Raw genomic sequence first — 144,179 nt, forward strand, 5'->3', positions numbered from 1 at the left:
AACAACAGCATATCAGTCATTAATGCTATCAACTCACTAGACCAGCTTCTCACTGAACAGTCCAATGTGAAGACAGTGTGTGTAATAACACGAATATGTAACGACAGCATGCTTTCATGCTTTCATTGCTGTGGCTTGTGTTACAGCAGGAAGCTGCTAACCTCACTGTGGTTTTATATGGGGCTTGTGTGCTGTGGTGTGACAGTTTGTGGCGATAGCAGTTAGGGTGGGCTCACACACCTCTCAAACGCCCTCACCACTGTCTGACAGCGGTTTACGCAGAACACCATTGGCAGCATTCCAAGCTGCTGGCTCAGCAACACAGATCCCCAATCACTGCTCTGGATAGCATTCATTGGGCTCTTCTCGCCAAACACTGATACACGCTCAGTGTTGCTGAAGGAAACTAATACACCTTGACTTTTTTTTTCTCGAACAACTGATCTAAAATCAGCTTGACCACCCCAATCCAAACCAAATAATGTAAAGAGTTTTATCCTGATCCTGATCATTTATTAAAATATACACACTGGCAAACAACAGCTTTTCTTTTTCTCTCATCTGATGTGGATAAACTGATCAGCAAGTGTTTCTTGAAAAAAAAAAAAAACAGCTTATGATGTCAGTGGAGAGGCAGCTATCCTACAACTGGCACCCACTTTACTGTGACACACTATGGAACTTATAGTGCAACCAATGGCCATTGGCTCCATGTGATTGTGATTGGAAAACTGCATTTGTCTTACTCCAGGTTCTCACAGTGAGATGAGCTTAATATACAATTGGTGATTTCAAACGGTAATTAAGGGGGAAAGCGGAAAAAAAATACCTGATATAACGATCAAATCATGCCATCTTTGAACTACAGAATTAGAATGTCAGAGAGACCATTCCTGCTGTATGTTGCAATGTGATTTCTGCACAGTGTTGAGGGAAGTGCACAGTGCAGGAGCAAATACAAGCCCTGTGCTTTACCATCATACCACACTGCTGCCCTTAAACCCAGTGTAAAGAGGAATCCCAGACATACAGGCTACTTCCCTACCAGACTTCAAATTCCCCCTCTTTCTGTGGGTTTAAGACCAAGTAAATATGAAACAGTTGCTGCAAACAGTTCACACAGAGTTTGATGGTGGTAAGAGTAACAGTACCCTTTTAGGCATATTCCATGAGCAGATCCAAATGCCACTCCAGCAAATATGTTCCTTCCTCTTCTTTATGCACGAGGGGTAGTGAAAAACACTGCTTTTCCTTAGGAGTGCTTGGCTAATGTAGAGCACAGGAACAAGACAGGAGCTGCCAGGAAAATTCCAAAAACAGGAAATGGAGACATGTCTTTGTTCTTACTCAGTTTTAAAATGAGTGGGGAGAGTCGTTGCTGGCACCAAATTCGCTGTCAGTACACCCTGTTCTGATTTCAGATTACATGCCAATGATTCGCTGACTCACTCACCTAGCTCACTCATAGCATTTTATAATTATTTGCCTACACTTCATCAAAGATGATTGGTCATTGTGCGGTACTTGATACCATACATACAAATTGGTCTCCTTTTGGCTTCAATCACAGCACAGTGACTGTAAGCACTGTTGTTCTTTCATCCCACACTAAAAGTGCTAATCTAAATTTTGCTATTCTCTGGAAAGGCCTCAAATCACTGCATGACCAAAAGCACTGCTTAGCATGGGGATGCATTTGTGGTGAATGGGACATTTTGACTGCCAGGGTATAAGTTAATGATAACAGTATTTATATACTAATGAAGTGAATTAATTTAGTTAGTAAGAAAGAAGCATTGGATAAAATGAGGCATGTACATTTGATTTGGAGAGACATTATATAGTGCAGTTTCTACTTTCATTTCATTTCCTCTATTTTGCCACATAAACAGATGTCTTACGGAAGTTTGACATAAACGGCTTTCATGAATAATGAGTGTCTTAACCATCTCAGAACAGACAATAAACTGTTTCACAGTGACGGTTAAACCTTATTCTTTTTGTAACCATGTACAATTTTTGTCTGAAGGACAACATTTGAAGCAGAGCAGAAATAAACAATAAAAAAATATAATGTAACACTTTATTGTTTAGCCTCTCATGCAGCGAGAACGGAGGAGTTCTTCACCTGGTAGTCACCACATTCAGAAAGGTTTTTCTAGCAAAGCAGGCTGTTGTCTCAGTATTCACTGCAACATGAGGCGCTGCATTGTAAGCCCTACAGAAATCTTATTCTTAGAACACACAGCATGAAAACAGAAAGCAAGAAGAACAAATTGTTTTACAGCTCACAGTTGCTCACAAGGGCAGCTTGTTGCTGGTTAGCACCTGACACAAATTCAACAGTTAAGCTGAGGTGATAGCAGCATAGACATGCTGAATTTCAGCAAGAAATAACAACAAGCACCCATCGGCTATTTGCAGGGCTAAACTGGGGCTAAGATCTACTGTGTGTTCTAGCATTAATGCAAAAAGGAAGACTTAATGAACAGATGTAGTGAACTCCCCTGTTATAGAGGATGGGCCTTTTTTCCAGGGGTCACCTGCAGTCACAGCAGCACAGCCACTCCTTTTCTACTGATCTCCTCTTTCTGCATCAAGAGCAGCCTGTGTTACAGAACCATGTGCTTGCTACCTAATTTAAGTAACTGAAGCATCCATCAGTGGTCATATGAATAAAGCTGGTCAGTGCTACCTCCTTTTGATTGTATTTATTGTCCATTTTTCTTATGGATGTTTTGGCAAGTACATCTTAAGTGCATTGTGGAGGGGCACCACAGCAGTCACATTTAGGACCTGAATTTGTGACCCACTGATTTACAGTACTGTCTGACAGTGTTGTTAATGTATGTGCAACATATACATTGAGAAGGAACCGAATTTATAACTGTCCTGGCATTTTGAGGGTTAATGCCAAGGATTCAGATGGAAAACCTCTTCATTCCCATCTGCTGTGAGCCACAGTTTGATGTTCACATATGATTTGAAAGCAATGGCAGCGGCCTTCAAACTCAATATGGACCCAATATGTATACACACCTCACATACACATACTCACACTGAATATGTGTCATGCATCAATACAAAAATAGGAATATACTCCATGAAATCCAAACTAGATTTTCTTCTCCACGGCTAGGAGGCATAATATATAAGCTGCATGGTTTTTATGTAAAAAAAAGAGAAATACTTTTAAAATGTTTCAATATGAAAGGGTCATAAAATATTCAAATATAATACGACATCTGACCCATGTACTGTAAAGTAATTGTTCTCTTGTAAAGGGCCGAATTTACTAGACTAAAGTATATACTGAGTTCATTCCATTTCTCTTTGTCTGAGCTTCTGGATGGCTGTTGGTCTTGGTTCTGGTGTGATGTTCAAATAGCTAGATTAACAAGAGTTTGGCCATGGCACAGATATAAACACACAGGCACACACACACACACACACACACACACACACACACATGCACACACACAGGGACACATGTAACACACATATACAAGAACTACACATTTGTGCCTTGAAAGCCAGCTCCATTGAGTCTAAAGCCATACAGAGAGACTCCACCACAATGCAATGTCAGGTGCAGTTAGGAGATCTGGTTATTTAGCTGTCCGGGATACTTTTCAAACTTCTTCTCTGCCTCTTCACTGAATGCATCACCTAGGAGGGAAGGGAAGAATAGACTACTGTGAATGTGCTTTTAGCGATAGCAATGAATGTGGTTTTAGCTGCGTGTGCTTTTAGCTCCAATTGTGAATGTGCCTTTAGCTGCAGCTGTGAATATACTTTCATCTACTGTTGTGAAATATACTTTTTGCTGTATGTGCTTTTTCGCTACAGCTGTCAATGTGTTTTTAGTTACAGTATGGATGTGCCTTTAGCTGTATGTGCTTTTAACTGCAGATGTGAATGTTTTCAGCTGTATGTGCTCTTAGCTGATTTAGCCTTTATAGTAGCCATAGCTGAGCAGATGCTATTATTTTTTGTTTGTTATATGTTAGCTTCTGCTAAATTTTTGTGTGTATTTAGCTTCTGCTAAACACAAACAAATGTATGACACAAAAAATGCAGCAGTGCATTTTGTGCAGTTACAATATTTGGACCACTTAAGCCTGGTAAATTTTTGTTGGATACAAATATATACCCAGACCCCAGGAACTGAGCCCCTCTCATTGCTGTGGAATGACTCACCAAGATGGCATTTGTGCAGCCAAATCCGATGGCCATCGTATTTGCAATTGCACTTCATGGCGTTGTTGGTGAAGTCACTCTCTGCGACCTCATAGTTTGGATTTATCACCACCTGACCATGAGGAATGAAGCAGAGTTATGAGGGGAAAAGAGAGAGAGACCTTGCCCTTGTTTCTGGGGCCTAATCCTTGCTCCCTGATTATAATTCTCTGCTGTCCTTAACTCATGTGCATATCAGACACCTTGCAATGCTTACATTCCTACAATCTGTAACCCTTTAACACAGTCAGATTTTGTGCTATGGTAAAGTGCCTCACTGAACGGTACAACCATACTGTCTCTGCATCACAGTACAAATACTATTGTAATGCATGTGTTTAGTGAATTATTTTAATTTTATTCTTTAGCACATTTTACACCTTGATAAATGTCAGTGTATGGTTTAATATGAGTAATATGAACCCAAAATATGAGTAGTTTTTCTATATTGGGGCTCTATTAGGAAATATTTACATTTACATTTATTCATTTGGCAGCTATTAATAGCTATCAGCTATTGTCACTTTGAATGTATTCAGAAACTCACATTCATGAAAGTGACAATAATATTCCTCTAACATATGTAGCAGATTATGACTGATTATTGAAAATAAATTATTTTAGACTTTAAAATAATATTCCTTTTGTGAGGGAAACTGTTTACAAAGTTACAGGATTTTACTAGAACAAGCCCTGATTCAGCATATCAGTGAGATTTGTCACACATGGACATCATGCTTTTCAAAAACAGCAAAAAAACATGTGCCAGGTCAATAAAGCCATCCTTATGAGAAGGCCAAATTAACTGAACAATAAAGAATGTGAACCAAGCATGTTATCTTTCAAGTGAACAATGATCACATTCTTCATGTACCCATGTGCAATGTAAATACATGCTTACTATTCTTTGAGCACATACTGGTCCCGGTCTACCTGTAAGATATAGTTTCCAGGTTTGACATCAGTGATGTCGATCCACTGACAGTCGATGTCATGGCGGTACAGGTCCCAGCAGCCAACAGTGATGCCCTGCTCACCGAAGTTGGCACACTCGTAGCGTTTTGATACCCCTAGAGGGTACCCACAGAACACCTCCATTAATAAATTGCTGAGATGTAAGAAGACAATGGAACTATAACGTAAGTATTAGTATAGGCCAATCAATTGTAGTCCACTGATGAGAACACAGAAACTCTCACAGTCAAATGTGAAGCATGTAGAATATTAATAATAATGAATACATTGTAAAAGGGCTGTTTCTATGCTGAAGCAGTGTTATGGTGTGTAGAGGGTCATTGTAATCCCACTCATGATGAGGAATGAGAGTTCAGAGGGTTTGTTTGCAGATAAAATACACAAAAGCCCTGCCTCACAGAGCCACTTTTGGACATTCCCCTCTAGTTTCACTTTGATCACCCTGCCAACAGAGGGCGCTACAGCTCCACTTTCTCCCACAACACCCATGTCTCCTAACAGACCACCCAGCTGTAGTGCTAGTCTTATCTGGGAGAATGCTGCATAGATTCTGTGCAGAATCACAGATCTATTAAATCACATTATTAAATCACACATTACATTACATTACATTACATGCATTTAGCAGATGTTCTTATCCAGAGTGACTTCCATCACAAGCAATCTGTGCAGATTCTGTGTGGCCTAGCTCACTGGCTGCCCTGTTGGGAGCAGCATGTTGGTGCCCCCCGGGGTCCTACCTTCCTGGCAGTCTGTGTCCTCCAGGCAGAAGCTGGCTTTGTGGCCATCTGCCACCTTGCTGCCGTTGATGGACAGCAGATCATAGTGAGTAAATATGTTCATGCTGTGATAATGCCTGAAGGAACAAACAATCGCACAGACACACACACACACACACATACACACAGACACACACACACACAAAGTGAAACATCACAGAAAGCACCAGCCTTTCGTAGGGTACGAGGCTCACCATGCACATGCAATAACAAGCCGGCCATTGTGTGATTCTTACATTTCTGCAATGTTGTGGAGAATGTTATGTGTGTGTGCTGCAGAGGACAGCGTTACCTAAAGCACCCGGCACCTTGGCATGATACTGATTCTGAATGAGAGGGGATTAACGTCAAATGGTTCTGCCCTGTGACAAATACACCTGGCTTATTCCTACTGAAAACCTCAGCCAAGTTTCTTAATTCTGCTTGGACCATTGCTGAGCATCATTTATTGAAAACATTACATTACATTACTCATTTAGTAGATGCTCTTACCCAGAATGACTTCCAAATAAGTGCATCACTATGGTAAGAGTAGTTATTGCGAAGTATTACAAGAGGCCAGTAAGATACAAAAAACCAGTCAGTGATGAGGCTGTCTCATTTTCTCTATCTTTTGTTAAAGCACAAAAAATGGAGGTTGGAAATGGGGATGGGATTGCTTCTGAGGATTGATTTCCTACATAGCCTTGCATTTGTTTTCTGACTAATACTTTCCACATTCGTTAGTGTAAACTGGGTCTTGTTTAAATTTACAGTCTGTGGCTGTGCATGTAAGGTAGGCTGGCTCCTAGGTGGTTTGATTAGTGTGAGTCTGTGGGAGGAGGTCCAAGCAATCTCCCTAACTGGATTCTCTTAATGTGATTTATATCAAAGGCTGTGGAGTGTTTAGGAACAGTTAAAAAGACTAATGATGTTTGATGATCATGCTTTTGCCTGTTCAATTTTGTTGCTCTGAAGATAATGTATTTCAGCTGCTGTGGGCTGTTAAAAAGACACCCGAATTTCATGTGGGTGTTATTTTGTTTCGTGTGTTTCGGCCAATCCTTCAAAAGACAACAAAAGAAAAACCCAAACTGTTGTTTCTGCTCTGGTTTCCTAATCGTCTCCATAATACATTTTTGGACTGGACTAAAGCAATGTAAATGTACATGTGTATGAATAAGTCTGACATTCAGTGCCGAACACCTAAAGTGATAAAAACCAGGATGTGAACGGAACCCATGGTGTAAATACAGGGCCCACTTTGGCTTGTGGTGGAAAGCGGAGGGTCCTGTTGCAGCCCTTCTATCGCACAGTGTTCACACAACGTCATTGTGACATTGTGTAAAGTTGAAACTTTGTGAAACCCCAGCACGTTAGAGGGCAGGCTTTCAGCATAATTCAACAGCAGTGGTATCAGTCACAATCAGGAGTCTACCTGTATGGCAGTAACAGTGCCTCAGATGTTTCTGTTATATGTAGAAGTAGCACTTTGTCTCTACTTATATCAATATATCGTACTTAATATGTTAATGAAAAACTTTCAACCGACCTACTGAAACTATCATGGATTGTTGCTGTGGTTGTGATTGTAGGAAGAAATGTGAAATCCTTTGAACCATAATGCACATTTTTGTTCATCTGATTGCAAAATGTTTTTTTAAATGAAGTCACTGTATAAAATCAAGAAAAAATGTAGAAATATTACACCAACAGCATGCTGAGCAGAGTAAATAACCACGCTTTGACCAAAAACTGACCACAAGTAGCAAGACACGGCTGACACATGGTAAGTGTTGTTACACCACAAAACACTGATGACAAAGACGCAGTGCATGTCGGACTGAGACAAACAGAGAGAAGGAGAAGAACAACATAGATTACAACAACGACCATATGCTGCCACGCTCCATGGACAACAAGGCCGAACCATGCTGACATGGACAAACACGTTCTGGAGATAGGCCCCACCCTAAATAATGTGGGAAGTGGGGCATTGGAGAGAAATCACTGAAGAGCAAGAAATAAAACACGATTGGTAGTACAAAAACAACAGCCACAACACGCTACCCTTTTCTAGCCCACTGCCCCACTTGAAATGCATTCACAGCCACAGCGAGAGGCCCAGCGACCAGACCATGCTACATGCGAGTCATGCTGTTGAGTTGTGCTGCGCCTTTCCCCAAACAGGCAGCCAGGATGGGTTATCCCACCCACAATAAGCCTCCCCTCCCCCCCACAAGCCACTGCAGACCCCCCATTTACCTATGGCACTCATGCCACACCCAGGAGTGGCGGCCCGCCTTGGGGCGGAAGTCAGCGCGACCGATATTGTGGATCTGGGAGGAGAAGCGCAGCAGGCGGCGGTGGCCGTAGGGCCAGTTGGCCTTGGCGGCTGACTTGGAGAGGCAGTCCTCCTCGGCTGCGCAGTACAGCATGTGCAGGGGCCGGTCCTCGATGTAGACTGTCTGTTCCACCAGCGGGGCGTGCAGGATCAGGTCAGAGGCAGCTGCCATGGGGGGGGGGGGGGGGGGGGGGGGTGACAGCAAAAAAGAGTCTCATTCAGGGAAACTAAACCTGCAATGGCTTTGAAGGTAGGGGGCCATAATCCTGATCACAAAGCCTACTGGGTCTTCCATCTCTCTTTGGTAAGAAGCCAACATGCACTGATCCAGGTACAGTGGATGCATCTGCTCAGTTTGCATGTTAGCTGCTTGAACTGACTGATGGTAAGACAGCTGGATTCCATCAGCGCTGAGGTCAAAGGTTGCTGATACACAGAAGGAAAAACTAGGCAAGACAGCAACTGACAGTAAACTATTTTCACATGGATCATGGCATTCCTTGCAGGCAGTTGCTCATTTAAAATATTTTAAAATATTTTTAACTTCCGACTGACCATTAAAGGAAACTACTCTGGCCATGTCTTGACAGGTTTCTGTACTTTGAAACGGTAGGCCAGCATGCCATGTTGGTCTGATGTTTCCCCAACATTTCCCTGATGTTATCCCCCGTTCTCACTCACTCTCAGAGCAGATGACCCCTGCTGCAAAGCGCGTTCCCGCCTTCTGGCAGCTAACGACCTTGTGGCGCTGGCAGTCGTTAAGTGTCATCTCGTCCCCTGTGCACTTGACCCCACTCATCACCATGTCCGTCACGTTGCTACTGTCCCAGTACCATGTTTCCTTGGCAACAAACATTGAGGGGTCAGAGGGAGGATGTCATCTCAAGTTAAGTTTTAAAAGAGTTAAAACCCTGTATTAAGAACTACATGGAGCCTTCATAGGTCTTCTTAAAAACTTATGCTACACAGTCACAGGGCAGATTGTGATGTCTGTCTCCATGCCAAATATATCTTTACTGCAACAAACCAAATCAGAATACCATGGTAATATCACTTGGATGGTGGATATGGATGGGGATAAAACCCAACCCATGACAACAGACTTGTTATTGCCACAAGTGTTTATGAATGCTTTTGTAGTGCTTATGAAGGTATCACACAGATCTTCAGTAAGACCCTTCAATGAAAAGAATCTGTTTACAGTGCTTCCTTCACTGGGGGCAGGGGACTGGAAGAGGAGATATACTATCAGATGTTGTTCTGTAAAACAGTTCTGTAATCTCCAATCATGTATTGAATTCCATGCTTATCATGCAGAACTTGTTACACAGTGGGTAATTAAAAAATATTTAATATAATATAATATAATTTTACACGTCACTAAATTTGATATCAGTTAAAAAAAAAATTTCTTATTATTATCACTTCATATTTGAACATGTGTCATTATGCTTTAAGGGACAGTAAAAAGCAATTTGACAGCCCATGATCTTAATTTTTTAAACCTAACTTTCTAAATTAATCTGAAATTTAACAGGTAGTTTCATGTTCTCCCACCAATGCAATCAGCTGAAAACAAATGTCTCCAGAAATATAATTACACGCAAATGAATGGATCTTTTGTAACCAATGACATTTTCATTTTACACCACAGTTCATACTGAGATAATACTTTACTCAAGATTCTAGCATGCAGAGAGTACTTTACTCAAGGTTGCACTATCCAGGGAAATACTTTACTGAAGGTTATAGTATGCAGGGAATACGTTAGTAAAGGTGGTATCATGCAGGGAATACTTTAATAAAGGTGGTATGCAGGAAGTATGTTACTAAAGGTGATAGCATGCAGGAAGTACTTTATTCTAGGTAAGAGCATGCAGGGAGTGTTATTCAAAGAAATAAGATGCAGGGAGTATGTTACTAAAGGTGACAGCATGCAGCAAGTATGTTTCGTAGGGTGATAGCATATGGGAAGTTGTGTGTTAGTCATGGTGACGGCATGCGGGCAGTGTGTTACTCATGGCGACGGCATGCGGACAGTGCGTTACTTGCGGTGACGGCATGCGGGCAGTGCGTTACTCATGTTGACGTCATGCGGGCAGTGTGTTACTCATGGCGACGGCATGCGGGCAGTGCGTTACTTGCGGTGACGGCATGCGGGCAGTGCGTTACTCATGGTGACGTCATGCGGGCAGTGCGTTATTTGTGGTGACGGCATGCGGGCAGTGCGTTACTCATGGTGACATCATGCGGACACTGTGTTACTTGTGGCGACGGCATGTGGGCAGTGTGTTACTCATGGTGACGTCATGCGGACACTGTGTTACTTGTGGCGACGGCATGCAGGCAGTGCATTACTCATGGAGGTGCCATGCAGGCAGTGCGTTATTCATGGAGGTGCCATGCAGGCAGCGCATTACTCATGGAGGTGCCATGCAGGCAGCGCATTACTCATGGAGGTGCCATGCAGGCAGCGCATTACTCATGGAGGTGCCATGCAGGCAGCGCGTTATTCATGGAGGTGCCATGCAGGCAGCGCGTTACTCATGGAGGTGCCATGCAGGCAGCGCGTTACTCATGGAGGTGCCATGCAGGCAGCGCGTTACTCATGGAGGTGCCATGCAGGCAGCGCATTACTCATGGAGGTGCCATGCAGGCAGTGCGTTATTCATGGCGATAGCATGCGGGCAGTGCATTACTCATAGCGACGTCATGCAGGCAGCGCATTACTCACAGTGACAGCATGCAGGCAGCGCATTACTCATAGCGACGTCATGCAGGCAGTGCATTACTCACAGTGACAGCATGCAGGCAGCGCATTACTCATAGCGACGTCATGCAGGCAGTGCATTACTCACAGTGACAGCATGCAGGCAGCGCATTACTCATAGCGACGTCATGCAGGCAGTGCATTACTCACAGTGACAGCATGCAGGGAGTAGCCCAGCCCCAGCTGTCTGCAGGCCACCATGGCTTCCTGCGTGGTCCAGCCGTCACTGCACACCATGCCCCACCCGGTCCCCACCTTCACCTCCACCCGACCCTCATAATCTGTCCGTCCGCCCACGATCCGGATCTGCAGAGAGGCCCTGCGGGACATCAGCATGCAACGCCCCGCCCCCCCGGTCTGACTCCTGACCCTCCCCTCCCACAGTCCCCCTCCTATATAGAATCACACAATATGTCCAAAAGGTCAGCCTGTCCTCTCATGGCCACTCTACCTTCAGCTTGCTCATTTACTGAGCTCAGAAAACAACAACCTGAGATTTGCTTTATTGAGAAACTGACTGCAAAGAGCCCTTGACATGAGTAAGTACATGGTTAGAGAAGAAAGTGACCTTGCTGTGCCCTCAACAGATGAGCAACAAAAAAATCATCAAACTGTCACTTCTGCAAGAAGTTACATCTGAGACGGGTAAAACAAAAGCACTCTCTGAAGCACTCTCTCTGTGAGAATGAGAGCCATCTCTTCAACAGAGAGAAAGAGAGACAGAATGTTAGTAGTGAGTAGGATATGTGGTGCTGCCCTGCACAACACTGTAAGAACTAACATGAAGCATGATGCATTATATCATATTGTTCATTTACTTCCCAAATGTCCTTATTCTAGTGTGCATTTTACAGTTTTATCCATTTGTGAATATTTTGGATATTGGATATTCAAATGGATATTTTCCTGAAGCAGTGCAGATTAACTACCTTGCTTCAGGGTAAAATGACACTGTAGCACCCAGCAATAGAACCAGTACCCTTTAGGTTACAAACCACAGCTCTTTAACCACTATGCTCCAGTGTGGTCTTCCACCAGTACCCTAGTGCAGGCTGCTTGCAGGGTAGGGAATATTTGTAGAAGGTGGGAGTTTGGCTACCTACTCGCAAGCCGCTTTTAGCGTATCCCAGCCCCAGCTGCCGGCAGACCACCATGGCCTCCCGTGTGGTCCAGCCCTCTCCACAGATCACCCCCCAGCCGTCCGTCCCGTTCCCCTCCGAGATTAGCTGCTCCACGCGCCCCTCAAAGCGCGTGCGCCCCCCCGTGAGACGGATCTGCATAAGGGTTGGTCATGGAGGAGTTAGAGCAATCACTGGATTCAAACATGGCCTGGCTGGCCAACCATGACTGAGTTGGTTCACCTGCCAGCATGTTGGAATGTGTGTTTTTTTTTTCAGAAACATTACAAGGGAGCAGCATGTATTATGTGTGCTGATTTGGTCAGAGATAAATCATACAAAGACATCTACACATTTCGGCCAAATTGCAAGCAAATGCATTGAAAGCAGTAATGTTGAGTTTTTCTATTGTTGGACTATTTTCTTTTGTCTGTGTGTACCATGTCACAATATTGGTTTCATATTTCATCAGAAGTATTCAATACAAGTGAAACTGTCCACTGGTTCTTAAAAACTGTTTTGCTTGCAGAATTTGCAAAATGTTTTAGATTGTACTATGGAGAAGAAAATAAAAAAAACTTTGCATGTTTTTACTCATTACTGTCCCTGGACATTTTGTTAAATTTGTTTTGACTGACAGGGCCTTTGTGATTATCTCTCAGGAGACCAGAATGCAACACAGCAATCACAGTTTTAAGAGAAGCACTGACATCAATATGTGCTTGTCCACAGATTCATTCCTTTAAATAGGCACAATTTCTTTAACCAGTTACTCCTTGTACTTTATGGGAGTTAGCAAGGAAACCAGAATAATTTCTTATAGGTCTTACCTCCCTCTCTACTAAATTCACACAACATTCCAGCAATGTTTTAATTAATTTTCTCAGCCCAGAACCATTAACAAATAAACTCTGTGCCTAAGCATGTATTGACCAAGAAAGGTGTCAGTGCTGCTGTAGCAGTGGACATGTTGTTCCCTTTAGTTTCCAGTTTCTCAGATTTTGTTAAGATCGACATCATGCAAACCAGCACCTCAGGTCCACTTTTGTAAAATTAAATTTGAAGGGCTGTTTTCTGTACCCAGGGAAACTTGTATCAGATTCAGGTGGATGGAGTACCTAAGCACTTATCCTGTAAAAACCATTTCCTTGGAGTATGCTTTGGGTGTCCAGCTAAAAACATCCCTGGTGTTACATTTCAAATTCCTTGTGACTTTTACTTCCACAGAACATGACATTTATTTTGTGTTCCAATGAGCTTAATGCTCTTGCAATTAGCTATTGGCATAAACTACTCATTGAACAGCATTTTCATTTAAGTAGAACTATAGAAATTTGGGGGACATCTCAGACTCAATATCTGGGGTGCTGATTGACATGAATACAAAGATCCCAATAATTATTTTACTCAAATGAGTCTTTTCAGTCAAGATGTAGTTATTGCATAATGTTCACTTATAAATATCCCACTTGCTTAGCGACAAGCAGGCAAGTAGCATTTGCTGTGATCTAAGTTTAGTATGACAGACATTTCAGTTTTGTACATACACATCTAATGGCTTTCAGTATATGCACCCAGTTTTCTTCTCTAGTGTGAAGAATTATATGAACAGGTATTTCAAAGTTGAGTAAAGTAACCCTATCAGCACTCAAAAGGACTGGCCAGGCATCATATTCATCATAACCTAAAACACACACACACAATAACAAACAGCTAAAAGGTTACATTATGTCACTCAGATTTACATATGCAACAGTTTATAATGCTATATTAAACCAGTAGTGATTGGTTAGCTTCAGAAGAGTAGCTAGCAGTTTAATGATTATGTATCACACCACACTTGTTAGTAGTTATAAAATAAAGCCCACTAAACAGCTGTGCAATTGAAAATTCATTGTATATAATAACCACATGATTGTGCAGAGAGTCTCAGAGTGACTTTAACGGCACTTTAACATAATATGTTAAAAGTGTGACTCCCTATTCAGTACAGTATAGCAGTGGTCTGTCCACATTCCACCATAGACCTACATAAATGTACGAAAGATTAAACACATTAATGTGATCTGGGCCCCAAAACTTGGAGCTTGGTAGTGGTGATAGGGCAGTGAGGCTTCATGAACAACATTAAGAGCGGAGCTGACAATGCCTGGCTGCTTTGAGCCAATCAAAAGATCATGCTGAAAAAGATGTGACAAAACATTATGATTGGTTCAAACAAGTGAACCAGCAAGAGCAGACAGCACAGAGATAGTTCCACCCATATACTCTACAACAACCTTTGTTAGTTAGCATGCATGGCATTTAAGGGGTGGGGTGGGGCGTGGCTCTCTGACCATTTTTTCAAAGCCCATGTAAGGCACGTTGCACCTGACGGAGGCATCCTCGACATGCTGACAGTTCTCAGATGTGATGTTCTTGAAGGGGCAATTCCACAGGGATTTCTCCTGACCCAAACACTGAACCTCATTCATGTGGATGGGACCCATTCCTGTGGATATAGGGACACAAATCATGAACACAGCAGAGGGGACGTGACACGTCAATGTATTATAGAGGACACAACCAATAAACACCCTATATGAGTCATAGATGGAACACCCAGCACAATCAGTCAGCACACTCTAGAGAACATAATCACCTGAAACTCTGTGCCACATATGGCCAATAAATGCACTGTGTGGGATATGACCAGTAAAGGTCATGTGCTTGATATTACCAACAGAAACACCATATAGGACTGTAGAGGTGCAGAAAACCCCATTAGGCATTTTTTACTGGTTTGTGCTGAGCATGTTCTATATTGCAAAGCTCTAGTAGTTTCCATAAACTGATTACCCCTAACACTTTACTGTCAAATTAAGGAAAGTTTTATTTGGTACTGCAGTTTTAACAAATGAAATATCATACAGTGCTTCACAGGGCATGTTGAAAAAACTTTAAAAAAACATTATGGAATAAAATAAATGGAAAATGCCTCATCTATCTATTTGTGAAGGAGAACCTTCACCACCTCTCCCTAAGTGTTACTTGTATCAATCATTGGTTAAATGCTCACATGTGTGTGACTTGTTTGGGGAACCAGCCTATTGGCTAACAAGTCACATCTGACTAATTGAAGGTGGATTAAATACAGGTGTGGCTGAAAAGCAGGGGAGAGGCTTGTTTTGTCTCTGCTGTTAGTTGGTTTCGGTTCATTGTATTTTAAAATAAATGATTGTGTTCTTTTAACCTTTGCTCTTTTTGGCTTATTTACGGGAGCAGTGTGAGCCAGCTTCACTACACCATTAATGGAAGCTCAGTGGGACTGAGAGACAACAGATTCATCTGAAACACAGGAACGCAGACACAGCCAGTTCTCAGCAAAAGTGGGCCCGCCATCCCCTCCAATCAGTGTTTGCACTGTCTGCCTGGCAAGCACTCACCCAGAGGAAGTAGCACTGCACTGACACCCACCCAATATGCCAGGGTGAAGGTGTGAAATATTCTCCCAGACACAAACACAAAATTTACAGACATCATCTCTAATCCTGTCCTGTAGACCTAATCCCAAAACGACCATGATATGAATATTATGTTCATATACACTCGTAATAGCATTAAGTGTTGGGGATTTGTGTACTTCCACATGTGAATTGTGAATTTCCACATGTGATTACACAGGGTCAAGGCCATTTTGTGCCAATGTGACATGGAGCCAAAATTACACAAGATTGTCCTGTTTCAAGATTTTGACTTTCATCATAGAGTAAAATGTTTTTATCTAGAGCTACATGACAGCCATTTCTTTTATCAAAGTGGACAATATTTAAGGAAATGAACCTCAAATGCTTATTTACATAGAAAGGGCTATTTGGTCTGCTGTGCAGTGCATATTTAGTAACTTCAAAGGACGAGGCACTGCATTATGTGTGAAATGTGTATTTAATGACTTCAAGGGGCACTGCATTGTCTGCAGACTGCTGTTTACTCTGCCTGTCTGGATAGGAGAGGTGGTGACTGTCTGTGGATTGGGCAGCAGAGCCCCAATGGGCCCACCATTTTTGTTCATCTCACTGTCGATATTTACACTTGTTTCTTGCAAGATTCTCCTTTCTCCTGGTCTCAGTCATTCTCCAATGACTATATGCGGGGTGGGAGTGTAGCATAGTTGTTAAGGAGCAGGACTTGTAACCTCAAGCTTGTTGGTTTGATTCCCCACTGGGGCACTGCTGCTGTACCCTCAGGCAAGGTACTTAACCTACAATTACCTCAGTAAATATCCAGCTGTATAAATGGGTAACATTGTAAAAAAAACTGTAACCAATGTAAGTTACTCTGGATAAGAGCATCTGCTAAATGGCGATAATGCAATGTAAACTATAGCTGTTTTTGTGCTTCATGTATATCAATATGCCATCTGCACTGTGAGTGAGGAGATATATTAAAACCTTCAACAGTCTGCATATATTTAAATTTTTAAAATAAGATTTTCAAAGACGAAAAGACAGAAATAAATAAAACTGAGTCCATGTGCAAGGCATGAGAACTTCCAAGAGTCTGAATGTTTAATGTTTCAATATTTTGAGAAACTTTGTTGGTGTGGAAATTCTTGAAACAGCTCATCAATGCATATGTAAAAACAGATTAATATTTTACGACTCCCACCCCCTTTCGCACACACACAGTCCTGTATAAACAGACTCATACTGAAGAACAGACCAGTGCTCTGTGCCCACTTGAGAATAGCTCCCTTGTTCAATCCAAGGACTGGACGCAACCAGGAGTACCTGCCACCTCTGGCATTTCATGAAAAGTGTTTCTGCTCTGCTGCAAAATTCGAGAATATTTTTGAAGCACACAGGTCACACTCTTTAAACATGTTGCTCAGAGGGTTCCTCATAAAATGGTGTCCCACCAATCATTGCCCATCTCTTTCCATTTCTCATAAGATAAGATTAATCTTGCAATCCTTTTTGCTAAGGAATCATATTGCCATTCACTGGAAATAACCAACTGTATCTGTGTAAGAGGGAGAGTCCAGCAGTTTCCAGCAGAGGGGAAAAAACCATTTGGGTCTTTCTGTATCCAACAGGGGCCTGTACACATGCCTTTACAGAAAAGCCCTTTCTGTGAAACTTGTCCAGAGGCAGAACCACTGACACTGTGAGTTCATTCTTCTCCCACCAGAGGCAGCCACAAATGCAGCAGAGCCCTGCCCTGCTGTTCCATCCATGTAAAGGCTCCCAGGCGAACTTCAGAATCTACTAGCCAATTTTGGCTCATATATGAGATGTGAAGGACATTAGGGGATGAGCATTACAGTGCTTCCAAAATATCACTGAATAAATACAATTCCAGACTGTTTACTCACATTCTTTGTTGTTTTCCTGTTTGTTTGTAAATCAGAAAACAGGTTCAGAAATTCACCTTGTCTACTCTCACCCCTCTGATTTTCTGCTCTGTTATTTATTAGTCCAGCATATGAACTGTTTGCCAAATGGAATAAATAAAAACACAGAAAAACTCAGAGCACTACTGGGACATATGTGAGTTAACACATGCATGCACAAATTCAATGATGACTGAGCAATGGTCTGTCAGTTTGACCTCTGTGCAGCTCACAGTCTGCTGTGCTGATCCTTTTCTTCACACCAGTGTCTTTTCTGTCACAGGTATCTGAAAGAGTGTGCATGTCTGCACTTTAACCACTGGTGGCCAACCTTTCTGCTTTCGTAAGGCAGGTTGCATTTACATGTTTTTTCATGCGTCTCTGTGTCTGACAAGAAGGTGTCAGCCAGACAAGCTTTGTCTGAAGCTTATACAGTGGTAAAGCCTTCACCTCTCCATATGTCAGTACCTCATCAGACACTGTTGACTCACAGCTGCGCGTGAACATTGTGAATTTTCACATTCCCATAGTCAGCATAGACTACACATGAAACCTAGAGTTTATAGCTGGTGGTGGCCAAATCCCAGTTCTTGAGTGACAGGCTGGGTTCTCCGCCACATGAAACTCGCTGAAACCTATCACTTGCATTCAGTCATTTTGATTTACATGACTGAGGCACAGTTTCACCTGAATTTGCTCCCAATTCAAGGGCAAATGCAACTTGTTGCGATAGAAATGATCACTAGTTTACTTTATAATTATCGTTCATTTATATCTAATTAAAGCTTGAAATGAATGTTAATGTTTTTGGCTAAAATAGTATGTATTGTAACATGAAACCTAGGGAAAGTTTTTTGGTTGGACAAAACACACACACACACACACACACACACACACACACACGCACACACAAACACACACACACACAAATGTGAACATCCCATTCAGGGTTGACTTCTCAGTGCTTGTTTTGTCCAACTAAACACACTACCCTCCTCATGTCACCAGCCTTTGTGCTTTTTACAGAGTGATTAACTATTTCTCAGTCATAGGAGGGCAGTGTGCAAGCTAGAAGCAGGGTTATTGACAGACAAAACTTTTTCTGCGGGCACAGAGCAGTCGTCACAGTCGTTGCGGTTGTTGTGGTCAGCACCATGCACTCACCCTGGCCCATGCGCGCCCCCGTCAGGGCCTCCTTCGCGCTGCCAAAGCCCAGCTCCCGGCACACCACGCTGGCGGACTGCAGGTTCCAGCGGTCATCACACACCGTCCCCCACTCATTGTTCTTCAGCACCTCCACGCGCCCCTCCCCCAACCTCCACCCCCCCTTCAGTCTCACCATAGCCTATGGGAGGGAGAGGCATAAGGCTTAAGGCTTAAGGCCAAACGCTTAAGGAATGTTCCACCATTGCCTGATTTGCTCAGTTTCTGGAGATTCGATTTTAATTCACATTTTTTGTAGGCGATAACTAGCATAACATTCTCTTTCAGTAATCCCATGTGGATACATTTGCATGATTTCCCTCTGATTGAATGACTCTGCTTTTCAGCACTGGCGACATTATCTCTGTGCTAGCAACAGTCTACACTACCTCACCTTCCCAAAGACTCATCTGTCAATGAAATGGGATATCACCTAGTTCAAGCCCTCAGACCAAAGAGCTTTTTTTCACACACAAACAAATTCAGCTTCATCTTTTCCTTGGTTTAAGCACTTTTGTTACCGTGATCTTGGGCCTTTTCCTCTTCCCGTTGACCTGTGCGAACTGTGGTCCTGGGACGCAGCTGACCATGGCGGGTCCACCCCCCTCACAGGGGACGCTGGTGTTGGCCTTGGCAAACTCCATGGGGCAGATGGACAGGTGCACCTCGTTCCCTGTGCAGGCCACTGAGTGTATGCGGTACCTTTCTTGCTGCTGGTCCACGTACATCCTGGACGGAGAGAGCAGGAGGGCAAGGAGTCCAGTATAGCAGTAAGCACCAATACACTCTCAGTACATGACACAACAGCTGAGAGCAGGTGTCTGGGACATTTTTAGCTGCCATCATTGTTATTGCACTTTGACTCAAGTGAGCTTGAGTAACAGCATTTTAAATCTACTGGGCTCAGTCATACTCCTCATGATGTCAGACTTCCAGCTATAACAATCTTGGCACTGTACATGGTTCTCCATTGAGTAGAAATTTGGCATAAAGAAGATGTTCAGTGGCTTCTTGCAAAATTCTCTGCTAAACAATCACAATCATAAACATACATCTCTTGAAAATGAATCGCCTTTTAAGTACTTTACACATAGAAATTGTTGGCATATGTGCACCATAAAAAACATCATTTCGATTTTTACAAGGAAATAAAGTGTATGGGATCTTGGTGCCAATTTTGTAGGACATCATTCTGTTCTGTTCTAGGTAAATCCTTGAATTACTTAAAAGTAATTGCCAAAAAACAGCATATTGACTCAAACAGATATTATTTGGATCAGCCACAACTGTTGCACTCTCTGTTGAAATCTCTGTTCTGTTATTTGATCATTTATGGCATTGTACAAAAAACAACTTTAACAGCTCAATGTCATACAAATATATTTTGTGGTTATATTTTTCAGCATAGATGAATACACAGCAATATTCTTTCCAAATTTTGTTTTAAGCAGCAGGCCTTAAATCTGGCATACATCTGCATTTACATTTATTCATTTGGCAGATGCTTTTATCCAAAATGACTTATATCTGGGACTTGTTAGAAGAAGCTAAAAGGCATAGATTTTTTTAAAGCAGAGCAGCATTGTCAGTGCAGCAAAAATAATAAAAAATAAATAAATAAAATTTATTTGGGGGTTTACAAGAGAAACAGCCATTTATTTTTTCCAGAACATCCATTGGTGTGGAGAGGACTGTGCACAACTGTGGTACCGTGGCTTGAAAAAAAGTCATGGCTATGTATGTGTGTTTCTGTGTGTGTGCACACATGTGTGTATTGGGAGTAGAAGCTGGGATTGCCCAACATCTGGCCTTACAGCTACAAGCTGACCAACTCAAAGGATCATAGCTATGTTACTATAGTAAAAGTGTCTGCTCCTTGGAGAGCCACAGTCCTGAGGATGGTAGAAGCACCTTTCAGCCAGCAGCTGACTGCCATCTGGAGCAAAAGGGGATTCAAGTCCTCATCAAAAGACTTGAATTGAGTCTCATGCCAAAAAAATACTTAGATCTCCAGTGGACACATCCACTCTATGGTTTGGAACACAAAGAGCAGGAAGAACACTGTCATTCCTCATGTAGTCAGATGGGCTCCTTGATCTTCACGACAGGGAAAGTTGCCAGGTTTTAGTGATATGCTGCAGCAAGTTTCTGCAGACATATGAGGCCTGGAGGCAAGGGATTGTGGGAAGGGTCAAAAGTCAAAAACATAGTGAAAAGAAAGCAGAAGATGGCTGACAGAAGCACATCCATGTTATCTGGAAGATCTGCTGAGCTCTCGATCTTTCAGATTTGTAAATTACCTTTTGCCTGCTCCCAAATCTCTCTTTTTGGGCTTAGACTTAGATTTAGGGTTTTGCCTGCAAGGTAAAAATGTGTTAGGAATTCTGTTCACTTAGGAAGCCTCCTCAAAGCTACTAGGATAGCTGGAAAGAAATCCTTACACCTTCATTGGTCCTGTTTGTCCTTCAAAGGCCACTATACAAACACTTCAGAGACAAACAGTGTTGTCAGCTACACTATTCCATCCTATTGCCATCTTATTTACAGACTTGCAGCTTCCTGGTAATGTTTACACATCTTATATGTGTATATACACACATACATCTTACACAGACATCTCATCTATTTATCGATATATATAATTTATTTATTTATTTTAAACTGATAAAAATAATGAAAATAGTATCTTCATCATACCAGACTATTCAAAAACAAAGGAAATGGAAGGAATTAAAATACATTTGCTATTTTTGTGTACTAAAAGCGACTTTTACGTGTATGCAACACATTTTAGAACAAATCCTTTATAACTGCTCCTGCATAGCTGGAACACATTTACAGCAATAAAATGTGTGGATTGGGTTACACAGTTAAATATCTTGAAACAGCAGGACTATTTAAAATCCAAGCATAATATTTTTCAAACAATCTTAAGCAAATTACATTTGAGTGCAGAGGAGGGGAAATGCATAAAGGTACATAAATTTCATTAATGAAAGATAAAATAAAGAGCATTTTATTGTATGTATACAGAAACACATTTAACAGAGCTATCCTAAAATAATATGTATGTACTGTACACATACAGTACATATGTATGTACTGCATGTATAAAAACTGATTCAAAATCAAGCATGTAGATATGTTGATATTTAACCTGTCAAACTGCTCAGATTAATCACAGATAGGTGTGTCTTACCACCTGCTAAATACTGTAGCAATCACTGTTGATCAGCTGTGGTTTCACTCATTGTTATCAATGTTCCACATGTACATCTAACTGATTTGTGATTTTTTTTTTCAAGTTCAAGGATAAGTACAAATTTAAAAATGAACTGCAGGGAAACTGTTCAGTTGGATTTTCCACTCAAAGTCAAGAGTACATGGCCATTGCAGTGCCTGGTCTCAAATAGTTACACTCCAAGATAATAATAAACATTAAGATATTAAAATATTAAGACTAACTGTGGGTGCATTTTGAAGTAAACCAGCTGCAGCTATTTATACTAAACAACGTAAAACACATAATTCAGACAGCAACTAAGACTGAAACATGCAATGTTCAGTCATAATTTACAAACTTATCAAAACAAGGTTTGTGTGTGTGTGTGTGTGTGTGTGTGTGTGTGTGTAATCACAGACAATACAAAGCAATTTGAACATCATGCTAAAAACAGTAAAGGAGTGGCAGCTTTGTTCCATGTTTCTACCTCCCCCTGAACCAGACTGGTTCCACTGCAGTGTTAAAATCTTAGTACCTATCTAGGATTGTTATTACATGGTCAATATTTAAATGGTCAATTTTGAGTGAGCGGTTACATGGATCCCAGGCATCTGTCTTTTGGTGTACATTAAAGGACATATGTAATGTAATGCAACTATCATGGGGTCATTAATTTGGATGACTTTTAACAGACCCACAAACATGTATTGTGTGAAGCAAGACAACAGCAGTGTTTCAACATATGGAACACCATAGCAGTTGAAATGCAATAATAACTCTGCACCTTATCCATGTGTATTATATGGACCAACAGTAAACTTTAACTTGTTCAAGTGTTGTTCAATACAAAAAGCCCAAGTCAAATGATAAATAACAGACCCTCACAGACAGCAAATCCCAGCTGTTTCCTATTAGGATACATCTTGGCAGCATTTGCTAAATATTTCATATTAAGCTAAACAGTGTTTTTGAAAAACACAAAATGTGGACCACCCTTAGCAAAATATCTCGAGCAGAGTTTAGGTGAATGACACTGGATAGCTGAAGGTTCGAGTCATGGGAGAGACACTGTGTTTTGTGTTCTTAAGCAGTAGGGATGTGACCATACATCGATTTGCATTGCATTGAATTGTCTTGCATTGTACTGCATTTGCATTGCAAGAGAATTCTTAAACATATTCCAATATACACTATATGGACAAAAGTATTGAAGACACCTGACCATTACACCAACAGGGACTGTAATGGCATTGTATTCAAATACATATACTTTAATATGGAGTTTTTGCAGCTATAACAGCTTCCACTCTTCTTGGAAGGCTTTCCACAAGATTTTGGAGTGTTTCTGTGGGAATTTGTGCCCATTCATTCTGTAGAGCATTTATGAGGTCAGGCACTGATGTTGGACGAGAAGGCCTGGCTCGCAATCTCCGTTCCAGTTCATCCCAAAGGTTCTCGATGGGGTTGAGGTCAGGGCTCTGTGCGGGTCAAGTTCTTCCACACCGAACTCATCAAACCATGTCTTTATAGTCCTTGCTTTGTGCACTGGGGCACAGTCATGTTGGAATAGAAAAGGGCCTTCCCCAAACCGTTTTGCCACAAAGTTGGAAGCATCGCATTGTCCAAAATGTCTTGGTATGCTGAAGCATTAAGATGGCCCTTCACTGGAGATGAGTGGCCTAGCCCAATCTCTGAAAAACAGGTGTGGCCAAATACTTTTGTCCATATAGTGTATCATTGCTTAGGTATCAATACTGTATCATATCATTGTTAAACCAGAATTTTACACCCTATTAAGGGTACGTAACCTGATTTGTTACAGTAAATGCCTAGCTTTGACATCAATGTTAGTTATTAGCTAATAGCTGAGGATAAGGAGATGAGCAAATCAAATGTATGGATCGTATGTTTGTATTGCATTTGAAAAGTGGTTGCTTCTCTTCCCATATTCCGGGTATGGGAACGACCATGAAGCCTGGAAGGCTTCAGAGAGCTCTTTTGCACAGATCTACAGTAAGTAGAGTTAGATGTGGGAGTGATCTCCTTTGCAGCCTCTGTCCCGTCAAACGCAAAGCGATTCCACTGTGAGATTGGAATGAGAGGTCTATAATTTCTATGGCACGCAGACCTTAAACATCTGCCAAGCAAGAGGACAGCTTTGAGGCATGTCAGCATTTTAAAAAGCCATGTAAGTCCCCCTCAACCCCCTCAAAGTCTTCAGAAGAGACAATACACATGCACATGCACAAACCCATACACACTTATCCTCTAGGGGGAAAACAGCTTTCTACAGTTTTACCCCTCAGAAAGTACCTGGTGACAGATGAGCCAATAACCTTGGATTTAGTCTTTGTGGCCCTCTTTCTGATTGGTCTGCAAAAGCAAAACAATAACACCTCGTCAGCCCACACTGCACACATGGTATAGGGGTTTGGACACAAGACACAGCAAGTACTGCAGTCAGACAAGGACCACAGAGTTCTGACTATGAGAGCGGAGGCCAGTTTCTCCATTCCCTCTGTGATATCCCATAATCTCCCTACTTTAGGAGAGACCTGAGAGCCAACACAAACACAGCCAGCTAAGAAAAAAAGAAAAATATACTGAAAAACACACAACTGAGAGTTAATCCAAGTCTCCTCTGTTATTTTTTGCATTGACAAATAAGACAAGTGGTATTTTGGAAAAGGGTTCTCCCTTAAAAGTGTGGAAATATTTTTTTTTCCTGTTTGCACAAGAAAGACAAGAAAGATTGCACTTCTACATTACAACTGGATAAATTGCAAACCAACAGAGAGACTGGCTTTGCTTCAGATCTTGCTTGGAAAATGTATTCAAAAATTCTTCTCAAAAAATCTAAACTATTACCTGGCAGAGCTCAACATGAATTGAAAAATGTCACCTTTGCTAGCAACTACTCTCGGATGAAATGCTCCCATAATCTGTAATATCTCATCTGACTCATAATATTTTGGATTACAGGATACCAAGGTAAGGATGGGAGACTTAATACCAGCTACAATGCTTCTTTGAATCCTGAACCCAGAGTGTGAGATTTCAGGTCTTTTTCATAGCCTTTCTGCAGTTGTTGTACAATGAAGCATTGGCTATGGCCACTTTAGATGTGTCTGAGATATGCTGCTGTCCAAAACGAACTATTGTCCTAACCAAAATAACCGTGTCTCCAAATTTGCACTGCCTTTGTATTATTGTAGATTGACAATAAAAGAGGCTTTATAATGGTTCTTGTGGTACAACTTTTGCAGATAGACAGCCACCAGTACATCTGGACAGACTGCGGTTACTGGAATGGCGGCTCGCCAGCCAATTAGATGATCGCTATTATGGGACATTTTGGAGATTCTCCCAGCTGACAGAGTCACAGTGCCACCAGTTCTGGGGAGGGTCTTCCTTCTGAGTGATTCTGAGTTACTTTATCCCTGAATACACCCACTCATACCACCTACTCCCCAGAGTTATTGAACCAAATCTAAAACTCAGTCACCGGAAGGAGACCAAAATGCAGTCAGAAAGGTATTGGTATGCTGAGCAGGAAATGGACCTTTGAGTTTCAGATTTCCATCTGGGATTAATGTGACAATGCACATGGCAGAGTTTGCATATAAATGCTAACCTAGGACCAAATTCCCAACCATAATTATAACCTTAACCATTATCAAACAGCAAAACTGGTCCTGGATTAACCTCTGACTGGAGCTGTGACAACACAGCACCCCAGTTCTCCTCTCTCTGTTTCTTCAGTCAGTTGAATATGACACTCTTAAGACATTCTTATAACTCTGAATATTTATGCGGGTACTACAGTATGATTAGTAACAGCACTTTTTTTAAAAAACTGGAGAGGGAAAAGGAAAGCTCGATGGTTGCTGCAAAAAAGCACAGAAGGTCTGCTATCCAGACACAAAAACATTTTCAAAGCATACATGTTTCAACAGATTTCTTTTGGCTCAAACAGACCCTTGGCTCAGAATATTATTATGAGTGAGATTTCAAGGGACACACCAGTTGAACCAATAAACATGAAATAAAACATTATTATTCAAGACACTATAGAAATTCTGTCAATCATTTTGTTAAAGTTTGACATCTTAACTTTTCTGTCACCTGTAAAGTTATAATGAATTCCTCCTTCTGCTTGAAAGATATGAAATAATGTTAAACATTGCCTTATATGATTATCAGTTAAACAAATCAGCTCTTTTACATGTGTAGGAAGGCTTGCCAACATTTATGCTGCAAGATCAGTCCTAGTGTGTAATCTCAGGAATATGCACAAAAACAGATTTACATTAGATTTATACATTAGATATAGACTGTAAGTGAAACTCTTTAAAAAACACTGTGGACATCCACTATAATCAGTTGTATAGTGGAGTGAAGAACATACTTTGGCAAGTTAGCTACTGTAATTTTCCAAGACAAACAACTGCAGTCAAATAATTTAAACCACAGTTGTGGTGATATTCAATGATATTCAGCACATACTTGAGGATGTGTTAAGACAGGGTTATTCCAGTTCACTACAGAATGAGAAACAGCACAATGTTGTTTTTCTTCAATATCAATGTTGAACAGTAGTTTTGAAAAAAAAAAACTGCCTATTAAGCAGCAGTATTTAACTGCAGACTTGCTGAGATGACACTCTGTACCTATCCTGAACAAGACACCTGTCTGTGATGCTCATCACTGCTCGTCCCTACAGGGGGGTGCCCTCTGCTTTGCCCTGTCTTGTTCCCTGGCCCCTGAAACATTCTGCTTTCTGAGGAAGTGATTTTGAGCCAGGAAAACGGTAAAGAGGAACAGAGTGTTCTAGTCAGGAACAACATGTATGGACCCTGATAGACCAGGAAACATCTGCGAAAATGAGGAGCATGGCTTCTCTCCACACTCTCTGTCTGGCTGCCTAAGGAAATGTTTGCATGACACCTTGAGCTTTTCTTTAAAAAGGTTTATCATATTATTATTTATTCTGTTTACCTATTATCTCAAGATTAATTTCATTGAGATGCAAAGATTAAAAGCCTTTATTGAAATAGCTTTTTAAAAGGTTGAATGGACTGATTCATTATCTTTGAATACCCTGATGAAAGCATGTCTGCCAAAATTGGTGAGCCATTTTAATGAAGGCTTTTTGCACCTCAAAAAACTGTGCTGTTTGGACAATGGTTTTGACTTTGTACTATTTTTACCATGTCAAATTATAAGCCATAGCAAAATTTTTATCATCTGTCATATTGACAGTTCAGTGGTCTTAATTGATACATAACCAAGTCAGAAAAGTGTCCTCCATCTTCTTTTCCTTAAAGCTTACACACAGTTTTTATCATCTAAATTGAGATCTCACTGTGTGTTTACAAACATCAGTGCTCCCAAAGAGAATTGATTTCCACCAGCACAACCTGCATACTCTACAGAATTAACAGACCCAGACATCCAGTGTTAACAGCAATGGTGGACATCAACAATGAACCGCAAACTACAGATGCCAGAAAGCAAACTCATTTAAGATTTCTTTAATAGAACGGAGCAACTACCAAATCAGGCCTAGCCCATTATGTCTGTTCACCAGCTACAGTAACAATTTTCATACTATCAAGCAATTTAAAACCAGACATCCAAATGAATGACATGAGTCACCTTGCAAATAACTGGCAGACAACTGAACTCCTCCAGACACAGAACACTGCTCTTTTTTCCAAGTGCTCTGCTGAGAGCTCAGATCGGTGGCATTGCTAAGGCTCAGCTCTGTAGGGTTTAGCAGGCTGATCACTCAAAGTGAAGCAGTCCCTGCATTCAGAAATAAGCCTCTGAACTGTATGAATCATTTCCAAGATGTGCAAGACTTCAGAAACAAGCGTAATTAATGTAAAAAAAAAAGCCTTGGTGCTCAAACATAGACACAAGTTTGCATACCATTGTTGCGAGACTGTTGGTGGTGACACATGGATATGGGGACTTCAAAACCTTTGCACCAAGAGGAAAAATCCAAAAGAGAGAAAAATGACCTGAATGGTCCCTGAATGGGACAACTTCTATCCATATACAACCTGCGTATTAAAGTGTCTGGAGATCAAGAGTGTCAGACGCCGCGGTTGTTTCTGTGGCAGAACTGGGCAAGGACACCACTTCATGCCTTTTATAACTCATTCCAGATCTGGAATCGTGTTTCAGTATCTAAAACCATAATTTTCTTGACTGACAAGTCTATTTTTCGCACATTATCTAACATGGGCAGTATAATTTTCTGACCAATTTAAAATATTTAACAGTTTGATATTCCTGTTGCAGTATTATTTATGCTTTTTTATGTTATGCATGTCTTTCACGTCATGCTGTGTTTCTTCTGTTTGCCTTCAGAGCTTTCACATTTGCAGCTCTCTCCTTGGACATTCATTTGTTTTTTACATCCAAGAAGCCTCCAGACAGAGGGTTAATACTGACAAAGGCACTGTTGATTTAGTAGGTCATGCTTCCCCAGTCCAGGCACGATTAAGGCAGTTTCCTCTGCTTTCTTATGACTCCTAACTGAACTGTTTGCCAGCACGTAGGGCTTGGCCTCTTGCTGCTGAGTGGTTAATATGGAGACTTCTGCAATTGAGGTGACATTGAGGTCCTTTGGGGACATGTCTGCTCCCCCCCCCCCCCCCCCTCACACCCCTGAGAGGAAGGGCCCTTTATTCATGCATTAGTGTAAACCTGTGGGGTTCTACAAGTTATACAACAAGTTTTCAGGCCGACTGTGTCATAAACAGGGACATCTTGACTACATAAGTCAAGCTGAATGAGTATTGCTGCAAAGTTAATACTTTGTGGCTTCTATAAAGAAGTTATCAGTAGATTGTCAATACAGTACAGTAACTGTACAAAGGTGTGTAACTTGAAAATGTGCCTTGGAACATGAAATGTTCATAATAAACAGGCAATGATGTGTTGTGGTTTTTGGACCTCCATGCCATGAGTTCCATTCACTTTTTTGTTATCAGTCATAACCGGATCTTCCTTACATAACAAATGAAACACCTCCTAACCCTATTACTGCCCAAAATCTGGTTTTGGAAAAGCTGGAAGACTGAAACCTATGGGTAGTGGGATCATAAATATGTACTGCTTCATTGTTCATATGGATAGTGTTCAAACTGACCCTGAAGGTTGTGTGTTCAATCCCCAGGTACCCAAAAAAGGGTAACCACTGGCTCTCTGCTTGGAACATAGCACTTAAAGAGATGGATTATGGGTAAAAGTTGTGTGACAAAGTGGAATCTTGTGCAGATGTTCTTGTAAGATAAACCGGCTCATGCCACAGATTTTGAGATAAGATGCTGCCTTAAGACTTACCAAATTGCTATGTATACAAATTGGATGAGACAGGCTGAGAGAGTGCAGACCCTGGTGAGTTATCCCTCTTTACACCACCAAGTGAGGGGGCAGCTGGCAGTTAGTGAACCAACACTTTTTGAGGTTCTGAAAGAACTGAAAACAGTTCACCAGCTGAACTGAAAATGTGGTGAACTAAAATCATCTTGTTACTCAAAAAATAACAAGAATTGAATGTCCACTGGTCCCCTGATGTGACTACTTTACTTTTCCCTTTGTGTTAAAATGTTGCTACCACAGGAGTCAGTCAGTCACTAAGTGAGGGGCAAGACTGAAGGCCGCTTTTCTCTGGTCATATCCAGAAGATTCATGTCCTCCAAATCTGCTTTGTGTGCTTTAATTTTTCCAGTGCATGTCTGCAATACCTGGAAGGATGACAAAAATTTCTTTCAAGTCTTCTGGTATTAACAAACAAACAAAATGTCAGCAGCAAAGCCCTTGGCAGGATAGAGGCCTTCTCAGGGGGTGGTATTGCTTGAGAATTTGGGTGATGCCAGCTGGTTCCCATCATGCCATTGGTTTGAATGCACCAGGGCAGAGCATTCCTCTGCTCCTCGCACATCAGGCCAAACTATCTTATGCGCTGGAGAAAACTTGGAATAGTTCTCACAGCCGTGCCACATCCCCCAATCGGCAAGATTAAACAACTTCCTGTCTGGCAATGGGGATTCGTTGAAGCTTAATTGAGATCTAATACCATCTGGCTGTAACAGCATGCCTAACAATCCAGCTCTTAAACTTTCATCTGTTTGACTTCTCCCAGCAGATTACCTCATTCAGACATCAGAGTGCATTAGAGCTGCTTCCACGTGGCAGCATTATTGCTAATACATTAACAGTGTGTGTGCTGTAACAAAACAAAAAGGAGCATGTTTAAACAGGCTTGGCTGAATTCTCAGTTTGCTTTGTATGTTTAATCTCATTTTTGTTAATCTAATGGAACTGTGTGTAGATGACTGGTGTTGTATATAAAGACTGATAGCATTGCGTGTTCTGGTTGCCAAAAGTGTAAAACTTGAGGGATTACATGTGGTTTGCTGTTTGGCAGATTGACTCGCTCTGGTCCACTTAACAGAAAGGCTGCAAATAACATGCTTTCATATGTTTAGCAAGAAAGGTTCCGTTATGGCCCGGGTTCGATCCCGACCGTGTCACTAGCTGACAGTGACCGGGAGCTCACAGGCAGAACACATTGGCTTTGTTCCTCTGCGGATAGGGGTGGGTACATTGGCAGGGGCTTCGGTCCCATTAGCAACAGCAACCCCTGCTGGTCGATTGGGCGCCTGTGGTCCATGTGCCAAAGCTGCATATGAAATGTATTCCTCCAACTCATCTCTGTGCTAGCTTGGCTTGTGGACCGCAGTGCGAAAAGAAGTAACGGCTGACATCACATGTCTCGGAAGAGGGCACGGCACGTGCCTGTCCACGCTCTCCCGGATTGACAGTGGGGGGTTGTGCAATGGGACCGAACATCGATGACAAATTGGGCATTCCAAAAAAATTCTGGGAATTGGCCATTCCAAATTGGGGAGAAAATGGAAAAATGAAAAACAAAGAAAAAGAAAAAGCAAGAAAGGTTCAAAAATCACTGCTGCCTCTCTGGCACTTTTAAAAATCCAACTATTATTAACGGCGCTCCTAGTTAAAGCTGATAAAATTTTGAACAAACTGTTTATGTCCAGTTTGAGTATGCTGCAATTATAACACAGTGCCTCTGCATGTTTCTGCAGATAGTTCAACAGTGCAGTGGTCATCCGTCACATTGAGTAACCTACGCACGCCACTGATAGAGACTGTGTGGCAATCAATGAGGTGATCTGCTGTGCTCTCTCTCAGAGTACCTCTAAAGTCAGGTCTACCTCACCGTATCTCCCAGCCCTGCTCTCCCACACTGTATCTCCAAAGCCAGCTCTCTCACACTGTATCTCCAAAGCCAGCTCTCTCACACTGTATCTCCAAAGCCAGCTCTCTCACACTGTATCTCCAAGCCCAGCTCTCTCTCACTGTATCTCCAAACCCAGTTCTTTGTCACCCCTATCTCCAAACTCAACTCTTACCCAGCTCTCTCTATTGTATCAATTCAGTTCAAAGTTAGTCAAACCGGAGTTTGACCATAGAGATGCACAGTTTCTCTGTCTCTCTCCCCCCTCTGTTTCTCTCTGTATCCCCCTCCATCTCTTCCTCTCTGAGACCCTGAGTCACATCATGGAGAGATGGTATTTCTCAGGCTGGTGTGAGCCATCATTCAGATGTAGACTGCATCTGTTCACCTCCTCCGTTCAGACAGTGGCTGTCTGATGCAGGGGCCACATGGAGGCTAACATTCTTTCAAAATCCCAAAAAATGAAATCTACGATACAAAGGAACGTCAATACGCGTCAAATATGCATCCTATGGTCCAGCTGTGGCCTTAATTTATCTCTTTCCTGCAGGATTTTATGTTTGCCCAGGTCTTTTCATGATGCTGCTCTTGTTAAATTCCCTGAGTTAAGAGGAACATGGGTCTGCTACATAAGTTGATCTCACCCCTCAGGGTCATTGTGACAGTACAGAGGGTATGGGATGGGGACCTGAGCCTTTAGCTTGGTAGCCAAGCTTTGTCTTATCAGGAGTTATGCCCTGCTTACCCCCACATCATTTTACATTTACATCATTCATCAGCTTCACTGTTGATAGATCCTCTCTCTTTACAACATACCACAATGTACCTACCCAATATACAGGTTCAGAGACAAGTTATTAACTGAAAGAGTGCCCAAGAAAAGCATGCTCGACAGTTCCCTTTCAGTTATAGGCTGGCTTTTCCACTGCTGTACACAATATGTGTGTATTAAAATACATTTGTATAGGCATTGTTCTCTTCAGAAAAACTGAAGAGCTCACATAATGGAAGGTATATTCCTCATTTAAGATTAGATAAGCATGACAAAAGAAATGAAACAACCTTATCCCTTGTGTGGCCTCCCCCTAGTGGATATATTTGGTGAAGCTACCCAAAAGGTGTTTCAGAGGTTTCAGAGGGACAGGCTCAACAATTACTTCCCATCATTGTCAATCCAGCCTTGACTGACAGGTTGTAGGCCCTTAGCCAAGTATCTGCACCTATTTGCATCTACAGTATCGGCATTGTGTAAAACAGACATGACATGGCCTAGCTGCACCCTGTGTGAGACTTCAGTTCATTCTGTGCAAATAACTGCTTACTGCAACGTAATCTGTGTTCACTCACTTCTTCAACAAAATTAATAAATTCAATGCCTGTGTCAGTGCCAGTGAGCCAAAGCTCCCGTCCATTAACAACAAAAAACTTTCTTTAATTTTATTTCTACTCATGTAGGAAAATGCTAATACAATGATTGGATGATGTCCAATGATCACCAAATTTGTCTGACATCTCCCATGTCATAAACACCATCTCCTATCAAAAAAGCAAAACTAAAATCCAAGGAATATGGTAGTTAGGCGGATGTTACCTTAAGTGCTGTCCTCTCAGTTTTTTGTTAGTTGATCACTTTTTGGAAAATTAAGCTACGAAACGTTTTCCTTATAATGGGCATCAATGGAAAGTTTTGCTTTTTTGATAGGAGATAGTGTTTATGACATGTGAGATGTCAGACAAATTTGGTCATCATTGATTGCTGTTTTGGGACATTAAATCACGTTAAGCTTTTTCCTTATAATGGGCGTCAATGGAGAGGAAAACGCTTAACGTGAGATAACAACCATACTCTTAGGATTTCGGTTTTGATTTTTTGACAGGAGGAAGTGTTGCTGACAAGAGATGTCCAAGAGAAATATGGTGATCATTGATCACAGTTTTGGTACATTAAGGCACGTTAAGCATTTTAGAATGTCCTGGCTTTTGTATGCCTTCAGGCTTTGCTTTGTGTAGCTTATTTCCCCGGCATCGAAATGAATGTCAAAAAGAAAAATCATGGGAGTGCGAAAACTCTCAACTCTCTCCCCTGCAAAAAAAAAAATACATTGACGCTTAAATCCTGACTGTAGCCAATTTCTGCAATATTCAAACATGGTTACACTAGAATTGTCCGAAAACCCAATGAAGCAAGATGATTTAGACATGGGCGTGTCCACGTGGGAGGCACCAGAACGTGATCGTATGAGCAGGTCAGAGACTGGAAACGCAAAACATGTCCTGCAGTCTGATTGCTGCTGGTAGCTGGATTCAGCACAATCACCTGATGCCACTTCCCCATATGTGTTATGTTTAGACATACCCCTTATCTGTTTTTTAACATTTCTATATCTCTTAACTTTAAAATGATCTGTATGCATTTTTCATTTAAAATAAGAATGTGCATTTGTTAAAACAGATCAAAATGAGAATGACAATATATGACACCTGACAAAAACAGCCACGGCCGCACTTCCAACCCTGTCAGTTTAAAACCCAGGACCCTCAATTTCCTTTTTTTGGCAGATGGTCCATAACTACATATGGAACAAATTGAAAGCTAACTGATGGTAGAACATCTGGCTCCAAGAGTCAGACAAAATACTCAGAGCTGGGCCACGTGATTCCGTTAAACTTCTATCATTTATATAGGAAGAGATAAGCATAGCATCATACTATGGAGTTTTCCGTTTGCCTTTCTAGCACATCTGATTAGAACAATATGACTGGCACATATGCTGTCTGTGTAAGATTTGCATTTGGTCCACAGAAGGGTTCACGACGACACAGTTACATAAAGGTCCAGGCCTGCGTTTCATAACTGAATACTCTAGCTTGCATAAGATGGCTCTTATGAAAGGCTCTTCTGGCAACAGCAGTGGTTTCACCCTGACATACCATATATCATTGTAATTTAACGCTCATATATTCGAAATTCAGTGTTTTCACATGGGGAAAGTGAGCACGTATCCATAAATAGATTCTCTCCAATGTTAAGGATTGAACATTGCCAAAGGTAAACCATTTCAGAAATTAGTAAGCATTCCTGATTGAAATGCCCTGCTGACACTGTGTATTTCAGCACATCACACACAGTCAGTTTAAGAGCAAAGAGGGATTTCGTGTTCTGAATTTTCAAATTCTTCAAATCAGCAAGTTTAATCCTCAAAATTGATGTTTTTTTCCTCCTAATGTCATTAATATGAGTTGACAGTAAAACCTCTGGCTCTTTGGACTGCTCTCTGAAATATTATCAGTAGTTTTCCTTAAAATGATAATTTAATATATGCACATAGTTGGCGGTGGAGATTACTTTGCATCCTGGAGAAATGTCAACAATAATTTGATAATGAACTCCAGAAAAAGTATTCAGTTGGAGGTACTATACCAAACAAGCACTAATCCAATGGCCTTAACAAGGATGATTTAGAAATGCATGTAACTGTGTGCCTAACCAAACTCTTTCCTTTTTTTCATATGACATCCCTATGGGCTTTTTGAGGGTTATAAAATCATTTATTCACGGATCATGACATCATAAAATTATCAGACTAAAACCATTGAAGAAAACTTTAAATGAGCAGATCTATGGAGATATTTCTTTTAAAATGTTTACTTACTTTTAGTTCTGTCTTTAAGAATCTTTACCTTTAAAACAGTTGGCGAACACCCCCCTTTAGACTGAAGAGGTTTACACAAACACAATAAACGTGACTTGATTTACTGGGGAAACAAAAACATTTGCACACAGACATAAACCATGCTTTTGCTATTGTGAAACTGTGGTCAGCAGCAAATTAGACAAGTCTGCCACGAGGAAGAGAGTCCATCTGCCAATAAAAGGAAAACTGCCTGGCTGCTCCAAAAATACAGAAAACACCTTGTTAAGACTTCCTTGCATCAGAAAAAGTGGAAAGAGGGAAAAAGAAATCTCTAAGGTCATCATTACAGTGTGTGTGACTGGGTCAACTGCCATTCAATATTAGCTGGACATATTATTTGCAGTGCAAATTGCACCACTACAGGCCTGAAGGAAAGGGGTTTATCAAGGTTGTGTGTTCTAAACCACTGGAGAGGGAGTTGACTGTGACCTCAGCTGCAGTAAACCTGGCCTGCCACCTTATTGGAACATGGCACAAAGCTACACCACGCCCACACTAAAAATCTTACAGACTTGAGGCCCTCACAGTCACTTTTTTACAAATGCTGTACATTTCAACAGAATTTCAGTGAAGTTGGTCATATTGGCTTGGTGTCTCTCCCTATGACAAAACAACCAATCAGCAACACCTTTCCTGAGTGTGGTGAATCCCATGGGAGGGAGTGAATTGACCATCACCATTTTCAGAATGAAATAAACATGAGTCACGCCATGTTTTTACATTCACAATTGGCTGCTGTTTGGACACAGGCACTGTGTTTTATGTTTACCAACACACTGTCCATGTCTCCAGACACAACATTTTGAGACTACAGTCGCTGGGGAGAGAGAAGCTCTCTACCCATTGCCGACCCTCAGGTTATAGGTCCAAACAAGGCTATCTGTACTGCTAAACTGTACTACACTGTGAAACTGCAGAAATGACACCATACCTAGGTGCTACAGTGCACTTTAGATTATAGTTATCTTAGTGGGCAGAAAGAGTGTGGAGTTGAATATCTGGTTGGTAAATATCGTGTCTGTGGCTATACCCCAGAGACAACCCCCTCTCCCACTCACTTGTATAGATTCTTGTTGACTTTCCTTTCATGGGGGAACCCCATCATGCCACAGATGACCCGAGAATTTTTGGGGGACCATCCCAGGTTGCAGATCTGTGCCCAACCATCCTTGTACTTCACCTCCACAATGCCCTCTGTAATGGGCATCCTCTTTGCTGTCCCATCCACCAAGGGGCGGAGCCGGATCTCCTCCAGTCGGTTGTCATCAACTTGCATCTGAGGAGTAAGAAAAAGCCTATCAATAATCACCTGAACACACCTCTAAATGATTTATCCCCACCCACTCCAGATACTGGAGAAACTTGTCTCATGTAAATTGATCACAGATGACCAGTCCAAACATGGGACTGGGACCATATCTGAGTAAGTCTAATACATACCAACTGCATTCACTATTGCACTCCATCCGTGGTTTATTATTACGAAGGCAATGGTTAGGTTTATGGATGTATTTGAGTTTCTACCATCAAATGCTTATGTGCATATTTATGTTTAGGCAAACAGAAATAGCAAACTACTGAATTGTAAACCTGATGTTCTGTGACTGTCATACCAGCTTTCACCTTAACACTTCCAACTCCACGTTAGTATCTCCTACTCACTGAAACCCTAAGTAACTGTTTATTTCATGCCAAATAAATCCACTTTGGTATCATTAAATGCCTTTTTAAAAAAGGCTAAAAATGAAATATCACTCATTTCCACACATTACTCGCACACAATACCCACAATGCTTCAGAAGGCAACATCCTCAAGCCCACACAAGTGTGCATAGGGGAAGCGTGTGAGCTGCTCCTGTCCCCCCTCTCCTGTGAAAGCCCTGACCTCAGTGGACACAGCAGACACGGGCCTGCAGACAGCCTACTCACAGCAGCAGACTGTTTACCCAGTGGCTGACATGAAAGTTCTGAAGGCAGCCACCTCGCACCCAGCCTGCAGCCCATGCCATGCATGAACCCCGTCCATTCAGGAAAGACCCACTCTCGGGGTGGGTCTTTACTGGGGGAAGGGGAGGACGAGGGGTTCCTGTCTGGCACAAGGACCTCAGAACTCAAAAAGGACTGGAATATCACCCCCCCGTGCAGACACACACACGCACACACATTTACATTCCGGAGGTTGCCCTGACCAGAGGAATTCATCACTTCTGTTTTTTTCCCTGCCTCTTATGAAACCTTGCCCATTTGGCAGTGTCCAATCAAAGAGCATGAGATGAACAGTCTTCCATAAAACCATCCAGTCAGAAGGCTGGAGACAAAAACAATTATTTTCTGTTGTCGAATCAGGCACTCATTTTGTTCTTTTGCTCAGCCCACACTAAGTTATTCATTGATTTATCTAAAATAATGTAATACCTAGTTAAATTTGGTTACTTCTTTACATAACATGGGAAATATACCTACGTATCTCATCTATACCTGTATAACATCTATGTGCCCATCAGCATGTGGTGTAGCACTTCAGGAGCTCAGCTTGTTACCTAAAGGTTGCCAGTTCACTTCCTGGTTGGATGCTGCTGATGTATCCATGAGTGAGATATCCAGCCAGATACACATTTAAAGCTGCCATATTTAAAGCTATGTAAGTAACTCTGGATGAGTGCATCTATGAGGCAGATAGATAGAGGTACAAATGCATTTTCTGAGGACTGCAACATGTGGCATTTAAGAATAAATTAGCGGCAACAGTTAACATCTTCTTTGGCATGAATGCTGAGGCAGGAATCACACCTGACTGTCAGGACAAGAATGTTAAGAGAAGAATGAAAGTGTCAGATAGGAGAGATGGAGATGGGGCAAAGGAAAGATGCCAAAAAGCACCAGAAACAAGGGCAGGGGTGTTAAATATTTGTTTCTGTAGAAAACAATGTTGCTTTTCTATAGGCATTGACTGAAAACTCCTTTCCCATATCTTCATCTAAACTGCTTTTAATGATAGCATGCAATGTGTAACCTGCATTTGTTCACATCACACTTTCTTACAACTAAAAGATTGCAAATCTGGTCCGGTAAATGTGTATTTTTCCAGAGGGCTTTTGCTCTTATTTTCCAGACAATATTATTGCCACAACTCCATGCAAAAGCTGGGAAAGGTCTTTATTGTAACCTGTTTTCCTGCAGGGGCTGGTGGGTGATCTGGACCTGAAGTCAAAACCAAAGAGTCCTCCCAGACCTGGCAGCGAGCCAACGGTGAATCAGAGGAAGCTACAGCTCCGCATACTTAGACCCCGTTCACCACGAGTGAGACAGCATTACTGTGTCTCCATGTGTTGTTTCACTGCCTTTCCCCCCTGTTAGACCTCTTGGCTCTTGCCCCCATAGACAAGACAATCAAGATATACTTTCATAGGATTAAAGAATAACGTTGCCGTTTTTATATGCAGACAAAAAAATTCCATTGTTGCTGTAATTGTTTTTTTTTTTCTTAGTCAATCAGGTATATAAATAAATGAATGAATAAAGTGCATTTTAGCAGGCTTTAGCATTGCGTTGTAGGGCTCCCTGAAGCTTTGCCTGTATAGATGAATTGCACTTCCCTAAGACAAGTGGCTGATTCAGTCTGCTCCACATTTCTCTGCCATGTCCTCATAACCTAACAGGCCCGTGATGACCATAAACCCAGGCTGGAAACAGACGGCTCAGATTTCGGGACCCGGTGCAATTGTGCAGTGTGGGGCTGCAGGCCTCAGCCAAGGGCCACGTCAAAAAGATGTCATCGTACCATGTCAACACCCACAGAGAGGTCTTGTTTGCCAAGGTGCCTTTTCAGCGTCACCAGTTTGTAGGTTCCCTGTCAAAAGCACTCATCACTCAGGAGTGCAGAACAGCTGTCTGTGCTTTCTCATTGTTGGTCCTCCAGCAAACAGATATATGACCAGGGAATAATTTGCACCAGAAGAAAGAGCTCACAGCCATCTTAGCTGCTGCCAGATCATTGTTCTTTCCCCACTGCAACATGCTACAGTTTGCTTTCCTAACCTAAGACAGGGTTCAGTGCAGTGTAAAACCACCACAGATTAAACCACATCAAAATGTCACATTAAGTCAAGGTCAGATCGTAAAATTTGAGTTTGTGATGCATTAATATATTGTTTACAGGTATTAGTTCAGTGATAACTTATGAACGCTGCAGAGAAAAAAGATAAAAAGAGCTCATGTTAATTAAACATTGGCCATATTCATGTAAGGTTGTCGTAACCACGGTCACATTTTCACCTACAATGCCTATTGAGCCAGGAAGTGATGTGTCTGCCAGCAGAGGATGTCTCTGAACTACGATCATCTTACCCAGTTACCTAGCTGTAATCCTTACCTCAGCCCTAATGTAAAAAAGACAAAGTCCCAGATATAATAATCCCAGATCAGTGCCTGCAGGTGGAATTTATCAACCTTAAGATGAGCACTCTGTACAACCAGACCATACCAATCAATCACAAAGCTTTGCTCTGTTCTCATGTAGTGATAAAGAGGAGGGCGTATAATACAAGTGTTTGCTTAAAAGGTTTCTGTTTCTGTTTCCTTGAACGCAGAACTTAACCCAGACTGTTTCAGTATATATCCAGCTGTACAAATGGATTACATGTAAAAATTTTAAGTTGCTACGGACAAGACAAGTTGTCTGCTAAACAAAATGTGAAGTAAATCTAATGCTTCCAGCATTGGGGGATTAGAAAGTTTTGCTTGCCAAACCAACACAAGCAACAAGCCAGTGTATGTTTAAGGCAGCAGTGTGATGGTCTTAAGGTCTACATTGAAAGGGATTAAGGAATAGGATGTTCGGGGACCATATGGCTATGCCCTGCAAAAAAATGAAAGTTGGGCCAAAGACCATTGATGGACAAGGACACCACACTGCATCAGCCTTCCTCAGATTCCTTTTGCACATAACTAGTACAGGACACTTTTGGGTGTTGCCTCAGTGACATTCATGATCACCACGGGTGTGTTCGTGGTCCCAACCAGTTTGGACAATATACATGAATGACCAATTCAGTGAAAGACAACATGGGACCACGCTCTAGGGCACTCCAGGTAGACATAAATGAAAGCTCCCCAATCTAATCACAGTAGCTCCCAATGGGATACAGTTAGACTGAAGGGCTGGCTGAGGAGCCAATCGTACCCCCCCCCACACACACACACAAGCAAAGACACACACCACCCCCAGCTGCTCCCACCTCTATGATGTTGGAGTCCACAAAGCCTGGCAGCCTCTCGTCCTTGCAGATGACCCCAGCGTCCTCGTCGTGGGTGCAGTCACTGTTGCCCCAACCTCGAGACCTGCAGAACTCGATGCTCTTCTCAGAACCACTGCACTGCACATTATCCAGCCAGATCTTCCCTGGACAGCAGGGGGTAGAGGACACATCTGAGTTTCAAGTCACTTTCACACCATTTTTACAAACTGTTATACTATATGCACAAAGAATTTAGTGAATGATAGTCACTTAACCATCCTCTCTCTCCCTGTGCATTCCAACATACTTCTGTAAACATTTCCCAGCATCCTTCTGTCTACAACCCCCAGCATTCCCTCTGAAGTCACATTATGTTTTGCTTGTGTCCTGGCAATTCACTGAACAGATATTTCACCCATATTAATGACAAAAGTGTTGAGGATTGCTGATCTGGGGTAGTCTGAACTTTAATAATGGAGATACTGTATGCTTCCCAGTGCCTCTCACCTGCTTCCTGGCCTAATCTTCCTTTGACTACACTTCCCTGGCTCCTTTCAGCTACACCATGCAGCATTCCCCTGCAGCATCTTGGCACTCACCTGTTCCTGGGCCATACTTGGCACTGTGGGACCAAGCCGTGGCACCAACGAAGCCCATGTGGCGACACAGCACACGAGCGTTCTCCAGGGTGAAGTCATCATCGCAGATGGTGCCCCACTCGCCCTTGTAGAATATCTCCACGCGTCCCTCGTTGTGCTTACGGGGGTAGCCTGCTAAACGAAACTTCAGTTTCTCACCCTGCTGCTTTGGGGAGGGTGTGGCCTGGGCCAGGCAGGTGGGAATCCACACGCCCATGAACAGCAACACTGCTGCATCCCACTTCTGCCACCACACTGAGCTCCTCATTTCAGAGCCAGTGAGGGTGTATGATGCTGGAAGACAAGGGACAGGGAACAGAGCATGTCCATGGTCTGCTGTAGCTGGTGAACTTGCAAGACCCACTGACACTCCAGCTGCCAGGAGTCCAGATTTAGGGCCTGATTCAGATAAAGCACAAAAGCACTTAAAGCAAATTTAGCTTAAACAGTGAATACTGGAATTTCAGATTTGTCACTTTTCATTATAATTTCAAACTGGAAAAAAATGGTTGTGCAAGTAACAGTGAAATAATACTCTCTCACATCTGTCTTTGAAGCACTAATGCCAATCTCTCTTGTTGTATAGACCCTCAGCCATGTGCATGTCATTAGTCATCATGGAAAACTGTTTTTGTCATGAAACATTTTGAAAGATATCTGTTACTGTTTGTATTTGTAGCTGGTGAGCATGATGCTGTCCACGCCAGACATTCTAGGAATGCTAATACCAACTCCGGTATTACCAACTCCGGTAATATAACAAGAAAGCCCAAATTATGGCAAGGACTCTGTCCTGAGTTGACCTGAGAACATACTAATACCTACAACCTCATATGGGGCCATCTTTATGCTTAATACACATTTTCAAGCCACCGTTTGAGGCTTGTGTATAAATTAAAAACAATCACACAGTACATGTCTAGACCAGCAATCAGTGACTTTGACTTTTACAAAAATAAGTTTTTAATAGGAAGAAGGTAGACAATTGAATCTATGAATACAATTGTATAATATTAATATATTTATATATCAACTGGTGGAAAAACAGTAATGAAAAATAAATATCAGAAAGAAAAAGCTATGCTAATAAAGAATCCTATGGATTGCATTGCATAATGAACACCTATTTACTTCAAATATGGTAAGGATTTATTCTAAAATTTTCAAAAAAAAAAAACTTTGCTTGTACCTTCATGAAGGTACATGCAATGCATTTCAACCTCAGTCTACTTCAGGCAGTTCTTGGAAACATTCAGACGCACATCGCACATCAAACATTGCGCATTACACATTACACAGAGGTATAAGTTATTCACACACCAATACAAGAAATTACCTTATATATGAATTTCAGCTTGCTAGGGTTATAAAAACGCGATCAAATAAGATGGTACATAACAGGGACCTCCTGCCCAGCTGATACGCCTGTGCAGCAACATCAACATCAATTCAGTGTCGCAAAAATGCTGGGGTAACATTACTGTGTGTGCTCTGGGAATGAATGTAACACATTGGAGGGGAGACGGTAAAGTACTGGTGCAGATTCCTCAGTCCCCCCCCCTCTCCTTGTTACATTGGCAGGATGCTGCCAGTGGACTGGGCATGGGAGGATAGGGGGAGTTGATTCCACTCCTTTCCCACCATGCGAAAGAGATGGAATCTTAGACACACCTTGTTACTTGGGAAATATCAGCTACTGGGAAAAGTGAGGACCTGCACAGAGATGTGAGATGAGGTGCTTTCTGACAATAATCCATAATGATCAATTTCTGAGCTACTTCCTCCACAGATATGTACAATAATCTCCCATAGACTTGTCTGTCAGAAAACACATTAATATGTCTTAGCTAAGGCCCTCAGACACCTTGGTTAAAAATATCTGGCCAGCAGTATCAGCTTATTTGTAAATGTAGAAGTACTGTAAAAATAAACATGCTGTTGTGGTGCCACAAAATGTACCAGCTGTTACAGGGGTTTTCAGTAAGGTGGAGAAACTACAACAGGAAACAGATGTATACTTCAATGTCCTCTAACCAGCACCCTTGGGTTCTGCCAAAGTCTTTCCAAAATAGATTTTCTTTGCCTTTGCTATTTGGACTTAAGAAGGCAAGCCTGCCTGCAATTCTGGAACAGGGCTCCCCGTGCTCATTAAACCCAGAGAACTGGAGAGGGAGGTACAGTTAATTCAATTTAGACAAGTCTTTGTTTAATTAGGTGGTTAAGTTCCTGTTGAAATATTGAAATGCAGAGTACAAATACTCTGGCCCTCCAGGAGCAGCCTAGAGAGGCCCTACATACACTGTGGCCCTGTGTAAGCTAGACTGTGTTGCCTTGCAAAGAGTGCCACTTAGCCTTAACAGTAGCAACATAGTTACATGGCTTGCTAGCTCAGTCCACAGCTGCCTTGAAAGAAGGCCAGCCCCAGTAACACTAATGAGATGAGCTCACACAGGCGAGTACAAGAAAAACGATAAATGAAAACCACTCCAAATCTGAACTAGCCTGGTTCTAGCTCTACAAGAAGAAAAACAGCAAAATGAACCAGCCTGGTCTGAGCTGTACAATGGAAAAGGACAACATAAGCAAGCGGGGTGCGAGCTCTGCATTGGGAAAGGGGTATTATGAGCTAGCTTGGATCCAGTCCTAGAGTGGAAAAGGGGCGTAATGAGCCAGCCTGGTTCCAGCTCTACAGTGAGAAAGGGGTATTAGTGACTCAGCCTGATTCTGGAGCCACAGCAAAAAGGAGTTATAATGGGCCAGCCTAGTTCGAGCTCTAGGAGTATTACTGGCTCAAACGGAGCTGGAAAACATATTTAGTTGTGGCCTTTGTGGAATAGGAATGACTGTTCCTGATCTAGCTGTGGTCAAGGAATGTTACCCAACAAAAATGACATATCATTCCTTTCTGTCATTTATGAGCCTTTGGGTATTGCCCCATATGCTATCCATTCCATAATTCAAACCTAACATAATTATACTTTTGAAATGTTTCCTTTTTTTCAAAACAAAAGACTTGAATTCATTAGAACACCAACATCAGCAATAACAAGAGAGTCACAGTTACAGATACATTGTGCCTTTACTGCCAATCTCTAAAATTTAAAACTATCCAGTGTAAAAGTATGAAAGAAGGACGATTTCACTTAATTGACTTCAAGACTGATTTGATATGGTCCAATCACAGACTTCATATAAGGTCTCCACAGCAACCTGTTTATTATTAACTACTGGACAGTTGGCTGAATTCACACAGCTCTGTTCATACTTCATTAAGGATTCTAAGGTATATAAAGTTCCATAAGGAGACGTTCTCTTACCAAGATACCCTAAATAAAACAATATAGATTAAATAGCTTATTCAAGAGTAAATCCCAAGTGTCTCCTAGAGGTTCAGACCTTACCTTCACACCATGTCATAGCAAAAACCACAAGAGCGACCATGGCATCCCTGGTAAATGGAGGTTTCAAATGAATATTTGAATATTGTCTTTTTTGGCTGACCCCACCCTTTGGGCAGATGTTCACTGATGATTGTATAGAAAAATAACTACAATGTAGAAAAGAAAAAAGTGAGGCCAGCCAGTCTGGAATCTTTGTGCTCCCTGATTAGCTAGTCTGTTTGATATGCATGAGTGACCCAGAAAAGTTTGGAAAGACTGTAAAGAGAAATGCTAGCATCATAGCATGGTTGTGTTTATTTTCATTCCCCTTTGTTTTGGCTAAACGTAGCACATCTATAAAGGCACAGCTTATGCCAAAAATGTTTTAACTCCTTCCTCTGACAACCTGGTGAAGTGCAGTAGAGCAGTATGTAAGCAGCTGACCTTGTAATAGGTTCTAGATTCCTGTGTTTGGCACTGCCATTGTATCCTTGACTAAGGTACTTCACCTAAAGACGTTCTGTAAACTTTTTATAAATGGATAAATGTCCACAATCTCAGCTCTGTATGTCATCCCAGGTCTTACTATGTATGTATCCTATCCTATGATAAGATAAGCCTGCTAAGAAAAGGATGCAAAAAGGTGAGATAGCACAAGATATAAAACATACAATGACAGGGTGGTGACAAGGGACAACTGGGTGAATTTATTCTCATGCAAAACAGAGGCCAGATATATCTCAGCATCATGAACTTCATGCCATTCCTTAAAGGTCCAGTGGCTAACCCCATTAAGCCTTAGGAAGTCATGGGAAACACAAACCAAAAAAGCTCCCTCATGTGCTGCATCAGTCTTCATTTTGGCATTGATGGCCATTCATGAATATTCAAATCACCTACTACCACTGGTATTAAATGTCATAGGGCATGCAAAGTGCCATATAACAGTTAACTAATACCAATAATTACAAGTGTTTATAAATGAGTTTGAGTCACTCATTTTGGATGTCCTCACAGGGATTCATTTGTTAAGGTAGTGCATACAAATGGTAAAGGTGCCTTGAAAGAAAATAAGCTCCCTTCTACCTTAAACCACTATGTGCTGCAAATGATATTACTACAGAGACAAGCTAAAGCCTTGAGAATTTGAAACCTCAGGGGAATCCTCAAAGGAATATGACAGACTGTAATCAACTAAGGATGAACCAGTGCAGAGTGGATATATGAGTGTTACAACCAAAAAACAGAATTGCTGTACAACATTGGCCAAATTCAAGTGTGAATAAGGGAGATCAGGACTGGCTGTGATTTCTCATCACATGAAGACTAGAAGGCACTCCCATGCATGATGTTTTCTTTTAAATGGGTGAGGTGAGACAAATTTTCTTTTTTACACGTCCAAACTGAAAAGGATTTAAACTTTGTCATTTGTATTGCAACTTGTTTATTGTATTGGAGGTTGCTTGGATCCTTTGTGCATCTTTACTTTTTTGGTGCAAAGGTAGAAAAATTAGTCTGAGCCATGTTTGAAGGAGAACCAAATCACTTTGAAAAGTTGGGTTTGGACATGTCATCACAGATTTTGAGCCAGCTGTCACTGCCATGACCAGTTTCATTATTGGGTTTTCCTTACACAACTACAGCACTTAGAATAGGTGCATAGAAACTTATTTTGAATGTTGAAGGAAAATAGGGTCAACACCATCAGATGCTATTCAATCAACAGACCATGAAACTTCATAAACAAAGACTTATAGAGATCAACTGTCACATCGTAACTAGACATTGTTTGAGGTTTGATACTCAGGACAGAGGATAAAGAAATGAGAAGCTATCCGTGGTAAGTCTTAAGTAAACAAAGGTTTGGGCTACATACAAAAAGTGGGCTCCCACAGCATGCACTCCAGAGCTGGAAGAGTAAAATATATCAAAATTGTGAGCTTTACAAGATATCTTTACAGATATCTATCTAAAATGCCTTGCCTGTGTCTAGTTGCTGAAAAGGGCCAATCTTGACCTGGTTAGCATTTTATCCAAACTGACTAAACAGGATGAAAATTGGATTATCATTTTATGGTACTGAAGACTTAGTTGATGATAAAATGTTACCTCAAATCTGATTTAAAACAGCATGGAGCAATTAACTTAGTATAGGACAGGTGGTCACAGCAGATCTGTCTTTTTCAGGGCTTCCAAATCTCAGGCATGCACTATGATATGTTTTGCTGAAGCATTTTCTCACCTTCTCAAAGCAGCAGTATCAAGACATATGTGTAAGAGTAGGAACTTTTCAAAGCCAAATTGTATTTTGAGTTAATTAAACTCGGTAATTAGTATTCGTTTATTTTGTTGTCCACATTTGTTGTCGTTATGTTGTTGTCCATACGCTTTTAATCGTTTTCGCCGTCAGATTGTGTTCCCTGTGCTCCCGCGTAATCAAATGGAAAACAGACTTCGTTTGAAACTCCTGCTAAACTTCCAATCACGATGTAATCCGTCCCACGACTATGCTTCAAAGACAAGAATCACAACTGAGTTTCAACGGCACCGAAAGCGCGTGAAAAATCTACGCATAGCCATGGGCTTTCTCCGCGTAATTTTGAACACGGTGGAACTAAGTGGAAGAAGACCTCCAGCTGCCCACCGCTGGCGACATTATGTTATGTTTAGGTTATGATTATCGTATGGTTACTCTTCGTTACAGTTTTTTTGCCCCATGATATTTTATCGACCACATTTCATCGTTCAACGATGGGTTGGTGTTAAATGTGAAGATACGTGTTTTTGTAGCGATGACATATGTATAGCAGTGCTTATAATGGAAAGATATGTATACTTCTAAGCGCGCAATGTCCCTTGTTTCCTACACTGTCACCTCTCCCTTGCAATTATGGCATTAATAACACTGGCAATATGTATCTTGCCACAACAGCCATTTAAGTCGCTCTAGCGGCCAATAAATGTAATGACCCTTGCATAAGAACAAATGTAAAACATCAGTGAGTACTGATGACAGCAGGAGTAAGTTAACATCGCTTATTGAAGTCTTTTTAATTATTTGGGATGCACAGTGTGAACAGACACAATAATTACATCCAGCATATGACTCGTAACAAAATGATTCACTTCTGGGAAACGCTAATGTGAACTTTAAGTGTGATTTCATCCAGAATGTTTTCATTTGGAATGTCCTTTGAGGACACGACTTCCTATCAAGAACAATAAACAAGAACGCTATATTAGCTTCAGTTAGAGCGATTCTAAAATCAGAAATAAGGAACAAACTGTAAATCTAGACGCCTACATGCATCAGCATCTAGCTTTGTGATAGCGACGCAGAGAATGCACAGAGGGATATTTAGCCTAATGGTTACGGCAAACGTAATTGTTCCTATCCCTTATAGTAATTTTACAGTAATTTGCCACCCATTAGCGTTTTGTTTATCTATCGGTGTTGCCGCTACAAATTAAATCCCGACACTCCATTTTCAAATAAACTTTAACCATACTGCAACTATGTCTACTGCACCATATATGCATATACAATTATGTCCTCTGTATACACTTTACGCAGACTCACTTGGGGTGCAACCAATGCACTTACCGAATAGTTCCTGTGAGGTGGGGCTTTCTCTTCAGATTGTGTGGAGATTTTTCAAGAAGTTAGATAGAAGCGAGACAAATGAAGGTGAACGTCGATGCTCTGGTCCCTTTTTTTAGACGAGTAATTCGCCCTGAGGTAGCGGAGTGGTGCGCTGTGTGGACTGTGTGATTCTCCCCAGGTCTGTAGGAGAACGATCAGCTGTGAAGTTATAGGTATGGAGCTGCCGGGGGGAGTGGAGTTTCTCCAGTTTTTCAGTGCGTCTCCAGTGGGACTCCGGATTTGACGCGTGGACGTCTGCACGATTTATAAAAGGGGCAGGCTTCCCCAAAAACACTACTCCTTTCATTCGTTGAACAGCGTTTCCAGTATGTATAACTGGAATACTAACAGTTGTCATTTACTAAGTCCAGTCTTCATTTGCTTCAAGTATGAAATAGGCTCTTCCTTGTATGACTGCTTTCTCAATACATACAGTATGCGAAACGGGAAAAGGATAGTTCAGTTGAAATTCATCAGCAGGCCAGTGTTTTTTTTTTATGGGATAATAATTAAGGTTTTTTTTTTTTTTTTGGAAAAAGTTCTCATGAGTGAATATAAGAAAAGTGGCCTCAATTTCACGTAGATCTGCCATATTTTGTGGATTAATGGGAATTCATTACTTAAGTCACGTACATTGCCACAATATCCAGCATGCAGGGAAGTGATCACTTTAATTTTATCGCCCTCTGCAGTTACAAAATGAAAATGAGTTCTGAATGTGATTTTATTCAGGCTCCAAAAACGATTACAAACTTCCTTTCAACTGGACATTAGTAATGCCTCCAACCATTACACAAAGGAGATTTGATTAGTTTATTTGAGTTATAATAAAGGCACAAGCCAGACAAGCCAGAGGCCAGAGACATGCATCAAGGTTCAGTTTTACAAAAGGAAATGTGCAAAACACAATAAGCCATAAGCCACACACACACACACACACACACACACACACACACACACACACACACAAAATACAGTGGGTTCCAAAAGTCTGAGACCACATTGAAGATCTATAATATTTTCACGTAAACCTGGAAATAATCAAAAAGTTTGAGGATTCAGAAACATTTTAAAACACAAGAAGTTATGTCATGTAAAATGAAGAAGAAATATTTAAGATTCTGTACTATTTCTAGGTGAGCAATCAAATTTAAGCAAATTTGGGGCATTGACCAACTTAACTCCTTTGTACAAAAGGTCAGATTTCCTTGAGTTTTATCCTTTTCATTGAAGCATGCATTCAGATGACACTGAAGTGGATTTGATCTACTCATCAGAGGCTTGTTCAAGTAACTCAACTTGCAGCCAGTGTTCACCTGTTATAAATATGGCTGTGCCTCAAGTTTCCAGCAGATCATTGCTTACTAAGTAGCATTGTGATAGTGGGAAAAATGGCATCAGAACTAAGTGAAAGTGTCAGAAGTCAAATTGTTATTCTAAGCAAAGAGGGGCTTTCTCAGCATCAAATCATGGCTAGACTAGAGGTTTCTAAAGGGGCAGTGCATGGAACTCTGAAAGGCTTTGCAGAAACTGGATCAGTTGTATCCAAAGCATGATCAGGCAGGCCAAAAGTGACCACACCATCAGAAGATCAATATATCAAGCTTAGTTCCCTGAGAGATAGAAAAGCAACATCATCACAGATACAGAATTTGCTAAATAAAGAATGCAAGACTCCAATCAGCAAAAGTACTGTCAAAAGAAAGCTGTCTTGTAGTGGTCTCAGAGGACGAGTGGCAGTTTCTAAACCACTTCTCAGGAGGGGAAACTAGGGGAGAACTAAGAAATACCAGCATTTCACAGTGGATGACTGGAAAAAGTCCTATTTACTGATGAACCCAAATTTGACATTTATGGCAGTAACAGAAGGGTGTATGTAAGGAGACGAACAGGACAGAGAATGATACCCCAGTGTATCAACCCAACAGTGAAACATGGTGGTGGGGATATTCAAGTCTGGGGGTGCTTTGCCTACTTTGGAGCTGGACACCTGCACCAAATTGACTACACCCTGATCAAGGAGAAGTACCACTCCATTCTTCAGAGACATGCTATACCCTCTGGTTTGCATCTTTGTGGGGAAGGATTCATACTGCAGCAGGATAATGACCCCAAACACACCTCAAAGCTATGTAAGAACTACTTGAAGACCAAGGAGTCCTGACTGTCATGGACTTTCCTCCACAGTCATCTGACCTCAACCCCACCGAACATTTATGGGGGCACTTGAAGACTGAGAAAGCCAAGCATTCTGTGACATCACCAGAAGCTCTTTGAAACATTGTCAAATCATGCTGGGATAACATGGGTCATCAGGTTTTGCACAAACTTGTGGAGTCCATGCAAGCTCAAGTGCATGCTGTCATTACATTGTCATGTACATTTTTCAAAGATTCAACTTTTCACTCAAATTGTTAAGCTGATTATTATCATTTGTAATGAAAAAATTAGTATTAAATTCAAAATTAATTATTAATTGTTAATTAATTAATATTACAATGCAAAATAGAAGTATTTTGACTAGTGGTCTCAGACTTTTGGACCCCACTGTGTATGTGTGTGTGTGTAATATATATATATATATATATATATATATATATATATATATATATATATATATATAAAGAGGCATTCAAAGAAAACAACATAAAAAGGAAGCCAGGTCAATCAACATTATATTTTTATAGGGACAAATACTTATTTGAGCTACTGAGATGATCATATCATTTCTAACTCTAACCAACACTGACAGAGGGGACAATGCTGTACAGAGGGATGGAGTGCATCTGCTCAAAATGCAAATATACCATTATCAGTGGGGTGGCCTCATTGAATTATTCAGGCCCTTGGCTACATGTCAAAGCCAACCCATCAGGCACACTTGGCTAGTCATTTGTGAAAGGGAAATGGTTCATTAAAGAATTTCCATATGATTCAGTTAATGGTCTATGGCTCATAATCCCTGGAGAGCACCCACAGTAAAACTAGTTTTCCACTTCTCTTTAAGCCACTGAGAGTCTTGGAGCTGCACTTTATCCCCAGAAATGACCAGCGGCATGAAAAAGTTTGCAAAATATGCAGCCCTCCATGGCCAAGGCAGAGAAGCCTGAGGATGGCTGTGGACAAAGACGTATGATGATCAGGTCTTATTTTGTGTTTCGTGCATTATGTGTCCTGTGATAACTGAGATTCTCCTGCCACTTTCACCTCATTTCCAATATTGACCATGATCTTTAACTTGTCAACCTGCAGAAACACTTACTGCTGTTTGAGAATTTACATGACAGGGAGACTGTGTCTCCATGCTGTCACAGACCTGTACAATGCCCCTTGAAAATTATGACATCACAGAAGAAGGGGAAGGGTTGTCTCCATGCTGTCATAGCCCTGTACAATGCTGCTTGATAAGGAATCTACAAGGCAGCACCGTAAAGAGGCTGAAAGCAAAGAGCAATCAAAGCCTTATGTATTGGGTAAGGTTACACCTGGTACCCGTAATTGAACACTGGACGGACTGACACAAGTCCCACGTCATTTTTCCATGGCAAGGCACTCCACATGCTGAACATTATCTTCATTTAACAGACCAGTCCTTGTAACCTGGAAACCGTTACAGTGTAGAGTGACTGAATTTCAATTTAGAAATAGATACAGAGTTTCCTTGGACATGATGCTGCAGAGCCTAAAAGACAACAAAACACCCAACAGTTAAATATTGACATACCATTAAATGGAGGCCACGTTCCAGACTGTGATCTTTAACCTACATCTAGATGTATCAGAGGGCATTATCCTGGGCTGTCTGAACCTGGCTTTCTTAACCTATGATTCAAATTGTATACCCTGGTTTGGTTTAGTAAGTGAAAGTTAAATCAAATGGCAATTCATTTGACAAATTCATTCTGTAGCCTAAACGTAAACGGCTAACCCAACATACGTAACACGAAATGCTTAGATACCGTTCCGGTATGCCCCAGAGCCATCTCAAAGATGCAAAATCGCGCCACTAATGGTAGACTGCAACAAAAAACATGAACAATGTACAACCAAATAGACCGAAATTGACACTCAAACCGGACCGCTTGAACTGTGCTTCACACTGCTTCATTTCCCTTTAGGAATGTATGTGTCTGATGTGTTGATATGCTAGCCACATAACTGTAACAATTTCAATTAGCCAGCTAGCAAATTTACACCGCTCTATTGCTATCGGTTACAACGCAATGTCAAACTATTCGATGCTGCAATCGCACACCTGCATTTGGCAAAAAGGCCATCATCGTATAATAGGAATTACTGTCAAATCAGCCTTCTTTTCCTACGCACACAACGTAAGCTAGCTAGCTACTTAGTTAGCTTTTCGTCTCCCCAGCACATTCTGTGCTAAATTGCTATCTGCCACTGACATTGCAAATGCCAGTCTTAATGTGCACAGCTAATATAAAAGTATAATCTGTCGTTACATGTCTGAATGTATTTATATTAATCTTTTTGCCAGACCACGGGCGTCAGACTTGTAGCTATCTAGCTAGCGCGCGAGCTTGAGATTTCTCTGGAGCTACATCTGGTTCGGCCGCGGCATCTCATACGTTTTCCTCAACCTCTATTTCGGTGGCTTTTCCATCAAGTCTCATTCGGTCAACACCAATGTGTGGAGGAAATAAATTTTAATCCAAGACAAAGGACTGTTAATCACAACCGCCACGGACGGATTTCTTTATCTTCATCACCGCAGTCCTGAAACATTTGACCTAAGGCGTGTTTCTAAGCCTCTCTGTTTACAAGTTCAGCAAAACGTAATACCATTGGTCAGTGTTCATGCGGTACGTTTTGATTGAAGGCGATCTGAGCCAATATATATCCGGACTGGGACCAGTCATGTTTGCGCTGACCAATGAAAGTTCTTTCAGAGAGAGCAACGCTTCTGTGTAGTAGTCGTCAATGGATTGTTGACACAGGCGATGTGATGTTACCGAGAAATGATGCACGTTTTATCCTATTTTAAATAACTACATGATTGCTGAATTCGTATTCGACCAAAGAATGAATAACCACTGAGATATAACTATTTGAAATAGTGTATGGCATAAATGACTGCGGGTTGTTTAGAAAAAGATCCAATTCTAGCTGAGGGGCGCACAATACATGGGAACGGCAGTGTTTCATTATTTTAGTCTGGACCCCTTCAGGAAAAATGCATTAAAATATTCAGCAAAAATATGTATGATGAAGCCGTTAAAATATTCAATATAAATATGTATGGTGAAGCCATTAACCTGATGTATCTATCCTTATTTGATTATCATGGACAGTTGGCGTTATGTATGTAACGGGAAGACATGATCAATGCAAAAGGTCTTGAAGAAGATGCATAATAGCAGTAACTTCATTGTCCTTATTTTCCATCAAAAGAATGATAACACTGATCCATAATACTAATAATAGTAATAGTAGTAATAATAACAGCGATAACAATCTCATCATCATCAATATCATTAAAGATTTTATTTGTATATAATCTTACAGTATCTAAGTGTGTAACAATTTAAAATGTACATTTTTGAATATTACATCATACAAGGCAATTGCTTACTATAAGCACCTAGTAGATTCAGAAAAACACATTTCAGAAAACCATCTTTCTCATGAAAGCCCAGATGCCTGCAACTGAGCCCCCTTTTGTAGCCTACAGCATTAATTATAATTGAGCTGCCCCAGAATGATTCAAGTGAGTGTAATTATTTCATGGTTGAATTTAGCATATTAGCATAGTGACATTCAAATAATTACTGTACCTCCTATTATTTATAAACACATATCATTATAAAATACTGTACATACTGTACAAATAATTTGGTCCATATTTGAAGAATTTATCTTAATACATTTATCATATATAAGATAAAAACATTAAAAGCATAAATGTTCAACTATCAATTCATTTGTAATTCTGCTTTTAGGAACATCTTGTAGAAACAAATTGTTCAGGCCACATGTGCTTCTTAAAAGTGGAATGCACTAAGCCTCAATCTTTGCCCAGTAGAAGGAACTTATAGCAGCACAATATTAAAGAGTTTTAAGATCAGGGATCCCCACTGCTTTTATATTTCCAGGCTGGGCATTCCAAAACATTGGCCTGACAGCAGCTATACCATGCTGTAACTACCCCTTGTCAACAACTGAAGTTAAGTACAGCTGGGCATGGTTAATACTTGGATGGGAGACCTCCAAGGGACACCTAGTGGAAGTGGTGCTGGTGGACCAGTAGGGGGCAGTCCTCTCCCTGGACCTTAGAGGAAACCAATATCCCATAGCAATGTAGGAGATGCTGTCTTTCAGATGAGATGTTAACCCAATGGCTTGACCCTCGGGGGTTATTAAAGATCCCATGGCACTTATCACAAAGAACAGGGGGTTTTTGCGCTTTTCTTGCTGTGTCTTTGTTAAATTCTCTTCCAGGATTATTTGGGCCTTCCAGTCTGCTTCTTAAATTTCCCATCTATTCATCTTCCAGGTTGTCACTGTGAAAGAGATTTGGCTATCGATTCTGCCTGGCACACTAAGCATTAAACATCTTCACACTCTATTTGCGTGGTATATATCCTTATTCAGAGTGGTTTTACAGTTGTGTAATTCTGACAAAGCAAAGGTTTAAGCAGCTTGCTCAAGGCCACAATGGCAATGCCAAACTGGAAAGTGAATGTGAAACTTTATGGAGTGCTACATTCCTCAGCATTGAACCCTGCTTACACAGATGACCACAGCATCACCAGCACAGCCAATACAGCAATGGCTGCAGCCATGAGAAAGCTGAACTGGGGGACTGCCCGCTGCCCTCCATGAAGCCACTGCAGGCCCGGCCCCAGGGGAGATGGGTACAGAGGACGGGCATTCCCGGTAAGTGTGCCTGCTGATGTTTCCTCACCGTTGCGAGGGTCTTGCCCTGCATAATTTTGGACAGCGGCGCCTTGGACCACATGGACCACATTCTCCCAGACATCCCACCTGGCATCAAAGCCCTGAGGAACGGGATCGTACTGGTTCTTCTCCAGGTCTTTGGGATGTGGCCCCCAGTGGCTGGGGGTGACGTTTCCCGGGTTGTGGTTGGACGGGGTGGCCGAGGACGAGCTTATTTGCAGGCGGGCAGAGTCACCGGAGTACGGTTCCTCAGGTACAACTGCCTGCATTCGGGAAGGGGGAGGAATGGAGCGCAACACTCCCGGCTTAGAGAAGCACTCATCCTTCCATGCGTCCGGCCCACTGTGACAATGTGAAGGGCCTTGACTGACGGACTGATTCAGCCAATCAGAGGAACCTGGCAGTGACTGCAGCGATGACACTGGTCGTCTCCTGCACTCCTCCTCTTGGCGAGCCTGTTTAATGTCAAACTGTCAAAACATCAGACAGAAAAGGAATCTTACATTGAAGCACTTAGCATGTGTATATTATTTTGATGTACACAATAAACACATTTAACGTAAATGGTGTATGTATATATGCCAAATATGAAACACAAAGGGAGCAGGCACCTCTGCATTAGAACATGGGTGTCTGCCTTTTTTAACACCATGTTCTGTGTGTGGTTAGCAAAAATGCCAAATAGACCTCAAGAAATGTCTCCATTTAAAACCAAGGTACAAAATAATAAATGTTATTGTAAAGGTACCTGATTAACAGTTGTAGTGCATTTCACTACTTTCTCTTGTGCTCGAGTATCACCCAATGCCTTTGGTGAGTTAGTGTCCTCAACAGGTTTCATCAGGGACATCTGGGGGCTGGGAGGAGTTACTGCGGCAGAGGAGGTGAGAACAGCTGAGTTGCTGGATAGGGAAGACAGCTGTAAAGGGAGATGAGGCTCAGAGGTAACTGGAGGGATATAGGGAAGGCCTGCAACAGGTGGAGAACCAGGATGATTGGGGAAGGTCCCGCTACTTGAGGCAGTCTGAGGGGGAGGGGATGTGGTGACAGCTGGTGGGGTTGCTACAGGTTAGAAAGGTGCAAATGGTGAGGTAGCTTCCAGATCACAGGTTTCAGGAACTGCCCTCGTGGCAATGTGTTCTGGAGGACCCAAACCAAACAAAAAAGTTGGGCAGTAGGTACAAGACCATACGAGCAAGAACACTGCCAACTGCAGGAGAGGAGGAATCATTACATGTTATAAAATCTGTATATTTTGCTCATCTTAGGGATGCATATCTGGGAAGGACAAGTGATAGAAGCAGGATATGAACTGAAGTCTCAAAGAAAAATACCAATAATGTACACATTCATCACCTACATTTCTTCATTTTCTGAACATTTGCTCATAATATACACTGTAGGTGAGGACTTCCATGACCTACAATAATTAGAATTCATTCACTTCAGACAATTATATGGTTAAAAATGGTAAGTTAAGGAAACACATCATAGCACCATTTTAGTGCTAAAATAACAGTTGAGTGACATTATTATGCAATCCCAAAAGCCTCACAGACAATCACTTGATGTGACTTCTCGTGGTTGTACACTCACCCCAGCCTAAGTGACTTACTGTGGGGTGCTAAAAGAGACTCATATTTTTCCTCCATTTGACTGGCGAGAGTGGTGTGCTTGCGCATCTTCAGGGCTTGGATAAGGTCTTCAGGCCAGTTCTCCCTCCGCCTAATGCAGTCTAGCAGCACCTGCATGCCAGCTCCATTCCCCCTCATGTCTGTTTGCGCCCAGATCTCCTCCTTCAAACAAACACAGCAAATAATGTCCTCATTATGTTGAGTAATGTGTGCTTCACTCTCCCTAATGGAATACCAACTGGTTTTAAAAGCCAAATAAGGTGCCAGCATAGCACAATAAATTATATATGATGCACTCTCAAAAATCCAGTGATAAATACTTAGAAGCTATTCTGTTATAAAGTTTTGGTACGATTAAAATTGTTCCTTGATCTTTATGTCACAATTTAACCTAGTCAAGAACAAACGTGGAAGCCACTACATCCATTTCAAAGTATTGTAGTTCTTACTCACAAAGATTTCACCAGCTATATGACATCTCAATAGTAAATATTGCATCATGTTTTTCTTTACTGTAAAATTAATTTCTGCTCTATCAGTAGAATGTAGTAAGAGGCATGTGCAAGTGTGATCAGAGAATGTTGGGTGTAGAAAAGCAAAAAGCAAAAGCAATGGTACAGCTGTATCAGTGTTGCAGCCATACCACCATTCCACGCCACTGATTTGTTTTAACTAGAGTGCTTGTGACAATCCTAGTTATTTAGGAACATTAAGCATTTTTCCAATGGCATATAATGTATTGTATGCATTGTGTCAAAGAAAATTGTAAGATATGTTGTGATATATATCGTTTTGTTGCTTTGGTATTGATATTGTATCATTGTTAAACCAGGTTTACACACCTGAAGAATACAGTAAAAAAAAAAAGAACTCACCTGGTCTGAGCTTGTGAGGCAGCAGAGAAATGGCAAAATCTCTCGCACTTTCACTTTGTCCACAAACTCTGGCATATGAGGCCGGATGAATTCCTCATACAACTTGTCATAGGCAAAACCCATTTTAAATCTGTCACAATAGAAGTTGTTGGATAATTACTGGATATGTCTAATTTTCCACACAAACTACATTAATTTTATTTGTCCTGGAGTTTGTACTAAATACGGGAGGAAATGCCCTTTGATGCTACACCAGCTGGTCCTGGAATACACTACAAAAGGCATCAACCTTTTAACAATGGTGTTCTAAGCCGCCATATTCCTGTTGCATGGATGAAGTCACGGGTGTTTCTATTTATTGAAAAGATCAGGGGCTAAGTCAAGCTTGCCTGGGGCTTGTCTTTTTTTTGAAGGGAGATCGGCATCGGTAGGTTGGGGAGGTTATATCTACCTTTATAATAAATAAATATTATCACACCTTCGGACGCTGCAAGTCAAGTTCTGCTCTGTTACACAGTCTGTCTGTTATTTTGCTATAAACACCTCTTTTTTCAGGGCGAAAATACACGGGGCTAGGCTTAAAATATTCGGGGCTATAGCCCCGAATAATTGGGCCTAATGATGCCACTGGATGAAGTGTATGAGAAGGTTGCATTGGGACTGGCTGCTGTGCAGGCAGTGTATCAAAACTAGCAGAGTCACACTGAATATAGATGCCCCCAATCAGGACACAGTACAGTGATTCATTCCATGCCTACAGTTTGACCATTTATCCAGTTCTCTCAGTTCACAACTATGGGGGTCTGATGCAGTTCACTCACTCCTGATTCTTTCATTCAGTTCTTTTAGTACATGACACCAATCTTATTCAGTTCATTCATTTTGATATCCAATCACTGGGTGACTCCATCCATGGTGACACTATGGTGTTACAGTATACTATAGTATGTACAAAAATGCCACACCCTGGAAAAACCAAATACCTAAACAAAATACAAACTTGAGATTCCAATATTCAATAAAAAGCAATGCAATATTTGTTACATAAATGCTAATGAAACAAGTTGCTAATTTACAGTAATTACTGCACCTTCCCAATACTGTTTTGACTGTACTTTTGCAGTATCATTATTAAGTTGTCTTACATTTTAAGAAAAACAGAATTCATTTCAGTCATTTCTGGACAATCATAAATAAGATCACAGGACTACATTGCAGTGATGAAGCTATGTATTTCAGTGAGTCACTATACTGGATCTTTTAGTCATGTACTAAAAGTTCTAGAGCAGTGTTATTGTGACCACAGGGCACAACTGCAGGTGACTCAGGGTATGTAATGCATATTTAATATCATAGTGAATGAGTTTAGCATGAAGAAAACAGTCTAAAAGATCTTCAGATTCAGATATGTCTCAAAACCATTTAACACAATTAAAGCATGTTGCTCACGTATGTGCATTTCAACCAATTACTTTTCTCCAGATTGGGTGTTGGTGGGTCACTACCACCACCAAACTAGCAACTATCTACAGCATCCCTGCAACAATTGAAATCTACAGTATTTTAGGGGGAGGGGGAAGTTAAATAAAGTGGAGAAAATATCAGAGCTAGTGTGGGGAAAGGGGGTTGAGTGAATCAGTGACTCAGATCTTCATGTTAACTGAATGAAACAATTGAATCCAGTAAAGAGTCAAAATCCTCGGCGGTCCTTCAATGTGGCCCAGCACGCATTTGCATTCACACTGCTAAGAATGTGGCCATATGCGGCCCAGACCACCTCCGAATGTGATCTGAGCGATCAGATCTACGCGTCCTCAATGCATCCACTTGTGATCTGATCACCCAAGACGCATGTTAATGCCAGGTGTGAACAGGGCCAAAATCCTTCTGACAGTGTGCTGCCAAGACATGGACAAAGGAATCCCCCACAAAGGTACTGTGTAACATTGATATAACATCCTCTGATTCATACTCAGTACTTTTTGCTATATATGTCCAAGGTTCATGTAAAAGCAGACAAACTGAAGGGAAGTGGGGAGGTTAAGGGAGAGTTGAATATTTGGTGATGGAAGAAATGCTGCAAAGTCATGTGCATGTACACCCTCTCTGCATGTGTCACCATCACTCTGTGTGTGATAGTACACCCAGTGGAGGGTTATTATCCTATAGTTTTAAAATGTATTACTATGATAAGCTAAATCCTACTCCATTGTTTGGCATTGTCAGTTTAATATTACATGTCCTCAGTGAACTTTTTACATTTTTAAACTTTTCCTTGAAAACCCTGGTGATGCAAAATTACTCACAACTTGGGATAAATGCCCTGATCTGGCTTAGAGAAATGTGTGTTCCCCTCAGGAGTTCCCCACTGAACATATGGTAATCAGCATGTTTGTTATATTATGAACGAAAACTTCAAAGATATATTTATTTTTTACACATCATGTGAAATCTCAAAACCCAATATGCAGAAACATATACAAAACTTGAAACCAATGATTATGGTTATGGATAAATGTTGATCAACATTAAAACAATATTTTACAAATCATGGAAACATGTAAATGCATGAAATCATAAAAATGTCAGCAAAATAATGGAAACACCAAGTGAAAAAGCATTTGTATTTTTAAGTAACTATATTGCAATTAAAAGGGACTATACACTTAAAAAAATCTCCATCTTAATTACCAATATGCTTGTACTATAAGACAAGTTTTAACACCGACATTTTAATGTGTAAGATTAAACATGAGAGGTCTCACAGATTTTGAAAAAGATGCAATGATTGGTGCCTGAATTGCTGGTGTATCACATTGCTGGCACCACAAAAACTGCAAACACAAATGACAAAAACACAAGACAACAACCTCAAAAATTACCACAGAACTGAAACTACTACTCTGTGACCCAGTCTCAACAAAGACTGAATATCATGAGCTTCATAAAGCTAAGGAAGCCTTCAACTTATGTTGCCTGTTAAATATTGTTGTGGATCTGTTGTGCATCCTTGTGGAAGTCACTGGATCTGATTATTATGGCCAGGGAATATGAAGATTTTAGGGGACCAGATGCATCCCATGGTGTAATCATTGCCTCCTCAAAATACTCCCAAATTCCAAGACGGTTCAATATCTCACAAGCAGCTCAATTGCTGGAGTCTTCTCTGGACTCCAGCTGCCCTATTCACAGTAGTCACTGTCTCCAGAAATGCATTTGTACAGGTAGATGTACTTCCTGCTAGGCTCTAGGCCTGACCTCCACTGGTGCCCGCTTTGTTAGCTGCAAGCTGTTTTGACGGGCCATCTCCATATTGACAATAAATATCCATGTATCTGGTGTTTCTATTATTCTGTCTACCGCATGTATATATTCCATATATCACCATTGTTATTAATGTACACACCACCACTACTTCTTTAATAAGACCTTAAATACACCTTACGTCACTTTTAATTGCTGTGCAGCTCGTGTAGGCGGAAGACATTGCAAATAGTGAGCAAATAAAAGAGCATTGATATAAAGAGCTGCTCCTTTGGTAGTGTGTATAACTTGTTTTTATACCAGCAAGGTTCGTTTATGTATTTCTTTCATTTCAATGAAAATCCCAAAAGAGGATTGGGAGTGATCAGAACTACTGCTCGACATGAGTACCATTTATCAGATATAATCATTACCCTATAAATACAGGAAATAACTCGTTCCAAATGAGTCATATGGTGCCAAACTGTCTTCCTACCTGCTGCTTTGCAATAGCTCTGATTAATCCAGACAGTAGCGACTCCCTCTCCTCTCACATCTGATTCTCTTGCCACAGTTTTCAGTGCGCCTAGATCAAAAAATACAAGTAATTCCGGTCACGTCGGGTATGGCCTCTACAGGCGACATTGTTCATTCAGACACATGTTTTATGCATTAAAACCGTGCCACATGCGCATACCTGTCAATTTCACACTTTCGAATGAGTATTTTTCCTGGTTCCTAATTTGTTTATCACCACGCCAAAGTATGACCTGATGTAAAACTCGGCATCAGTACATTATTTGACATGAATCTGCAATCGCGAGTGAAACATAACCGCCCCAACTCCCCTTTTAGTAACTGTTCATCACAGGATCTCCACGGATCCTTCGCGCATTCCATTTTGATAACCTTTTTAAAAGTCATTTGGATCAACCAATCAATTTACTGTAAATGTGTACTTTGAAGCTGCGTAATCGGTGAGGAACCAATGGCTGGTTACTGTAGGCGTGATTGAACTGTATTTTATGGCCGAACAAGAGTCATTCCTTAAGGGACTGACTTCCTCTAGTGGTCATATTGTAGAATGGCAAAGCACGGTATTGACTGCAAAAAGTGTTACCATTATATTTTTCTTCAATCACTATCTTAAGACGGTCAAACTGACCATGTGACATTTACAAATGAACTTACTAAATATTAACGTTATTTAAAAAGCTATTGTATAACAGATTATGTAAATTCTACACAGGTGGCTAGGTTTGTATGAAAAAGTATTTCATGGTGGGTGAATTCATCGCGCGCGCGCACACACACACACACACACTGCTCACCGGTATTTATCGGTAAACGTAATGTGCAGTGTGATAACCATAGGGTTCGCGATTTTAAATGAATTTCCTTTCAAGTATTAATAATATTTTATAAAAGCGGTAGAAAATTCTATTTCTTTATATCAAACTTACATCCATTCACTGATAACAAACCTTCCCTAAGTACCTTTGCAGTCATGATTTAGAGCTCTTAGAGCGCCAGGTTTTGTTGCCTGATGCTGGCGCGGTGTCAAATCTGTCTCTGATTATTAGGGTGTAGGCTATACTCACGATGCTTTGAGAGAGATGAGGTCTGACCACCACTTATGAAAACAGACTAAATAACACAAAAGTAAACATTTCTTTAAAGTTAAATGTGAATTTTATTTCAATGGCTTTGCTCTTATATTACAGTGTGATCATCTTGCAGATTTCTAGTACATTCAAATAAAGAGAAGCAGCATATATAACAGCAAGTGTCATAACACACCATGGACCACTCCCAAGAAACTATAGAGACAGGAGTTAGGAAAAGATACAAAGTGAATTTTTTTTGTTTTTTGTTTTTGTTGAATCTCAGAAAAACATGTAAATACTCTGTAGGTAAAAACCAGAAGTTCTGCAAAAACTCAGCAGAATTTGAGATGCTATTTACATTTCTATTCAGTATATCTCTATGTACAGCGCATTACATTAATCTCAGTGTTTCCCTCATTATTCTTTATCCCTCCTAAATAATTCAATTTAAATACTAAAACTAATCATAACCTTTTATTGGCATCATAACAGTGTCTTGTGTATGTGGTGTTTTCCTCAATTAAAAAAAAAATACAATATGTAGCTAAATAATAATTAAAATATGAATATATGCCACATGGTTACACTCTTACACTGACATTTTTCGTATATTTGGAAAAAAGAAAGAAATGTCTATTGCAACTATTTGCAGAAAAAAATCATATTTTCTCTTGTTCTCCTTGGAACAAACTTTAGTGAATTTGCCAAAATACATCTATATACTGTATCACTCCATCCAAAACTGTAATGGCTGATGTTGTTTCAGTAAGACTAAGACAAATAATACCTACATGACATTAGCTTCCCTCTGATATATATTCAGCATTACCATTTCTTTATTTTTTAAATAAATCAGATAGGATTAGACCCATATTGACATACATTTCAGGAGTACACCTTTTCTAGTTTTATTGATTTATGTTTATGTAGTTTCCATTTGCAAATGTAGATCAGATTCATAAACATGGGTCTAATATTCATCTATCAACAATAAAACATGGTTGGTTTCATCCACCATCTATTCATATCTATGTATTTGCTTTTAATATACTTCCAGATAATATTAATTTAATGTCTAATGTGAATTGGTTTACATGTATGTGTCAAATCAAAAGAAATAAAACTGAACCTCTGCCTAATGTGACATGATATTGGTGGTTATTCAAATTTAAAAATTACACAAAATTTGACAAACAGGTATAGTAATCAACAGCTATAGTAGCTTCAGTATTTAGTTTGATTCACATTTATCAATTAACATATGCTTTTCAGGTACAAAAATTACAGGAAAAGGAGGCTTACATTTGCACTTAAAGACCATGATATTAAATTAATAATAACTGGAATACCTCTGAACACACTGCCACATTACCATCCCCATTACCATAAATAAAGAATTGCACCACACTGAAAATAGTGAGAATGACACAAAAATGTCCATGTATTGATACTGATATATTTTGTCCAAACAGTCTATTGGATCAGGTTTCGCACCCATTTTGTTACCCATGTTTTGGCCTGTTGTCTCAACTGGGGGACCCTGTACACAATGCCAGAGCCCTGCTCATTTTCCTGTTTCCTTCAGTAGTTAAATAGTGTGCCTACATTCATTTAGCCTGGCCATTCATCTGACTAAGTAACTGTGAAGACACAACTCTTCCATGCAAATCTGATTATGTGAAACATTACCACCTAAAGAAATTTCTTATGTCTTAAACTTTGTTTTACTTTATTAAAAAAAACACATCTAATGGTTTAATGTAGTAGTATCTCTAGGAGCTAGCTTGTATCTTGTCTGGTCAATAACTGAAACCTGGTCATGCAGCACTTCTAATATTGTATACTCCTTTTATGGCTTTTTAATCATGTTGTACTCTGCCTCACTAGTAAGTCGCTTTGGATAAAAGTGTCTGCCAAATGAATAAATGTAAATGTAAAATATAAGTAACTTAGGGTTTAAATGGAACAAAACACAGTAGCACCACTGCCACCCCAGAACCAGAGTGACACTCTCTCATGTGGGGGTCAAACATGTTCTGGTGTTGGGGTGGGGCATTAGTGTGGAACATTAAGGGGGCTCAGTTTTGCCAAGGAACACAAATAAAGAGGTTCCACAGAAAATCTGTGTTGTTCCTTTACAAGATATCCTTGTTTGGGAGACCAAATTACTTTACTAATCACAACAAAGTGCTCATTTCTACATCAACTTCTGCTCTTAATTTTTTAATTAGTCCAATCCTTGGATGCAGCTTGACATTTTTTACAAAATAATACAACTGAAAATTGCACATATTCCCTGTACTCAAATTTCTCATTGTAATATATTGTATTGGCTTGACCTTTTAAAAATACAACTTGCCCTACACTCATGGACTTGTTGAAACTGCTACCACTAAGTGTTGAAAGGTAGTGTCACTGGCCATTGGACTGAGCATTCATTCATCAGTTGTGGTGCTTAGCTAGCTCTGTGGTAGGAAAATATATAATATGGATAACTGTACCCTTACTGACCATGTTAAAAAATTGTATATAACTATTAACTGTTAACTCAACTTTAATTTTAATTTTTTCACCTTTATTAAAGTATGAATCAGTACAGAAAAGCCCTTCAGATTTTTAAAACAATAAACAAGGTAATTTTATATAGCTTGATATAGCTTTGATATTATCTATAAATATAAATATATAAATATAAATCTATATCTATACATTTTATATAGATGTGTAAATGACTCCACAGCCATCAAAGTCTCATAAAAATCCTAGAATGCATTTTATCATTCCTTTTTATCTCTGCATGGCATGACCTTAGAGGCAGAGAGGAATAAAACTGAAGATCAGTTATATATACTGGAACAGGCACATCAAAATTGTCATGCTGCTACAAACATAGTCACTTAATGTGAGACGATGTGAAATGTTCTGACGAATGTTTTGAGCTTAAACTGGATTTCAAACGTTGTTTTTGGATTGCAATGGCATCTTCAATGCTGAATAAAAGAACATTACTTTTTCCAACATATATTGCTGAAGTTGCATTCTTTTGCCAATTTAAAAAATTCTCTTAAAAAAGGTTGAGGGTATCACCTTATACTTAGAACTTCCTTATACTGGACCAGTTCAGTATTTTGGAAAATGCATCACTCTAAATGGATACAGCTAATTATTAATTTAAGTAATTATGTCAGGCTAATAAGATAAAAATGAGCAGACCCACCAACCCATTAGAAAAGCTGCAGACACTGTGGCCCTCCAGGATGAGGGAGAAGTTGCTCTATGCCTGGCCCTGGTACCTACTCCCCTACTAAAGCTAAAGTCCCTGATGTCAGCCTACTTCCTCAGTTGCCATAGCATTGCCACAGCAGCCACTCCGGCAACAGCAGCGGCAGGGATGTAGTATTTACCCTGCTGACCCTGGCTGTTGGGCTGGTCCTGTTCTGGAACAGCCTCAAGTGGGTGATGCTTGTCTGTGAGGGTGCCCCCTGGTGTTTTTCCAGTGGCACACAGGGCTTGCTCCACACGGTTCTGGTCGCCTGAGTCTTCAGACATACAAATCTTCTCTGGCACATCCTTATCATCAGTGATGGTCTGGCAGGCAGAAGCAGAGTGGTTTGCTCCATGCTTGTTGGGATGTGACTCCACATCACCAGGTGCAACATCGTCTAGCTTGTGGGTGGACAAAAGAGCTGAGGTGGTGCTTTTGTCCAGGTGGACTGGGTTGAAATGGTTTTCTGCTGCCTCTTTGCTAGGGGGTTTTGTGTCACTGGTGGGTGCACTCCCCAGGTAGCTGGGAGTTACCCTCTCTGCACTGTGGTTGGAAGATAGTGTAGAACTGATCTCAAGGTGGGTGGAGCTGCAATGGTTCCGCTTTGGATCAATATGGATTGGCTCTGTGTTTTCAGGGGTTATTCCCTCTATGTTTCCAGGGGAAACTGACTCTGGGCTGTGGTTAGAAAAGTTAAAGGAAGGCAAGCTAATCTCCAGATGGGTGGAGTTGCACTGATTCTCCTCTGGCCCATTGTGGGGTAGGATCATGCCTCCAGTTATATTTTCTTGGTCATCCAAGCCGGCACTCTCCATGTCATTGGGGGCCGCATTCTTGTCATTGGCAGGATCAACACTCTTTGGGATATGACTGGAAAAGGAAGCAGAGGGCAAGCTGATCTTCTGGTGTGTGGACTCATACTGACTCTCCTTTAGCCCAGTGTGTGGCTGCTCTGTGTCACTGGGGACTATGGTATCTTCCTTGCCAGGGGACCTTGTGTCAGTCTCACCCCTGCTATCTTCCTCACCTCCAGTATATGCCTGCCCCCCACTATAAGCTTCTCCAGGGGCTATGATGTCAGTTTCTTCTCCACTATATGCCTGTCCCCCGCTATAAGCTTCTCCAGGGGCTATGATGTCAGTTTCTTCTCCACTATATGCCTGACCCCCGCTATAGGCCTCTTCAGGAGTTATGTTGCTCAGCTCACCAGGGGTGAAGCTCTCTGAGCTGGGGTTAGGAAAGGGGACAGAAGGAGGGCTGATCCCTAGGTTATTGGTGTCATACTCTTTGTCTTCCAAGTTGTCTTGGGGTGGATCAGTGGGGACTATGGTCTTTGAGTCACTGGTAGTCGCAGTATGTTCCACATTAGCAGGAGCTACACTATCCGGGGTTTCTGCAGCTGTGTTCTTAATGCCAGGAGTTAGTGTGCCTGGTAACATGCTCTCTGGGCTGTGTGTGTGTGTAGTGATGGAGGATGGGCTGATGTGGGTATGACCATGGTGGTTCTCCTCCATCTTGATGTGGGCTTTGCTCTCTGGATCTCCAAGGGCTGCAGTCTCTACATTGTCAAGGCCTATGTTCTCTGTGCAATTGCCCACTAAGCTCTTAGCATTGCTGGTGGAAAAGCTGTCCTTGTTTTCAGGCACTATACTTTCTACATCACCTGGGGCAATGCTCTCCTTGTCGTCAGGCCCCACTTTTTCTGCCTCACTGGGGGCTACTTCCTCCAAGTCACCAGGAGCAACACTCTCCATGTTGCTAGGGGCAGTGTTCCCCTTGTCATCAAGGCCTAAACTCCATGCATCATTAGTGGCAACACCCTCCGTGTTGGCAGGCACTACCCCCTCGGCATCACTAGGAGCTACACCTTCCACATCACCAGAGCAAATACTCTCTGCAGCACTCTCAACATCACCTGGGGCAATATTCTCCTTGTTGTGAGGCCCTACACTCATTGTATGGCTAAGAGCAGCAAACTCTGAAACACCCTCCAAGTTGCCAGGGGCAACATTTTCCATGTTGTCAGGCACTATATTCTCTCCATCACTGAGGACTACAGCCTCATGGTCACTAGGGCCAAAACTCTCCTTCTTGTCAGGTTCTTCTTCTTTCTGTGCCTCACTGGGGGCTGCTCCCTCTAAGTTACCAGGAGCGACACTCTCCACGTTGCTAAGGGCAGTGTTCCCCTTGTCATCAAGCCCTAAACTCCCTGCGTCGTTAGTGGGAACATTCTCTGTTTTGGCAGGCACTACCCCCTCGGCATCACTAGGAGCTACACTTTCCACATCACCAGAGCAAATACTCTCTGCAGCACTCTCAACATCACCTGGGGCAATATTCTCCTTGTTGTGAGGCCCTACACTCATTGTATTGTTAAGAGCAGCAAACTCTGCAACACCCTCCAAGTTGCCAGGGACAACATTTTCCATGTTGTCAGGCACTAAGTTCTCTCCATCACTGAAGACTACAGCCGCATGGTCACTAGGGCCAAAACTCTCCTTCTTGTCAAGCCCTAAAATCCCTGCATCGTTAGTGGCAACACACTCCATGTTGGTAGGCACTACCCTCTCTGCATTACTGGGAGCTACATCCTCCAGGCTGCCAAGGGTAACACTCTCTACAACAACCTCTAAGTCACCAGGAACACCACTGTCTTTGTTGTCAGGTGCTATGCTCTCACCATCATGGGGGGCTGCACCCTCCAAGTCACCAGGGACATGACTCTCTGCAACACTCTCCACATCGTCAACAGCAACACACTCCCTGTTGTCAGGCATTATGTTACATGGCTCTCTGGGCTCCAGACCCTTCAAGTCACCAGGGGCAACATTCTCAGCAAGACTCTCCACATTGCCATGAGTAACACTTTCAGAACTGTGGCCAGATGCAGTGGAACTGATGTCTGGGCAGGTGGACTCCACGGAGTATGGCTCCTCCTCTGGGATGGCTGGAAAGACCGATGGGCTGTCAAAGGGCCGGTGCACCTGGACACTGTGGATGCAGGTTAACATCCCTGGCTTGTTGTGGAGCCCTTCCTCTTCTGCCAAGACTCCTCCCACAGAGAAAGAAGGGGAAGGACCATCTACTGAATCTAGTATGGTTGTGGAGGCTAATGCACCAGCTACCTCCTTGGTGGGGCTTGGTGGGGACACTGTTGGGCCTGTGTGCTGATCATCTGGCAAAACCTGGAAGAGTCATAGTGCAAAATTAGGGATAATTGGTATAGTAAGTAGATAGAGAAACATAAGGTATAAATTCAATTGGACTGCACATACAATAACTTACCTCCTTGCTGACAGCTGGAATGGAGATAACTTCTGGCTTTTGACCATTAGTGTTTAGCTTGGTGTCTGGTGGATTAGTATCTTGAACTGGTGGTTTCACTGGGGACATCTGAAGGAATGGAGGTGGGACTTCAGGGATGGAGGTGTGAACTGTTGGAGCCACAGGGAAGTTAGAGGGGGTAGATGCATGTTCCTCAGAAGGAGGGATTTGGGAGGAGGCAGCGGGTTGATCTGGGAGGTTCTGGGTCTGGGCTACAGTATGTGGAGGACTTGTTTGACTGCCAGATGCCCCTTCACTAGAGGCAGCTTCCAGGAAAGGAGGTGTGGCCACAGCTGGAGTCTCTGCTGCTTCTGATGTGGCTGTGGGGCTGGGCTTGAGTGGAGGCTGAGGAGAACTGCCAACTGCAGCTATGCCACCTACAAGAGAGAATGAGTTATTACACACAAAGATGTGATTGTGTGGTGAATTACATTGATAAAATTTCACTCACAGAAATGTTGAGATTGTATTACATCACAAATATATGGACTATATGTCATTAAAGCTACATTCAACGTCAGCAGGGATCTGGAGTTTCAGAACTGCAGTAGCCAACACATGTTCCAAATACTATTTATAATAAAGAGTTTGATTTACAGCACGTTGTTGTCTTCACTATTTTTATACACACAAGGTGTGCAAAACAAGACACACATTATTGACAGGAACTCAACCACTATATCTTTGCACCAACTTACTCTTGTAACACTGCTTTTGAAATTAAATCACAGATGGTCCAATCACACTTGGGTTGTTGGGGTACTTTGGGCATTATCATGTGAAGAGTCAGATTGCCAGAGTAATGACAAAATGGCATCTGAAATAATGGATAAATGCAGTGGATGCGGTGCGGTTGGGTGGATTAGGTGGGCATTTTAGTCAAGCATATGTGTGTGTGTGTGTGTGTGTGGGTGTGGGCGGGGGTTTGATCCCCTGCTGCTTTACATCAAACACTGTGAAAATGGCACCTGCTGCCTTTCTGCTTGCCTCTAACCTTGACAAGAGAAGAAATGGATGATGGGTAATTGCCCTCTTTTAATCTGCCACCCTGTCTGGAGGACATACTTGTACATCAGTAATCTCACATCATAGAAATCAGGATGAACTCCCATCCCATGACCCACCTGACCCCTGTAAAATTCTCTTTATAATGACCAGCTAGGGATGAGTTGGTCACTTTTGGTTGGATGGAGACGGTGCCTTACCAGGTTGGGCTTTCAGGGACTTGTACTCTGCCTGGATTTCGTCAGCGAGGGCAGTGTGCTGGCAGGCCCGCAGGCCATTGATGAATTCCTCTAGCCAACTCTCACTGCGCCTCAGACGGCCCAGCAGCAGCTGCATGGCATTAAAGTTGCCTGTATTTTCCCGCTTTGCAGTGACCTCCACCTTAAGAAGAAACACAAATGCACGGACGACACGCAGGCAACTACACTTCAAATACTGCAGTCTGGCACTGTGTAACATTCAAAACAGCAATACTGACCCAGGGGAGCCACACAGCAAGAGCATTATCAATAAGATGAATTAGTCAATCCATTTTAGCAGTTAACCAATCAACATTATTACTGCATAACAGTCTTCACAACAGGAAATATCACAAAAGTGTTCACAAAGTGCAAAGCAGAAATAGATGTTTCAGGAGTGTAACACAATTATGATTCACGATTACAATTATAATGCTGTAATAGAGCAGATACACAATCAAGAAGATAGTAACAGGAAGACAGCAGCACTGCAGCATGAAAAAGTAGGACACTGCAACAGAGGTAAAAGTTTAGAGCACTTACATCAGAGCACCAATGCCAGAATGACATGAAAGATAGAATTTTGCTGAATAACTTGAGTAATAGAATGAGAATATGGTTCCAAAGATGAAAATAGCAATTAGAGCAGAAAAAGTAAAGAATACAAACAGGCCCATACCAACAAAAACACACAAGTGGCAAAACACACAAGTGTATGCAGGTGCTTCGCAGCCAACATGGATTACTATTGACAGGAACTCACCTGGTCTGATTGCGAGAGGCAGGGAAGATGGGGCAGGATTTCTCTCACTTTGACAACAGTTGCAATCTTTGCCATGTTGCGCCGCAGGTAGCCATTGAACAGCTCATCCTCTGCAAACCCCATTTCTAGCAACACCAGTGAAAGCCAAAGTTACATATCAGCGTAAAATAAGCACTGAGATGAGCTAGGAACTTCGAGGTTATTTACCCACAGTGATGTTACCTGTTTCTCACCAACTCCAACACTCAAACCAGGCACTCTTCGATGTTAAATTCAAAGGTTTCTCCCTCTGAGAAGAATGGGCCTGTTGCAAAAAGAGAAGGTAGCTTAGTTTGAGCAGCGCAATCTCAGGAGTCACCAAATATAATGCTGTTGCATCAGCGGTGGGCTGAACAGTTCCTCATTCAGATACTCCAGGGGAGGGCTGGAGACTTTGTGCCACAGGAAATCCTGTTCATTAAATGTGATCAGAGGAAATGCTGAGTGAGGTGGTCATTGCGCAGTCAAGGAGTGGGGGTTGTCTCCTTCAATACCAAAGTATTAGTTAAAGATGATTTTGTATTTTCACTTAAGGAAAATGAAACAAGAAAACAAGTAACCAGAGGATGTGGCACTACATCACCCGGCAAACAGGTCTATTGTTACGGGGCTAGCGTACGTGGTGTCTTTTTAGGCCAAGCAGGCAGAAATGAGGTTGCAGGTGAAGGATGATGCCATATTGGTATGTAGACTTAGGTCTACTCCACCTTAGTATACTCACCTACATTCTCATGCCAAATCATTTCTGTTTTCCCACTTTTATTCCATTTAGTTGGTGTATTTATCTTGTTGGTATACACGGGCTCCTCCTGCTCCTATAGTCTACAAGCTTACCTTGTTAAATTTCTGCACTTGATGTTGACAAATGGTGTTCAGCTTATTGTAATGTTGACAAAACTTCAGTCTCCCCACAAGATGTTCGATATTCGTCAATATTTTACATGCCTTAAGGTATAGCTGTCTCCATCCAAGCACTGAATAATCCTTATTCAGGGTCCTTATTCAAGGTGTGCTTTGTGCCCCGTTTTTGTGGCAGAGTCTCAGGGTATGCTCTGTTACTACCTGCCATTCCTCTCTTAGAAGCAGAGGCTTTTTTGGTCCCAGGCATAATGGCCTCTATTTTATGTAATCTTGTTTGTGTTGTTTTGTTCTCCAAAGAGATAGGGGTATTATTAAATGTTTTCCTTATTTCCTTATATTTTCCTTATATCCTTTTCTTTTTGTTTGCACTCCTCTTAGCCAGAACTTTTCATGTCTTAAAAATGATGACCTATCCTCAATCATAATATGGTCAGCCTTAATATTATGTGTCTAAATGTACAAGGTCATAACTCTCTAGTCAAAAGAATTCAATGTTTAGAGTTCTTTAAACACAGAAATATACATATAGCATTACTCCAACAGACCCACTTGAAATTAGTTGATGTTAAAAGATTTCACCAAAACTATTGTAAGATCATTTCCTTTTCTTGTGCAAATCAAAAGGTCTTCTGGTCATGGTTAAAAGGAGACTCAGTATCAAAGCTGGGATTGTGGGTAGGGACTGCGAGGTACAATTTTGTTATGCAACTGTCACCATAGGTTCAATCGAAAGTTTTCAAATTTTGACGACTGCCTATTCACCAAAATGTCTTTATCATTATCTTTTTAGATCATCTTAAGACATGAAAAGCCAGCCATCTATCAAAATCATTCTGATCTGTAGATCTGATCTCTATGCCCAAGTGTGTAAACCCTTTAAACTTCAGGGACATTGAAGGTGGTAGGGGAGCTTACCTGGCTAATTTCTTTATTATGCAAAAACAGTAACACCCCAAATTGATTTTTTGTTTGTTTTTTTTCAAACCCCTGTGGCATTTTCTGGCTCATCTTGAAAACACATTGGCAAAAACATGTTGATCCAATACACATCAACATATGTTCTGCATATCTTCTATTTATATACACACAAAGCATAATTGCAGATTCTTAAATCTCCTATTTTGTATGCATGACCATAACATGAGCACAGTATACTACACAAATGAACATATTCAGATACAGATTCGGCAGACCAAACACACTGCATTGTGCATTTGTCTGATGCTGTCTGATTTGTCTGCACTGTACAACTAGAGCTGGAATGCAATGACTTTGTACAGTTTATTCCCTTATGCATTTAAATGATACATATGCAACCACAGCAAGTTGTCATACAAAACATTTCACAAAGCAATTACTTATGCATTGAAAACAGAACAAGCTACATGTTATTTTACCAATCAAAGTATGTAATTATCCATAAGCAAGGAGCTGGCTCTATTATCATTTAGTACAGCTACAGATATATTTATTGACATTTATTGTAGCGATTGTATTATATTTATTGTAGCAATTCAGGGTTAGTACTTTATTCAAGGTTATAACAATGTTGCCAGTTTGCAGTCTTTAGTTTGTTCAACAGCCAATGAGATGAAAGCTAGAGATCCATTCATCATCATTTAAAAGTACCACTGAAGATAATGAGGAGTCCTTTACTGTGTTATAATTGTCAGATGTATGTTTCCTGAAGTTTAATATCAGATTTGTTTTCAAATGTTTTGCTTAACAGTTCAAATACACAGTTGGCAATTCAGCAAATATTACACCCTGTGATAAGTATGAATGTGATAAGATGAACAAACACCTATATTATATATAAACTAAAGAAATCAAATCTTTATAATGGACAGAACAGAATCTGAAGTTGTAATGGTTTAAACTTGGAACAAACATCTGAAAGGTACAACATTGAGAACTGGCCAAAGAGAGGAAGTGTATCCCTTACATAAATGGCTATCATCTGCGTTACCTACTGTAATTGAAACTAGGCTATTATTGCCAGAGGACAAGTTCAACGGCTAATTACTTTGTCAGACTATTTATTACCTGGTAAATTCATCAAATTCAGTTTGTTTTCCTGACTTCTTTATTAGAATATCTGAACTAGATAAACATTTCAATTTTCAAATACCGCTGTAGTGGCTGAAATGTAAACTTTATGCCTATCACCAATATTCAGGAGAACTACTGAACGATATTCTAATATTAAGCTCCATTCTATGTTATAACCATTCCTTCTGAAATACAAAATTGACAGTATAAAAGATCCAAGTCACACAGCCTTCACTTTTGATATCTATTACAGCATTGCATGGTTTTAAGTATACACTTTCACATTGACATAGGCTACTATCAGCATGCATAAAAGCTGGAAACAAACAACAAGCATTATGCTGTGACATTTAAGAAACAGAATCACTTAAAAAAAACTGTTCTGTATTTTCAAGTGTCATTCTTTTTAATTTTGCCAGATTTCATGAATGAAATGTTATGAACCAGATTGAAATAATAAGTGACTAGCAGGGGGACTATCCCTGTTTTTGCAACACATGACTGAGGTTATGAAACAGATGAAGTATGCCAGCAAGGGTGAATGAAAGTCTGTTCTTAAGTCAGACAGACCTCAAGGTCAGTAAAGCGCACATGTTAGATTCGGTCGTCCAAGGCAGGGGGTTGGGGGGGGATGGGTGAGGGACAAGCAAGTGGATGAGGGCACAGCTTGGTGCATTCAACCATTGCGTTTATTTATCTGAAATTCTCTCAAGGGGTTAGATCATACATATTGTATGCAACAGCTTCATATCACATAACTAGTGCTTTCTTGTGGGATTGAATATATATTACAAAAAAGCCAGATTTAGAGATTCAAAGTGATCAGGTCTGAGTGTGAGGTGTCAAGGTACGCCCCTCAGGGACGAGACTTGAGGTTTCTGCCCACATTTCGGCCGAGTCCCACATGAGGCGAAGAAGTAGAGTGTTCAACCAACAGCAAGAGAGGATGTGGCCAGATCAAATGGCTGTGAACCTCCCTGCAACCTTTAAGACCAGAGCCAGGTGTCTGAGAGTGTGACAGACCTCAGTTACTGGCAAACATGACACAGTGTCTATGCATGCTACCTGTGAATCCATTCTACCAGATAAACTCTTGAGTGCAGCTACTCTCTGCCAGAACATTACTATATCAAGGTGTTGTTTTGATAATGAGCTAATAACATCAGCGATCTATCTTTGATTAGGTTATCCAAAATTTTGACATGTCAACAAAGTTTGTCAAGGTCACAAGAATCAAGGCTACACCAGCCCTCTATAAACCAAAGTGAAAACCTACTATTAGAAGGAAATAACACACATAAAAGACATAACTCTATGAAAAAGCAGAGATTGTATTTCCAAGGTTAAAACAAACTTGGCCTGACAATCTGCACACCTGACCTTTCACTACTGAACACAATGTTCAACAAACTGCTAAGCTAACAGGATGGATAACACTCCACCCTGCACAGATGCTCCCATTATTAGAAGTGGTTCTATACAATATTCCACTTTTGCCCCTTACCACTCATGATTGCTATTACGCATTTGTTTCTTCAAGGACACACAGAAAACAACCTCAGAGAGATGTCCAGCACAGACCAGAATTCAATCAATGACACATCCAAGCCCAGTTAATTAAAAGCTCAGCTGGAACAAAACCAGCAAACATAAAAATTGGGAGACACCTTCCCAAACCCTTCAACATGAAGACAGAAGTACCCACGCAGTTGACAATCGGCAGCAAGGTGTTTTTGTCCACACCCATTTTCCTCGGGATAAACTGCTGTTCCAGACAACCGAGGAGCTCCACCCCAAATCGTGCAAGGGGACACAATCACAGTGTCACAGACCTTCATTTGTTAGTCTTTGTTTTTGAGCAAGACTGGAACATCTCTCTCACTGGGATCTACTGTGTCAGGAACCTGGCTCCTTCTCCGGCGCGCTCGGAAGATATACGGGCGGAAAGACAGCGGCACTGCGGCATAAGGAGCAAAGTCTCGCAGGTCTCCCTGTCAGACAGCACATAGGTTGTTCACACTGTTGGCTTTCACAGTCACACACTTTTAAAAGTAGTTACGTCCATTCACGAGGACAGACAATGTGAAGGCACGCAAGGCTGCGTACGGCGCAGGCAGGAATCTGCTGGTTTCTGTAGGCGCAGTTTGAGCCGACGGGTGAAACGAGATTGGGTCACGAGCACGAAAACAATGCGAGTTAATGTGCTAGCTAAATGTCCTCTACACCTGTAGGTCATTCCAGCTCCTGCCAACCTGTTGTGGCGCGCTTGTTACAGAAACAAATACGTTTCTTTCTCATGACTGTATATAGGCTACTGTTCTCAAACAGTTCTGATATTTTTGACTTACAGAATAAGACAAGAGTTATAAGTTTCTCTTAGCAAAAGCAAAGACTACGTTCAAGCCAAAAACATGCCGAGGCAAAGAAGCTCGGAGATTTAAGAATAGCGGACACTATCAATGGCAGCTGAACGTGCTTACAGAAGAGTTGACACAATCTCAGATTTGATATTTGCGTTTTTATGAACATAACAACCTTCCCTAAACATATATGACATTTCTTGTTCGGGCATTTCTCATATTTATGTAATGGCTTCTTTCACTAAATTAGAACAGGCTAACAGTAGTATAGCCCCCCGCTGCTAAAATACTAAAGAATGGCAATGTCTTTAGAGTTGAATATATTGGCTGTCAGAGTAGTAGAACAGAACGTAAAAGTGTCAACCAAAGCCGAAGTCCCGTCAGAGAACATATCAAAGGTCATGGTTCAGCATTCTACACCGAGCAGCAAAACCATTAACAATTACAAACATGGCGACATTCTTTGCGGAAAACAAGGAATTTACTATCAAACAAATAGCAATGTTGTGTGACATATAATTATTTGAAAAAAAAAGGAAAATTAGGTTATGGATACATTGATAAGGGTATTCAAGAGTATAACTCCAGCGCTCAGTTAAAGGTTTAATGTATGACTACATAAATTATGTTCGTAAGTCTCACCTTGCAAAAGTAAGGACAAGCCAGGGGAATTCTTACCTCTTGTCGTCCGCCCCTCCTCAGTTTCGTTTCGTCCGTCTGTGCCTGTCTTACAAGCACTCCCCTGCGGCGACTAGCAGTAGGACGTGATGCCTCGGCTACGTCTGTACTGCAAGTTGCAGAGAGTGATATACTCCTGTGCGTCATATAGGTGCTTGATCAAATGATGGAGTTTTCCGTCAGCTCCTCCCCTTGAAGTCGAAGTGCCACGATTACAGTGCCACTGTCTGCCATTACAGCCAATGCTTATGAAGATTGGAAATGTAATGTAATTTAAACATGCTGCATATTTCTGAACTTTTGAAATGCTACAAACTACCAGTGAGACTATTCATACAAAGTCCATATTTCTTTTGTTTCGTTGCACGAATGTGAACCTATCTCTCCGTTTTAAATCCAACAGAAATCTGTTCTTCAAATCTGTATGGAAAACGATAGAATGAGATTAACGCTTTCATCATGTCCCTCAATTCTGTCGTGAATTCCTAATGTTATCACTTCATTACACAACTCACAAGTCTAGCGCTTAAGGGCTCAGTCTGAATGCGCGAGGTGTTATTACCGAGGCGTGTGAGAGTGAGACGTGGTCCAAATGGATAAGTCTCACACCCGATGCGTCCGACCTGAGAGCTGTCATTACAGTGCGGGTGTTCTGTTCTTACACTTTGTGGCTAATAACTGATTTCAAATATGATAATACGCTTACCATCCGCAGTCGACCGTCAGTATTTGTTCTCAAAGATATATTTCTTGGTCAGTATTACCTCTTTATATCAATATTTCTGTAATTGGTTGTACTACTCTTGTTTTGGTATTTGAATTCTATATTTGTATATTTTCAGGCTGATTATTGCGCTAGGTACATCATCATCATCATCATCATCATCACCATCATCATCATCATCTTCTTCAATTATGTATGTGTAGACTTCACATAGAACTATACATTGAGTGGGAGTAAGGGTGGAAGCAACACTTCTAGTGTATCCCTGCTTTACTGTAAAAACAATCCTTAAAGTACTAACATATGCATACATAGGATGTACTATATGTTAACATGCATATGGCTCATTTTACAATATATTTACAATAAATGATACAATTGCTGATATCTCCTGGCACAGACAACATACGGTACTTTATATGTTAAGGATACATTCCGTTTCATATTTGAACATATTGACGTTTTTGCAAGTTTTAAAACCATATTTTAACTTATTATGAATTTTACAAAATGAACACAAACAATAGCAAAGCTATTATGACTCCTTTTGTATTTTTTTGGGTCTGTTTTACATTTTCAGCATAACTGTGTTCTCAGCCAGTCACACAAACCGACATATTAAATGCTCAACCAAATTCTGGTATGTTACATGTGGGACATCGCATACATACTAATATGCCAATATACAATATACAACAACTAATATACAAATCAGGATGAGTTCAGATAACCTGTATTCACGGGGAAACACAACTTCCTTCACCCTTGTGACTGCATCCCTTGTTTTGGTCGTACTCTCCCTAACTTGTTCCTAAGTCGCACTGAGTTTGTTCCGCGATAAAGGGAACAAAACCGATTACTAAGTGCAGATAAACCCGATCGCGGCTGCTAACGGTGCTTCTAATACTGTTTATTCTACCAACAGCTCGTAAAACATATAGATCGCACGTCCTGCCATGTTATAAATGACTTTGACGGCTTGGAAGATAAGGTGCCTGCAGTTACATAATGGAGCACCACCGAAGCAAAGCGGAGACGCACTTCTGTGTTTGTGGGTAAACTCCGACGGCGTTCTTCAGGGAGTTGATCCAACACAGGTAAGCCACAGCTTCTCCCTCGCTCTCTCGTTGAACTTTGAAACACCTGATAGACGGGAGATGTGCACACTGAAAGTGTTCCGGCCGCACGGTGAAATGTCCCATTGGTACTGCATCTGATAGGCTTATGTTCAAGAGTGACTGGAAATCTTACAGCTATAAACTGTCTGAAGGTGTATATGTAGGTGTCAGAGGAGTGAGAAAATACAATTATAATAAAAGCATAAAAATTCCATTCATTAACTTTTACTGTGCATTAGTCCTGTATCTGACTAGTAAATTATTAATAATATGTAGCTGTCCTTGGCAGTATTAGTGGAGGATATATCAAATTGAATAAACATATTTATTGTAGTATGTGTGGAGTATATTGTGTGCTGGCATGCATGCATGATTGTATTTTTGTGTGTGTGTATGTGTATGCTGATACACATGTATAAGTGTGTGTGTGGGACTCGTGTGAGAATGCACGTGTGTATAGGTATGTGTGCATGTGCACGCATTTTCTTTGGTCTCCCTCCAAGGTGATTCTAGCTATGACTTCATTCCTTCAGACTTATCTCACCACCTTTTAGAAACAACCCCATGCATCATATTTATGTCCACTATTGCCGCCATCTTTCCCATCTTCATTGTATATGTGTAGCTTTAAGTTACAAGCAGAAGTTTTATTTTTGTTTTTTTCCTGCCAGGATAAAGGTTTTACATTACAATACTGGCATTTAGCAAATGCTCTTATCAAGAGTGACTTACATTGGTTATAGTATTTTTTTACAATGTTATCCATTTATACAGTTGGATATTTACTGAGGCAATTGTGGGTTAAGTCCCTTGCCCAAGGGTACAGCGGCAGTGCCCCATTGGGGAATCATGGGCAACCTTTCGGTTACAAATCCTGCCACTTAGCCACCATGCTACACTTAATGAAAACAACAGAAGCAAAACAGGGGGCTGATCACTTTCTCCCATTCTCCAGTATGATCATGCTTGCATCAGGGAACTAACGATTTTGCATCTGTTGTTGCCTAATTCACCCCTATTACTGGAGTGGAGGTGACTCAAAGCATGTCATATGACTAATTTACATCTGATATGCCTCCTTGCCCTGAATTTGCATAAAAATGGGTGGCACATAGCATCACACTAGGGGATAATAAAGTTGTATGAACTCAGACGCTAAGGCAAACAGAGACCATATCAGTGTCTAATTCAATTCCAACCAAACTAATGAAAGATCTCCTATCTGTGCTTTGTCAGTCTGTGCTAAATATTGTTTAAAAACTTTATCTTCAGGCTACATGCCTAAGCCCTAGCTGTAGTCAAACCTCTTCTGAAGAAGCCAAACCTAAATCTGCAGACAGACTGATTTCAAATATCCCTTTCTTAGCAAAAAATAAATTGAAGAAAACCATATGTGTACAGCTCTTAGCCTTCCTAAACTCCCAGTAATTTCTTTGAAAACTTTCAGCCAGGTTTTATAGCTAGTGTCTCTATATTGTTGACCTGAATGCTGCCTTTGACACAATAGATCACCAGATCTTCTGGAACAGAGTTAAATGTATCATTGGTCTTAAGGGAAAGACACTATCCTGGTTCAAATCATACTCATGTGACAGATTCCAGTTTTTACAGCTAAGTGAAGATACTTGTTTTCTTTCCAAAGTTAAGTATGGAAAGCTTTCTGCTTCTAACAAGAAATTCTTCACATTTTCTACAGGTTATACACAGTGAGTGTGTACATAGTTACACTGTTGTTGGATGAGAGAAATTATTGAAGGAAATAAGTAAGCTTTATGTAGCCAGTAGGAGCACTACTACTTTGTTCTTTTGCACATCTCAACTGTTTTTGTGGGATTATTTACTCACGAAGAAGCATCGCTGGTGGTGTGAGCCCAGCTGTAACAGAGCATGGACAACAAGAAGAGTGTGGGTAGAGGGAACTTCACGGAAGGTAGGCTAATGTTGTCTCTTGTAAACGCCATGGGCCTACCTATGCTGCACTTGTTATTTTGCGGGCCTATTTGTATTTGATTCTTCGTGCATTTCATAATTATAATGGGTCGCGGGGTTGTTACTAATGTTGAATTTCCCTGTACAACACTTAGGAACGGGTGGATCCTAGACGGTGGCTTGCTGCGGCTGTGGGCATAGCCAAGGGTGTGGCGACCAGAGAGGGGGGGCACCACTGTTTTTCCCAATTTTAATTTTATTTCTTTCATGTGTTTTGTGTGTCCTATGAGCTCTGTTTGTTTGTGAATGTAGTGCGGGGTTGTGCATTTGAGTGTTATACTTTCTCATGTGCGAATCGCAATAGATAATATCCTATATGGGGTTAGTGCAATATTTATTTTTAACACTGTCAGTTTTCATGTAATATCAGTTGGTTGTAACCGTTTACCCGGGATAGTGCAACATTTGAGTGCAATAGTTAGTGACCATATAGGGCGAAGTGCAATCTTTTGGTGTGCTTTAGCATTCCTCAACAGGCTTGTGCAATAAGTATCCCTGGGTAGGTCTAAGTGGGTGTGCATCCCATCTTATTTTACTGAGTGTGGTGGCCTGCCGTGTCTTATTAGTGTGCTGTGTATTTTACTCACTCTGAAGTGAATTTTCCTCTGAAAGGGGCTTATGTATTTATTGTTTCTTTCACCTTTGCTGTGAGAAATACCTTTGCTGTGTGACGTGTACTGGGTTTAGCCACCCCACTTGGACATATCGGGCCTTGGGCTCATGTACTACCTGCTTGCACATCCTCTTCATTCTTTGTCCGATATGTCCTGTGAGTCTGCACGGGGATTTGACTGATACTACATACTACTCCTATTGATTGACAGACTGACGATATTTTTTGCTCTTATTTATTGACAGAGTGACAATATTTATACTCTTATTTTTATTTGCACATTATCTGTATTAGACTCTTGTTACTCCCATATGCAAACTGTGAGTGTACATAGTATCTTGAACATCTAATATTTATTGCCTGTTCGCACATTACCTGCATCAGACTCCTGCTGATGCTCCTTGCACATTCTCTGTATAAGAACCCTGCTAAATGTCTCAGGTGAATTGTGAGATTACACAGTAGTTTCATAACGGTCCTCCTATTCATTGTTTGTTTGTACATTATCGGTATCAGACCTCTGCTATATCTTTGCACATCATCTATATCAGTTTGTGTTAATGCTATATTTATTTCCATTCTTGCATTGTGTCCCTATTGTTGGTCTTTCTGAATAATTTGGTGAAATAAAAAAGATAAAGATAACAACAGCTGTACCTTGTTCATTCTAATGCCTTAGTGAACTTGCCGGGGAATTAACTCAGGCCCATTGTTGCCCCCCCCCACCCTTATAACTGGGAGTGGCGTAGCCACCAGTCTGTTATGATAGTACAGGCCACATTTATGTTAACCTACCTTTTACAATGTAATGGTTAGTGGCTTAGTAGAGCTGCGAATAGCTGAGAACTTAAGGAAGCTGCATAGGAAGAAAGAACAAACAAGAACAGGGGTCTGCAAAGACTCCTTCAGATTCGTCAAAGGTCTCTTCGCCATGGAGAAAAGTGGAATCCTGAAAACATCAAAGCAGGAACTGGAAGAGCATCTGGAGAAGATTCACACTGACCCAAAGAGGCAAGAGCGAAAGTCATTCCATCCGACATCCTGTCAATCTAGCTGCGTGCCTACCACCTGGATACTGGCCCTCCAAAATGAAGAGAAGTGGAAAAGGCAGTCCGATGGGCAAGAGCAGCATCTGCTCCCGGGCCTAATAGAGTACCATATAGGCTCTATAAGAACGCACCAGACATCTTGCACTTTCTCTGGAGGCTTATGAGGGTAGCATGGCAGAAACAAGTAATACCCAAGGCATGGCAAAGGGTGAGTGTTGTCCTAATTCCAAAAGAAAAGGATGCAGGAAACATCAATCAGTTCCAACCTATCTTACTTCTGAACATTGAGGAAGAAATCTTCTTCAGTGTAATTGCACTGAGGCTGTCCAGCTACCTAGAGAGAAACAAATACATTGATACTTCTGTACAGAAAGCACAAATACGAGGGTTCTCCAAGTGCCTGGAACATACAAGTATGATCTAGCACCAGATTAAAGCAGCTAGAAAGGACAAAAGAGATCTCTATGTGCTCTTCCTGGACCTCGCCAATGTATTTGGCCCAATTCCCCATGAACTGCTTTGGGAAGCATTCAACTTCTTCCATGTACCAGAGGCCATCACAACGCTGGTGAAGTTGTACTTCCAAGACCTGCAACTGGAAGTAGGCATTGTGGCAGGGCACACCATCTCACCTCTGGCCTTCACAATGGCCATGGAAGTCACCATGAGGGCCTCAAGATGGGTAGTCGGTGGTGAAAGGGCATAATGCTGGACTTCGTCTTCCCCCTATCAGGGTGTACATGGATGATATAACAACACTGACCACCACTGCACCATGAACCAAGCAGTTACTTGGAAAGCTGCAGGAAAATATTGAGCAGGCTAGAATGAAAATCAAACCCAGCAAGTCAGGAAGCATCTTCATAGTCAAGGGAATGCTTACATATGTAAAATTCTTCATTGATGATGACCCAATTCCAACAGTGTCCGAACAGCCTGTCAAAAGCCTTGGCAGATGGTACAATGCCAGCCTCACAGACAAACTAAAGCAGCAACTAAAACAACACATTATCAGCGGTCTGGAAGACATCAACAAGACCCTGCTGCCTGGAAAACTGAAGCTCTGGTGCTTACAGTTTGGACTCCTAACCCGGGTGATGTGGCCACTCACTAACAACTGTGGAAAAGATTGAGTGAACTGTCACGTCGTAAGAAAAAAAGTGGCTTGGTGTCCAAAGATGTCTCAACAACATCGGCTTTTATGGCAAAAGAGTCCTTCATCTACCTCTAACTGCTCTCACAGACAAATACATTTACATTTACATTTATTTATTTAGCAGACGCTTTTATCCAAAGCGACTTACAAAAGTGCATACAGTAAGTATAGCGACAGTACGGGGACAGGATGTGTACAGTTCCACAATGAGACAGTTCTCAGCTGAGAGCAGCGTCTGTTTGAGGACACAGTACTATCAGATTTGTACAATTACAGCCTATAGGGCAACTAAAACGATACACCTTCAAACAGCGAACTTCAACAACTTCAAACGGCGCAATGAGCGTCAGGGTAAAGGCGGCAACAAGAAACAATTTAAAAAGAACAATTTAAAAATCACAGCAATTTACGACAGCACTGATTGGGGGGGGCAGCAATTGTGTGCTGGGTCAGTCCAGGTAGAGTCTGAAGAGGTCCCGTCAGAAGGAATGGGGTGAAGGAGCTGTGCGTAGCGGGACGGGGAGTTCGTTCCACCACTGGGGAGCGATGTAGGTGAAACGCCGATGTCTGGCAGAACGAGCACCTCATGCCTTGACCATGCAAGGAGCGAGGTGTCCAGTTGCTGCTGAGCGCAGGGGTCGGGCTGGTGTGTAGGGCTGGATGAGTTCTTGGAGGTAGGCAGAGGCTGTCCTGTTGATTGCAGAGAAGGTCGAGGGTCTTGAATCTGATCCTGGCAGTGACAGGAAGCCAGTGGAGGGAATAGAGACTACAGATGACACTGAAGGACTCGTGTGAGTAAACAATCAGCACTGATGCACCGACCGTAGCCATGGGGCGTAAGTGACGCAGTGCAGCAAGCAAAGTCAGCCCTAAGGCACAGAGACATCATAGGGCAGGTCCAGCAAGGAAGGGGCAGCTTTGGTTTGGTGACAAGGGGACCCACCTGGCACAAGGCCACAACTCCAGAGAAAAGAATGCTGGTGGTCAAGGAAGTGTGGTGCTAAGAAGAGACAAATAGAAGTGCAAAGGCTGTCTCCCTGGCCAAGCAGGGGCAATGGATGTGGTGGGAAAGCATTGAGAGAAGAAAAATAAGCTGGAAGGACATTTGGGAGATGGAACCAAGCAAGTTAACCAGTAAAGATTCAATGCATAGTGAGAGTCTGGAACTTTGTTGGAAACTGATTGTGAATCTTACCTATCTGTCTAGCTTTGCATAGACCATGCATTGTGAGGGCAATGTACAATATAGGCCTTTACTTTCTGTGAGATGTGGAAAAGCTAGTTAACACATACTGCTCCATCAAACTATTGTAATGTAATTTTTTCTGGATGCTAGAATGCCACCTCAAATCTCTTGTACCTCAATCAAAATGCTGCCATAAAAATAATGTGGAGAAAACAAAAAGAATAAAATATTAGCATCAGTTCACTGGTTACATGTTAAATGTTGGGTTGATTTAACAGAAGTACTGCTCCTTACTTAAAAGTACTGCTCCTTACTTAAAAGGCTTTAAACAGACTTGTTCCCATTTACATGTAGGTTCTATTAATTCCGTATTACCTTCCCATATTACTTTGTTTGCATGAGGCTGGCTTGCTGGTGGTTCCAAAAGTAGAAAATGGTAAATCTGGTGGTAGGCCTTTTCACACAGAGCTACACTATTATGGAATTGCCTACCTGTTTATGTTTGGGAACTGGGGACAATCTCAATTTTTAAGACTTGATTGAAAATGTACCTTTACAGTAAGTCTTACAGTCATATTAGGTGGTGAGGAGGTGGATGGCCCATGGGTATAGAAAGCTCTGAATAGTTTTTGCTTTCACCTCATTTCCACTTGGACTGCCCTTATCTGGTTTCTGCTCTAAATGGAGCAGGACAGTGTTGGGTCACCCTTGTGGCCATAGGTCCTAACCTTTCTGCTCACCATCCCTTTGTATGCTGCCCTAATTTATCTCTGCCACACTGCCTCATAATTTACAGCACCCCAATTCCCTGGTAATCCCACTCCAACCACTACATTTTCTCCCTCTCTCTCTTTCCCCAATCTTTCTCTTTCTGTCTCTCATCCCATCTGAGCAACATGTACTTTTACAACACCACTACCAGCTATACTAACCGACCACAACAAATACAATACTGCATTGCTGCACTATCCACTCTAAGAAGGAGGGTCCCTACTCATAACCTGCCTGAGGCAAATATTTCAATCCCCTGTCCACCTCATTGACTGTGGAATGGAACTCTTCTGCTGAATTGTTGATATGAACCGTTGCCTTCTTATATGTTACGCCAATGTTATCTTTTCCATTATTATTGTTCAGGAGTCTCTTGACTTCCTTTTTCTGGGGTCAGGGAATAATTTTCCTGTCAATAATTTTTTAAGACTTTCCCCATTTGGCCTGTGTTTTCTGGTTTTGATTCCTTCTGGAAAATGCATATATGATTGATTGAATGATCGTGTGACTCAATGGGACAGACAGTACCCCCCCCCCCCCACCCCATGACAACCAAAAACCTCAATGGGTAACAGAGCATTCAGCTATGCTGCTGGCAGACCCTATAACTCCTCTTTTGTCTTTAGACATGCTATATTATTAAGTGGAAATTACATTAAACTCTGACACAGAGCTCTGAGATACATCAAAGTATTTCCAAAATCATGTTCAAAGGATACATGCATAGGACACTATATACACATTATTTACTTCGACCCATAAAAGGCATCTGCTTGACGAAAATGATATAGCAGTGCTCAAGTTATCACAAATCATTCAATCGCAAAATATATTTTCTTCAATCTCTGCCTGTGACCATGCTGATTTCCTTTGCAGAACAATGTTGCCAATCACACGTCATTGAATTCTACAGCCTTTTCTGATTAACATGCAAATTCTTTCAACTGAACCTGGACCATCGTTAGGAGACTTTGCTGTTAAAGAGTTTGACGGTTCCAATGTAAGGATACGCAATACTTGAGTATTATTAAATTAACGCCACTCAGCCTGAATTGCACCTGTGAAAGGCGCTAGTCGAACTACAGCGTTCACTGTCAGGGGATTGAGATGGTGGGTCTACTAGCTGCCGCGGTTGTGAGTTAAAATAGATACAGTGTAGGAGAAATCATTATATGAAAGCACATATACGCAAGATAACGACAAAAAACATCCAGAATAAATACTTAGGCAGGAACAGTGAAATATGACAGCCCTTTCCTTAGCCAAATAAATTAATACGTTTTGTCATGGCATGCTATGGCATTACTGAAGGGATTAGGAAAGCTGTTAGCTCGCCATTCCAATTATGCCCTTTTAGTCAATAAGCCCAGCTGTAACTTGCCTCACAGTATTAAATGTTTTTTTTGAATAACATTAAATGTTATTCAAAAGCAACGTCTTCTAAATTTTCTTTTACTTCCATATGCGTTGTCGTCCTGGATAGAATATTTGAACACAAATATGGAGCAAAAATTTTGATCGCGTTGACACTACAAAAACAATATTATGACGAGCAAAACGTAAATTATCGGACCTAATAACCCCTATTTGAAACGTGTTTTTCGAATCAAAGTTTTTTTTTTTTTTGCAGGAGTTAGCTTCGTGCAGAGCTGCAGAACGTATTTAGTGTAATTCATGTCGTATCATTTCGATTGACTTATCTGGTTATCGATATATTTTATAGCCTTATGTCGTACAGTTAACGATATGTGTTGTCACTGCTTCGTTTCTTAGATGCATACGATTGATGCATTTTCAGCGATTTAATAACGTAATTTGGGTTATGTTTACGTAGGCTTACTTAGAACAAACCATTCTCCCATGTTTTCCGATGCTAATGGTAATGTGCTTTTTCAAAACGGGCAGAGGCCCTGCATGTAATATAGACATAGTGATAAACCTTTCCAGTCATACAATAAACAGTACTTGATCTTGAGCCATGAATTAAACTGCCAGTCTCCGATAAGAGCACAGGCTGCTATTGGTCCGTTTGTGATACGAGGAGATCGCCCAGAGCGGTCTGTGGCGCTCTGCGCAGTGCTGGTACACTTGTGCGACAACTCCGAGCGCCATGCACCTGAAAGACGCAACTGTCGTAGGACTTCTGCTTCTTCTCTTCCTGGGCTCAGCAGGCAAGTAGCTAGTTAATCAACCTTAACGAAGTTGCATTGTACTAATGTTCCGCGAACATTAGTGCATTTTTTCCAATAAAATAGTATAATTATCTTGAAAACGTTCTTCGTTTTCAAGATTTTGGAAGCCAGTTCTCTCTGGTTAACACTATCAGGATGGCACCCGCCCAAATCAGACTACAAACTTCTCTGGCCAGCTTGGACAGTGTAGGGGCTGACCATTGGTCTGTTGGAGTTCTGCACGACTATCAATAATTGTTTTATTTGTCACATCAGAGGGCCGCCGGTCATCGTGTGAACTCGTGGTGTGATCCTCTTCACTGCCCAGTGTCATTTTAGGGGTATTATTCACTTAAAATAGACTTAAACAGGTTTAGAATGCATATATATATATATATATATATATATATATATATATATATATATATATATATATATATATATATATATATATATATTACAGTTCGATATTGTATACATAATTGATAACGCCTCTTTTGCATACAAGCGGCCGTGGTGGTGTGCGTGTTTAAAGTTTTTAAACACTCACTGCCTGGTCCTGTCAATCCAGCTCAACCTTTGGAAAGACGCGGATCCTGATACAACGGGGCCACATGTTAAGATTAGTAACGAGAAGTTTATATTTAACACAACATTTATAGTATGTCGTTTTAATTTGTAAATACACTGTGAATGCATGCTAGGTATGATTTAAAAAAATAGTATTGTAGTTCGTTTAAAAGTGTACTTTTACTCTTTCACCTGTTTTAACCATATTTTATAGATAAGTATTTATTTTATATTTGAAGTTCGCCACCATATGGACTTTTTAGAAAAGTAGGACATCATTGCTGAGCTATTCATATTCATGCTAACGTTTGTGTGTGTAGACATAAGCGACTCTCTTAGACATGAAGCGACACCTAGTGGTAACATGGAGACCATTCTAGTGGTGGTCTGCATCCTAATGTATCACATGACGTCTGATAGGCGGTTTGGCTGTTAGGTGCGCTGCTGTAATCTTGAGCTGAGTACAATCCTTATTTGTGTAAGTAAATATACAGCTGTATAAATGGAGAGTGTGTTAAAATGTAAATTATGTAAGTTGCACTGGATAAGGTGAACTACTAAGCTGCTGCATATATAGCTGCTCATTGCAATGCTTTCTCTTGGTCCCAAAGGCTGCATCTCATTCAATATCTTTGAGTGAAGAATATAGGTCTCGTAAGGAAGGTGCATTTATTTTGTACTAGGCCACACCTGAGCTTACACAAGATGTGAAGGGGGCTCAAATATAAACCAGTGACTCCATGACAACCGTCATTTGAATGATACATATTTTCTGAATATTGTTAGAGCATAAGCAGTAAAATGAGGAATATTTTGATGAGCCATGAAAGGGGCTTAATTCCATAGTTCCTTTTCTTAGTTTATATTGAAATGACAGAAACACAGAGCTGGCCTGTGGCATAGGCGGTACAGGCGAATACTGGGGCGCCATCCATCCATAGGGGCGCCCCAAATGAGGGGAAAAAAAAATCTAAAATTTTAACTGTTTAACTGTAACGGTGTTTTGGGAATAACCTACAACATAATTTTGAGAAATACACTTTTTCTTTTAAGTGTGCTGCACGAACCAACCACTGTCTGCCTCAAGAAACCAGGCATACATTTTTATTGACATCATAGTCTAGTTAGCAAACGTTAGCCCTGCTTGTAATAGTCAATTAAAATACCTTTCCTTTTCCATCCCCTTTTGTAATTAATAGCTGTGTAGGGCTGGGTGATAAAATGATAACAATAATTATCGCAGTGTAATTTTCTTTGATAGAATTATAACAAATGTTCGATAAATGTTTGATATAATTAATTTCCATGTTTAGATAGCAGGCACAGAAATGAATCACGAACTGCCAATCATGTCGCAGGAATAGAGGTATGCATTGTGTAACTTATGGTGCACTGTGAGAGGTATAAATTCAGAACAGCACGTGGTATTGTTTACAGATACAGTGGCTGACAGGCTTGTAGTTGGACTGGAATAAGAAAAATGAGTGACACCGAAGAAAAAGTAGTGCCCATGTCCAGCTCGAAGGACGAAGACATTGTCTACTAGAAAGGTCACTCAACTTAAGTAGTTTTGAGATATTTTGGCTATTTACAATCTGACAACAAACAGAGCAGCATGCACTGCAAACTCTGCCGAAGACACGTGCCATCAAAGACAGGCAACACCACAAACCTGTTTCATCATTTGAAACAATATCACCCGTTAGAACACACAGAAAGTAAGAAATTATAGTCCCAAATGAGTGTTGTTAGTGGACAAGCACCAGGCCAGCACCCAGTGTGACTACCCAGCAGCAAATGATCATATCAGCATTTCCCAGCACCGTGCCTTACGACAAAAAAATGAAAAGACAGAAAGACATCACAAATGCAATTGCATATTGCATAGCAAAAGACATGCTTCCGATTAGCACTGTCGAAAATGAGGGATTCAAGAATCTTATCAGCTGTCACAGGGCAGCTTTAAAACCTGAGACTGTAGACAGACTTGTCTTTCTTGCCCATAACTTGTAGGGTAATGGTTTTGCTTGTTTAAAACTTGTACAGAGGATACTGACCACAGTTGAGATTTTTCTTTTGTCTATTTATTTTGTTTACATTGTCAGCTAAAACACTTACAAAATGTTTCAAACAGTCTGTACAAAGGGTTTGGCATGCTGACCAGAATTAAGATTTCTTTGTGTATTTATTGTTTTATTTATTGACATTATCCTTTAAAACACTTTTAAACTTTGCAGTCTGAGCAGTGGCGGTTCTAGCTTGTATGGCGCCCTGGGCGAACCCCTACTTCAGCGCCACCCCCCGCTGCCAAAAAAAAAAAAAAAAACACCATTTTTATTCAGACATTGGGAACAACGAGTCCAAAATATTTCAGAAGTGCCCCTGAATTTGCATTGAAATACAGTATATGAGTCTGACACCCTAAATACATTTGCTGCACAATTAAATATACATGTCATTATGCACAATTTATCAAACTTTCAGAACAGGAACCAAATGAACCATACAACCCCCTTGGCTAATTCTAGGAATACAGTAAGACATCCCAAAAGACTCAATATATCACAAAAGATACAAAATATCAGCATAATATAGACGTCTTTTAAGTTAGCCTACAGCATTGGAAATTCCCTTTACTGAACTCAGGACCTAGTCAATACAATCACAGAAAACCTTTATGATGTCACCTCAATGAAAGTTAACCAAATCAATATTGTGCTAGTTAGGCTGTAATTGTTTTGCTGCAGGCTACACACTTTGCCATGATGAAACTGTGTGAAATTATATCCAATGTTATGTAAGCTAGTCGGACAGAAAACTGAATATTGTCGCCCTATGTGTAAGAGCATAGCAAGTGTAACGGGCGTAGACTGCATTGTGTATATTAAATCTATGTTATATGACTCGGGGAGCAAGAGAGTTTTGAACCTAAGTTCTCACTGCTCACTGCCAACCCCTTACTGCCAGCATCGTTGCCAGTTGAGCTAAAGGCAAACTGCCCTCAGTCTGTCGGCAACAACGCCAGTTAACCAGGTCTCAGAGAGTGACGTACCACTGCAACCGCTCGGCTACCTGCTACCCGCTACCCGCAGGCTTTACGCAGGGCTCACACGACATACTCACTTCAGCGCTGCCTCACTAGCAACATAGCAACAGAGGTTAACAAACATCAGTGTTATACTAGCCTATTTCATTACATGCATAATATTATACTCATAAAGAGATGACATAGCTGCATACCTTCATCTTTTACAAGTTTCTCCTCTTCTTCTTTCCTCTTTTTCCTAAACTGGGTGCCTGATGGCTTAGACCTTTTCTTATTCATTTGTACTGATTTGGCACTCGAGCATTAATATATTACCCATCCCCCAACGCTGTCAACCAAGAGTCAAGACTAAACCAATTCACCTTGGTGGTATGCAGACTGGTTTTATATTATTCTTAACGATTTCGCACAAACCAGAAAAAATGCAACAATATGTCTGTGAAACTATATATTCACAGTATTATGAATGAATTGTGGTTTATTTGGTAGCATTTCATAGTGTGACTGATTTTACTAATTGCATTAGTAGGCTACTGTACAAAGTTAGCGCTATTTGATAGATTCCCCACTCCCCCTACCTCGGGCTTCCAGTGGGGAGACCTGAGGCCAGCCTACCCCCGCCCCCCTCCCCCCTCTCTATCTCGTACTTCTGAGTGGGACACCTTCCCAGGCAGTAGCCTGCCTAGCTCACAAACTAGAATCAGGGCACCCACACAGACAAGGTTAATTGACTCACACAGTGACATGATATCATTGACGTGACGTGCAAATGAACGATGGAAAACCGATCGCGCAAATGTCATCATTCTGAATTTTTCTGTGCGGGCACCCCGTGCTGCCCCCGGCAAGATGGGCAGCTGCCCATGTCACCCATACCTAAATCCCCCACTGAGTCTCAGCCATCTTACATGTGTGCTGTATCACACTGCAGCACTTAATTTTTCTATTAACATAATTATTTTGTTGAGGAAAAAGGACTGAAAAAGGATTTTACTTAATTTTACTCATGCATATTTTGATGTTGGAAAATTTTTTTTCATTATAATTGTTTTGAATGTTCTACCTCAGATTTGTGAAATGTTCTGCTGTTTGGCAAGTGTTTGTCATGTTCTGACCATAAAGAAAAGTTTAAAACCACAATTAACCGTGGTGGTGGAATTGGCTGCGATGCAAGGGGCACCAGCTAAAATCTTGCCTAGGGCACCAAATTGGTCAGGGTTGGCTGTGGATAAACATACCAGATGAATGCTACAATGCCCATGTCACATGGCACATACAGTGCTGTCAGCACACAGTTGATTTATTTAGAATTCATTTAATTTATTTATTCTGTAGTATTTTTCTGGTTTGCATGTAATAGTTGGTAGCAAGACAAACTGACTGGAAGGGCTAGGCACAAAGAGTAATTGTCATTCTTCAGTAATACAGTGGATATAAAAAGTCTACACACCCTTATGAAATTGCAGGTTTTTGAAATGTAAAGACAGAAATAACAACAATGTAAATGTCAGACTTTTTCCATCTGCATTGCGATCTTCCAACAAACAAAAATCCAGAGAAAAAACAAATAGTTTTTATTAGGAACATTTTAAATAAAAAACTATGACACCCCAATTGCATAAGTCTGCACACCCTTTCATAATGAGGGCTCTATCTGTGTTCAAAGTTAACCAATCACATTCAAAATCATGCCTGTAGGTAACTAGCATACACCTGCCATCAATGAAAGTGATTCTGAATAAACCCAGATTAAAGTCAGCTGTTGCTGTAGGATTTGCTTGAATATTTGGGGTTGCATCCTACTGGGAGAGCCATGGTCCGCAAAGAGTTGCCAAAGAAACTGCGAGAGCTCATTGTTGAAAAGTACTCAGGAGAAAGATATAAAAGAATATCAAAGGCACTGGATGTACCATGGAGCACTGCCAAAACCATCATCAATAAGTGCAGAAAATGTGGCACCACAGAGACATTGTAAACACCAGGATGACCCTCCAAAGTTGATGAGAGGACGAGGAGAAAACCTAATCAGGGAGGCTACCAAAAGGCCAACAGCAACACTGAAGGAGCTACCAGAATTTCTGGTGGGTACCGGTCACTCCTTGCATGTGACCACCATCTCTCGTATTCTGCACATGTCTGGGCTATGTGATGTAGGGTGGCAAGACGGAAACCCTTTCTTACAAAAAGCAACATCCTTTCCTTACCCAACAAGCAATCCAGCTCCTAGTTCAAGCACTAGTCATCTCCTGCCTTGACTACTGCAATGGCTTACTGGCTGGCTTACCGGCCTGTGCTATCAGGTCGCTTCAGCTGGTTCAGAATGCTGCTGCATGCCTGCTATTCAACCTTCCAAAACACTCCCATGTCACTCCGCTATTCACTGCACTTCACTGGCTTCCGGTAGCAGCCCACATCTAGTTTAAGACACTGGTGCTGACTTACCAGGCCACAAGAGGCTCTGCCCCGTCCTACCTTCAGTCTCTGATCACTCCATACACTCCAACCAGATCTCTCTGCTCAACCTCCTCTGGGCAGCTGGCGGTCCCCTCACTTTGGGAACCTGGCAGCCGTTCCACTCAGCCAAGTCTTTTTTCTGCCCTCATTCCGCGGTGGTGGAATGACCTTCCTCACCCAATCAGAACTTTGGAATCACTCACCATCTTCCACAGGAGCCTGAAAACCCACCTTTTCAGAATCCACCTGCCCCCTATTGTGTAACCTTTCTGTTAAGTTTCTATATATAAAAATCCTCTGAACTAACCCTGTCCCTGTGTTGCAGGTTTGGTTTGCACACTTCTGTTTAATTGTTGCAGGATATACAGGAGCATGGTACTGTAAATAATTAATTTGCATTCCTACTGCAATCTTTTGCCTATGAGGAAGTCAGCTAAACTTGATTGATGCACTAATTGTAAGTTGCTTTGGTTTAAAAGCATCTGCAAAATGCCAAATTGTAAATTGTAAATCCAAGACCATCTAAATTATGCCAAAAGATTCATTCAGTCACCCCAAGCCATGTGGGAAAATGTGCTATGGTCTGAGGAGAGAAAGGTTGAACTCGGCCTAAATTGTAAAATATATGTTTGGCGCAGAGCCAATAAAGCTCATCATCAAAGGATCACCATACCAACTTTGACGCATGGTGGTAGCATCATGCATTGGGGCTGCTTCTCTTCAGCTGGGTCAGGGGCTCTTGTCAAGTTATATGGGATAATGAATAACTCCAAATATCAAGATTTTTTGGCACAAAACCTGCTGGCCTCTGTCAGAAAGCTGAAGATGAAGGGGAATTTCACATTCCAACATGACAATGACCCAAAGCATACATCCAAGTCGACCAAGGCCAGGGACATGCCGTCAGGGGAGGCAGAGCCTCACCTGTCATACTCCAATGAAAATAGCTGTTTTTAAAAGTAAAAAAAAAAAATAACTGATCTGTGTTATAAATGTCATTTCTGTATGATTTCAATTATTCTTTTATAGTCAAAATCGCCAAATTTGCAGAGCTCAGCTGCAAATACAGGGAGAGAAGAAAGGTGTGGCAGCAACGAGCTCAGCCTCCCCACTGGGTAGAGCGCGGGCAATAAGTGTGTGCCTGTTACTATCTCTCTGTATGTTACCAATGTAATGTTTGTAGACCCCTTCATTACATGTCCTCACCTTCCATAGTCTAGGTCAGCGTTTCTCAAACCTCTCCTGGAGTACTAATTGTCCTGCATGTTTTAGATCTCTCCCTGCTCCAACACAGCTGATTCAAATGATCAGTTTTATATTAGGCAGCTTCAGGAGTTCATACCGAGTTGATCATTTGAATCAGCTGTGTTGGAGCAGGGAGAGATCTAAAACATGCAGGACAAGTGGTACTCCAGGAGAGATTTGAGAAACACTGGTCTAGGTAACTTATTTCACATATGTGTATTGTATGTGTAAAGATATTTAGGCTTGCTGGTCTCGTCATAAAACTGCAATGAGAAAGCACCAGGGGAGGCAGCTATCACATCTGCCGCACTGACAGGGGCGTGACGCTCGCTCTCCCTCTACATTAAGTCATTGGTCTTGAGCTCATGTAATTGATGATGCTCGCTCTCCCTCTGTTTAATTTACAGCGGATGCAACTCCCTTTAGTTTTTTTACTCTCGTTTCATTTACTTTTTCGTTTAACTTCTGGAACTTTGAGGATAGATCTGGCTTTGAATCAACAGCAGAGATTAAATATCAGCATCCACAATGTTAAGGTAAAGGAAAACTGTGAGATTTTAAAAGACCTTATTAATGCAGCCTGCTTCCTAGCCAAACAGGAATTAGTATTTCGTGGTAACGATGAGAGTGTAAGCTCTTCTAATCATGGAAACTATGTGGAGCTATTACATGCTTTTGCTGAGAAAGATAAAAAGTTAGCTAGACATTTGGAGACATCCACTGTGTTTTCTGGCATTGGCAAATAAAACGTGAATCGAATACGTAACTTGCCTGTATGTGTGTGTTGTAAAGAATGCTGTAAACGTACAGTTGCCTAACCAATGGTCATTGTGCAACCTACCATTTGAATGGTGAATTTAAGCTACTTCTATTGATTTCGTATGTGTGGGGCGCCAAATGTAACACCTTTTTTCGTGGACAGAATGCCTTCTGTGCTACAAAATGCATAAATTCATTATGACACAATATAACACTGTAATGCCTTTTGTTCACGAAAAACACAAATGCTTTAGCATTGTGTCCACGAAATATTGAAGAGAGCACATACTTTCGTGCACAGAAAACAAAACGGATAATTCCTTTTGTGCACTGAGTTGACTGAATTGTGCTTTTCATTTTGTGGACAAAAGGTGGAATGCACTGCGCACTCTGTGGACAAAAGAAACTCATTTTGTAGACTAAAGTAATTTTGTCCACGTAACAGATGTCCTAGGCCAGCATTTATACAGTTGTGGCACAAAATGCAGAAAGCGCTATAGTATCATCATTCCGTACCATTGAATGTTCATTTTGTTCATTTTGATCACTTGTGGTTCTTTTTCTCTAAGATATATAGATACATGCTTTTCTGAACCTTGGACTCATGATATTCATGGGAATATTATGCAAATGGAAGTTCAGGTCTAAGACCCAACACATGTATGATTCCAGAGAAAGGTGAGGTGTGTGTGTGTGTGTGTGTGTGTGTGGGAGAGAGGCAGAAAGATGAAAAATAACATGACGGTACATCATATATGTGTCGTCTTTGAAATGAAAGGCACAGAGGCATTTGAAGCACAAACCTGACATAACTTCACATTCTGTGTGGTGGAAGGGAACTCAATCTCAAAATAAGACAGAAATGGGTGCCAGACCTTATAATAGTTCTGGGTGGAGCCTCGGACAGTGTATTTAAGCTGTTTGAGTTTAAGATGGGACATTACCTCATCCATCCAGCACCTGTGAGAAGGCAGCATAACTTTCTTCTAAGGAGTATCAGACGTCTAGCAAGTAAGGTAGAGAATGCTATAGCCTCCGCCTGATGGGTTGTTATTTGTGTCTCCTGTGGGACTACGCCAAACAATGCAGTCAATGGGTTAGGATCAATAACCGTATTACACATATATGAGAAGGTCTTAAATACACCTGTCCAAAATGGGGTCAGTTTGGGGCATAGCCAAAACATGTGATTGAGGTCAGCTGGGTCTCGATTGCACCTGCTGCAGGTCGGGTCCAAACCAGGGTAGAATTTAGCCAGCTTACTCGCAGCTAGATGGCGCCTATGCAGAACTTTAAACTGCAACAACCCATGTCTAATGCATATTGATGATGAGTGTACCAGTGTAATTGCGGCCTGCCAATTTGCATCTGATATAGTCATTCCCAGCTCTTCCTCCTACTGCCTCTTTAAGTGATTAAGTGATGGGGAGGCAACCCTCTGAATATTATCATATAATACAGACACCAGACCCCTGCCAATTGGATCCATGTTCAGACATTCATCTATCCAGGTTTTCTGTGGGGTTGTTAGAGAGAAGAATGTTCTGACATAACTATGTACCTGTAAATATCTAAAAAAAAATCCTGACTGGGGAATATTAAAGTCCTTCTTTAACTGTTCAAAAGAAATAAAATGTCCATGCTTAAAAAGGTCCTTCACACACTTGATCCCTCTCCTATGCCATAATTTAAAAGAAGGATCTACGAGAGATGGAGCAAAATTGACGTTTGCCAGAATCAGGGAAGTAATAAGAACCTGTTTGAGTTTAAAATGGTTTCTAAACTGGGACCATATGATATAGGACCATGAATAATTGGGTTATTCATCCAACAGCGTTTACTTAAGGGTAGTGGGGCACAAATTAAAGAACGAAGTGACACTGGGTTACTTGAATGCTGCTCCATAAGATACCAAACTGGAGCTTCAACCTCCGATAGGTCAGAGACCCAAAACATCAATTTGTAGATGTTGGCCGCCCAATAATAATACAAATAATCGGGTAAAGACAGACCACCCTCCCCATTTTGTCTCTCCAAGTATTCTGCCCTTATTTGAGATACCCTTTTGTTCCAAATAAAGGTAGATGTGCACTTATTTAATTCCTTAAAAAAGGACTTAGGAATAAGGACAGAGAAATAAAAATCTGGGCATGATGACATTTTTACAGAATTGATCCTACCAGCAAGTGACAAGGGGAAGGTTGACCATCTCTCCATGTCTTGTTTGGCCTTAATAAATGCTGTTCTAAAATTATTGTCCCACAGATCTTTGTATTTGTAAGTGACACAAACACCCAGGTAATTAAAGCTATCCTTACTGATGGAAAGAGGGAAATTCTGGAATGACATTTGATGTGCTGTATTATTTATGGGGAATAGAACACTTTTAGTTAGATTTAAGTTATCCTGACACCTGCCCAAACTCTGTGATAAGGTCTAGAGCAATCGGTATATTAGTATATGGATCTGACAGAAAAAGGAGAAGATCATCTGCGTAAAGCGTTTGTGCAAATTCCCCCCCCCCCCCCCCCCCCATTCGATGGCAGTGTCAAATATCTGGGGTCTCAAGGGACAACCTTGTCTAGTCCCGCGGGAAAGAGGAAAATAGATACTTGTACTGTATCTTATTTGTTCATACTGACGCTTGAGGTGCTGAATACAGAGTCTTGATCCACAAAGAGAAATTAGGGCCAAGGCCAAACCTCTCAAGTGCAGTGAACAGGTAGTTGTATTCAATCCTGTCAAATGCTTTTTGTGCACCCAAGGATAAGATAATCTCCAACTCAACATTGTTGGGTTGATAGATAACATTGAACACACGGCGAAGGTTGCTTGATAACTGTCTACCTACAATGAAACCTGTCTGATCTGCCTGTATCAATTTAGGCATAATTTTCTCAAGCCTACCTTTCAGCACCTTGGTTAGGATTTTATAGTCGCAACAAAGTAGACTGACCGGGCGATAAGACTCACACATCAACGGATCTTTATTCTTTTTGAGTAATAATGAGATAGAGGCCTGTGTCATAGTTGGGGGAAGAGCCTTTTTGGCCACAATCTCTTCAAATACCTTCGACAACAACAGCAGTAATTTGGGAGCAAATTAAAAAAAAAATTCTATGGGATAACCATCAGGGCCTGGAGCCTTTCCAGACTTCATTTTTTTGCCTTTTGTCCATTGCACTATCAATCTCTGTTAAAGTTATACTGTATTTCTTTCCAATCCAGATTTGTCTGCTTCATCCAAGGAGGGTATTTCCAATTTATTAAAGTCCTCTACTAATTCTTTGTTACATGCATCTGAGGTATACAAGTTTTAACAGAAAGACTTAAATTGAGCGTTAATGTCCCTTTGGTCAATAACAATATTTCCTACCCCATCTATTATTGCAGATATAGAACCTGCTGTTGCTGACTGTTTAAGTTGATGGCACAAGAGCCTACTGGCTCCATGTTCATAGAGATGTTCATAGAGATTACAACGAGATTTTAAATGAAGATCTGTGGCGTTATCGATAGTCAGGGAATCAAATTCTGTCTGAAGTGAAATCCTCTGTCTGTAGAGATTCTCAGAGGTTGATGATGAGTGTAATTGGTCAACAACTCTAATCCTGCTGATCAACTCTGTGGGCCGATTGGTTTTCCTTATATTTTCACTAGCATTATAAGATATCACTTGTCCCCTCAAATACGCTTTTATGGTTTCCCATAGTAAGCAATAACTTCTCAGGGGACTCATTGGTTTTTGAGAAATAAATGTATGCGCATGTTTATAAAGTCATGAACGCTGAGGAAGTATGTTTTCCAGAAAGTGAAGCTTCAAAAGTACTGGACAATGATCCGATATGACTATGCTATTGTATTCTACTTGTGTAATTATGGACAATTATTTTTGGTATATTAAAAAATAGTCAATTCTAGAGTAGGTTAGGTTTTTCACTCCATAAGCCTGAAGAAATGCATTAATGCAACGTGCAGATTCCTTAGGCGTGGTGACCTTTGTACTGGAACGATCTAGCGACAGATCTAAGACACAGTTTAAGTCCCCCCTTAATATTAGATCATGCAAATCCCTGACCAGTAGGCATGAAAACATCAACATTATCTCAATTGGGGGCATACACATTCGCAAGCACTACCGGCCCGTTGAACAATTTCCCTTGAATGATTATGTAGCAGCCATTTATGATGTTTGACTCTTCAAACTGCACATCCCGGTGCAGGAGGATAGCCACCCCCCTACTTTTGCTATTAAAGTCAGAGTGGAAAACTTGCGTAAATCTTCCTCTGCAGAGTTTTGGTCTATCCTTATTTATTAAATGAGTTTCCTGCAAATATACTATTTCAGTTTTCAATTTCCGTGAGAAAGTATTCTGTTGCGCTTAACCGGATGGTTCAGTCCCCTAATGTTCTAACTCACCAATGTGGTGTCAACCCTGCCCGTGCCTTTATTTACCAATGCCATGAAGATGACCTCTCAAGTGATGGCACTTACTGATCACTGTGCCCTGTTGCCAGTGGTCCTGTAAAGACTGCATTGGAGCTTCCCTGCGCTTGGTAATAATAACAAAGAAAAATAAGATGAGTAAAATGGAAGGGGGGGGGTGAGCACCTGAACACATACATTTATAAACATAGAACAGAATGGAACTTTATCATTCCTGAACATGACAAACGTGACAACACTTGTCTCTCGCATGGAGACTGCCTGCTCTTATAGTAAACCTCTTTTTCTAAACTGCTTACCATGTGAGCTCCACATGGGAACAAAAATAAACCCAACATAGCTCTTACCTCTTCAGCTGATCTGGCAATACTGAATATATTGACATCACAATTCACACAGTGTCTTTAAGTGTCTCAAACAAGTGTAAGATAACTATTTCAACTGGGGGAGCGGAACATTCCTTAACACGTTATGTAACAATACCAAACAAAAACTGTCCCACTTATTATTGCATATATTGTCCATGGTGTAACTTGCCTCAACTCTTTCTCCACCCTTCTTCGTGCGTGCGTAGCCAGCAAGACAAAACATGTCCATTATGTACCCTTGTGCACCACCTTCTTCAAAACAAACTCCTTAGCTAGATCCTTGAAACTTGCCTTCTGCCCGTCCGGTGTTGTTATTCTAAGTATCGCTGGATCTCAGGCCGTAGTGAACTCCTTCGCAGCCCCGAAGCAGGCCCCTCACCTCGTTGAAGGCCGCCCGTTGTCTACTCACAGTAAAGTCCGGCAGGATTTAGATCTGGTTACCCTTGGCACTCGTCACTGCTTTCATCTCTATGGCTTTCTTTAACAGGGACTCTTTTTTGGAGAAATAATGGCATCTCACTACAAATGCCCACAGCAGAAGGTTGTCTTGTGTTGGTTTGCTATGGAGAGTGTGGTGCGCCCGATCTATGGTCGGAGGCTTCTCGAGACCCAGAACTTCTTTTAGCATGTTATCCACAAACTGAGATGGGTGCTTACCATGCTCACGTCCTTCCTTCACTCCCATGACGGGGATATTGCAACACGCTTGCCTCCAAATCTTCGCATTGGTCTCTCAGTGTGGCCAGTTCTTTTTTCATGCTGCTGACATCTAATTGCAAGGAAGTGATTGAGTCCAAGTGGCTGCTAACCTCAGTTTCTAGCTCAGATACTCGACCCCCGGCTGCCTCGATTCTTTTATTAACTTGTTCCACCACACTTCGTAGTTCTGTCCGAATCTGGGTAACTTGGCTCCAGAGTTCTGCAGACTGGGCTGTTGCCTTTTCTTCCAATTTCGCCATCAAGTCTTGTTTTAGAGACTCAATGGCCCGCAGCACTGCACGTTGGTCATCGACCGTAGTGTTAGCGTCTTCTGCTGGGCTGGCATTAGCATCAGCATCAGCGCCAATCTAGGAGGCTTTCGCCTCCGACTCCAACTCATTGCCTACCCAGAGTTTCCTCAGCATTTTTCTCTCGGCAATTGAAAGGTTATCAGCTTAACTTGTTTATCTAAACGCGTGGAGTTGATTTATGTAACGTAAAAAGAGCAGTTTTCTGAAATTACTAGTTCCCATGAGGAGCTCAGCAAAACTCCATCTTTACATGGCGCCACCCTTACCCCGAAGCGAAATCACACTTTAATAGAATAAAAGTGCAGTAGTTTGTTTGTCCTGACAGAAAAGCGTTATTTTCCTAGGTGCAAATTAGCCTCCCTGTTGGTTACTTTTGGCCTTGATGCTAAAAACACTATCTGGGATAACAGCTTAGAACTAATCACCACTAGGAAAAATCAGACTTACAAGCAAAGATACAAAGAAAAGCAATTGGTCTGTACTTCATATTTGTGTCCCTTTATGCAAATTATGACTTCAACATTTAAGCGCAGTGCATCTCTGCTATCTATTAAATCAATTCATGCACAGTCAATTAAATGATAACTTCAGCTCCTGGCAGAAGTAAAACATCAAAAATGGAAACTTTACCATAGCAAATTTTCAGCTGGCATTTGCCTCAGCATGGCTACAATTGTCTGCTTCACCTCCGTGGATACATCATGCTTTAAACTTTCCCCACAAACAAATACAGTGTACTTGTTCACAGATAATTGCAAGGGTAATTGCAAGCTAATAGTACATACATATGGATGTGATCAAAACGAGCCCAAGCAGAGGGGGCTCCTGAGAAGCTTATTGGCTAAGGCACTCGCTTTGAATGCATGATCAGATTGACTGATCAGATCGACAGCCTGTGATGACAAAATCCAATAGCCCTTCCAGACATCCGTGCTTGACAACCTGTGTTCACCTAGAGGGTCCCTTCATGCCTCCTGCTCTCTCTGTCTCTGGCAGGCTCCACTCCAGTCAGAGTCCACAAGCGGATCATACAGGGCAGGAAGTGCCGAGAGAAAGAGGCGCGATATCACGTGGGGCTGTGCAGAGGGCCGTGTGATGAGAAACGTCATGTGTTCTGTGGAGGCTCTCTCATTGGCACCAAATGGGTCCTGTCTGCGGCCCATTGTGATGACCCCAAAAAAAGGTTTGTTTTTTCCTTTTTTGCTGTTGAGTCTTCTTCCTTTTTAATATATTTTTTTTCTTTACTGTCATCTTCTAAAAGCAAATAACACCTTTATTCACACAGAAAAAATAACATAGTGCATGCTGGTAAACAGAACTGAACCGTAGGCCAGTGGGTATTGATTTTAATCATTTGACAGCAAGTGATGTGCTCCATGACTGTGCGATTGTCATGTATGGTTAAGCCAGTGCTACATCTCCTGCATTATTGTAGGACACCCTGAATCAAGGCAGGTGCACTCCTCACAGTGCAGACCACACAGTCACAGCCCTGCTTTGAGGAAGCCCACCCACAGCAATGTCACATCACTACGGACCAGTGATGACATACTTTACCCAATGATGTCTGGGTAATAGGACTTAGCTTCAGCCTTACAGACTGAGCCATTTTGTCCTTCTGTGTTACCTTGGCAGCAGGACAGAATTGGTTTTGTCCTGCTGGGGAAGGGTGGGCTTATGTCATTTAGTGTTAGTCTAGTCACTGCCTATCAGTGCCTCTAAACAACTCGCCAGGCACCTGGAAGGCAATATGCTGACGTAATTGAGAGATGTGCTAATACTCTAGGCACCATCAGTTCTCCTTTGGTGCACTATGGGATTTGAAGTGTGTAAAATAACCTTTGGCATGAAGGCCAAGGATTTGAGGAGTCAAAGCACTGTGCTGTATTGGTGGGTCAAGTGAGAGCTCGGAAAACATTCACAAGGTGAGGTGAAGGGGTGGGGGTGTGCTTTGATGTTGTGAGACATTTTTAAATTCAAAGATCAAATGGTTTATAATGACATATATTGCTTAAACACTTGCCAGCAAACACGCTGAAATGTTCTCTGTATATCAGTGATCTGAGGGTGGTTCTTGGCACGCAAGACCTGTCAAAACGAGACACCTGGAAAGTTGTGAAGGGGAAGACCATCAAGCATGAGAAGTATGACTGGAAGACCCTTGACAGCGACATCATGTTAGTGGAGCTGGATGAACCTGTCACCCCTAGTGAAGCAATCGAGGTTGTTGGCCTGCCAACGGGGTGCGAGGTCAACAATGAGCCTCCAGTGGAGCTGCAGTGCCTTCTGGCTGGCTGGGGGGTCTACGGCTGGACTGTCCCTGAAGGTCAGGTATCAGGGCACAGTATCACCAACAAGCACACACACACACACACACACATACACACACACACACGTGCCCATATGTAGTAGGAGCGTCAAACTTAAATCCTGGATAACATGCAGTCTGGCATCTCAGCCAATTACCATGTATCAGCTGGGCCAAACGGTTAATTATCCTGTTAACCATTACAATACTAATACAATTACAATTAAGCAGTACTATACATGCACATGTACAATCAGATGTCACGTATATCATACCAAACAGTGTAAATAACTAGACTATATTACAGCAGATGTTGGTGTAAACTGACTGCATGAAATGTGGTGTTGTATCTCCTCTGTAGCTGTACTGTGTAAAGATCATTAATGCATAGCCACAGTATACTGTAGAACTTCCTGTTAGCCCATGCGCTGTTGTAGGTGTCACATCCACACTGCAACTCCAAGAAGGCTGTAGAGATACCTCTATTCACAGCTATGAGATAAGTAACTCCCCCTGCATATAACCATAGACAGAATACCATAGTTAGTACTGTTTCAACAAAAGTGGGTTGTATTCATTTGGGTTCTGTGGCCAATCAATAGTCCTATCCTATCTTAGAAAAAGACTTTTGAAATTACACATCCATATTGCTCTCCCCAAATTTTATAATTTGCTACCTTTCACAAAGCTGAACACAAAAGTGGAGGAGGAGTGGCCTATCTTCATGTAATACAGGGCCTTTGAAGATTATCACTTTCTGTGGGCTTGGTAATGACATTTGCTTAGTAGAGATGCCTTATTTTTCTCCACTGCTCATTCTTCTTGTAACAGTTTGCCTCTGTCTGATATCCCAGGAACGCCCCTCAAATCCACTCCTCTCTACCCTGACCATCTGGATTGTGTGGACACTCACAGACACGACTGCCCAGAAAAGGACAACATCCTCCCTGTCACTGTCAACAAATTCTGTGCAGGGGGAGAAGGAGACTCCTTCAACTGTGTAACCTAACTGACGCCTACTGTGCACACACTTATAGGCTCAATACACAAAGGATGGGCAGGTGAACACGGGCCGTACACACACAAACATGCACATTACACCAAAAGCCAGCAGGTATGGTTTTCAAGGGCAGCAGAGTCAGCTAGTCTGTCCTTCTGTGTACCTTTTTTGTTTGATTTAAGTCACGGTTTGAAGTCTATCAGCACCTGAAGTGTCAGTCTCTGTTGTCACATACTAACTGAAAGGAGACTCCAGACTCCAGTATGTGTATAGGGAGTGGCAGTGTAGCATAGTGGTTAAGGAGCACAACTCGTAAATGAAAGGTTGCTGGTTTGATTCCCTACGGTGGCACTGCTGCTGTACCATTGGGCAAGGTACTTAACCCACAATTTCCCCAGTAAATATCCAGCTGTATAAATGGAAAACATTGTAAAAACCTATAATTGATGTAAGTCGCTCTGGATAAGAATGTCTGCTTAATGCCAATAATGTAACACATTACACAATACACACATTCACACTCATAATGCACTCTCACAAGCATATTGGATATATTAAAACAGTACAAATCTGTAAAAACAAAGACACAAGCAGGCCACACTATGTATCACTGATTCTTGAGGTGAGGGACAAAACGTGTCATATATCAAAAGTCTTTTCTGCGTTAAAAATCAAGAAATTAATAATAATAAAAATACTTCTAAAGTTAAATCTGAATGACCTATGTATACTCATGAAATTAATTTCATATATTTTTAAATAATTTCATTAGAATTTGTTTAAATGCAGGCTCTGTACTTGGAAAGTACACATAACTTAACCTGTCCTCAGCAAGAGGTCACAATGTCAAACTTACAAAACAAGTGTTTAAAATTGCTACAAATGAAATGAATGGTTAAATGAATGAAATGAATGGTTAAATAAGATATCACATAATACATAAAGTGAACTTTAAATTATATTTTATATAATTTAAAATATAATATATATAATATATATATAACATATATATATATATATATATATATATATATATATATATATATATAATTTATATATAACAAAGAGAAATAGGGAGTATCAAAGAAAGAGAAGAGAGAAATTAAACAGTGACCCAGACAGCAGAAGTGAGATTCTAGAGAACGAAAGACAAAGGTGGAAGAAAAGGATTCAACACAAAAAAGTGAGACAAATAGGAGCATTGGGAGCAAGGGAGTAGGGGTGTCAGAGAAGGTATTGGAGGGATGCTCAGAAAAGGTATAGAAAGTGCAGGGCTATGCAGAATGCAGTGCAGCAAGTAGACACACCCCCAGATAGTCCCCTAGACCAGAGTACCGAAGAGCCAACTACGAGCAGACCTGCTCTTGCAAGTGAGAGGGAGAGAAGAAAAACTAGAAAAAGGCATTCAAGGGAAATAAACGCTTTGAAAGAGAAAATTAAGAAGATAACAGAACAGTGAAACTGACTGAGAAAGCAAAAATGGCAAAAAAAAGGCTCAAATAATTGACAAATCAAATGGCAAACAAAAAAGAAGAAATAAAGCGCAAATTGACTCGCCACAGACAAACTGAGAGGATGATATCAAGAAGCCAACTTAAATCCTAACATCCTCTTCCACAATGTTCTCTGGCAAGAGCTTAACATGAAAAAACAAACTCCTGTGTCATGGAGACGGGCAACTGACAAATCAACTAGTCGACAACTGACATTTCAAGCAAGATTCTTAAGAAATATTGCCTTCTTCATAACATCCGCTAGTTTTGTTTGACTTACAAGTTAGTAAGTGAAAAGAAACAGACAGCACAGAAACAAGTTCTTTGCGAACTCTTCTCACATAACAACAGATAAAACTGACACCATCACAAGGAATAAGATTAAGCACCAGCAAATGATTCTGACTGACTCCATGATCAACCTCCACAGTGAGTTCATCAACAGGAACCCAACTGTGAAGCTCAACTCTTCCTTCTGTGCTCTGTGGCCCTTCTATGTTACAGCACCAAAGGCATAGGCATCTGATAGGAAGACATGTCTGTGTCAGTGTCATGAAAATGCATACTTAATGCTTCAGGTTCTAAGGTCATCAGGTGTTGCGAAGTTGACCAAACTAGAGGACAGCTTTCAATTAGTTTGTTGCTCTCCAGCAAGTGAGGCCTGCCTTCTTCGCACCTGTTTACAGTGCTTAAACAAACACACGGTTCTAGCCCCAGAGCAAGGTGGAATCAATGTTGAATGGAGGCAGTGGGAGCAAGTTCAAGAAGAAACAGCTAGTGGGATCCACTTCAACGTGAAACTTAACTTGCACAGCAGGAGTCTTTCAGAGCTGCTCCATCTATACGAGGAGAAACTTAGAAGTGAGACCACAACACATGTGTGCTTAGTTCACAATCAAGCAATAGCATACAGAAATTTAATTGAGACCTGCAATGAGAACACGGTCATTATACATGTTGATTTTTCAGAATCCTGGAAGTGTAAGTATGCCCCTGAAGTTCAAGCTTTCCATTTCCGCCAGAATTTTGCACAGTTGAATCTTCATACTGGAATGTATTACACCAAGGGTGAAAAGGCAGCATTTTGCACAGTTTCAGAGTCTATAAGAGACAAGATGCTGCAGCAATCTGGACATACATGGATCCAATCCTAAAAGATATTTGGACAAAATTTCCATCGGTTACCCCACTGTGCACTTTTGGTTAGATGGTCACAGTAAGCAGTATAAGAACAGGAAGAACTTCTTCCTCCTTTCCGAGGTACCACCCACACTGGGCTTCAACAGAACCACATGGAATTACCTCCCAACATCCCACAGCAAGGGTGCCCCAAATGGCATTGGGGGAACAGTAAAAAGAACCACAGACAAATTGGTTCTGCAAGGAAATGATGTGACGGATGGAAAAGAGTTCTTTGAAAAGATCTCAAACAGTTTGAATGGTATTCAGCTGTATCGCATTGAGGAAGAAGACATGGAAAAATGACACAGTTCTCACGCAACAACTCAAACAAGTTCCATCGACAAGTAAAATACACCAGGTCATCCCACATTAAAATAGTGTTTGCCACAGACAGCTATCATGCTTTTGCAGTGAGCCATTGAATTGCCAATGCTTTACCCCAGCTCCTCTCTGTTTACATGGCTGCACAGAAGAACAGCAGACTGATGCAAGGGCCAGGAAGAAAGGTCCTTTGGCCATGTTGATGGAGGAGATGGAAGAGGAGATGGGGGAAATAGAAAAGTTGAAGGAGAAGGAAATGGAAGAGGAGCTGCTTAAAGGTCCTGAGGGCACTATAGTCGAAATAACTATTGACAGCATTGAGGATGGAGACTGGCTAGCAGTAGCGTATGATGACCACTGGTGGCTAGCAAAGGCCATTGATGTAGACGCTGAGCACCCAGATGTGAAAGTGGAGTTTATGCAATCTTATGGTCCAACAGCAGATGTTCACCCAAAACATGGGAGAAGGGATGTCTGTTTCTGTCCACATGGGTTAAAGATCTCCGGCCTTATGCCAGAAATCCGGCATGCAGAGATGATTCTTTCTCACTGATTCTTTCATTTCCATATCCGGTTGGGTGGCATACACAAATCTGTAAATAGTTTTATTGCATTTTAAAAATTACTCTACATTGTTCCAAACATCATGTCCATTATTAGCCTGCTCTGTGGCAAAACAGCACGTGTGAAACCAAATGTCAATGAAATTAATAATAATTAGATCGTACTATCCATTACATGAAACTGCACCATGCTATTCAAACAACCATGCAGCCGCAAAGTATACTTCGTCTTTAGGAAGGTAATAAAACCCCACATTTTAACGTGTAGGCCTATAATGACTACATGTTATTTGATAAAACTAAAAAAATGCACTGAGGAAAAAAGAGCCACACTTGTATCTGAAGCGAAAAACTTTGTTTTACAAGTTTTGAACAAACCGAGCCCAAACATTTTAATATACTTGTAGTCACCGCTCAAATTGTCACTGCCCCCGCTATCTGTCACACATACGGTAGTTCATTAAACACACCAAACAAACACATGGGGTCTCCCACACACACACACACACATACACACACACGCGACCTAACATAACTGTGCACTTTTCATTTTTAATAGCATTTAACAAAAAAAGAAGCACTTTTAATTTGAGCACGGCAATACAAACTTGTATAAATGTATTTTTTTTTTGTTTTACAATTTTGAATTAAAGCTGTTGTTGCAATGCTAAATGTACGTGCATCCCATTCCCCCCCCCCCCCCCCCCCCCCCCCACCCCAAAAAAAAACCCAAACATTTCAGGCTCAGAAAAATTTGTTGCTTTGAGCCCTGTGGCCAGTCAAATACATTCTTTGGGAAGGCATGTCCACTCAAATCAAGCCGTACAAGAGAGCTCTACAGCACAGCCCCTGATGTACTGTGCTTCATAGAGTGGGAGCATGTCCGACACCTGTTGCCCAATGCCTAAGTCATGCAGGTCAGACAAAAATGAAATCTTAAGTAATTGATCCTGTTTCAAAACAGGCTACAGATCTCCTGTATTCCCATAGAATGGAGAACATTTCCATTGTTATTACAGGGTGTCTATAGTAATGCTTACCTCTACATTGAAGCCACTATACTTACCTTTATACTTACTGTACCTGCAACTCTTACCTCTCGACTGGTCTTGCGGCACATTAAGGCCTACCTCCCCACAAATCTGGACCCCCTACAGTTCACTTATAGAACCAACCGGTCCACAGACGATGCAATATCCACCACCCTCCACCTCACCCTGTCCCATCTGGAAAAGTGGGATGCCTACGCCAGACTCCTCTTCATCGACTTCAGCTTAGCCTTGAACACCATCATACCACAGCAACTGGTGGAAAAACCTGAGGTCGCTGGAGGTGGATACTGGCACCTGTAATTCGATCTTGGACTTCCTGACACAAAAACAGCAGTCAGTCAGAGTTGGCAGCCACACATCATGCACCATCTCAGTGAGCACAGGCTCATCCCAGGGCTGCGTCCTGAGCCCCCTGCTGTTGACCCTGCTGACCCACGACTGTACTACCCGATTCAGCAACAACCACATCATCAAGTTCACTGATGATACTACAGTTGTGGGTCTCATCAGCAAAGATGATGAGTCAGCATACAGGATGGAGGTGGAGTAGCTGACAGTATGGTGCAACAGACACAACCTCTCCCTGAATGTTGATAAGACCAAGGAAATGGTCATCGACTTCAGGAAGGCTGGCACAGTGCACCACCCCCTGTTGACCATAGATGGTGTGGCTGTGGAGAGGGTTAGTAGCATCAAGTTCCTGGAAGTGCACCTGGCAGACGATCTGTCCTCGACCACCAACACCATGGCCATCGTCAAGAAGGCCAAACAGTGGCTCCCTCCCCTCTGAAGGCTCAAGCAGGCCAGCCTACCCATTTCAGCCCTCACCACCTTCTACAGGGGCACCATTGAAAGTGTTCAAAGTGATACAGTGTACTGTATCACTGCCTGGTTCGGAAACTGCACAACTTCTGAACAGACACAGCTGAACAGGGTAGTGAGAACAGAGGGGAAGATCATTGGTGCCCCTCTCCCATCCCTGCTGGAGATCTTCAATCAGTGCTGCACCCGCAGAGCCTCCAGTATCACCAAGGACCCTGACCACCCCTCCCACAGCCTGTTTTCCCTCCTGCCATCAGGGAAGAGATACAGAAGCATCCATACCAGGACCACCATGCTTCTGAACAGCTTTATATCCCAGGCTGTGAGGATCATGAACACTCTTGCCCCCCCCCCCATTGAATCATTAAATGCTCCATAGGGGTTAATGGTTCACCTCTCCCCACCAGTGCAATCCCTTTCACGCTGCAGCTGGCATTTTTTGTACAGACTTATAGATAATTTATTGACAGAATACATGCTGCTATTCCCCTCCAAATATACTGTAAATACACGCTGCTATAAAACTCAAAGACTATTTACAGTATACTCCTTGTTTGTACAGTGTTCAGTGTATATAGATATATGTTGTTCTTATTCTCTTTCTTAATTTATGTACATACATTAAGAAAGTACATTACATTTATATTGATATAGGGGAAACCACATTTCATTCTTGATTGTACACAAGTGCATGATAAAATGACAGTAAAGGAAATCTGAAATCTGTTTGGAAAATGTGTATTCTAGATAAATAAAACTCCCTTTATACTTACCTGTCCTACTTACCTGTAGAGAGAAATCCAAGTGAATCCTAGTTCTTACCTGTCTGAAGCCCTTTAGAAAAAATAGTAATGGTTAGATTTATTACCTGTCTGAAGCCCTGTGGAAAAACATAGTTGGATTTATTGCACTACATAATCACTGCTAGTTGTAGTTCTAAACCTGTCCGATTCCTACATAATACTTATCTTTGACTCTGAATCAAATATGCAGTGTTTACCTTTACCTGCAATAATTACATTTACATTTATTCATTTAGCAGATGCAGACATGCCATGCTATGCCACCCCTACCCCTTATTATGTGAATAAGAGAGAAAAAAGTTGTATCTTAGAAAATAAATAAAAGGAAAATGACTTTACAGGTTTCTGTAGAGAATCACAACAAAGAAGAATATTTTAAACTAGAAGCTTTACTGAGACATATTGACATATTATGAGTTTCTGACAGTCTTCTTTGATTTTCCAGTGAGCCATTGGAAGGAGGAAGGACAACCACTGGAAGGATTCTGGAACCTACATATAATACAGTTACAATTAAATATCTTTAACAACTTTATTAGTTAGTTTTCTTAGTCTGTTGTAATCTCAATCAGTTCAGTTCAGTTATGCCTGGCACTGCTACTGGGGTATACGCCGTTGACAAGGGACCTCCAGAGTTCTCGGTCATTATTTTCTTTTGATGCCAGGTACATCGTAGTCTCTTGATGTCTGCCTGGAGATCCCGTTGCCAGGTGTTCTTTGGCCGGCCTCTCTTCCTCTTTTCTTGAGGGTTCCATGTCAAAGCTTGTCTGATCTCAATCAGTTGTTAGTAAAATATTTGTAAATACTTCATCAGTTTTCATCTCCATCAGTTGTTTGTCAACACCGTGAGTTGTTTGTTAACACCGTCAGTAATTGTCAACACCGTCGGATGAAGGTTTTTGTCCTTTTTCAAAGAAATATGCTACTCTTTGTTCAATTTATTGTGTTTATATATTAAAACACCAGCTGAACTACATACAATGATGTCTTCTTTGCCTAAGCTTAATATTAACAATGAATATACAAAATTAAGGAATTTCTAAATTGGATTTTTCAAAATACAGACAATCTCCGACTTGCAATGGTTCAACTTATGATTTTTTGACTTTTTTTGACGATGGTGCAAAAGCGATACGCATTCAGTAGAAACTGTACTTCGAATTTTGAATTTTGATCCTTTCCTGGGTTAGAACGAATGACACATGGATTGGGATGCTCTCTTGTGATAATGGGCAGCTCCCAGTCAGCCACACGATCACAATATCCAAGAAACACTGACAACATAGAGTCTATATTGTCAGCGTTTTTTAGATATTGTGTTTTGTGTTCACTTTCAGTACAGTATTCAATAAATTACATGAGATATTCAACACTTTTTATTATAAAAATAGGCTTTGTGTTAGATGATTTTGCCCAATTGTGGGCTAATGTAAGTGTTCTGAGAACGTTTAAGCTAGGCTAGGCTAAGTTGTGATGTTCAGTAGGTTAGATGCATTTTCGATTTAGGATATTTTCAATTTATGATGGGTTTATTGGGACGTAACCCCATCGTAAGTCAAGGAGCATCTGTAGTGTGACATCAGAACAAAAATGTATATAATGCATTTTATTACTTAACTCTGTTACAGAACACCATTATTAGATACTTGAGGACTTTACACTCTTGTTGAATTGATCAAATTAAAATAGCATGCTTTTTGGTGTGTCTGACGGAGTTCAAGTTATGAAGTGAATAAATGTCAATTTTCATAAAAAGTGTTTTAATGAAAAACCTGTTCCCTTACGTGGTTTTTTAGCTGAGATCTTTGTCTATAATATATCCATTTCAAATTAATGTAGTATTTAAAAAAAACTAGAAAACACGTAAAACATGTTTGTCCGTTATCTCAAGAATCAGTGACGTATGTCATATACAGCTACTGCTGAATGTAAAAGACATGTAAAATTGAAACACATCTACACCTCCTCCCTTCTTACCTATGTTTAACTTTCTAACTCTCCCTTTTTCTCCCCCTTGTTGTCTTCCTCCCTACCTGTTGTTCTGCCCCCACTGTATCTCTTTCTCCCTTTCTCTTTTCTTTTCTACCTTTTCTTCTCTCCCCACTCTCTCTCTCCTTCTCCCCCACTGTCTCCCTTTCTCCCTGTTTTGCAGGGTGACTTTGGGGGAGGTCTGCAATGTGTCCACGATGGGAAGAAGGAAGTCTATGGGGTGGCATCCAGTTTTCGGGCCCCACCGACCTCCCAGCCAGCAAAATTCACCAAAGTCTGCCACTTCGTTGACTGGATAAAAGATCATGTGCCAGAACTGAAGAAAGAATAACAAGAAAGAATGTTATTGGCACCATGTAAATCATTTAATTTTTTCACTCAAAGTTTGAAACACGCTGCCTTTGACAGAAATGTCCTCTCTGCGTAAACCCAAAAGAAACAGCAAAGACACAAAGTGGCTAAGGAAGTGTGTTTGGAACCAAGAGGTTGCAGGCTTTAGTCCTATGTTTTGTACTAACATTTTAAAAGAATACGTTGAGAATAAATCATAATATACTTTACTAGAGAGAAATATGTATGATTCAGTGTGTTGAAATGCAGCTAACAAGTATAGCAGTGTGCTTATACAGCACACCCCCTCTTTTCCGTTCTGTCCTGTGAAGCTCTTTTAGTGTTTTACTGCATTCTACACAGATGTGAGCCATGCAAGGGGAGATTCAACAAATGCATGCATTCAATGCAAGTTTTCTCTCAGAACCCCTGTATAACTACTAAAATTCCATCACCAAACTGACATCATTACAAATAATTTATGGATAGAATTTGAAATTCTGCACATTTTTGACCTCAAAACAAAACAACCAAAAAAAACCCCCACATCTCTTATGGGGTATATGAGATATCTCTCAACAAGATAACATAACAACATAAACCAAACAAAACAAAATAATAGTGTTCGCTAATTAAGGTACTTAAGGTTTATCTTGTTCCAATCTTCACTCACATTGGCAGAGAAGTAGATGTCCAACAATAAAACTAAACACATTACTTATTTCGTTACATTTCCATTTTGACAGATAGCACCATCTAATAAGAGAGCAAGGTAATAGCAATTTACATCACAAATATCACAGCTGTCGGAACTTGTCCATTACAGCAAGGTCAAAATTTGGGATTTAATTTTCAGCCCCACTCTGCAACACTACAGCCTGTGTTAAGAGTACATATGTACCGAAACAATTACTGAAGGACATTCTAATTTTGAATCAAGAAATGAGGGACTTTGCAAATATTCCATGAATTACACATTACAATCAAATAAATAAGCATTCATGCATAAATGAAGACACATACATAAGACACACCGATTCAAACATCATTCACTGCTGTCTACCTGGATATATTCACATACACGTACTTCTAACCACTGACAGCAAATGGACAACTTAAATTAGTGATGTGCAGTTCGTGAACGAGTGAATCTTTTTGAACGAATCTTTGAGGTGAACTGAGTGTACTGAATCACTAGTCTGAAAGATTCGTTCCATCCTCTTTGCAAACATGCGCACTGATTAGCTGGCATAGCAGCTATAAATCTCCCTCTGGTGGATATTAGCTATGTGGTCTGTCCATGAAGCAGCCTATCACAAAACTGTATCAGCAGTATGATCATGATGACAACTAGCCAATGGCTGAAATGCTCGAAGCACCTCCCACTGGCCATATCGGCACAGCTGACAATGTGGGACAATGCAAAAGATCCGGTGACTACGAAGACTCTAAACTCCACCTGCTGACCTGATGAACTGTTGACAAGTTCCTCAGTTCACCAGTTCCTTCAGACTCCAAAGAGTCACTGACTATGAAGACTTGGTGACTACGTGTTGCCAGAATCGCTAGTTCTCAGTATAACAAGCTTGGGCTACATCTGCCATTGACTGTATTTACATCTATCTATCATTACTTTCAACCTGTTCCCCTTTATCTGTGAATTATTTGTTTTATTGTTAATCAAGGAGGATGAAGGGGAACAGGTTGAAAGTAATGACAGATTTAAAGGCAATGTTTCAGCTTCCCCTGTTTCCAGCTCACCAGCCACCACTATTTTACAGTGTAAGTCACAGTACATATATTCCGTAGCTATGCAGAAAACAGATCACAGGACACATCAGCACCTGCATTGTCCAGGCTTCCAACATAAACCTCATACATGTAGCCCTTGTGTGAACACCACGCTACCTACACGTGGTGCATCTTTTCGTCTGGTATAATCCTCTTTATGCATTAATCCCCTTCACGATGCAAAGATTTGTATATTTTGCCATGTGCAATCAGATACCATGCAGTGCTGCGCTTGAATGCATGGCACACTGTAGAATCCCCTGCTCGTTTTATCGTTCTGCCTCACTTTACTGTGCATGAGCTATGTTCAGAATATAGCCAGAGCTCATGGTATTCAGACTGTTTCTCCCTCTTGCTAGCCTGGCTCATTTTTATATTCATCCCAATGTGTGTCAGTGACCATGTAGGTTTAATATTCTGCTCCAATGAAGTCCTGTACTTTCATCCATTTCACTTGTAAATCATATCAGCCTATTTAAGTTATTTGTATGCTGCTAATTCAGTGCTACCATCTCCCAATTTGATTATCTTATATGGTAAGTTGGTAACATTGAACTTACAGGCTGTCATTTTTGTTAAATATTTAAAGCGGAGCAAACATGATGTGCATTATGTCACCTGAATTTTATGTTATGGTTTATTGCTACAGGGATGCGTTGCCCTCAGGCAACGGAAGGTTTTCTTAAGCCCCATGTCCAGTACATGTTTCCTTAAATGATTGCAACCAACCAGAATGCTCAAAAAATATCAAAGAACAGTCCAATAAGGTGTGCGAGTCACTATCAAGCATCATTTGAAGGCGAGACTTCCTTTTCAGACACATGGTCACAGGAGCACATGGTGTGAGAAGAAGGTAAGATTATTTGCTTTAGTAATCTTAATTAAAATGACATGAACTGTAAATAAAAATATGTGTATGTGTATGAAGGTGTAGAGAAGCCTTTTGTCAGGCTTTATGAAGTTTTTTTTTATTTTGCATGTTCAGAAATTCAGTTTTTCTTTTCATTGCCTCAGGGCAACATTGTGCGATAAGGGGCACTTTTCAAGGATGCCTTTGCTGACAATGTGTTTGGATGTTATCACATATTATCACATGTATTTGTGCACAACATAAGGTCTGAATATATTTGTATTTATTTTTAATTTAATTTTACTTCTTTTAACACATTTTCACAGAAAAATGGACATAAGATTGTTATATGGAAGAAAAGAGCAGGATCAGCATGTTAGGCAAATCCCACCTGACAGTGAGGACAGTGAGATAGACAGCAATGACAGTGAGGAGTGGAATGGAGAAAAAGGTTTGAGCAGAAGTGAAAAAAATAGGGTTTCAAATATTGCTCCTCTGGTTGTTATTGAGCTCATTTGTACACAACCAAATCTAATGTGGTGATTAATTTTCTGTAACAGAAGTTCTGACAGTAGCTCTGGTTGTCATTCAAACGATAGGTTTATACAGCAGACAGCATACAAAAGAGGGGTCAGATATCAATCTGTGGTTATTCTTGTTGTGTTTTCATTGGCATTGGAATTATATTATATATTTGTGTAGACACTCAAGATACCAGTGAGGATGAAGATGAAGACAAAGATGAAGATGACAATCTGTCTGAAGATGACAGTAGTTCTTCCCAGACCCCTCGAGGGAAAACGTGTCACACCACTGCTTCTCCAGTACATCCTGAATAGTTACATATCCCTCCATCAGCCAGTGAAATTCTGTCTCCATACAAATATTTCAAAAGTCTTCTCTCTGACAACCTCTTTGACCTTATTGTTAATGAGCCAAACCTTTACATTCAGTGCAATCATGCCAAGTCGCTTAACCTTACTGTTCAAGAACTTGAACAGTTGTTTGGCACTGTGCTCCACATGTCGTTATTCGGTCTTCCAGCCACCCATATGTTTTGGAGCCACAGGAGCTGCATTGCACATGTTGCTAATGTGATGCCTCTTGCACGGTGGGAGGCCATCAAAAGATTTCTCCATTTCAGCGACAACAGTTGTCAGCCCATGAGAGATATGGCTGACTACGATACAAGATTTGGCCTCTCCTAAATCACATCCTCACCAAGCTGAAACAACTTCCTATGCGTGAGACATTGAGTGTGCATGAACAAATGGTGCCATTTAAGGGCAAGAGCAGAATCAAGCAGCACCTACCCAGTAAACCAAGAAAATAGGGTTACAAAATGCTGGTCGTTGCTGGATCAGATGGAGTTCCACACAATTTTAAAGTTTATACTGGGAGAGCTGTCCATCCACCTGAGCTTCCAGATGTAGGGGCAAGTGGGAATGCAGTACTGTGCCTGGTAGAACCAGTACCGAAGAATAGGAATTTCAAGCTGTTCTTTGACAACTGGTTTAGCTCAGTCCCACTGATGCTCATGTTGTCCCAGCAAGGCATCCACTGTCTGGGTACGATGCGATCTAATCACTTGCCAGGCAGTTCCATGATGCCAGACGCTGATCTGAAAAGATCTGGCCATGGGTCCATCCAGGAAAAAATGGCCTATGTTGGAGATACCCAGCTGCATGCAGTCAAATGGTATGACAACAGGTCAGTCACCCTCCTCAGTAGCTACGTAGGTGCTCACCCTGTATCCCATGTTGACAGATGGGACAGAGGCCAAAAGAAAACCATCAAGGTCCCATGCCCTGTAGCAGTATCCACATACAATCAGCGCATGGGAGGTGTCGACTTGTTGGATTCAGTGATTGCTTTATATTGTATCAACATCAGGTCAAAGAAATGGTACTACCGCCTTGTCTTTCATTTGATAGATATGGTAGTGGTGACATGTTGGCTCATCTACAGACGGGATTGTGCTGACAATGGAATGACGAGAAGTGACCACATGCACCTTCAAGTCCCAAATTGCACACTTTCACACAGTCTGTGCAAATCCATAAAAGATGCCAGGAAGAGAGGGCGAACCAGTGGTGGGATTTCCCAACAGTATGAGGAGAAGAGGAGGAAGCAGGGGCCCACGGCTCCCATCCCTAACTAGGATGTCCGCTTGGACAATACCTCACACTGGCGAATAATGTGTGACAAGAAGGGAAGATGCAGGGTTCCTGGGTGCACAGGAACACCCAAAGTGGTATGCAAAAAGTATAATGTACACCTCTGTTTCACAGCACAGAAGAACTGCCAAAAAATAAAAAAATAAGTTTTGCTAATAAAATGTCCCCAAATGAACCAAGAAATGATGTGGAATCATTTTTACCATGTACCATCAAATGTGTGCAGTAGATGGTTAAAGCAGAGCAAACCTGATGTGCATTATGGCGCCTGAATTTTATGTTATGGTTTATTGCTATGATAATATTTCCAAGCATTAATAGCAACGGTTATTTTCATTGACAGAGTAACATTTCCCTGCCCGGTGCCTGTAGTTTACGCACAGTGCTACAGAGGTCAGAAATTTTCATTTGTGGTCTTAGACTGACACCTTAAGGATCTTTAGATGAATCACACTAGCAAACGTATGTTGTAACTTCCCGCAACAACCAGCAGGCGTCCTTGTCACAGCCTGTCTGATCCTGTTGCTTGCTGCTTCCCCGAACATTCACCAGAGGGCCTGTATTCCTGTTTGTGCCTTCCCTAATCTAAATCGTTTTCACCTGTGTGTAGTTAGTCTCATCGTTTGTTTGGTGCCCTATATAAACCCTTAGTACCCTGCTCATTTTTGAGCTGCACTGTCTAGTGTATATGAGCCTGTGTGCAAAGATTGGTGATTTTTTTTTTTTCTTTGCTTTGAGTCTTCAGTAAGATTACTGTGTTTCTTTACTACCCATCTGTGTGGTCTCTGCAATTGGCTCCCTCTTGCTCACCTGTTACAATGTATGCATAGACATTTCTATGATATAGACAGGCAGGTGTTATAATTTATTGCTTGTTTATGTGAAGTGAAATTGCAATGTTGGCACTTATATATTTGCTTGGCTTGTTTAGAAACCACTCACAGTGTGACACATATTGTTACAACAATTATCCATGTTAATCCATCCAATTATCCAATTATCCTACCGTCACTCCTCTGACATCTGGAATAAAATAATTGAAGATTCATTAATTAAAATACAAATGAAGAATATTAAGAATATTAAAGATATTACTGAAGACAAATTACATATACATTTTCCATGTTCCATGTTCTGTTTTTTTTTTTTGAAAAGTTCAACATGTAACTTTAAAGTGACATTTAATAGTGCCATTTCTGGTGTCCAAGCGTAGCTGTCCAGGAGTGTCCAGTATACTTTGCAAGACACAAACATTTTTGGAAGTTAAATGATTCAACTGGCAGGTTTGTGGATGCTAATGTCTGAGTGAGTCAGATCAAGCCATGAACAATCTTGATGTTGTTGAAATGCTGTGAAATGTGCCATGTGTGCGAGGCTCTGAAAATGCAGCTCTGTGCAGCGCACAGTGATATCATATCCAGTGCTATCAGCTTGGGAGCTGCCTGGCTTCTCCACTGCAGGGAGTTTGCCAACAGCACAGCAATTAATAACGCTTCTGCTTTTGTATTTTTATACATGGCTCCAGTGTCCCAGTTAGTAGTACCTGCTCCTGCTGCATTTACAGCCTGTTCACATTATATTTTGAGCCTGTTATAAATGCTCATTGTGGCCTAGTCTACAAAAAAAGCCAAGGCTTAAGGACTGAGAGTTGCATTGAAACTGAGCATTTGATGATAATGTGATACATCGGTGGCTATTTTAAAAATTATTTATGAAATGAAAAACATTGATGATATTCATAAGCACAGTTCATTGTCAGTCACAAACATTATCAATAATTGTGGACAGGCTGGTACATTTTCCCATCCTTTTCAACAACAACACAGTGTTAGACTACTGTGTATGTGTGTGTGTATTTGTTCAGTGACTGTGAACCTGTGAACTACTGTGAACCTACAGTACCTATGACCTCCCCACAATCTCACACCTTCTGCCTTAGGTGGGGCTGTGTTGGCTGGGGTCTCTGCAGAACTGCAGCCTCCTACCCCAGAGGGAGTGGAAACATGTGCTATTGGCCTCTATCAGCTGCTTTGTATTATTTTTAGGCCTGTTATCCCACCAACGCAGCCAGGCGTACAACCATACCTGCTGGAGGGAGGGGGGTATATCCCAGCCTGCTAGAGGGAGGGGGAGGGGGTGTATCCCAACCTTCTACAGGGAGAGGGGTATATCCCAGCCTTCTAGAGGGAGAGGGATATATCCCGGGGTGGGGTGTATATATCCAAAACTGTTACATGGCCTCTTGGAGGGAGGGGTAGGAGGAGGGATGTGATAAAAGCAGCTGGTGGGTAGAGGGGGTTTCGCAGTCCGAGGTGATATGGATGGAGAGCGTCAACAATAGAATCACACATACAAACCAAGCAAACACCACGCGGTAAGAACCTCCAATGCATCTGTTTGTATGTAGGCAGCAGACATCAGATTTGATTAGGAGCAGCCTGTGTGTAAGGGAAATAATAGAAAAGTATGCACAGGGAGTTTTATTTTCTCAGGCATGTTATCTCTGCTAAAGAATGAGAAGATTCACTTTATTTGTAACATTTAATCACTAAAAATAAAAAATTCAATGGGTAAATGCAAATTACTGTAACTAGCAGTAAATGATAATGAACATATACTGTCAGGACAGTTGCTGTAGGACAAAAATAAAACCTGGGAAGGTGTGTTGGCAATTTCAAATTAAAAGTTTCTACATTAAATTCATATTAATGGCTGTGCCTACTACAGTGAAGTCTAAAGGGGCAGAATAATTAGTTAAACCTGGTCTAAAATGTCAGAAATGCAACCTTTATATGATATCACAATATGAAATAAAAGCACTGATCCTAGTTTGTTGCTCCTACCTTGAGAGATCTGTCTCTAAGTACTGAATAGACAAGATTATTTTAATATAGCCCAACTGGATATGCATGGTCTCTTTGAGCCAAAAATATATATAGTGGGTCTTGAAAATGTCATACAATCTCTCCAGGGGCTGGATGCTTTTCTCCAATGGCAACAAGACATTGTAACACAGGCTCTATTATTCACTCTCAAATGTCAATCTCAAATGACAGTCAAACCTCACAAAGTTACAGTACAGTAGTACATGCCCAGATTGTATTGCATTGTCCAGCCTGTGGCATGTGTATACTTTTAATTAATAAGCTATTCTAACTAATATTTGTGGAATTTGTACATACAAGTACAGGTTATGTGGTACCAAACCAAACCTCCACTGGTAGGCAGTCATTCACATTACCAAGCAGACAAGGAAACGGAGGTGTTCTGTGCTTGTATTTCACCACTGTGTTTCTGGCTGTTCTGTGTCTATATTCCTGTTGTTTTTGTTAGTCCTGTCATGCTTTTCATTAATCATGCTATAGAAGCCTTCTAAGTCACTCTTGGTAAGACCATATATCAAATAAAAAAGAATATAAATATGACAATAATAACTAAGGATATGATGACACATGGTAAAAATAAAGATTTATTGAATGGTTAGAGGAGGCTTCCATACACAGACACCAGTAGAGTAATGACGTTATGTACAATATATAAATCTATATAAATATATAAATCTTTTTATGCATCTGTGCACAAGTTTATCTTTATTACTAATGGACTGCTGGATGGCAACAGAACCTTTTCTGAACATAACCAATTCTGAATGAGACAGGTCTGGGTCATCATTAGTAGTTTACATTGAATTCATGAGGAATATGTCCTAAAATGAATATGAAAATAAGTGAAATACTAAGTGAAAGAATATTCCATTAATTTAAAAATCATTAGAACTGGGGTTTCTTTGTATGGGCAGATGTGGAAATCTGATTTATGGGCACCACATAGTTAGGAATCACATGCAGCTTGTAGTTCAAGGTACTGTTCATTGTCATTTACTGTGTCTGCCAATCTACCAATGAGCAAGAATGCAAATACAATAATAATCATAAACTCACTCCATTAATCTTCATTTTCTTTTTAAGGTAGTAAATTTCCTGGCTGTGGGTTTGCTATACATGTTGACGCCAAGTTTGAATAAATTTGGTCAAAATCTTCAGTTAAAATGTATCACATAATTAACAAAAAACAAGCTAATTGTTATCATCACAGGGTTTCACACATCCCTTCTGAAACATACAAAATATGATGTACCTGTATGCTAGTTCTCATTTGAGATATGCTTAAAGAACCATGGACCCTGTTACTGGGGCAAAGGCTATTTTAGAGTAAGGTGCAAGGATCCTGACTGATTCAGTAAATGAGCAAATGAGCTGCCAGGTGAGGGGGGGGGGGGGGGGGGGGGATAAACTACAGACTAATTATACTAGCACTTAAAATGCAGGATTGGGTGTGGATTGACTGATCATGCCTTGGCCATTTGACAATCAGTACTGACAGTCAGTTGGATCTCCTTCCTGTCTCTCCAGTTTCTTAACGCTCCAACTTCATCTCATAGTGCGTTTCATAGTATAAGAAGGCTGGAGAAAATGGGCAATGACCTCCAGAAGATGACAGCGAGGCCCAAACCAGATAGATCCCTCCTCTTTCTCCAAAATCACTATCTCCCTCAGGCTGTTGGCAGACACTTTCACCAGAATCACAACAACAATAATAACAATACCACTGAGGTGACAGAGGGACAGAGGGACACCACATCCACAACCAAGAAGCCTTTGAAACCCCTGCAAAAGGGTTGTCTGGACAGAGGAAGCCATAAAGGTCCATCAGACACCAAGTTAACCCTGGCAATGCTCCAGCAGGACTGGAAGCTGGAGATTCTTCCAGACAAAAGATCCACCATCCCCTTGCCAAGCTCTGATGGGGTCCAGTCCAAGAAGATGTTGTTTGAGAAGTCTGGGGCTGTAGAGCATGAAGCTCAGAGAGTAAAGCGGCAGCTCTCAGCTGAAAGTGCCACACGTTCTTTCGGAGTGGTGAAGAGGAGCACGGTGAGAAAGGAGGAGGATGGGGAGATGACCCCGGCAGTGGCAGCCTCAAAACCCAGGCTTAAGGCCTTATCTTTGCAAAGGGCCAGCCTCAGCACCTGCAGCACCCCAAAGAGAAAGCCCCGGAAGGATCTCTTTTCCAGCACCGAGGTCTTTCAGACAGTGGACGCCTGCGCCATCGAATCTGGAAGACAGGTGAGTGGAAACTAAGAGTAAGGCTGTAAGCAGACACTTAGAGTTAGGCCAAGAGTGTGACATACTAAGAGTTTGGCTGAGAGTATCACATACTTAGAGTAAGACTGAGAGTATCAAAAGGACATATTTAGGCCCCATGCAAATGTATCTTTCCAGAGGAGCAAATAGCTTCTTAGGAGCAACCACAGGGTCATTAATTTGTCAGACATAGATATGATACAGTAAGCTTAATATTTTTACCATTATAGTATGTGTGCATATGTGAATGCATGTGTGAGCTGAGAGAGGATGCATTCATATACACAAGATCTTTAATTCTGTGAGTGTATGGGTGGTATTTAAATGGTGGGAAAACGCTGTACAACAAGCAAACGCAAAGGGCGAGCGCTATGTTGTCATTTTTGGACAAACTAAACACAGAAGGAGAGTGCTTCCACCTTACTTGTTCTGTGGGTGTTTGGCAGAGGTGTGACCAGAACCTCTGGGCAATTGAATTGAGCACACATTAGGCATAATGGTACTTAAATGATCCTAAAATACTGCTGATGAAAGGCAAGCTCAAGGCAAATGCATGGAATGTAGTCAAGCGCTAATACCAGAACATCTGTCACAAGTGATTATGAGAATAATAAAGACTTATGCAACAGATAAGGGGGCTTCCACAGACAGACACCACTAGAGTAACAATATGATGTGTATAAAAGTGGTATATTGCCATTGCTTATGTTGCTGCAACTCTTTTGTGTTGTGTTTAACATTTCATTAGCAGGTTCTAACACCTCTCTGTTAGAACTGCTGGGAAGATAATCTGACCAAACCACTATAAAATGGTTAGTCTTGGTGGGCAGCAAATGTGATAATACAAGTTCAATTCTTACAATTCGCATCAAATTTAATTCATTTACATGGACATTTTCCCATACCTTGTGAAATGCTTAATGTCCACACAAACAAGACCAGGGTGAGTGGAAAGTTAATCACCCTTCCACTGTGGATGAGGAGGGACACTAACACAGAATTCAACTTTTCATTTGAACACAATATTATTATATACCCCTTAGCCAATCTGAGAAATCTGAGAAATGAGAATTCTAAGTATTTGAAGTATTTACCATTTGAGGACGCTAAAACTTTCTGGAGTTCCCTATGTCATGCTCTGGATATGGAGTAACTGTCTGTCAGGAAACACCTTTGCTGCATCCTCTGCTCACTAAAGAAGCAAACCCAGCACATGGGATGTATCCATGTGCATTTGCACTGCTCAATCTCAGAAATGATTTCCACTCCCACCCTTTTTGATACTAGTGTTAGGGGTTTGCATGTGCATCTCATAGCTGCATTACTATCACCTAAAGAAAGCCCTGTGTGTGCATTTCAGCTGACAAGAGGCTGTGGAGCTATAACTCTCTGTATGTGTGTGTTTCAGCTGAGAGAGCAAAAAGTTTTCTCTGTGCAGGCCATTGCACAAGCCATCACACATGAAGCCACCAGTGAGCTGGAGAGACTGCGTGCCATCTGGGTCTGGCTGTGCAACAACATTGGTCAGTGATATTCTTCCTTGTTTCATGACATATGCTAGACACATACCATTCTCACAACATTGAGAAGGTTTGGTGTAACCATAGAGGTGATAATATTGAGAGGGCTCTAGTACAATGGGAGTCATTTTGGATTTTTACTTGGATTGGATTCAATACTTTGTTATTTATTGTTGCTGTTCTGTCATTATATAGAGGATCATTGATTGTTTTATAGTGATGATTGTTTTTGTGTTCCTGGCACTCCTCAATCAACACACCTGTTCATAACTTATTGTAACGAGCTACACTCACCTTTACTTAACATCAATAGACTTCCTCAGTCAATATTAACAGCGCTCATAACTCCTTTTGTCAAGACCTCCCAAACGCCATCAAAAATTTCAATTAGCATCAACTGTCTGCACAATTCTATTTGTTAGGATCACCCAAACGTCAACACAGTGACAGAGCTTCTCCGCAAGCATCAGCTGTCCAAGGAATTCTGACATATGAACCTTGCATTTGCAACATGCAGAAGCCATCATTCATGCGGCTCCTCCAATATAACACTTAGGTATCTAAATAATTGCCTATACCATTTCAGACTGCAGCAGGACACATGCATGCACATATGCACACATACATATACATACATATGTATGTGTTTGTGTTAATATCTGTCTACCTATGTTGATTGTACGCTGTAAACTTGTGTTTAAGAGAGGGGCTTATGATGGAAAACACCAAGAAATTTGACAATAAAGTATTATTGTCTCATATTGTACAGAAACATATACATACACACCCATACATACATACTCCTATGGTCTCAGAGAAAAATATAACGAAAGAATAAAATAGTTATGTTAATAGTTAATAGTTATGAAACAGCTAGTTTCAACCCATCATTGCTATTGTTCAAGTTGTGTTCCAGCCACAATATTCCCTGATATGCCATGGAAAAATGGAATTATTGTACATCATTTTAATGACATTGTATGTTGAGTGCTGTTGACATGGCCGAACTTAATTTTAGCTTGCTACTTGGCTACATAAAGTTAGAAAAGAGACCAAATTTAACACGTTTATTAAATAAAAGATCATTCACATCATGCCCAACACCCCACAACTGTGCATATACTATCCATGATATTCATAACATAATTAGCTAGCTAGCTAGTGAATCCAAGCCAAGTTTCAAGACAGGGAAATAAAGTCAGCAAGCAGCCACAAGGCAGAGGGCTCACTGAAAAGTTTCTGACAACGTGACAACATTTCTGGAATCACATCTTGCCTGTCTGAAATGAAATGTGTGCAAATACTGTATGTCACAGACTTCAAAGGCATGCTGTTACCTCAGTAATATTTAATATATGGTAAATGGGCATGTAGAGGTTAATGTTTTACAGAAATCTCCAGCTGTGTGTTATTGAAAATTGCCTACTCACTTTATATATTTATCCACATTCACAAACAAACAGTCATTCACTAAGATAACAAAGTAAGGGTACCTGGTGTAGTTAGCTAGGAGAACCTGAAAAAGCACCACAGCTGTGCTAAAGCCACAATTGGTATGGTTAGTCTCTAGCTGTTTATAGAACATTGGCAATAATGGGACCAAGGCACATTTTAGCTTTATTTCGTGGAAGATTCTTTTGTGACATATGCCAAGACACTGGATTGATGAGATCTAGCCATGAATTGAAAATCTGAACTAGATGACCAGTGATAAACTTTGAAATCTGACATCACTGAATCTCCAGCTGAGCTTGCCCTCTGGAGGTTTGAGAGTTTATTTTTGGCCAAGTTGTTGTTCCAAATCAAGTCAGTGACTAAATAAAAGTAATTTGTCCCAATACCCAATTTAAGGGTTTATGGGGAGCAAAGAGCTATGAAAATTTGTTGAAGGAAATATGTTCATCTACACACATGCCCATCCCACTATCTTCAAATGGCCCCACTCCTCCATCTACACCCCCACCCCTCTGTCAAAAGATTTCTGCTAAATGTCTTCATCAAGGCTGATTGCTTTTGTCTAAATCACATTGGATTTTTCATAACAAAAATGTTTTTTTTACTCTTCCATTTTCATTATCCATGAAGTATTGCTGATGTTTTAACTTCACTTATGGCTCATTGTTTCCTGTTTTCAGAGTGTGATGTTTTGTTCCTCGTGGTTTCCTGTTTACAGAGTACGATGTTAGTGGTTACCTGGGCCAATCAGAGAAGCTGTGCACTCCTGAGCAGGTAGTTGAAGCTGGACGTGGAGTGTGCTGTGGTTACTCCAGTCTCTGCCTGCAGATGTGCAGGTAAAACACCTAATGGCTAAGGTTTCTGCTACTATTACCATCATACTATCTGCTACTATTACCATCATTGCTGTAAGAAGTACTAATAACAAAATTGCCCTCACTGTAAAAGGTGTAGATGTAAATGCAGAGAGGTATCTTCATATGATAAACATAAATGCAGCTATTCATTGTTAAAGAACCATGTCACGCTCATAGTACAACCTCTCTTCTGCCCATTCCTCTTGTCCATGACTCACATCCGGTGATATAAATTGACCACTGTATCTGAGACTATGGCAAAACTGCGACCAGGTATAGAGACCATTATGGGCACTGCTTCATTTTCACCTTACCATGGTACACAAAGAAGCTTGGTTGCACATTGTTTAGCTACTTTTTTGTCATTATTTTCCTGTTGCTGTAACTACCATAAGGAGTCCACCCTGATCATCCACTGATACAGCGTCTCTGAACAGGGCTAGCAATCAAATGTCTCCACTTCTCTCATATATATGTATAACATAGTCATGACAAAGAACACTGTGTATTGTCCTTGTACATGTACATTTGCAGGGAGATGGGCATTGAGTGCCAGGAAGTGTCAGGTCACAGTAAGGGCATTGGGTACCGGCAGGGCCAGAGCTACCAGAACACCAAGTCCAATCACATGTGGAACACAGTGAAGCTGGAAGGGCAGTGGTACCTCCTGGATGCCTGCTGGGGGGCAGGGCGAGTGGACATCAACAACCAGACCTTTATCAAGAGGTACGGAACAATGTGATCACGAAATTAAAACAGAGACTATAATCTCAATCCGATGTTGAGGATTTAGAAAATGGTAGAATCCAATTTGCTGCTTTTAAGTACATATCTGATGACCTCTCCAACCTCTCACTGTAAACTAACAAATTATGTGATCAGACTCAATAAAAAGAAGTTTTATGTGTATATATATATGTGTATACAGGTATATGTATATATATATATATATATATATATATATGTATATGTGTATATATATATATATATATATATATATATATATATATATATATATGTGTGTATATATATATATATATGTGTGTATATATATATATATATATATATATATATAAAATATATATGTATATGTGTATATATATATGTGTGTGTATATTGAATTTATGTATAAATAACTAACTAAACGTGTAGAAAATAAATTGTTAAGATCGAAACATTGACAAAATGGTTCTGAAGATGTGTACAGGTATGTCCCTGAAGATGTACTGCCTACTTAACATGTAGGGCAAGTCATTCAATTTGTTTCATCTCCTCTAGACTACTGGCCTTGCATATGGTCTAGTGCAGCTAAAAAAGACTTGAGAAATCTCATTCAAAACAGGGTGGCATGTCTGGCCCTGCACTGCTCTCCACAAAAGTTCCAGATCAATGTCACGCACAGCAGTTTCTCTTGGCTAAAAGTAGAAGACAGATTAACTGACTCTCTTGTATTAATGAGAAATATTTGTGCATCAGTTCTGCCAGCTAGCCTATACAATCAACTGATGGACAGCAGTGATACACATACATGCCCCACCAGACACTCTACAAATGGTGCTGGGCTTAGGACAAGAGCCCATAGCTGAAAGGTCACTGGGTCAGTACCCAACTGAGGCAAGTACTTGTACCCTATACTTTTACACAACCCACAACTGCCTCAGTAAATGCCTCAGTAAAAAACCAGCTGTGTAAATGAATACAATTGTAAAGTACTCTGGATAAGAGCGTCTGCTAAATGATAATAATGTAATGTAGCATCTTTAACATTGAGACTTTTACAGAATGCTTTGCTGAGTAATATATCCAGAGATAATAAAAATAAGACAGAATGACTGTGGAAATGTGTGGAAATAGATACAGTATGTTACACATATGATTAATTAATGAATCATTCACTATCAAAGTGATGAGGTCAGGTGCAAGAACTCAGGACTTTTTGTCCTCAGGGATGTGAGTGGATAGTGGAAAGCCATAGGACTAGATAGCAGATCAGAGTTCAGGTTCTCAGGGCTGAGTGGATGGAGGAAGGCTGTAGGACTGGACACCAGATCAGACTGCAGGTCCCTATTCCTGTTCATGGTCAGTGGATTGGTGTGATTCTTAGTGCTGTGTGTGACATTCAAAGACCCATTTCCTCTTTATAGCAAAACACTTTTGTTTTGCTATAAAGTTGTTTGAAAGCACTGTATCACATTGGCACTCATTTTGGTGTTCATGAAGCCTCACTCATCCCCTACCAAGACACACAAATCAATATAGTCACTCTTTTCCATTAATGTCAATAGAAGACAGAGACAAGAGAGATCATGTTAAAAGTTGTATCTACAGGAGAGAAAGTAATGAGAGTGATACCTCCAGTGTCATTTACACTTTAGACGTGTCATTCATTGATGGTATGCTTTCACCCTGTGAGACTTTCTCTGGAGCTAAACAGATGTACATTCTTTTGGTGCCTGGACCCACACATAGCAAGACTGGGGAGATTCTCTAAGCCAGCCATTGTCTGTCAATGATCATTCTATTTTAAAAATATTTCCACCACCTGCTCAGACAGCACGCTGTGAGAGGAATAATGGGATTTGTTGTGAGATGATTTAAAGAGATCTGTGAATAGCAGCAAACTAATTTCCCATTATGCACTGCAACAGGCCAGCTGCCCTGGCTGGAATTCCAAAGAAATCATCTTTCCTGTTATGTCAATGATATGTGTCAGTTCATGTGTCATTGCTACCAATTAGAGCCCGACGGATCTAGGGTTTTTAAGACCAATACTGTCACAGCTCAGGCAGACCAAAAACAGATCCAAAGTCAAAGTCAAGAAAACAGGCAGGCAGGCAGGCAGGCAGGCAGGCAGGCAGGCAGGCAGGCAGCATAACAGAATGACTGAGATGAACTCATGATGAGACAAGAAACAAACAGGGAATAAATAGGGCAAGGCTAATAAGGAGATGGGATATAGGTGTGCCGGCAGGCAGGTGGAGCCGGTCAGGTAATCGGGTGGGCGGAGACAGGGTGGAGAGCAGGGCAGGGCTGGAGCACAGGGAAAAACAAAAGCACATGGACGGGGCAAACAAAAACAAACCAGGCTAAGAAGCCGCAGTCCTGACAGATACCGATTTCGATATTTGAGGATTTAAAAATCCGATAATGACATATAGGCCTGTATTCTTTTTCTTTTTTTTTTCAGAAACACATAACATAAACAAAGATTTTCCCTAACATTATGTGTAATTATTTAAGAGTCCTCACCAAGATAACATGACATAATACAGTTTAAAAATAAACTTGTTTTATTGTCATAAATAGTACTTTGAACAAAAAAAGGCTACAACAACACATTTGGCTACACAGAGCCAAATGTGTAAAAATACAAAAAAGTTAAAACATCATGCCATCTTAAACTACGCAGTAAACTGATAGTGACCTAGAGTAAACGCTGCTGTTGAATGCACCTGACACTACATGACTGTCTGCAAAGAGGACTTGCGACTTTGGGATTTCATTCTACATTCTTCTCTATGTTTGAAAGAGAAGCTAGATAACTTTGTTTGGCTACCAAGCCATGTTAGTAGGGATGGGCGGATCGATACCAAAATATCGATATTTCGATCCTGATGGTTCAGTTTTAAGGATCGATCCTCATATTCAAAAATCAATAACAGGCAATGCTTTAAATGTCTGATTTCATAAATTTAATTCCACAGTATTTTTGCTCACTTTTTTGAATGGGTAGTTTGGATAGGAACTACTTTTCCTTTGGCTTTCTCACTCAGCTCCCAACAACGGCTGTAATAACGCACACACAGAAACAGACTCAGTCCCTCAGCCCCAGCACCGGTTGCAGAATGGCAGAATGTAAACAGAGCCTCGTGTGGAGTTATTTTGATATGGTAAATAGTAATGATTTGAAATGTGGCGTATGTGACAAAACGGTCAGATATTGTGGCAATACCACAAATCTCATGAAACGTTTAAATTGCCGTCCAAAAGAGCGTGACCAGTTACAGGAGAAACGACGAAAGGGGGAGAAAATGCAGGCAGATACCCCCACTTCATTGAGGCAAAGTTCTTTAGCAGAGGCGTTTCAGAAAGGCAGGAATTATCCAGGTAACCGGTGATAATAGAATTGTTAACCATGTAAAATGTAAGCAGGATATCGATGTGCAGGATATTTATTGAATGAACCCTAGTCATGGTATTGGTGTAGATTATCTTAGGCCTACATATAAGCCCAAGTTTTGCAGTCAGTAGGCTGTAATTGTTCAGCTCTTGGAAAAATGCAGTAGCATTGTATCATTTTTCCACCAGCATGAAAGCCACGCAGAAACTCACAGACATACAGAAGCATAAACTGGTTCAGTCAGTAGAAACAAGGTGGAATTCTGCATTCTATATGTTGGACAGACTTCAGGAGCAGAGGGAAGCAGCCATCACTGTACTTTGTGTACTTGGAAAGAATGCCCTCTGCTTAAGCACTGAAGAGCTTGATCCAGCCAATCATTGAGGCCCTGAGACCGTTCAAAGAGGCAACACGAGAAGCTTTTGCAGCAAAATATGTGTCCATGTCAAAGGTGATCCCTCTTGTTTCTCTACTTTTGAGAGCAGCTGCAGAAACCTACTGAAGGGGAAAATGTAAACATGCTGCTGTTTCTAAACAAAAACCTAAAAATGTAGAAAAATGAGAATCAGAAGACCTGGATGTTTTTCAGATGTAAAGGAAGTCTTTGTTTTATTCTAAAGTTTTGTTTGAACCTATGTGAAGAATTTCACTGCTTGTGAAAATGGCAATCCTCTCGCCTGGTTCTCACTCATTCTTTCCCACTTTTTTGTCTTTATCTTTTTCTGTCTCTTTTCTTTTCTCACTTTCTCTATCTCACTGTTGGTCTCTCTCTCTTTCTCTCTTTCAGTCATTAAGGAATAGATGAGGCCTTAAGAGAAAAAATGCCAAGTTTGAATAGGGAAGGGAAGAATTAGAACAAATCTGAATGGCTCTGCATGTATTGTTACTGTGAGTCACTTGCCCATCACCAGTTCTCTCTCTCTCTCTCTCTCTCTCTCTCTCTCTCTCACTATCTCTGTGTCTCTCTCTGTCTGTCTGTCTCTTTCTCTCTCTCTCTCGCTGCAAAGAAAGTCTTTGTTTTATTCAAAGTTTTTGTTTGAATGTTGAAGAATAAACTGTGTTTTATCACTGTTTTTGTTAAATAAATGAAAAACAAAATAGAGAAGTTTGATTTTTTTTTAAATCATAGACCAAGTAGTGTCTTAAAAGTAAGCTTTTAAATGCATTTTTTGATGTAATTTCATCATAGAAATTACAAATATTTCCTGGATTTGTGTACACAACAAGACTTAAAAAAAATATTGATATCGGTATCGGGATACTAGCCCTAGTATTACTTGGCATCGGATCGAAACAAAAATCACTGGTATCGCCCATCCCTACATGTTAGATACTTGTTCAGCTCACGTTTATTTACGTGTCCTCTCTGGTTTAATCCCTTTGCACGTGACTTATTTTTTATGCTATGTAGCGCATGGTTGGTTATGTTTTCATTACTGTTATTAAGCGTCTCATAGTTTTCAGTTAGCATTTGCTATATTTTTTTTAACGAACCAGTTTTAGCATATGCGCTAAACGGCTAATCACAATGGTGTGACCGTACGCGCGAAAGGATTAATAATTTCCGATGCACCAACTGTAACTACAGACATGCGAGTCGCAGATATATTTACCATTGCCTCATTTAGGCAGAATAAATGAAGCGCTATAGTTTAACCGCTCATTAACGTTAGCGGTCTTCCACTGATAAACATGGCATTAGCTAGCTTTGTGGGTAACCTATTTAGCAATGGACAGCGTATAAGATGCTGTAAGCAATGTTGCCAGAGAATTTTTAAACGTGACGAGGGAGAAGTGATAGGACCGTTGTTTGTTTATTTGCTAGAACTGCCACACTGTTTCACAAATAGACCTACAATCAAGTTTGTCAACAGCTTAGCCTTACACCACTCAACTACTGCACCGCTAAACGCAGTTGATGTTTGACTGACAGTACCGGCTTTTACGTTACTGCAGCAAAACCAGGCATAGCTGACATGAACATTTCAGGCTTATTTAGGCTAAGAGGAGAAGTGATGGGGGATATTTATTATTATTTAAGCAATGTATTTCATGTGACAATTATCAATTTACCATGAGCATAGATGATCTCCGTCATGGGATACTCTGATCGACTCTGCTTGGGTCAGCTGATTGTTGTGATTTGTGGCAACACACGTGTGTTGCCAACAGTGGAGTTGCAGTGTGCCCTCTGCTGGACAAACTACGCAACGACAACGCTCATAACATGGTTGAAGGATCCACCTTCAGTCTCTCCGTTTCTTTTTGTCATTTATCTGCTGTTTTAAACGCCGATGCTGATTTGTCTGCAATTAGCTCATATCGGCTGATAATATCGGCATGCCGATTTAGGTCGGGCTCTACTACCAATACCTTGTTATACAGTGAAATGTTTACATACATGTTTTGTGCTTGCCAGGTATGATGACTTCTATTTTTTGGCGGACCCTGAGGACTTCATTGACTCCCACTACCCAGATGAACAGCAGTGGCAGCTCCTGGAGTCCCCTGTCACGCTAGAGGACTTTGAGAAGAGGGTCTTCAAAACATCCGAATTCTATCGTCTAGGTCTGACACTCCAGCTGCCCAAAAACTTCCTCATTGTCACAGGTCAGCAGCAATCTGTTTTAAACTGTCTGTGTCGCACAGTAGCAGTCTAACTGCATTACACATTAGTGTGTATGCCATGTTTCATTTAGCAAATTTGAGCTAATTGTTTATAGTTTGGAATCAACAAGTATGTTACATAACGTTCTATAGAAAAATAAGACCCTCTGGGGAAAAACAGAACTTATGGTAGAGTCCAAACATGAAAATAGTAAGTCAAAGATCAAAAAAGATCAAATATGCCCCAATCTAATGAGGGAAATTTTCTCAAAATTAGGGTGTCTTATCATTGTCCAAGATGAGCACATTCTAATCTGATACTTCTGTTTTCTCTCTGTAACTCTTACGCTCATGAAAATGTTGAATAAATGGAGGCTTGACACAGCTCACAGAGGGTAGGGATAGACAAACAAACCTACTCCCCTTGCTTAAATTTAGTTACTGAGGGATAGATAAGTGTGGGGCACAAAAAATGCTCAGCATCCTGAAGTCTGAATCAGTGATCATCTGTGTTGGCACTGTGCAGCGTCCAGTCTAATAGCACTGTGCTCATCTGTGATTACTGTGTGCTGAATGGGAAATCAGGGGATATTATCTTAAAAGGTGTTTCTTTTACAAAATGGAATTGCTACACATTTTCCTGATTTGCAAAAATCATTTTCACCGTTAAATTAACTTAATTTTTACAGTATATGATAAAATTCTTCTTTTTACAGTATTTTATGATAAAATGTATTGTTTCACTGTTTCCTAATATCTGCATGATTTGCATGGCTGTACTTTGCAGAGAATGGGGAAGCCACGGTGTCCTTAGGATGTCGTTGGCCTGCAGATTTCACCTACCAGATTTCTCCACAAAGTAGCGAGCTGACCAATGGGCAAAGCCTTGGGGATGTGAAGGATGTGGGCAGCTCATCTGGCCTGCTGACAGTGACCCGGCTGGGGATGAGGTTACGCCTGATGCCTCCAGCCAGAGGGAAGTATGACATCATGGTGTTTGCCCGCCCAGCCAACACTTTGGGAACCTTTAGCTGGGTCTGCTCCTTCCTACTGGAGTGCCCTGAGCCCAAACCATCTGAGGAGATCCCAGAAAACCCCTACTTGTCGTGGGGCTTGCAGCCCACTGCTGCTAGTCTGGGCCTGAAGCAGAGCACTCACAGTGCAGAGCCTGTCATGACCCAAACTGGCAAGGTCCAACTGGTGCTGCAGACATCCCGGCCACTCATGGTGCTCTGCGAACTGACTCATAAAGACCTAGACTCTATCCTCTCTAAGCATTGCTTGGCAACACAGATAGAGCCAGACAAGCTGACCTGCCAAGTGCTCTGCCCCTTTCGTGGGTACTACCGGCTATCCGTCTTTGTGCGGGACTATGATCAGACCAGTGACGGCTTCCAAAACGCCGGCAACTTCCTACTGCACTGTACCGCTGGTGCCATCAACCTGAATGAGCTCTTCCCCAGCTCCCTCAGCTCCTCATGCGGGCCCGGCATCAGGACTGCCCGCGCCGGCCTCTCCAAGTTCAGCCACACAGGCACACTCATAAGCACCCAGCAGGGCAAGTGCAACATCACCTTCCACAACACGCAGGATGTGGAGCTGCACGCTGTGCTTGCCAAGGAGCTGCGCCGGCCACTGGGGTACCCCCTCACCCGGCACATCCTCTTCACCCACACAGACAGCAAGGTCACCATCAGCGTCACGCTGCCCGAGCCTGGGCTCTACAGGCTGGGTCTATACGCCAAGACCGGCCCCGGCCAGGACTTCAGTCCACTCTGCGATTTCATCCTGCACAGCTCAGCGGAGGCCCCCTGGCCGCCCTTCCCCTGCACCTTTGTGGCCTGGCGGAAGGGCTGCGTGCTGTTCGAGCCACGCAGCGGCTGGCTGCCACCGTGCTCCACAGTGTGCTTCCGTGTACGCATCCCCGGAGTACAGAGTGTCAGCGTCGTGGGGGAGGGCCGGACATCTCTGCAGCTGAACAAGAGCCGTGTGTGGGAGGGGGAGGTGCTCACTGGCCGTGAGGGGTCCCAGCTGAAGCTGGCAGCTGGCAAGGGAGGGGAGTCCACTGAAATGGCTGTCATTATGTCCTTTGATGTTCTGAGTGATGGTGAGCAGCAGCAGACCCAAACGGACATAAAGTGCGCTCTGAGGGAGGCAGAAAATGAATAAATTCTGAATAAATGCATGTTTTTTTCAGATGGTATGTAAAACAGTTAAACTAATGATAACTGCATGTTATCTTAAATGGGTAACTTTGCATGATTTTTTGAAAACTTCACACAGTTCTTTTTTCACATTCAAAATGTATATGAAGCCAGCATGAAACAGATCAATGTTTTTCACTCCTGGTCTGGGGAGCCCACTGTATTCTGGTTTTTATTCCAGCTGAGCTCTAACTTTATTATGTTTCACTGAGCTCGTAAATGAATAATGAGCTCTAATGGACTTCACTTAAATTTTTAGGTCTGTTTACATAGGGTTTCTTGGAAAAAGAAGTATACATATATTTCTGTAAGTTATTTCTAGTCATTTCATGAGTCATAATTAACATTAATTAGCTGATTAGCTGTACAAAATTATTCAAGAGGCAGATATTCACAAAAATATAACCAACCTTTCACCTGTAACAGCATATTGTAGCATATTATATGTATTCATTCAAGCAGTGCTCAATTTGAAACAGCTCAACAGCACACACAGTCACCCACTTACTCCAAAAGATGTATGTAGTTCATTCATTTCAGTTCCTCATCTCTTGTTTTTATCACCTGCCTATGTCCAGTGCTTTCTCCTACTTAGTGAAAATGTCTTTTTTTATAATCCACCACGTCTGAATATCATTTTCCACACAATATTTTCATGCACAAATTAACTAACTAGATGTTGGTTCAACTAAGAATATTGATTCAGTAGTGTTTGGTTGTGGTAGCTGAACTTGCAATCTTAATACTTCCTTAAGAAAGAACTCAATGTAGCAAAAAACCCTGTATAAATATATAGAGAAATGTTTTTTTAGGATATTTATCATGTATTTTATCTTTGCCAACACTATGAGGTTATGCTATTTTGACTTTGACAAATAACAGACTAAGCTTTTTGTTGTTGAGATAAGTATTTCCTGGTTTCATTTTGCAACAATCTCCATGGCTTTATTTGAGTGTTGCACAGACACAGTGATATGTGTTTAAAGCTTGAGTTTAAAGTAATAATTGGTCACTGTGTTCTGACACGTCCCCTCAGGTGTCACTGTAATGCTGGAATTAATTATATGACAGTACTATTGTTGTGGATTATGTGTTACAGTGTACCAGTCCTGTTTGTTGCTCAAAACTGCTTTCTGTCCATAATAAAAATGAATAAAATCATAAACCTTGCAAGTCAGAGTAGTATCAATGCAGTGTCTATAGAGTGGCACATTAGCCACCTTTGTGAAAATATTGCCATTTTCTCAAATCGGACACACACTGTCTGTTAGGTTTCCCTTACTGGTTCCAACCAATGTTGTACAAATGATGCAGAAGTTCATCTCTTTAATGAAATTCAATTACTGAAATGATGAAATGCTGCCAGCTTTGTACCAGTCTTTCCTGATATCCACAGCATGCAAATTCCATTACCAGCGAGCCTGGCTCTGGCACAACTGCCCAGGGTATTGGAGCCATGTCTCTCACTTTCAGCCATGTACAGCATAAAGGAGGTGTTCAAACACACTTAACTGACCAGTTTGCTAGCTGGTTGAAACAGCATTCACTCTTCTTGTGTGTTCATACATCACCTGCTCCCCCCAAAAACAGCTAAAGTACACAGTGTTACAGTGTTACACAGGTCCCCTGCACCTTTGTGGCCTGGCGGAAGGGCTGCGTGCTGTTCGAGCCACGCAGCGGCTGGCTGCCACCGTGCTCCACAGTGTGCTTCCGTGTACGCATCCCCGGAGTACAGAGTGTCAGCGTCGTGGGGGAGGGCCGGACATCTCTGCAGCTGAACAAGAGCCGTGTGTGGGAGGGGGAGGTGCTCACTGGCCGTGAGGGGTCCCAGCTGAAGCTGGCAGCTGGCAAGGGAGGGGAGTCCACTGAAATGGCTGTCATTATGTCCTTTGATGTTCTGAGTGATGGTGAGCAGCAGCAGACCCAAACGGACATAAAGTGCGCTCTGAGGGAGGCAGAAAATGAATAAATTCTGAATAAATGCATGTTTTTTTCAGATGGTATGTAAAACAGTTAAACTAATGATAACTGCATGTTATCTTAAATGGGTAACTTTGCATGATTTTTTGAAAACTTCACACAGTTCTTTTTTCACATTCAAAATGTATATGAAGCCAGCATGAAACAGATCAATGTTTTTCACTCCTGGTCTGGGGAGCCCACTGTATTCTGGTTTTTATTCCAGCTGAGCTCTAACTTTATTATGTTTCACTGAGCTCGTAAATGAATAATGAGCTCTAATGGACTTCACTTAAATTTTTAGGTCTGTTTACATAGGGTTTCTTGGAAAAAGAAGTATACATATATTTCTGTAAGTTATTTCTAGTCATTTCATGAGTCATAATTAACATTAATTAGCTGATTAGCTGTACAAAATTATTCAAGAGGCAGATATTCACAAAAATATAACCAACCTTTCACCTGTAACAGCATATTGTAGCATATTATATGTATTCATTCAAGCAGTGCTCAATTTGAAACAGCTCAACAGCACACACAGTCACCCACTTACTCCAAAAGATGTATGTAGTTCATTCATTTCAGTTCCTCATCTCTTGTTTTTATCACCTGCCTATGTCCAGTGCTTTCTCCTACTTAGTGAAAATGTCTTTTTTTATAATCCACCACGTCTGAATATCATTTTCCACACAATATTTTCATGCACAAATTAACTAACTAGATGTTGGTTCAACTAAGAATATTGATTCAGTAGTGTTTGGTTGTGGTAGCTGAACTTGCAATCTTAATACTTCCTTAAGAAAGAACTCAATGTAGCAAAAAACCCTGTATAAATATATAGAGAAATGTTTTTTTAGGATATTTATCATGTATTTTATCTTTGCCAACACTATGAGGTTATGCTATTTTGACTTTGACAAATAACAGACTAAGCTTTTTGTTGTTGAGATAAGTATTTCCTGGTTTCATTTTGCAACAATCTCCATGGCTTTATTTGAGTGTTGCACAGACACAGTGATATGTGTTTAAAGCTTGAGTTTAAAGTAATAATTGGTCACTGTGTTCTGACACGTCCCCTCAGGTGTCACTGTAATGCTGGAATTAATTATATGACAGTACTATTGTTGTGGATTATGTGTTACAGTGTACCAGTCCTGTTTGTTGCTCAAAACTGCTTTCTGTCCATAATAAAAATGAATAAAATCATAAACCTTGCAAGTCAGAGTAGTATCAATGCAGTGTCTATAGAGTGGCACATTAGCCACCTTTGTGAAAATATTGCCATTTTCTCAAATCGGACACACACTGTCTGTTAGGTTTCCCTTACTGGTTCCAACCAATGTTGTACAAATGATGCAGAAGTTCATCTCTTTAATGAAATTCAATTACTGAAATGATGAAATGCTGCCAGCTTTGTACCAGTCTTTCCTGATATCCACAGCATGCAAATTCCATTACCAGCGAGCCTGGCTCTGGCACAACTGCCCAGGGTATTGGAGCCATGTCTCTCACTTTCAGCCATGTACAGCATAAAGGAGGTGTTCAAACACACTTAACTGACCAGTTTGCTAGCTGGTTGAAACAGCATTCACTCTTCTTGTGTGTTCATACATCACCTGCTCCCCCCAAAAACAGCTAAAGTACACAGCAATCATCAGGGCTGTCCCAGCTCAAAGTTCAATTTTCCCACGGAAGTCCCACGGAACACCAGCTGTTATGCTGGATGTTATTACAGTGTTCAATGGCTGGGATGGAGACAAGCTTTGCTATGTTTCCCCCTTAGACCCAGCCCTTTAACTCATGTCATATCAAAATGTACAGCTCATGGTTATTTGAAGTGACACTTGAAGTGCTCAGGTGGATCCAGGTTACCTGGATTGCTGATGGAGTGAACTGATTGCACAGCAGGGTTTACTGGGCAGTAGCTGATTTGGTTTGTTATGGACACTTGGCAAACAATCACTACTGTCTTAACACGCATTTCACTGCTTGCTGCTAGGTGGTTGTCAGGTAGGCATATATGGGATTAGTACCTATGTGTGCATACAGAACTGTATTACTATGAAGTATGAAGTAGATCAAAGGGATGGAAGTTTATTTTAACAGTGCATTCAGCAGTACATGCATACTGTATACACTATCTCCCCTACAGGTCCACTTGTATACCAGAGCTTTGGCCTAGCTCATGTTAACACAATCCCAGCCTCACACATGCTATTTTTACACTATGGAGAATGGCAAACATTTGGATTGCTGATCTCCTCATGTTGCTGTATTGAGGGACTTGAAATACGTTCACATGCAAAACAAGCAGTGCTTTAGACTGTTAACAGCTGTGTTAATGAAAAAAAAGTACCGAAAAATGTACACTGCTGGCCATATGTTATATTTAGTGTATGGAAAATCATAACCAGATCTCTCCATTAGTAATACTGTCACTTCATTCACAGTTTAGTAAAGTGGAGGGTTTGTGGGATGCCACCATTCATTTTTAGAGTTGTTTATATACAATAACTTTGAGGACAAACCTGATTGTACATAGACTGTTACTATTGGAGTAGGAAAAAATGATGACCAGTGGCGCTGCTGACATGGGGGAAGAGAGCGTTGGGGTTGAGTATTTTCAGTTGAAATCACAGTGATAAGGCTAGATGGACAAAAAGCAGCTATGAAGCACAATGGGGATACACAGTTATACAGGGCAGTGGGGTACAGAGCCGGCTGTGGCAGAGACGGTATAGGCGAATGCTAGGGAATGAGGGAAGAAAAAAAAAATCAAAATTTTTAACTTTTACTATTTTTTTACTAATACTATTTTAATACTATTATTTCAAAAATAATAGAAAAAAGCCCACAACAACATAACTACACAGCCTATTTTCTGGGTTGCCTGCAGCATCACCCCGGCACATCATCTTAGACATCTTAGTCTAGTTAGCTAACGTTAGCCCTGCTTGTAATAGTCAATTAAAATGCTTTTCCTTTTCCATCACCCTTTGTAATTAATAGTTGTAACGCAGGGCTGGGCGAGAAAATGATAACAATAATTATCGCGATATAATTTTCCTTGATAGAAATATAGTAAATGTTCAATGTAATTAATCAGGCTCAACCGGCCTCAACCGTAGTGACAGCACTCTGTCACACCCAGCTTTGTGCATCTTATAGACATGACCCGTCTTGCTAAACGTTCCATGAGTGCAGGACCTAAAGATTCAATTTCTCCCTCCCCTCACCACCAGCATCATACACTGTATGGACACTCCAGACATTCAGCTGCTAAGAGACCCGGGATTTTAAAGGACCTCTGCCAGCAGGGCACTATAGCAGCACCCACCACAGACTTACTAAACACATCAGCCTGGTAAAATGACCAGCAGACACATTAGGAATCCCACTGAGTTGAAACTCTACACTATGGGTCCATTTAGCTAGATTGAAGGCATTGAACTGAGGGCGGGTCAGCAGGCTCTATTCTTGTGACAGTGCCCTTTGATCTAGATATAAAATTTCCATTCATTTCCCAGAATTACATTTTCATAACATACATCCAAAACACCACAATTTATTTTTATTCATACAGAAACAAAGTGAAATACAACTTGCCTGCATGGTGCAATGTAAATATAGCTTCTAGAATGAAGTGTAGCGAAAATTTCCTTGTATCCTTTTTTCATTCCTCTACCAGTTTTGCAAAGTGAGAACTATTAGTGTTGCTAAGCACCAGCAGTGGATCTATATTTAGTAGAGCGCAATGCTGATCGCTTGAACACCATGCAGGGTTCCAGACTGCGACCATTTAGTTGCATTTTGTGACCATTTTTGGAGACGCTGTGATTAAATTTTACAACTAGGCGCATCCCTGCCTGCATACATGCACTGATGATGCAAAACAATCCATTTAGCTGTTACTGTGTTCCAAAGCTGAAGCGGTCTATAACTGATTATTTTAACCATTTCACACATAACTTATTTTATGCTATGTAGTGCGCCTTATGTAACATCGTTTGTTATGTTTTCATTAACGTTATTAAGCTTCTCATAGTTTTCACCGCCGCATTTGCTATAATTTGTTAATGTTAAATCGCTGTTTCCTCAAAGCTAGAATTAGCTAGAATTTTTCCAATCTCATGTTCTAATCACACAGGTTTTAGCATAGCCTACTCGCTAAACGGCTTATCACACCAGTGTGACCGTACGCATGAAAGGGTTAAAAAACAAAATGAGGAGAGAGAGGAGGAGGCTGGTGGAGAGGGAGAGCCAATGAGAAGTCCCGACTCAGACACAACTGATGATGAGAGTGCAGGTGCAGGCAGGGAGAGACCGACTAAGCCAGTGAAAAAGAAAAAATACTAGTGGTGTTCCAAGAGATTCTTTTTAGTGATTCGGTTCCTTTCGTTCAGTACAATAAAATGATTTGAATCTTTGACTCACTGATTGACACACTGAAGACACACCTCTTCAGACTCTACTTGGACTGTAGTGGTGTTCAAAACAATTCTTTTTAGTGATTTGGTTCCTTTTGTTCAGTGTATGCCAGGATTTGTGTATGCCCAGTCGGGCGGCATACACAAATCTGTTAATAGTTTTATTGTATTTTAAAAGTTACTCTACATTGTTCCAATCATGTCCATTATTAGCCTGTGCTATGGCAAAACAGCATGTGTAAAACCAAATGTCATTGAAATTATTAATTAAATTGTAATATCCATTACGTGAAACTGCACCATGCTATACAAACAATCATGCAGCTGCATGTCTTTAGGAAGGTAACAGAACCCCACATTAGTGATCTGCATTTTGTGAACGAACAAATCTTTTTGAACGATCTGAACTGAATCGCTAGTCTAGAAGAAATCGTTCCTTCCTCTTTGCAAACAGACGTGCTGATTAGCTGGCATAGCAGCTATAACTCTCCCTCCAGTGGATACTAGCTATGCGGTCTGTCCATGAAGCAGCCTGTCACAAGACTGTGTCAGCAGTACATTCATGATGACAACTAGCCAATGGCTGAAATGCTAAAACACTTGAAGCACCTCCCACTGGCCATCTCGGCACAGCGGCTCAGTGACTATGCTGACCATGGTGACTACAGCATGTGATTGACTCTGGAAGACTCGAAACGCCCCCACTGTGTACTGTGTACTGAGTGACCTGATGTACTCTTGACAAGTTCTCAGTGCAACGGTTCCTTCAGACTCGGAAGATTCTCTGACTATGCTGATGATGTGTGACAATGCAAAAGATCCGGTGACTACGAAGACTCTCAACTCCCCCTACTGACCTGATGAACTGTTGACAAGTTCTCAGTACAACAGTTCCTTCGGGCTCAAAAGATCCGGTGACTACTGTTACAACCCGAGACCCAGGGGCAGAAAATACACAGGCCTAGATAGGCTGTTAATAACCTGCACTACGTTGGTCTACAAATACTACATATATAGCGCCGCGTGAGAGCCAGCCTGCTACAGCAGCTCTTGCTCACTGTTGAGCTTTTCTTTTATGTCTAACTACTTTTTAGCTTTTTAGTTTTCTTTCTGTGAAATAACTTTTTACTTATCCATGCACTAATGGATACTAAATTCGTTGTGTCTGCCTTGGTCTCTCTACTGGTTTGTGCATTGTTTACAACTGTGTGCAGGGATCCTGCGCACAGCCATGGTCTCATTGTCTACTCCGGCGCTCTGTGACACAGTGGTACCACCTGGAGAGAGACCTGATGTTCCCTGCGAGCTGAGGAGGAAGAGACGGGAAAGCCGTGCTGGGGCTGAGCACCGTGCTAGGAAGAGATGTTACAAACCTGTTCTTCCCTCGATCATCATGGGGAACATGAGATCTGGTTAGTTTAAACTTCTCCAGAAAGGCCAGGGGATTGTGATCTGTGTAAACCACCACCTCCCCACCTGAACCTGACACATAAACTTCAAAGTGGCGGACAGCTAACACCAAGCCCAATGCCTCTTTCTCAATAGTAGAATATGCACACTGATGTTTATTTATTTAAGCCACTGGTTTACGCACACCAGAGGCATCCACCTGGAGCAGCCCTGCCCCCACCCCCACATCACACACATCTACCGCCAGCTTAAACGGCTGAGAAAAATCAGGAGCACTTAAAACAGGCTCACAGGACAAGATAGCCTTCACCTTTTCAAATATCTGCTGACATGCTGTGGTCCAGGTAAAATTCACACCTTTCTTTAAAAGGTTGGTCAAAGGTTCAGT

The 144,179-nt window shown here is 41.2% G+C and overlaps 4 protein-coding genes across 4 annotated transcripts; 1 reads left to right on the forward strand and 3 right to left on the reverse strand.

The window, feature by feature from the left end:
* Positions 1-3,169: 3,169 nt before the first annotated feature.
* On the reverse strand, positions 3,170-48,185 carry LOC118793264 (lysyl oxidase homolog 3B-like). Its single transcript, XM_036551360.1, has 15 exons — positions 47,833-48,185; positions 40,810-41,142; positions 40,211-40,374; positions 36,032-36,249; positions 19,300-19,507; positions 18,740-18,920; positions 14,541-14,695; positions 12,190-12,360; positions 11,237-11,392; positions 8,998-9,157; positions 8,238-8,481; positions 5,955-6,070; positions 5,173-5,309; positions 4,201-4,312; positions 3,170-3,669 (listed from the first exon to the last, which is right to left on the reverse strand). Exons 2-15 carry the CDS (start codon positions 41,114-41,116, stop codon positions 3,596-3,598), a joined length of 2,403 nt encoding a protein of 800 aa, XP_036407253.1. The 5' UTR covers positions 41,117-41,142; positions 47,833-48,185; the 3' UTR covers positions 3,170-3,595.
* A 6,432-nt stretch (positions 48,186-54,617) lies between these two features.
* Positions 54,618-61,400, reverse strand: LOC118793041. Its single transcript, XM_036550987.1, has 6 exons — positions 61,239-61,400; positions 61,038-61,127; positions 57,299-57,428; positions 56,405-56,585; positions 55,538-55,659; positions 54,618-55,259 (listed from the first exon to the last, which is right to left on the reverse strand). The coding sequence occupies exons 3-6, from the start codon at positions 57,419-57,421 to the stop codon at positions 54,618-54,620; spliced, it is 1,068 nt and encodes a 355-aa protein (XP_036406880.1). The 5' UTR covers positions 57,422-57,428; positions 61,038-61,127; positions 61,239-61,400.
* A 3,540-nt stretch (positions 61,401-64,940) lies between these two features.
* On the reverse strand, positions 64,941-70,867 carry LOC118792922 (cell surface glycoprotein 1-like). Its single transcript, XM_036550769.1, has 4 exons — positions 70,745-70,867; positions 69,943-70,123; positions 68,699-69,114; positions 64,941-68,598 (listed from the first exon to the last, which is right to left on the reverse strand). Exons 1-4 carry the CDS (start codon positions 70,865-70,867, stop codon positions 65,479-65,481), a joined length of 3,840 nt encoding a protein of 1,279 aa, XP_036406662.1. The 3' UTR covers positions 64,941-65,478.
* A 49,425-nt stretch (positions 70,868-120,292) lies between these two features.
* Positions 120,293-135,960, forward strand: LOC118793042 (kyphoscoliosis peptidase-like). The gene is made up of 7 exons (XM_036550989.1): positions 120,293-120,465; positions 122,533-123,214; positions 124,641-124,755; positions 126,926-127,043; positions 127,599-127,790; positions 133,604-133,794; positions 134,579-135,960. Exons 1-7 carry the CDS (start codon positions 120,413-120,415, stop codon positions 135,958-135,960), a joined length of 2,733 nt encoding a protein of 910 aa, XP_036406882.1. The 5' UTR covers positions 120,293-120,412.
* The last annotated feature ends 8,219 nt before the right edge of the window (positions 135,961-144,179 follow it).

This window comes from Megalops cyprinoides, chromosome 18 (assembly GCF_013368585.1).
Source record: "Megalops cyprinoides isolate fMegCyp1 chromosome 18, fMegCyp1.pri, whole genome shotgun sequence".
In the NCBI taxonomy this organism is placed as follows: Eukaryota; Metazoa; Chordata; class Actinopteri; order Elopiformes; family Megalopidae; genus Megalops; species Megalops cyprinoides.

Coding starts and splice junctions, on each gene's coding strand:
- LOC118793042 (XM_036550989.1), top strand. CDS start 120,413: ATGGAGAGCGTCAACAATAGAATCACACATACAAACCAAGCAAACACC. Junction 127,791..133,603: donor AACCAGACCTTTATCAAGAG/GTACGGAACAAT, acceptor TGTGCTTGCCAG/GTATGATGACTTCTATTTTT. Junction 133,795..134,578: donor AAACTTCCTCATTGTCACAG/GTCAGCAGCAAT, acceptor TGTACTTTGCAG/AGAATGGGGAAGCCACGGTG.
- LOC118793264 (XM_036551360.1), bottom strand. CDS start 41,116: ATGAGGAGCTCAGTGTGGTGGCAGAAGTGGGATGCAGCAGTGTTGCTG. Junction 36,250..40,210: donor TGGACTCCAACATCATAGAG/GTGGGAGCAGCT, acceptor CTTACTCCTCAG/ATGCAAGTTGATGACAACCG. Junction 9,158..11,236: donor ACTCCCTGCATGCTGTCACT/GTGAGTAATGCA, acceptor TTTGTTGCCAAG/GAAACATGGTACTGGGACAG.
- LOC118793041 (XM_036550987.1), bottom strand. CDS start 57,421: ATGGGTTTTGCCTATGACAAGTTGTATGAGGAATTCATCCGGCCTCAT. Junction 56,586..57,298: donor GCCTCACAAGCTCAGACCAG/GTGAGTTCTTTT, acceptor GTTTGTTTGAAG/GAGGAGATCTGGGCGCAAAC. Junction 55,260..55,537: donor GCACTACAACTGTTAATCAG/GTACCTTTACAA, acceptor ATGTTTTGACAG/TTTGACATTAAACAGGCTCG.
- LOC118792922 (XM_036550769.1), bottom strand. CDS start 70,867: ATGGGGTTTGCAGAGGATGAGCTGTTCAATGGCTACCTGCGGCGCAAC. Junction 70,124..70,744: donor GCCTCTCGCAATCAGACCAG/GTGAGTTCCTGT, acceptor TTTCTTCTTAAG/GTGGAGGTCACTGCAAAGCG. Junction 68,599..68,698: donor TTCCAGCTGTCAGCAAGGAG/GTAAGTTATTGT, acceptor TGACTCTTCCAG/GTTTTGCCAGATGATCAGCA.